The sequence below is a fragment of the Panthera pardus genome, unplaced genomic scaffold (assembly GCF_024362965.1).
Source record: "Panthera pardus isolate Hobbes unplaced genomic scaffold, ASM2436296v1 HiC_scaffold_2, whole genome shotgun sequence".
In the NCBI taxonomy this organism is placed as follows: Eukaryota; Metazoa; Chordata; class Mammalia; order Carnivora; family Felidae; genus Panthera; species Panthera pardus.
The window spans coordinates 64,727,374-64,849,269 of record NW_026526765.1 but is presented as its reverse complement, the minus strand read 5'-3'; the positions used below and the strand labels follow the sequence as shown (position 1 = coordinate 64,849,269).

General features: G+C 49.6%; 1 protein-coding gene and 1 long non-coding RNA gene across 4 annotated transcripts; one reads left to right on the top strand and one right to left on the bottom strand.

The window, feature by feature from the left end:
- Positions 1–22,795: 22,795 nt before the first annotated feature.
- Positions 22,796–107,683, bottom strand: CPLX2 (complexin 2). Of its 3 annotated transcripts, XM_053907107.1 has the most exons (5): positions 107,439–107,683; positions 95,980–96,060; positions 28,200–28,319; positions 27,888–28,063; positions 22,796–27,126 (listed from the first exon to the last, which is right to left on the bottom strand). In XM_053907107.1, the coding sequence occupies exons 3-5, from the start codon at positions 28,228–28,230 to the stop codon at positions 26,929–26,931; spliced, it is 405 nt and encodes a 134-aa protein (XP_053763082.1). In that variant the 5' UTR covers positions 28,231–28,319; positions 95,980–96,060; positions 107,439–107,683; the 3' UTR covers positions 22,796–26,928. The 3 variants fall into 3 exon arrangements, with proteins under 3 accessions (XP_053763082.1, XP_053763084.1, XP_053763081.1); XM_053907109.1 differs by lacking the exons at positions 95,980–96,060; positions 107,439–107,683 and adding an exon at positions 35,900–36,000; XM_053907106.1 differs by lacking the exons at positions 95,980–96,060; positions 107,439–107,683 and adding an exon at positions 35,204–35,449.
- On the top strand, positions 53,254–71,726 carry LOC128778272 (uncharacterized). The gene is made up of 3 exons (XR_008423773.1): positions 53,254–53,304; positions 55,443–55,564; positions 70,797–71,726. It is a non-coding gene; the product is annotated as an uncharacterized LOC128778272 (long non-coding RNA).
- Positions 107,684–121,896: the final 14,213 nt, after the last annotated feature.

Here is a 121,896-nt window from a genome sequence, read left to right as displayed (position 1 = left end):
AGTCCCTGAGGTAGAACCTTGCTGGGCCCTGGGAGAAGCCAGGAGACTAGAGCTGCGGGGAGGGTGGCGGGCATGCAGGGATGTGGGGGGCGGAGCGGGGAGCAGGGGTGGGCCTGTGGGTTTGGCTGCTGGGCAAGTACAGAACGCCCAGTTAAATTTGAATTTCATATAAACAACAAATAAATTTTTAGTATAATAAGTATGAACCATGCAAAACTGCCTTTCTCTGAAATTCAAATTTAACTGGGTGTCCTGTGTGTTCCTTTGCTAAATTTAGCTAGCCTAGTGTCAGGCCTCTGTAAGACTTTGGTTTGACTCTGAGATGGAAGCCACTGGAGGATTTGGAGCAGAGGAGGGATAGGATGTGACTAGTTTTAAGGGGATCCTCTGGGTGCTCTGTTGTGATCAGACTGCAGTAGGTAGGGGCAGAAGCTGCGGGTGGGGCATGGGAAGTGAGAGATGGGGGCTAGTATGGCAGTGGGAGTATGGAAACATGAGGGGAAGCCAGACATGTTTGGAAGACGGAAGTGACCCTGTTTGCTAACAGGTTGGTCGTGAGGTGGCAGAGACAGAGAGGAGACAAAGAAGACTCAATGGCCTTTGGCCTGAGCAACTGGAAATACTGAGATGATGGCATGAGATGTGTGTGCATGTGCGTGCGTGTGTGTGTGTGTGTGTGTGTGTGTGTCTGTGTGTGTGTGTGTTTAGACACATTGTTAAGATACCTACTCTGTAACCAGGAGGAGGCATCCAGTACACGGTTGGACGCATGGGCCTGGGCTTCTGGAGAAGACCCTTGTTAGTCACTAGTACGATGTCATTGAAAGCTGTGCCTGCTGAGAGTACCAGGATGCTGTGGAGATGGAAGGGGCCCTGATCCAGGCATCTGCAAAGGCCTGAGGCTTTGGGGTGCACTCAGGGTACGAAGAGGGGTTGAGTGCTGATGGCTAGGCCAAATTGGTGTGGAAAATGAGGTTGGCTCAGCTTTGAGGACCAGAAGCCATGGAGGGTACTAAGCAGGGGAGTGCTGTGCCAGATCTGTGTGTTAGATCTGAGGCAGGGCGGAGGGAAACCTGGGGTCCCCTGTGTGGGGCTGGGAGGGCAGTGAGGACACTGGGGCGCCAGTCTTGGCAAGATGAGGGGAGGCCTGACCAGGACAGCAGCAGGGGGTCAGAGCCAGGGCCACAGAAGAGAGGGTGGGTTTGTGTGGGACTGATGGGGCTAGGTGGCAGACTGGATGTGGGAGGTCGAAGATGCATGTCCAGAGCCTTCAGGCTTTTGCAGGGCTGCGGGGGGGTGGGCAGAGAAAGGAGTGCAGAGCCGGTTCTCCCCCAGCACCCCACGGCCACTGTGCTTGTTAGCAAGGAACACTCCTTAGAGGGAACATATGTGCTGTTATTTTTAGGTGATTAGCCGCACGTCGTGGAGCGTTTGTTTGCCAGTCGTGGGTAAACAAAAGCCATTTGTCAAAATGAGATGTTCTAGCCTCATCCTCCCCTCACAGGCCAGTTGCCGGCTGTGAATTCCTGTTGCATCAGCCGTGAGGCTAATTAGCTCCACTGCTCCTGAATAATAATGGCCACATTCACGGAGAGGTGTCTGCATGCCAGGAGCCTTGCAGACGGTACAAAACTTGAAGCTGCTCAAAATGCATCTTTGTTGGTCCCATTTTGGAGTTGGGGAAACTGAGGCTGAACATCTACCCTCCCCCATCCCAGGAATGGGGACTCAGCAATGCCATCAGTCACTGTGGAGTAGCTTAGGTAATTGGATGAGTGCTGGGAATCCCATCAAGAGGCTTGCTCTGTGTCTCCCCTTCTGGGTGCTGACTTTTGGGACCTCTGGGTAAAGGGGCCAGAGAAGCTCTAGAGGAAGGAGCATGGATGGGCTTTGGATGGGGACAGCAATGAGTTTTTGGCTTGTCTTTGCCACTCAAGCGCAGTATATAATCTTGGGCTGGGCTCTGCGATACAATATGCAGGGAGTTTATTAGGGAATGCTCCTGAGATCAGTATCTTTGGAAGGGAGGGGACGGACACAGGATTGGGCAAAGGAGGAAGCCAACCTATCATGCTGTCTTTATGGAAGCTCAGTTGGTCCTGCAGGGAGTTGATGACCCTTCAGGGCTGTTCTGAGTTGAGGCAAAAGGGCTGGGCCTTTGCACTCCATGTTGATCCATCATTGTCTGTAGGTCACTCCAGGAATGGAGTGTGAGGGGCTGACAACCATCTGCCAGCAACACCCACAGAAGCTGGGGGAATAGGTCCTTTACTCCTGCAGGGGGACCTGGGTGGTGCCTTACAGAGCCCACCACAGTCCACTCCTTGGGCCTCTTCTGGGAGAGGCTCCTCTAGGAGTGAAAAAGAGGGCTAGTGGATGAACTATAGCACCCCTCCCTCTTCCTGCTAAGGGTTTTGTGGTATCAGGGGCTGCAACCAACATTCTTCAACTTCCTCCTCCACTAGCCACCAGAGATCCCTGTCACTCTCAGGTGACATCTCTGTGGGGACGGAGACTCTGGTCACCATGCCCTTTTCAGGCCTGGATGGCTGCACTTGTCAGTTTACCATCAATATGGGCAAGAGAGCACCAAGAGGCACCCAAAGGGATCACCTATGTGTCACCATATTCTTCCCTGTCCCCAAGGGTGACTTCCTCCTGATGACCAGGGTCAATTGCTCTGGCCAGGATGGCAACTCTTCATGCTTGCTGGTTCCCTGACACTAGGAGCCTAAAGTGCCAAGGGGGAGGCAGCTGTAGCCCATAGTTTAAGGGACTTTACCGCGTCCACTGGCAAAAGTACCCTCCCTTTGGGAACAAGGAGCCCACAGAACCCATAGTTGAGGGATGGAAAGCACAAATTCTCTACATGAGTCACTGGGAGGGATGTAAGCTGGGCCACTTAAGCTTCCTCTTAGACCCATGTATCCCACTGTATGGGACACAGTGCCATATAAGGTATTTGATTTAAAGTGATACTGCATCTTGGAGGATGGTGCCCAGACCTCATGAAGTACTGTTTCTGAGTTGGCTTTTCAGCTTAGCAGGCTGTTACACTGCCCCACCTGGCCAGAACCTTTTGGGTAATGGGGTGCACTATGGCAGCCCGCTCCCCTACCCCATGGGTTACTGCTGTAAGATGAGTTATTCGGTTTGACGTGATGTTATGTAGCATCATATGCCTGTGGATTCAACACTTCATACACCCTTGGATAGACAGCCTGTGGGCAAGGAAGGCCAATCTGTGTCTGGAACATGTCTCTATTCCTGGTCTTTCCAGGGTGGAGGGGTCCAGAGTAGTCGTCTGTTACATATTGACCCAAACGAATCTAAGGTTTTGTCCTCCTCTTTAGCTGGTGGCACAGGATCCCTGGTGGGGCCATTTGTGTGAGCTGAGGGTACTGGTAAAACAGTGGTGGGTGACAGGGTTCTTTTACCTGCTCTGCAGCTTGCTGGTGAACTCAAGTCCTGATCATGTTCAACTCAGGATGTACCCACCTTCTGACTTTGTGGGTCTGACAGACCCGGCTCATGATGGGCAGTTCTGGGTATGTGAACACTCGGCATCTCATAATTGGGCGCTCTGTCTCTACCAGAGCCAGGAGCATGCCACAACCTGTTTTTCAAAAGATGTAGAATTCTTCACTACAGATGATATGTACTTGCTCCAGAATTCCCAGGGTCTCCATTGTGGTTCTCCCCGGGGAGCTTGTCACACCTCACAGGGCATCCTTTCCTATCACTGTCCTATGTGTCTAATACCATACGGTCTGCTGAATCGGTCGGCCCAAGTGACAGGGCTGATGGTGCCAGCAGCCTGAACCTTCTGCAGAGTTCTTCCTCGCTCTGGGCCTTGGTAGCCCCTCATATCACAGTACTCCCAGACATGAAATAATTTTGCTTCCAAACCCATCTATCAGGTGCTGTGCTTTCTTCTTTGTGATGGGAGGTGAGAGATGAAATAATTTGTCTTTACTTTGGGTGTGGGTCCAAGTATTTACTAGACCACAGGATTCCTAGAAATTTTACTGACATAGTGGGCCCCTGGATCTTCATCAGTTTTCTCTCTCACCCTCTGGCCTCCAGCAAGCTAGGTGCCTCTTGTTCATCAGCTCAATCAGCATGATGTCATCAGTGTAGTGGATTGGTGTATGTTCTGCAGTGTGTCCGAATGGTCCCGATCTCCTTGGACTACCATGACAGAGCCTTGGTGAAAGTGGTGAATGCATGTTGTTCTCGGTTCTTTGTGAATGTGTGCTGTTCCTGATTTTCTTTCTGGATTGAGATAGAGAATACAGTTAGCAAATTAATGACTTCATAATATGTACCCGAGTTCACATTCTTCAGGTTTCACCTGGCTTCCATGGGGGGCAGACTGGTGAATTAAGTGGAGCCATGATAAGAATTATTACCCCTACATCCCTAAGATCTTTAAGAATGGCACTAATGTTTGCCATCCTCCCAGGGTGTAATACCATTTTTGATTTACCACCTTAGCCAGAAGGAGCAGTTTCAGAGGCTTCCGCTTGTTCTTCCCCACCATGACCACTCTTACCTCACAGGATAAAGGGGTTTGTGCCAATTACTAAGTATGTCTATTTCAGTTATACATTTGGAGACTCCTGGGTGGGATGCAGTGAGCCCACTGTGACCAGGGCCTGGGCTAGAACTCCATTTATCACCTGCCCCCTGACCATGATGATGCTTGGAGGTAGCAAAGTGATCTTCAATTCCGTGCCCAACTGCCCTAGAAATGCTTGCATTATTGCCCTTTTCTCAGTATTCAGTTACCTGAGTAACTTGGGGGAAGGACTGGGGAAATCATTGCTGCATATTATTGCAGGGTCCTTCCTCCTGGGGACACAGGCTTTCCCTCAACCAGTGGATTCCAGGTCTAAAAACCTACTCAGGTATGAAACTAGGGAAGGGATTGCTACTTCTTATTGGGGTGACTATCTTCAGTCTCCCGACAGCCCATCTTAGATGTTTTTTTTTTTATTATTATTATGCAGATAGAGTAGTATCCTGGTTGGCTGATGCTATGTTCTAGCAACTCCATGACCCTCTGCAGGTCAGGCTCTCCTCGCTGTCCCTCCACCTTACCAGTCACCACAGAATTGCGTCTTCCTGCCTTCAGGTGGTTTCTGTGTTTTCAGGGCCCTGTCACCCCCACTGCTGTGAGTAAGCCTGGTTTGCAATGGGATCTCCTACTGCCAGCCCCAGCCTCCAGAGAAGAGCCATCCTTGAACTTCCAAGTGATGCTGGGGCCACTCGCCAGTGGCACTCCTGACTGCCTTGCAAATGGTATGTCCTCTGGGTTCTGTGTGCAGTATAGGCCTCTGGAGGGAGTTCTGGCCTTACATAGTATAGGACATCCCCTCTGCCGTGCCCACTTCTCTGAGCCTTTCAGTGCCTTCTTCCAACATCTGCGGTGGCACTTTTAACTTCACCTGGGCCACTGCTTTCCCCATGCTTCTGGGGACCCCTGGGGTACTCGTGAGTGTGTTAAATCCTGTGTCCTGGGAGGGTGCTCCCATACTGATAAATGCTCCCTTTATCTAGCTTTGTGCTCTGGCCCTGTTGATCACTCACCTTCCGTCCCAATCCAGAGCCATGTTGACTAGGTGCTGCAGCCCCTTTGGGGTAGAGCCCCCATTTCTCCACATTGGGCCCAGTGTGCCCACAGCTACTTTATGTGTGAGTTAACCCTAGTTATCGGCCTAATGACATCAGCAGAAGTGGAGCAGATCCTGAGTGTGGACATGTCTTGGCAGGGAAAAGCCTCTGCAGTCTCAGGTGAGGAGGGAGTGCTAGCTCCCAGCAGGGAGGGGCAAGCTCCTGCAGACTCAGAGCATTCAGGGGGATCTGGAGAGTTGGGCTTTTGCAATATCCCCACCCAGATGTCCCCATACTGCGTGTCGGGGTTTCATTCTTTCTTAACCAGGGCTTTGACCTTGGCAGAGCAGACGTGTCTTGGCTGGAGTTGAGCCTAGGGCAAGTTTTCACATTTTCTGTCCTTCTGTGGTGGAAGATGACCACCTCTCTAAACAGCAACAGAAGGCCCTCTGGCTTTCACATTTAGCTTTTAATTGCTGACTAATCATACTCAGCTCTGTGTTATTGTTTTCAGGATCAGTGAGGTTTAACAACAGCTACCCAGTTCGGTTGTCCTTGTAGTTACTGTTTCTTCCATATTTCTTATATACATCACTCTAATTAATGGATTCCCTGTCACCAGTCTGCCATCCTCATTCATCACTCAACCAGCTGGGTGGCAGGTGATTCTGCTCCAAACTCCCATCCTGGTGTCTGCTTTCCTGACCCACTTTTGGTACCAACTGTATGTAACAGGTTGGGTTCTCAGAAAGCAGACTCTGTGACAGAATTCAGCATGTGGGGTATTTATTAAGAATTATTCTTAGGATCAACACCTGTGGAGGGGAAGAGACAGAAACAGGATCAAACAGAGAGAGAAGTTGCCCCATAGTACTGTTTGAAGCCTCAGCTGGCCCTGCAGTGAGTCCTGAAGGTGGTGTGATCTTTTAGAGCTGTTCTGAGTTGGGGCAAAAGGCCCTGGCAGTCCTGGGAACAGGCTGGTGACCTTGGGTGACGTGGTCTTCTTCTGCTGAAGCAGTCTCTGATGGTACTGATAGCTGAGGACTGTCTGATGGCAGCTGGGGTAATAGGGTCTTTATTCCTATCGGAACATCTACCCCAACACCTGTGAGTTCACTTATCTGTAAGACACGGATATAAAAAGTCCTAGCTATTGCTAGGCTAATTGATAAAGTCTCCATAAATGGTAGCTATTGCATACTTTATAGGTAGTTATTTGAGGATATTTATAAGTGATAAAACTTCAACTCAAAATAATTCAAGTCATGAAAGGAGTTTACTTGTTCACATAATTGGGAACATGGAAATGACTTCAGGAATGGATGGATACAGGAGCTCAAAGAATTTCATCAGGATGGGTCTCAATCTCTCTTTATACACACACACACACACACACACACACACACACACACACACACACACACATCTGTCTTTCCATCTCTAAGTCCCCAATTCCTCTGAGTTGGCTTCACTCTCAGGCAGTCTGCCCTTGAAGGCTAACAATGGCCCTCAACGGGGGGTGGGGGGGCATTATATCTATCTGTATCTGTACCTATACCTATACCTATACCTATACCTATACCTATACCTATACCTATACCTATATCTGTCTATATATCTGTATCTATATATGTATCTATATCTATATCATCTGTATCTATATCTATGTCTATATATATCTATATCTGAATATTACTCAGCCATCAAAAAGAATGAACTCTTGCCATTTGCAATGATGTGGATGGAGCTAGAGTGTATTATGCTAAGTGAAACAAGTCAGAGAAAGACAAATACCATATGATTTCACTCATATGTGGAACTTAAGATACAAAATGGATGAACATATGGGGAGGAAAAAAAAGAGAGAGGGAAACACACCATAAGAGATTCTTAACTATAGAGAACAAACTGAGGGTTGGTGGAGGCAGGTGGGTGGTGGATGGATGATGGGTACTAAGGAGGGCACTTGTTGCGATGAGCACTGGGTGTTGTATGTGAGTGATGAATCACTAAATTCTACTCCTGAAACCAATATTACACTATATGGTAACTAACTAGCATTTAAATAAAAATTTGAAACAAAAAAAAAAAAAAAAAGAGAGAGAGAGAGAGAGAGAGAAGAAAAGATGGTCCCTAACAGCTCCAGGCCCACATCCTGCCAGCTCAGGAACACTGGCAGAATGAGGGGGCCAAAACCTCCCAGTGATGACTAGTTCTAGGATAAATCCTACTTATTGGCCAGGCCTGGGTCATGGGGCCTCTCAAGAGCGGGGAGGATGAGGTCAGCCCTTCTTGATGGGAAGCTGGGGTTAGGCAGTGTCCCAAAGGAAAACTGAGATGCCGTGAGCAAATAAAAGTCAACAGATGATGGTAAAAAACACATCCACACCCTGTCCACCTTGAAGGCTTCTTTTATTCCATCTAGAGAATAGAAGGGCGTCAGACCGATCTTGCCTATGTGGGGCCATGTGCTATGTTCAAGAATATGTCTCACATGTCTACATGTGGCTGCCTGGAAACTTGCCGCATGGCCCACTAGCCATGATTCTGAGGTGCATCTACTGGGTCCAGGGACTGAGGCCAAGTCCAGGTGGATTGAGAGGCAACTTTCAACTCCAATTTGTCTTCTGGATCATTCGCTCTGCCAGTCAATATACATTTATTAGTATCTACTTTTGCCAGCCCAGTGTGGGGCCCTGGTGATAGAGACTGAAAGCCCCTCCCCAGTGAGGACTCAGGGTAACTGAGGACTCAGCCACATTGTATGCCATGGGACATAGCAGCAGGGAGCTAGATGGCTGAGGGGGACCAGGCCCAGCAGCCCCTGAGCCTCTCTGGCCTTCAACTATGTTCTCTTTGGCCGACAACCATTTAAAAAGATTTATTTATATTACCATTACTGTAATATTTCATCAGCTCTGCTATGAGACTTATTGCAAAGTATGCTTCCATTTTATGTACCATTGAGAGACATGCCAACAATTTTAAGATGAACCCCCAAATTTTAATGATGTTTATATATGAAAAAATGTGCTGCCGAGTAATGAGGACATACAGTAATTACCAACACTTAAAAATGGGGCTATTTCATATTAAACTCCCGTATCCTGGTTTCTTCTGAATAATTGTATACTTCCTCAACCCAGGGCTGGCACCTTTGCGTGGCAACAGTCAGCCGGAGATGAGTAGGACTTTCCCCTTTTGTTGTTTGCTTTATTTGTGTTATTTGTTTTAAATAGATCATACATTCTTAGGGTTCAGAAATCAAAACAATACAAGACAGTATAGAATGAAAAGTCTGACTCCCACACCTGTCATCATCCACTCTGTTCTCAGCCCTTCACCACAAATAAAGCCCTGCATTACATTCTCATGCTTCCTTCCATTTTTTAAAAAAAATGCAGACACAAACAAATATGAATAGATACACCTCAACTCTCTCATTTAAAATAGGTTCTGCCTTTGTTTTGATCACTTAATGATGTGTCTAGCAGATATTTCCAAATCTGCAGAGAGATGCTGGCCCTCCAGGGGGGAACAGGTTCCCCATTAACTGAAGTCTCCCTATACCAGCTTTCTTCCTTGCATACCCACTGGGCCCCTGGGGACACCAGACTGTAGTCTTCCTCATCTATCCTGGAGACACTCAGCAGATGCCAAGGCCTAAGGTTGGGGAGGGGGGCAAGCACGTTGGGGCAAGGGAGGTGAGATGGATAGGAGGTAGTACTTGTGAGTGGATGCATGTGCATGGATGCTTTGGTCTGGCTTAAAAGCTCTCTGGTAAGTGGATAGGGTTGCAGGGATAAACAAGGTCCAGGAGTTCAGAGACTCACTGGCAGCAGGAGAGCAAAATGAAGCAAATGGATAGTTGGAAGACCAGAGCAGAGAGTATGATCTTGGGTAAATTAATTAAACTCTGAGTTTCTGATGCCTCATTTGCAAAACAGGGATATTTTAGTCCCTATTTTTAGGATTATTGTGCAGGATAAATGCAACAACAGTTCCTGTCATATAGTAAACACTGGTATGTATTATCTCTGTCGAGGCATAGTGGAAGGAATAAGACTGCTTGGAGGTGGCGGTGAGTGGGGTTTTGAAGGCTAAATAGGAGTTCACAAGGTAGAAAGTGGAAATAGTGCGTTCTAACACAGGAAATAGTATGGGGTCTTCTAGCTTGCCTTCAGGTGTTAACTCAGTTTCAAGGAGGATGTAACTGAATCTCATACAGAAGATGTGGCCTGCCTAAAGTCAAGCATGCAGGAATGCAGAGCTCCATACCCAGTTCTGTCTGACTCTGACCCCGGTGGTTAATGCTCAAGTTAGAACATGTGTACTATCATTCTCGAGACCTATTTGTGTTGTAGCTCAGGGCTGATAAATTGGGTTGCTGTGGCATGTGAGGCAGCCTTGCCCTCTGAAGGAAGAAAAATCACCTGGTGCTCAAGGGCACAAACCGGGGTACCTTCTCTGAGCTCTGCTTTCTATGTAAGCTCTGCTCCCAAGCAAGTTTCCCCCAGGAAGTGGCAAGATGGCTGCTGGCAGCTCAACTGGGCCAGCAAAGCTACTGCAGAGGAGAGAGGGAGCCCCTTTCCTAGTGGTTGCAGTTAATGTTTTTATTTATTTTATTTTATTTTTTTTTAAATTTTTTTTAACGTTTATTGGTTTTTGAGATGGAGAGAGACAGAGCATGAACGGGGGAGGGTCAGAGAGAGGGAGACACAGAATCTGAAACAAGCTCCAGGCTCTGAGCTGTCAGCACAGAGCCCGACGCAGGGCTCGAACTCACGGACCGCGAAATCATGACCTGAGCCGAAGTAGGCCGCTTAACCAACTGAGCCACCCAGGCGCCCCTGTTTTTATTTATTTTTGAGACAGAGAGAGACAGAGCATGAGCAGGGGAGGGGAAGAGAGAGAGGGAGACACAGAATCGGAAGCAGGCTCCAGGCTCTGAGCTGTCAGCACAGAGCCGGACGGGGGGGCTCGAACTGACCGAGTGTGAGATCATGACCTGAGCTGAAGTCAGACGCTTAACTGACCCAGGCGCCCCTCCTAGTGGTTGCAGTTAAAGTCCTAGGCAGGGTTCTCACTGGTCATCCTTGGGTGACAAGGCTATCAGTCGGCCAATGGTTAGGAGAATGTGGCCTTCTCACTAAGGCCGAAGTGACCTCTCGTAGGTCACGTCGTGACCATCACAGAACCAATCAAGTGGCTAAAAGATGTGGCCCTCTCATTGGTCACACCTGGGTCACATGACCATCACTGAACCAATCAAGTGGCTAGGGGAATGTAGCCCTCTCACAGATCAGGCCTCTCACATGACCAGAGGAGCCAGAACTACAAGGGTCTAGAGTGGAGGAAGGGTGGTCCCTCAAAGTGATATTGGGGTCCTGCATCCAGTAAAGGGGGAGATGGCTGGCTGGCAAACCCAGTGGATGTTCTTCATAGAGCCCCAGACAGGCCCATCCATTCGTCTCTTATGACCTGGGGCTGAGGGAAGCCTGGGACACCTGAGCCAGGGATCAGGAATGCTTTCATGGAGCCCTTTAGTGAAAAGCATCTGGCCCCAGGCAGCAGCATGCATAGCAGTACAATAGTCCGTAACAGTGGAGGAGCTATGCCAGTGAAGGGGTTTGGTTATGGTCAACTCTGTGGATGGGGTGGGCAGTGTCCTATACCCTCCTCACGCTGTCCTGATTGCAGTTTGGAGCAAACAGTTATGATGGAAGCATCTGAGCTTCCATGATTCGTGGGCTGGCCATAGGCTCCACCTGACCAGGCCTTCCAGGGATTCGCCGTGGTTAAGCAAGAGGAGGAAACGAGTTTTACAAATTAGTACCAACACCTGGAGGGACAGAACCAGCCCAGGGGAAACCATATAGGGAGTCCAGTCCCCACAGCATCCACTGACGCATTGTACAGAGAAACCTCTGTTTCCAGGGTAACCACCACATCCTGATTGGACATCTCACCTTGCCAAGGAGGGCAATTTGAAACATTCTGGTATATAATTTATTGCAAACATTCTGTGGTATAGGCCCTGTGTCAAGTGCTTTACATATATGACCTCCTTTCATCCTCCCTGCACTGAGGGAGTATCATTGTCCCCATTTTACAGACAAATGAACCAAGACTCGAGGATGTTAGGAAACTTCTCCCAAGATCACATACTAAGAGGGAATGCTGCCCATTTGATGTCCAAGCCCTGGTTCTTCTGAGCTGGGCCTCCTTTGATGCTGGGGACCAGAGACCCAGTTGCAACCCACCCACCCCCCCACCGCCGCCCCCAAAACGTGGCAGGTGAGCTGAGCTGCATGTCTCCCACAGTTACTCAGCAGATGTTCTGAGGATGCTCAAAGATGAGGCACAGGATGGGGCTTCACTTTCTGGTCCCAGGGTCTCCTGCCCCAGACAGTTCCCTTGTGGCCTCTCCTAGAGTCCAGAGCTTCGTTTTTTATCTGAAGCCTGGCAATTTGGGGCCCACATGAGGCCCCTAGGCCTGAGTGCTTCAGTGGGGAGGATGGGAGGTTTCAGAGAGGGACAAGAGGGGTGGGAGTAGGCGGGGAGGGGTAGAGCCCAAGGACTCAGAGGAGGTGGGAGACAGGGAGGCAGCTTCATTAGTCTGTCCCCAGGGAACTTGGCAGCCAGTTATTAGGCACTCCCTAGGATGGTGAGCTTGGCAGATGAGGGAAGAAAACAACATGGGAGTTGTGGGTGTGGGCTGGGGTTGGTTCTGCCTCTTCTGGACCAGGGGATCCCTTCTTTTCATCATATGAGGGGAGGGCTGAGGTTCTCCAGGGCCTAAACCTGTCACCATGGTACAAGCCCCTCCTTGACAGTAGGGACAGTGTCATGAGCATCCTTGGATGCAGGAAAGGAGCTGAACTGATGCCAGTGCTGGTCCCTAGGGCACCTTGACGGTGCACTCCCCCACTGAGGCTTCTTGGCTACTATGGTGGTTGGGCCAAGGCTGTGGTATCTACTGGACCCTTACCCTCTGTCCTGTCTCTGAGAATCCCACCAGTCCTACTTGTAGTCTTGAGGCTACGTACTGTTGCTCCCATACTGTAGACCCATCTCCCTTATCATTTTCCCTTTTCTCTAGTAGAAAGAAATCTGTTAAGTTTCCCTCAGACTTCTTCTCTTCTCCTCTCCCACCAGCCCCTTGGCCTTGAAAGTTATCAGTGATGACTTAAACCTTACTTGCAGCTCAGACTCTTTGCTGAGCAGCTGCCTCCTGGGCATCTCCCAGGGGTGCTTCTGGGCTCCACAGACTCTACTGCTTCTCATCCACCTACCCTGCTCTGCCTCTGTGGCATCCCATCTTGGAGAAGGGCTCCGCTGTCTGCCCACTAGCCCAGCCCAGGGCACACAGAGTCGCTCCCAACTCTCTTCTTCCCCTGACCTACCACAGGTAAGCCAAACCTTTACTAGCTTTCCACCAACTCTTTTAACTACCTTCTTCATGGCTGTGCTCTGGTTCACTCACCTTTCCTTCTTTCCTGGAGTCTCCACGTTGATCTCTGAGCCCCTGGTTGACCATCCATGCTGCCTGTCCATAGCTCTCTCCTGTTTTAAAATTCTCAGTGGCTCCCCCAGCACCCCCAGATGAAATCTGTACTCCTTGTCTTAGCATTCTGAGCTCCATGTGGCCTGGCCCCTACTGCAGCCTCTGCTTCCACACCTCCTCCAACACTTTGCATGTTCCAGTTCCCACAGTGCGCCATGTTCCCTCCACTCTGAGTCTTTGCTCATGCTGTTCTCTCTCCCAGGAATGTCTCTCCCCACTTTTGGTTGTAAGTACACTCAGCTTTTGACTCCTCCAGGAAATGCTCCCTGAACATGTGCCCACTCCCCGCCTTCAGCAGGTCTAGGTGTCTCTGTTGTGGGCTCTTATAACATCCCACATGCTTCTACATCATGGCGCTTAGTACTCTCAGTTACAGTTGACTGCAGATCTGTCTTCTGCCCTCTGCTAGCTGTGGGAGCTTGGAGAGCCAAGGTTGGGTATCTTGCTGGTCGTGCTCTCTAGCATCCACCTGAGTCAGGCCTGTGGTATATGCTTAAGCAGGGCTGCAGAAGAAATGAAATGTCTACCAATCTCTCAAATGTCAACATCAGGGTCTTTCGATGTATGTATTAGTTTCCTATCCCTGCTGTAACAAATTACTACAAGCTTAGTAGCAATGCAAATTTAGTCTACAATTCTAGAGATCAGAAATCTGATGGGGCCTGGTCTCACTGTGCCAAAATCAAAGGGTGGACAGGTCTGGGTTTCTTCTGGAGGCTCTAAGGGAGAATCTATTTCCTTGTCTTTTCCAGTTTCCGGGGCCTTTTCCACTTACCTTGGCTTGTGGGCACTTTCTCCATTTCAAAGCCACCAATGTTGGGCTGGGTCCTTCTCATGGTACCATCTCTCTTTTCTGCCTCCCTCTTTCACTTTTAAGGACCCTGGTGATTACATTGAGCCCAACTGGAAAATCCAGTGTAATCTCCCTATTTTAAGGTCAGCTTATTAGCAACCTTAATTTCATTTGCAGCCTTAATTCCTCTTTGCCGTGTAAATTAACAAGATATTCACAGGTTCGAGGGATTAGGACATGGACATCTCTGGGTGGCCACTGCCCTGCCCATCACAATAAGGAAGAAGCTGGAGAAACCACTGCCATGTGGGGAGAGGTACCCCTCTGTGAGACTCTAAGAATGGGGGACACCAAGGGCAAAAGGACAGTCAGGGTCAGATAGCAGGATGATTTGATGCAGGTTAAGAGAGTTCTGGGAGAGCCAGAAAGGGATTTCTGCCTGTCATGGTCAAACCTGCAAGTGGTAGAAACCCAGCCAAAACTGGCTTTAAGGACCAGGGGGATTTACTGACACATGAGACTAAAACATCACACACAGGTAAGAATTCCTCCAAGAACAGCTGGGTTGGGGGTCAGAGGACGTCCCACAGCTCCACTTCCCTCCACCTCCCAAATCTCCTTTCAATCCCAGCTTGGCTTTATTCTCAGTCCACATGAGATGGCAACATAGCAACAGTCACTGCCACCCCCAGCCTCCAGGTTTAAGTGAGCCAGAGCAACTGCCACCTCTCAGCAGGTCTCCCTGCCCTGCCTTGCCTTGCCTTGCCTTGCCTTGCCTTGCCTTGCCTTGCCTTGCCTTGCCTTGCCTTGACTGGGTCTTGAGTCTAGCTCCCAACCAATCATGGGGCCAGGGGGTTGGATTTCACTCAAATCATGGGTAGATAACAGAGGAAGAGTGGGTTCCTAAAGGAAATTCTGATGGCTGTTTTCCCCGATGGGTGATGCTCCCTGTATTCTCTTAGGGAGACAGGATTAAGAAGAGACCTGGGTCCTGATTCTGGTTCTGCTGCTAACTTGCTGCTGTGTGACTTTGAGTGAGTTACTTATTAACCTCTCTGGGCCTGACTGTAGAATGAGGGGGTGAGGTGGGATGCCCTCTAAGGGACCTTACCACTCAGAGGCCTTTCCCATCTGTTTAGCCCATCTGTTTTCTTGTGAGTCTAGATACTAGTGGTAAAGATCCTTAGAAAACCTGGTAGTCGGAGAAGTAGTAGGGGAAGCTGCACAGAGTGGAGCCAAGTTTGGGATCTGTGGCAGGGCCAGGGAGGTGGGCTAGAGCACGTGAAGTGCTGGGTTCATGGGACAGTTGGGGGCCTGAGCAAATGGCCAGTGGCTATCAAGACTTAGGGTTTATCTGTTGCCAGGGTCAAACCTCACTCTGCTTGTATCGAGCTTAGCGCGTGGCCACGGTTGGGGTTGTTGTGTGAGTTGGCATCACTGTGTGGCTGTGGTAAAGACTCAGTCTGGGTCCAGGCTGGGGATCAGAAGCTGGTCAGCAGGAGACAGGGCAGATGCTGCCAACTGGTATATGGGGGAGCCAGGTGTCACACAAAAGTGACTGGCCACATGTGACTTCTCAATTATTCTCACCGAACATATTATATATTTTACTTATTCTTTTGTTTTTTGTCTGCTTCCTTTTACTAGAATGTCAATTCCCTGAGGACAACCACTTTGTTCTCTAGCTCCTAGAACAGTGCCTGGCACATTGTATGTGCTCAATAAATAGTTGTCTGAATAATGCAGAGGTATGTGCATGCAGGTGAGGCCAATGCTGTGTGCATTAGATTGCCAGTTCCCCAACCTTGCCTTCATTTGAACCACCTGGAGATCTTATAAGAATCCCAATGCCCAGGGTACAGCCCTTACCAGTTGAGTCAGAATATCTGGGGGACCAAACTAGGCACTGGTATTTTTAAAAAATTGCCAGATAGTCCCACTTGCTGCAAAGTTTGAGAGGTGCTCACTGCATTAGACCACGTGAAGTGTGGGGTGGGGAGTATGTGCCGCCTCATGAGGACACACACACAGTGGTTCTGGGTGGTAGGATGGAGACTTTTTGTCCTAGATCTCTATCACATTCTCCGGACACCCGCCACGGAGGTGATTACTTTGCTCTCAAAATGGATTTTGGCCGCGAGTCAAGAAGAGCTCTCGCTTCCCAGCTAAACGATGGCAAATCAATTTGAGGACTCTGCTGGAGCTGCTGATTAGGGCTGGCAGCCAGGGAGCCCTCTGGCTGTCAGAGCCATGGCAGGACTCAGCTAGGCCTTTGAGAGGAGGTGGCAGGCAGGAGCTGGGACCAGCCTTGGGGTCCAAGAACCCAGCCTTCTCCTGGGGGACATGGGAAGCCTAGATGGGGCGGCTGTCCACTTTGGGAGTGCAATCTCCATTTATTTAGGACAGCAATATGAATAGTATTAGTCATCATTTATTAAGGACTTGTATGTGCTGGGCACTTTAATACATTTGTTGCCATAATTGGGCAATGCAAGTATTATTATCCTTTAGTATGGAGTCCCTGAGAGGTAAAATAATGTGTTCAAGATCAAATGGCTTCCACATAACAAGTCAGGCTTATAACCAGGTCTGCTTGGGAAAAACCCAAATGTTTTCTCATGATGCTCTGTTGTGTGTTCGTGTACATGTCTGGACTCTGAGCTCTCATGACCATATCAGATTCAGGTTTAAAAGGCAGCTCCTATGCCAGTGTTTGGCTACGGGCAGTTTGCTGGAGGAAGAAAGGAATGAGGACATGTTTGCTGAGTGGATGGATGAATGAAAGAGTAGTTGCTGACTAGGGGCAGAAGGTGGGATGAGGTATGCGTTGTGAGGTAGGCAGCCTCCATGATGGCCTGCAGCCCCCAGTGATTGTCCCTCCTGCTGTTCATGCCCTGTGTAGTATCCTCCTACATTGAATCAGAGCTGGTCTGTGTGACCAACAGAATACTGGAGAAGTGATGGTGTGACTTTCGAGGCTAGGTCATGAAAGACATTTCATCTTCCACCTTGCTCTCTTGGATTACTCACTCTGGGAGAGACTAGCTTCCCTATCACGAGGACACTTCAGAAGCCCTTTGGAGAGGGAGACTTCTGCCAGAAAGCCGGTGCCAGTTTGGCAGCAATGTGATGGAGGCGTCTTGGAGGTAGATCCTCAAGCCCTAGTTAAGACTTCAGATGAGACCTCAGCCCCAGCTGACATCTCTTTTTTTTTTTAATGTTTATTTATTTTTGAGAGAGAGAGAGAGAGGGAGAGAGCAGGGGAGGGGCAGAGAGAGGTGGGGACAGAAGACCCAAAGCAGGCTCTGTGCTGATAGCAGAGAGTCAGATGCAGGGCTCGAACTCATGAACTGTGAGATCATGACCTGAGCCAAAGTTGGATGCTTAACCAACTGAACCACCCAGCTGCCCCCCAGCTGACATCTTAATTGCAACTTTATGAGAGACCCCAATCCATAAATAGCCATGAAGCTACAACAGAATTTTTTGACTCTCAGAAACTGTGAGAGAAAAAGAAATGTTTGTTTCACACTACTAAGTTTTGGGATAATTTGTTATGCAACAACAGATAACTCATGCATATTGCTAAGTCTCTTTTGAGCTGATGAGAGCTTTCTGGAATAGGCAGTTTATTCTCCCTCCTGTCCCCTTTCTCACTTGTGACTCCTGCCTCTCAGTTTATTTTGTATGTATTACAATAAAAAGACATGAGAGTTGGCTTTAAATCCAGGTTCCCAGTTTACTATTTGGATGACTGAGGATTTTTATTGAAATTAATTCTTCTCCTTATCCCTTTTTACTTTTTATCCCTCCTTTCCTATCCTTTTTTCTTGTCTTCATCAGTCTTGCCATAGTAAGAGTAGCATTTTGTAGTAATGGCTGTCATTGTTTAAGTAACTGTTATGCACCAGGCACTGTGTTAGGGGATCCACAGACATTATTTAATTTAGTTCCCTTAATGGGTGGTGGTGGGGTTAGTCATTATTGTATTCTATTATTTTGCTTTTTTAATTTTAATTCCAGTATAGATAACATACATTATATACTCATTTATTTTATTTTATTTTATTTTATTTAAAAAAATTTTTTTTAACGTTTATTTATTTTTGAGACAGAGAGAGACAGAGCATGAACGGGGGAGGGGCAGAGAGAGAGGGAGACACAGAATCGGAAGCAGGCTCCAGGCTCTGAGCCATCAGCCCAGAGCCCGACACGGGGCTCGAACTCACGGACTCACAGACCGTGAGATCGTGACCTGAGCTGAAGTCGGACGCTTAACCGACTGAGCTACCCAGGCGCCCCAATATACTCATTTATTTTAAATAGATAAGGAGACCAAGGTCCGGAGAGTCATATGCCCAAGACCAGACAGAAAGAATCAATATTCCAAGCCAGGTTTTTCTGCAAACCAAAGCCTATGCTCATTTCCATTATACGTCTCTACTTCTGAGCCTCAGTGTTGTAATATGTAACATGGGCATAATTCTGACCTCACAGATCCCTGTCAGGATGAGCAAAGGTGGTGCCTTTAGAGCAACAACCCTATTATGGCATGGAGCGAGGGCCTAGTAAGTGGGAGGCTTCCTTGATCTTCCTATTCTCCCCTCCCCACTTATGTACTTTACGATGGGCTATCCTAGCCCTTGTATAGACAGGGTCATGTCATTGCCTGTCACTGCAGTACCAACAGGGAGTTGATGAGACCGATGGGCCTGCCCCAGGATGGACGGGGTGCATGCCTGGGTCTGGAATCCAAGGAGATGGTAGCACTAGCAGCTCTTGCTTACCCACTGACCCTTACCTTGTGCTAGCCCTGTTCTGCCCCAGCTCGCACAGAGATGAAGGAAGGAAGGAACACGCATTCAAACCTAGGTCAGTACCTGTGGAGAGGCCATTGTGTAGAGATGGCTCCAGCTGGAGGATCCCAGCTGAGAAAACGTTGGGGGGTGGGGAGGGATATTGAATCATCTCTTAGATCAGGCAAGAAATCCCAATTAATTACAAGTGCTAAGTGAGTGGTCTGGAAGCAGACTTTTGCAGTCAATTAAAGGGATGCTGGAGGAAGCTTCATTAACCCCCTGCCTCCTGGCAACTTTTGGTTTAGGAGAAAGAAGGCATCTGTCTGTAATGAGCTCCCCCACACTGTGGGGAATGCAAGCAGAGAGTGCCCTCCACCAAAGATGGCACAAGAGGGACTCCTGGGTTGCATGGAAGGATGGATTCGTGATGTCCTATGCTTTGATCCCTGTGGTAAATGAAGTAGTAAAGACATTGCTCCATTTGGAGGCCAGCCCATGCACAGTGCAGTTTGTGCTTTTCTTGTCCTTCTCCAGCATGGACAGCAGAATGGCCACTAGACTCTCCCCAGGTGCCTCAAACACAGAAGCCCCAAACTAAACTCATTATCTTCCCCCAAACCTGTCTCCGCAAATTTTTCAGATCTTGAAGAATGGAGCCACCCAAGATGGAGACACAGGCTTTGGCCTGAACCCCTTCCTGTTCCATGCCCTACACATTAACTCCTTAAGTCCTGCCAATTTGCCCCCCTATGTAGTACCCCCAATTTATCTGTTTCTCTCAGGCCCTTTGCCATTGCCCAAGGTCGGGCCTTACCATCTCCAGCCTTGACATTGTACTAGCTCCTTCTTGGAGCCCAGTTCATTCTCCTCCCAGCCCTAATGATCTTTCTCAATCTGCCCACCTGATCACATCACACCTCTGCTCAAGACCCTTCAGTGGCTCCCCATGGTCTGCAGGGAGAGCCCAAGCTCCATCTCCTGGCACCCTGGTTGATGTCCCCAGCTTTCAGCTTTTCATCAAGAATTTAATAAGCTCCTGCAGATGTCCCCTGCTTCTCCCTCCTTGGCACCCACCACCCATGCTCAGACTACTTTTGTCTCCTCCCTGCTTTTGCTCATGCCAGCCCTTCTGCCTGGAGTGCCCTCCTTCTCTACCAGGTTGACTTCTCATTTAAGACTCATCTGAGATATTGCCTCCTCCCGGGAGCCTTCCCCAAGCATCCTGAGTTTGCTTTTATCACTGCACATGTTATGGTGGCTAATTGGCCTATTTATCTGCCTGTCTCCTCCTTTAGCAGGTAGATTCCTGGTAGAAAGGGCTGTGTGATTGGTGTTCTCGGTGTCTAATGTGTGATTGGTGTTCTTGCTGCTTAACAAGTGGTAGGAGCTCAGTAAGTGCTATTTAAGAAAGGGTTAAGACTATGAGGGCAAGACCTTTGGGACTAACAGTGAGAGGATGCTGTCATTTCCCGACTGGGCACAGGATTCTGTGGGGTGCCACTGAGTGTCAAGGAGGGGCAAAGTGGGCAGAGGAGAAGCATCTGAGTGTCTGGGGCTGAGTTGTTTACTGAGGAGGGACCTGAGTCTTGAAAGGACAGTGTCTCGAGTGCTGATAGAGCACACAGATGGACTTCTAGGGAAGCCCAAAGACCTTGTGTTCCATTTCTCTCCAATCTTCATCCTTGGAAGGCCCTCAGAGCCTAGCCACTGACTCTGGGAATGGTCTCAGTCTTGCAGAGGCCTGAGGGGAACCAACTGTTGGCCCTTATTCTGCTCTGACACATTTCCTCCTCCACTTGGGACCCTGTGGTAGATGAGGTTTGGTTCTGGCTCCTCTGAGGTCCTGCTCAACTCCTGCTTCTTTGTAGGGAAGGGGGGAGTTGCATCAGGCTCCATGGGGGCAGACCCTAAGATGCCCCCCCAGTGATCCCTGTCCTGTTACATCCTTGTGTAACCTCTCCCTATGGGTGTGGGCAGGACCTATGACTTCTAACCAATAGAATATTGTAAAAGTGATGGGATGTACTTGCCCAATCAGGTTACATAACATTGAGGCTTCCATTTTATCAGCCTTCTCTGTTGCCTTCTTGGCTTGCACACTTGGATGAAGAAAGCTGCCATATTATGAGCTGCCCCAATGAAGGGGCCCACATAGTAAGAAATGAAGGACAGCCTCTGGCCAACAGCCAGCTAGGGACTGAGGCCCTCAATCCAATAGGAACTAAATCTTGGCAACAATCACGTGACCTTGAAAGTGACCCTTGACATCAGTTGAGACCCCAGCCCTGGCCTGCACTTGACCGCAGCTTGGTGAGAGACCCTGAAGCAGAGAACCCTGGCCTCCTGTGAGAAACTGTGAGATAATAAATACATGTTGCTTTAAGCCTCCAAGTGTGTGGTAATTTGTTATGCAGCAGTAGATAACTAATACAGCCTCCCAGTGCACACTGAGCTCCCCTGACTCTGAGAGGCGAGGAGACCTGTTATCCTTAGTGCACTAGCCCAGACTTATGGGGGTATCTGGGAGAAAGGTAGGATGAGTGATGTTAGGGCATAGGAGAGAAAGGGGTCAGGTTCTGCCTTCCCTCCCCCTATTGCCCAGTAGGTGCAGAGAGCTGGAGGAAAAGTGACTGTGGCCACCAAGTAGAGGAGAGGGAGATTGGTCGCTTGGATCCTGAGTCAGCACTGGGGTTCCTAAGGACCCACTACAGGCTAGACTCTGCAGTGGGTGCTGGGAGGCATTGGGGCACCAGCCAGCATGACACCTAGAAGAGCTCCCAAGTTAGAGACAGACACTGCAGCGGCATAAATTGTAGTAGGATTTATAAGGTGCCATTCAGTAATGGTTGGCACGCAGTGCTAAGAGTGTGCATGTGTGACCCCATTTCTTCCTCACAACTGTGGAGGTCAAAACAATTATTATCCCATTTTACTTGCAAGCACACACTCAGAGGGGTTAAGTGGCTTGTTCAAGATCACTCTGCTGGGTGACAACCCTCTGGCAAACCCAGGGCTGCCTGAGCACATAGTTGTGATGCTCTGTGTGTTGTAAGCACAGCAACAAACCCTGCTGTGGGAAGGGGGATGGGGGGCTGTGTCAGGGTGGGCGTCACACAGGAGGTGACATCTTGCTGGATCTTGAGAATTTCAGGAGTACACCAGGGAGGGGAAGGGTACCATTCATTCCAGGCAGAGGGGAAAGACTCAGCATGTGCATACCATGTGTGCTTGGCTCAGAGTTGGGTGTGGGTCTAACCTAGTAGGTTGGGGTCATATCTTACAGGGCCATTTTGACGATTTTGCTGTTGTCCTGACCACTGAAGGGTGCTGGGCAGGAGAGTGACATGGTTAAGTTTGTGTTTTGATGAGTCTTCTGGGCGAGGTGGGGTGATGGGGAGAGGATGGACAGAGGGAAGAGGCAGAAGCTGGGAGACTAGTATGTGGGGAATGGGAGGTGCCTAGACAAGTAGAGAAAAAGTGAGGCCCAGCTTAAGGCAGGGCAATGGTGGGGACAGCCGAGGGTGAAAGAAGGTTCTCGTCTTGTCCTGACTCAACAAGGTCTGGGAAGTGTCTGTGTCCAGGAACAATGCTGAGTGGCACCAGCTCCCACACACGGCCTGGCAGAGAGTAGGAACTCCCTCGGTGTTGGTGGGTGACCAGTAACAGACCTTTGCCCACCCACGGTTCTTGGCTTCATGTCGGCATGCCATATCCCAGGGAGCTTTCAGAGAAGGATGGCCAGAGATGGGGTGTGGGGTATTGTGACCAGGCTGGAACACCAGCTCTGGGGGGGTTTCGTACAGTTGAACTTGAAGGGCGGGAGGTGAGTGGCGCTGATCTCTGGGGGCGAGCCCTGACTCTGGCCTTCATTTGTTTCCAATGTCCCAGCCAGAAGTCAGGGTAAAATGGGAGGTTTTCTGAGACCTCTTGAACATTGCAGGTCAGCCCCCCTTGCCTTAGCTGGTGCCCCATGTAACCCTGGTGGTGCCAACAGACAGAAAAGGACAGACAGACTAAGAGTTGCTGTACAAGGTCTTTTCTTTGTTGTCATGGTTGGTTTGGTACATCTTAGCATCTGCGTCATACAAAGGGGGGAGCAACAGCCATGGCTTTTGGTCAGGTTCAGGGGGCATGAGGGGGTGGCCCTCCCCTCCCCCCAGGCACTGACACATTTAAAGAAAGCAGAGCAACAAGGACACAGCACAGATGTGGGAAAGGGATTCCCCCGCGAGAGCAGGATGGTCGTCCTCACCTGGGTCTCAGGACCCCCACCCCCATCCCAGGGCCAGTGGGAGCACCTTCCAACCTCTCCCCAGTGAAGAAGGTGGGCAGCAGGAGCAGGGAGGGGAGTAGGGGACATGTGGGGGAAGGCATATCTTCAGGCATACCCTTATCTGAGCCATCTGATCCCCAGTTGCCTGTCCAGTCAAGGGCCTGTGAGGCCCTCAAAGGATGGAGCAGTTGGGCGGTGGGGTGGGCAACCCTGCCATCTAGGGGCAGGACTCTCAGGACTGGGGCTCTGGCCATAGCCTGGTGGGGGTAGCTTCTTTCCTCATCAGGCCACCTGAGAGGGGCCTGGGCTGCTGAAATACTTCAGTTCACTATCTCTCCCCTTCTCTGTCTCTCTTCCCTCTGTGCCCCTCCCTCCCTCTCTCTCTCCCTTTCTGTCTTGTCTCCATGTCTCTCTCTCTCTCTCTCTCTCTCTCTCACACACACACACACACACACACACACACACACACACACACACACACCCCGATACTTAAGAGGGTCTCTTGACTTCCTGCTTGCCTTTGGAGGAGACCCCACACAGTGTTGCCACTTCCTGGAGCTTCTGAACCTGGAGCTGAGGATGTCCATGTGTGGAAATCCTGGCTCGCTGCCAGCACCGGCATGGGCGATCCAGAGAAGGCTTCTCCCTCCTTTCTTGAGGATGAGCTCCCAGGCACGCAAGCCTGGCAGTGGCCTTCCCTGGCAACCACGCATGCCCACATCAGGTGGTGCCCACTCCCTTGCATCTCATTGTTTTCACCATATACAAATGATTGCTCCTTCTTATTTCTCTAGCTGAAGAATGTCTCCCTGGTATGTTGCATGTGTGCACTGAATTCTGGGACTGCTCCCTCCCTACCCCAGCCTCCTAAGTGTATCACATGCACTGCCCCATTTAGGTGTGACACACTCATCCCCCTCCCATCCAGTGGGTCACACACACCTCCCACCCCAGGTACATCATGTAAACATCTCTTCCCTGCTAGAGCACACCCCACACATATTTTGTTCCCCCTCTCCCTCCACCTGAGTGTGTTGCACACAACATCTTCACTGGGTCACACACTAGCTTCTTTCCACAGGTCTGCATCGGGAATGACAGTCATCATGTCTCTCTGGACCTGAAGTTGGTCACCTGGCCGTGGTTGGAGCCAGGTATGCCCCATGCCGAAATTCTCCCCTGCTCCTGCCTCCAGGATGACCTCTAGTTCTGCTGCTCAGGGGTAGGCCTGAGGATTCTGGAAGAGTCTGGGACGTTTGCCAGACTCATCCAGCCAGCCTGGAGGGTACTCTCGTATGGGAAAAATCCAGAGCCCGCTGGGGGTGCAGAAGGGCTGTGGAGACCACCAGGGACATTCTCTGAGGGTCTGGTGTTCCTCAGGTCCACCTGGGATATCTTGCATGGCTGTGTTCCCCTGCTCATCTGAAGCTCCCTGGGCCTCAGTCTCTGCTGCCCATCTGTCATTTTCTGTGCTCTGGCACCACCTTTGAGATCTGTGGGCCCCTGTCAAGGGGGAGACGTTTTCAAACACTTGGGATTTACATCTGTGTCTGGCTGGGGCTCACACACTGGGTCTGGGGAAGCCTGGGGCCCCTTGACTGCGCCCTGCCTATCTCTGTCCCAGGACCCCAGGGCTCTAGAGAATGACCATCCTGCCCAGGATTAGAGACACAGACAAGCAGACAATAGGGGTGCGAGGTGGCTCCCCGTCACAGACACAGGCACAGACACAGGCCCCTTGGTGGGGCAGGACACAAGGGCACAGGGGAGGGGGAGGGGGCGGGGGAGAAGGGCAAGTCCAGGGAGCTAGAGCTGCTGGAGCCCTGCTCCCTAGAGAAGGGACAGACCAGGGGATTTTTCTAGTTCCCTAAACATATGGATTGTTTTGTCTCATCTTTAAAGTATTGCAGTCTAACTGATATGGCTTTAACTATTGGAAACGGACAGAGAAGACACATGTCTGTCTCTGAAATAAAAGCATAAATCCACTAAAATGGAAAACCTGCAGAATGCAAACTGGGGTCAATGAGGCAGGAGCTTCGGGGGCAGGCAAGTCGCCCCCTCCCTGGGCCCTGCTTTTGGGGTAGGCCCCGATGAGGGCCCAGCATGGCTTCTTGGGGCACTGCCAGGGTCAGTCTCAGTGGACTTCTGAGGACCTCAGGCAGGAACCCTCCAAGGGCGGGAGGACTCTAGGCCAAGGACAAGGTCTCCTGTTGGATGTGGCCACCCATGGCCAATGGTTTGGAGGCCAAGAAGGGGGTATGTTACCTATGTTCTTTCTCCCGAAGCACACATTCTGCACACAAGTGCCTATTCAGAGCCACACATGCACACAACACTCTCAGCACATCTGACAGTCTCTCAGACACACACTGTACAACTTCTAACACATACCCATTGCTGCAGACACTCCTGCTATTTTGAAAACACATGCAGATACAGGCTAACACATGCAAACTTGACCACCCATATAAGATGGCTAGAAAACAGATATGACACAATTTCAATTCATACGTACCCCCTCAAACAAACACACACACACAAGGCTGCCTAACATATACAATCTCTAACACAAGGGTGTGATTAACATACACAAACAGTCTCAACACACACACTGACAATGCACCCATATGTACAATCTTTGGACGCACAATTGCTGATGCAGTCTCTGCCACATACACGCATGTGTGCATGGACGCACACTTTCCTCTCTCATTTGCTCCAAGGCCCCCTGGTTCTCACACAACTGACTGAGCAGGAGGCCTTGACAGTTTGGGGTGGAGGGAACAAATGCCATTTTCACACATCCCAGAGGAGAGTTTGTTCTTGGCCAATGAGATGAATGGACAGATGCCTTCTGTCAAGTGGGAACTGGCTTCTCCCCAAAGGCTTGGGGCTTTGGCCAGGAAGGGTCCTCCTGGGGACCATGGGGCCCTGGAAGCACATGAACAGGATGGGTTGGGGAAGTGGGGTGGATAGGAATGGGGGCAGCTTGGCTGTACCAATGGTGAGGTCCCATGGCATGGGCCATTGCTGCCCAATGGCTCCAAGTGTTTTCTGGGGGGCCTGGGAAGCCCCTTGGCTGGGCAAACTGGGCCCAGCCTGGCAGTGGGGCCCCAGGACCCAAGCAGAGAGGGGGGAGACAAGGGGCTGCTCTACCCTGGGGCCTCTCCACAGATGAGTTAAAGTCCGAAGAGGATCCATTTGGAGGGACTGGCTTGGCAGGGGCCATGCCTCTTCAGGTGGGGGTTGGGAGAGGAGTGCTCCTGGGCTGGGTGGTGTCATCTCAGGGGGAGGGAAGAAGGAGAGCCCCAGCCTCCTGCCCAGACCTAGGCCTGGCCAGAATACAACAGGGCCTCTCAGGCTGGGCCCTCACAGGGCAGGCTTACCCTGACTCCCTTCCTTAGAACCAGGCCACTCAGTGCCCCTACCCTGACCTAGAGGCCCACTGTGGGTCAGAGGCCAAAGGTCGGCATGCTGGGCAGGGCTGGAATGTGTCATTACTTTGGCTGGCTGGGGACAATGGTCCTCCTGGCAGTGGGGTGCATGAAGGAATGTATGGGGGTTACCACACTAGCATAGACCTTAGGCTTCTGGAGGGGGCCCTCAGTGCCTCTGGCACTGGATTCAACGCCCCCTGCTGGGGGAAGCTGTCTTCCCTTTTTCAAGCAACTGGGAAGTGAGGTGGGGGCTGAATACCCTGGGATGAAGGGGGTGTGAGGGAGTGCTGAGGGGGAGGAGTCCTGGCCAGGGAAGGGGGGCAGAGGTCAACTGCGGTTTTCCCCTTCAGAACTGAGACTTAACTGAATGAAAAGAAAGAACCAAAAAAAAAAAAAAAAAAAAAGTAACAAGTGGAGTGGGAACAGGGCAGGAGGGCCGGTTACTTCTTGAACATGTCCTGCAGTGGCCCGGGGAGGTATTTGAGCACCGTGTCCAGGATGCTCTCCTCCTCTTCCTCCTCCTCATCCCCACAGCCTGCAGGGATAGCCTTCTTGGGCCGGGTCAGGCTTCCCTCGCAGGGCTGCTCCAGGGCTGCCTTCTCCTCTGCCTCCTTCTCTTCCTTCTTCTTCAGCCCGTACTGGGAAGGGGGGAGGGCAGACATGAACATGAATGGGGCAAGGAGAGAGCTGGATCTCAAGGTCAAGCTGGCTCATCCGGGGCCGCCACTCGTGGAAACTCCCCAAGCCTTAGTCCTCTCATCTATAAAATAGGGATAAGGATGCCTTCCTTATGGGATTGTGCCTGTTCTCGGCAGGTGTTCCAGAAAAGAGAGTCGGTGCATAGGGTTTCCTTTAAAATTAATACCTGCCCATAATAACTTCTCTGCCCTTCTGACATCCCCCAAGATTTCACATCTGAAAGTCCTCCCATAGGTTTCGATGACAAAACTTGATCTGAGCTGATGGGAGGCTACTTATAGCCTTGTTTTTTTTCAGTGGTGAGACTAGACATGTATGGAACTGCTTGGCATCAGGTGGCAGCTGCAGACCCATTGAGAGCGACATGTAACAATAATAGGTGCTTAGGGCACTACGGTACTTTCCCCAAATTCCCAAATTCTGGATTGCAAACATTTGGTCTCCAGTCTTGGGCACAAGACTGCGGACCATAGCAGCAAACATTCGGGAGCGCTTATCGTGTGCATTATCTTACTTAATCCCCATAACGCTCCTTTGAGGGAGGTGTTCCTGTGACACTCCTTTCTCCCTATGACGAAGAAACCTAGTGAGAGTTAGGTCTAAGGTGAGAGCAGGGATTCGGGGGAGCCTGAGGCCGGGGTTTGGGGGGACCGGCTTGACCTCAGTTCCTTACTCTCCCACGCGGATGGGTGATGCTGACCTTGTCTCGGATCTGCTGCCGGACCTTCTCACGCTCAGCCTCCATGCGCGCATGCTTGGCTTTACGCTCTTCCTCCTGCTGCCGCAGCGCCTCCTGTCGCTCCTCCTCCTTCTTCTGCGCGTCTGGGTCCTTCTCCTCCTCTCCCCCCAGCATCTTCCCCATATCCTTGGTGGCCCCTAAATCGGATGGGGTGGGGAAGGAGAGGATGGGGTCAGGGGGGACCAGGGCTGGGGATAGAAGGACTTGGTGCTCTGCGGGCCCCTCCCGCCTGGATTGAGACCCAGGTCGGGGAGTGAAGGGTGCGGGACTCACCTCCAAGGGCCTGCTTCATGACGAAGTCCATGACGCCGGCTCTAGTTAGCGTGCCTTAGCCCGCAGCCAAGGTTGCATGCAGGGCTCCTGACAAGGCCTGGCTCAGAGATATGTGTCAACCTGCAAAAGTGGAGTCAGGGATCAGATGGGAGAGGCCTCTGCACAGACAGACAGCAGCCTCACCCTGGTTCGGGCCCCAGGCTGCATCAGCCCAGGCCAAGACCCAGTGCTCTGGCACTCAATGGAAAGGGGCTATTTCCTGAGTACTTGCTGCGTGCCAGGCACATACGTGTGGCCAAATATCTTTTGCTTCCGATTTTAAAACCTTCATCTTGCCCGTATGGCTTTAATTGGATTGAGTCCAGGAGTGCTAGGAAGAAGGGGGAGTTTGGAGTCAGGCAGAGCTGGGTTCTCATGCCACCCTCATTCCTTATTCACCATGTGACATTCAGCTAGTTCCTGAACCTCCTTGAGCCCCAGTTTCCTCCTCCATAAGATAGAATGGCAGTGCCTCTTTTCCCAGGGCTACTGTGGAGACTGGAGAAAATTCCAGCCTGGGCCACTGGGCCAACCACTAGATGGAATGAGCAGGGGATTAGGGCCCCAGCAAATCAGAGGCCGGTGAAAAATTGAGAACAGTCAGCTTGGATGAACATATCCAGACTTCTGAAATTAGGCAAATGGAGAAATAAGTTACTTTTATTTCAGGAAACATGTAAGTTTTGTGTTTTATAGCTTAATATTGATTTTTATTTTGAATTACACATGGGGGTTGGAGACATGATAATCTTCTTGGGGCTTAGTGCCTTTAAAGTACCGAGCACGGGCCTTGTAAGCACTCAGCTTGTGTTAGTCCTCCTCTTCTCTCTAAATTACCAACTTTCAATTTTTATTATATTTTTTATTCTTTCCTTTTTGGCCTCAGAAGATTTTCTCCAAATAAAATCTTAATGAGAATCTCAGTATGCAAGATCCCAATGTTAGTGGGGCGGGGAGGGTAGAGAGCTTGGAGCTTCCCTCCATCCTTGACCTCCTTCTACCTTGTTCCCCCCACATCCTTGAGAATTTGAACCCTGATACTGTAACTCTGAGAGATTTCCTTTTTTTTTAACCATTCAGTTTCATCACTGGCTTTTCATAGACAAAGCCATCACAAATCACTTTTTGGGTGTAGATGGGAACATCTCTGAGCTATCTAAAGGGTGATGTGGTCACCTGGGGTGAGGCCTACTCCCCAAGGCCTTTCAGCCCACACAGCCTTGGGGGCTTTATGATTTGCTGGGAGACAAAAGGGAAATGGTGGCAGAGAAGCAGCCTGGATATCTCAACCAGGTTGAGTTCAAGGTCACTGGCTGTTTGTGGATGATTTTCTTCATTTCTTTCAAAATGAGAAGACATATCAACAGACTGAGATCTTTCTATCAAATGGAGCCCGAGAGTTTATTTGAGGATTTGTACATGATCATACCACCTGACAGGTTGTTTTGAGGAGAGCAAATCATGACGAAGTAGAAAAACATCCCCAGGGGCTTTGGCATCAGACACACCTGGTTAGAAGTCCGGGCTCCAGTACTCCCTGGCTGTGGCCACCCTGGGGAAGTGTCAGTTTGCTCCAGGACAGCGAGGGAGTATTAAGCCTACCCTTGTACTGGTGTTTGAAGAAGAGGAGACACTGGTCAAGTGACTGGGTATGTAGCAGCTGCTCCTTAATGTTGGCCATAGCTGACTGCATATTTGTGAGGACGTGTTGGAGCAGCGTTTCCAGGAAATGTAAGAGAACCCACCCCAACCCAGAATTCTGAGTGTGAAGGCGGCTCAGCTCAGTCAATTAAGATGTTTTTGCTGGATTCAAAAACATTGTAAAGAAACTGCATTTCTAAGAAGAGGAAATGAACAATTTAATAATCAAATGATTTCAGGAACTATTGGGTTCCTCCTCTGTGTTTACACGCAGCTCAAGGAATTTGCAGGTGGTAGTAGAGACATGGGACTTTAATCTGAGATGCTTCAAATTGGTCCACAGGGCACCTGGGCTTTAGGTTCAGTCTCATCCCTAATTTGCTGCTCTGGCAAGTCTCTCTCCTGAACCAGATGATCTTCTGGGCCCTCTTCCCAGTGGTTCGGTTGGAGCAGTTTTGCAGCCTTTGAACTGCTGGCCACCCCCACTGTATCCTCAAATCCTTCTCCTGTCTTGGCTCGGTGACTCAGTTCTTTCCTCTCCCCCATGTCCTACTGCTCTCTTTCCTCTCCTAGTGCTCCTCGCCCTTCCCCATCCCAGCTTTGCTGCCTCCTCTTGTTCTCCGCTCTTCAATAAGAGTGTTCCCCAGGACTCGGACTTTAGCTCCCGTCTCTTTTTCCTCTCTAATGCTTCCCTAGGGCAACTCATCCTTTCTTGGGCTTTAATGATACCTAGACATCTTATGTGGGCTCTAGACCCCTGTAGTCATTTATCCAACAAATATTAATTGAGTATCTCCTATGTACCTATGTACCAGCGTGTTAGGCACCGGGGATATACGAGTAAACAAAACAGACAAAACCCTGCCCTCATGCAGATTACATTCTGGAGTGTGTGTGTGTGGGGGGGGGGATGGGCGGTGAGTGTGTGTGTGTGTGTGTTTGTGCACAGGGAAATAGACAACAAATAAATCAAGATATGCACTTGCCTTCCTCTTGGGCACCTCCCTCTGGATGTCCCATGGCACCATTCAAAGTTAACATAACATCTTTCTATCACCGCACCATCTCCTTCTCCAGACTCTTCTGTTTCTAAGCATTCATTCAGCAAACATTGATTACCATCCCTCCCGGCCCCTCAATATGCAAAGTACATCTACTCATTTGAGGCCCGAGTCTTCTGGATACTTACATCCCTGTCATTCTAGGTGCCCCCTTACCCTTGTTGAGTGAGGCCTGCTGGGATTATTTAGCAGCTTCTTGGGTCCATCCCAAAGTCCTGCTGCTCACCCCCAACGTGGCTCTCTCGGCTATTAAGTAATTTGTCGTTCACCCTGTTGAGGTTCTCCCAACCAATTTCTCAAGGCCCAGGGTCCTCCTACTCTGTCTCCTTCCACAGGTGCATTGGAAGACTTGTGAGCCCTGGGTCAGGCGTACCTGACTCCGATCCTGAACCTGCTACTTTTTAGCTGTGAGATAGTAAGTAATTGACTTAGCCTCTTTTCTTCATACAGTGAGGATTATGTGCCACTTTGAAAGGTTAGAAATAATGTGTTTAGCACATGGTGGCAGTGGGGAGCTCAGTACATGGTGACTGCTATCACTCTCAAAATGATTAATGCCAACTAGTATGAGATCCTGCCACTTTCCCTCCTAGCTTCTGAGGACGAGGTCCCCCTCCTTCCTGCTGAAGTTAACCTATCCACCGGTACTGCAGATCTTCTCTCCTTACACCTCCTACTTGATCTTTTCGTGCTCTCTCTTCCTCACATCCTCAGTCTCCTGGATAGGTCTCTTTATCCGCTTCTTTCTCCAACTCCTGCCCCTTTCCCTTAATCTCTGTCCTCTACCTTTGTGATGAAGGGGTGTCCATTTGGTGTCTCCACTTCTTCAGCTCCAGGTCAGCCCTGCAGCTCTGTGAGATCAGAGATCTGCTGCCTCTGCACTGCCACCGAAATTGCCCTTGTCGGAGTCGCCAGAGGCCTCCAGAATGCCAGATCCTGGAGTGTTTTCACTGCTCTGAAGCTCCTCCATCCAACCCTCTGTAGCATCAGATACTCTCTCCTCATCCCTCTATTTTTCAGCCCTCTTCTTGAATCTTTTGAATTCTAGGACGGCACTCCTGTGGTCTTCATCCTACTTCTCAGACAAATCTTTCTCCCCTCTACTGACTTCTTTTCTTTAAAATGTAGATGTTATCCAAGCAATCACTCTCCCTCTTTCTCCTCCTACTGTCCCTTATTCCTCCACTGTCTCCCTTGGGAATCTCACCTAAACCTATTGATTTATGCCCTTCTTTAGTCACAGACCACCCCCAGCCCCCAGACTCACACATTTAACTTTCTGCTGGATATTGCCACATGGGTAATCTCAAATTCAGTCTATCCAAAGATCGATCTTATCCTTGCTTCCCTCACCCAACCACCTTTTCTTCCAGCATGTCTTGTTCCAGTCGCCTCAACTGAAAACTCTAGAGTCAGTGACTTCTTCACTTACTCACTCACTCACTCCCAATATTCTTTGGGCATCTACTCTGCCAGGCACTGTTCTCGGTGCTGGGGCTGTGGCAGGGAACAAGGGAGTCACATTTGTTCTCACAGCACTCAGTTAGCTGGGGAGGGAGACACCAGACAAAAGACCACACAAGGAATTGGTGAGTTAAAATTGGGAGGGGATGCTAGAGAGGAGTCCAGAGACTGTAGCTTCATGGTGCTTCCTGCATCCACACCCTCTTCTCCTACGCTGCTAATGTCTTGGCTCAGGACTTCAAGGTTCTGGATTTGTGCATAACCTCTATGTCTGTCCCTCCCTCAGCTCTTACCCATCCTCCACATGGCTGTCCAATTAATCTTCCTAAAGGGCAGATCTGCTCATCAAACACACCCTGCAATGGCTCCCCATGGTCTTGTTAAACTGGCCAGAGGGTCCTTGTGCTGACCTTCAAATCCTGCACAGTCTAGCACCTGCCTGCCTTGCCATTCATTTCTCATCTTTTGCATGTGGCTCTGCTTCTATTTAAAAACCACTGGGTATTTGTTCATTTTACAGCCTGGGAACCCCTTAACTTCATCTCTGTCGGTTCTAATCCTGACTCCACTACTTACTAAGTGACCTTGAGCAAATGACTTAATCTTTTTTCATCTGTGAAATGGAGACAATACTATCCCCAAGACATGTTGTGAGCATTAAATGAGATAATGCAAATAAAGTGCTCAGCCTAGTGTTTGGCACATAGTAGGTGCTAATACATATAACCTATCATCACTATCATGGTTATCATCATCACTGTTATCAGCAGCAGCAGCAGCAGCAGCAATATTAATTTTCAAAGAGCCCTCTCAAACATCACTGCCTTTATGAAATATCCTGGATCTCCTGGGTGAGATGTGATGGTGTCTTCCTCTTCTGAGTCCCAGGGTACTTTTCTACTGCAGCCTTGCCTGCCTCCAGCTCATGTGCTCTGTCCAGCTGTGTGTGTTTCCTTTCCAGATCTCTCTGAGCTCCCTTTAGGGGAGGGCTTGTATCTTGTTCATTTCCCTTATTCCAGAGTCCACAATATCTCCTGGTTCATGGTAGAGCCTCATGACGTATTTGCTAGGTTGAATTTAATGTTGTGTGTCAGAGAGTATGTGAGAGTCTACGCGTTCAGAGTATGATCCTGCATGTCTAACTCTGAACTTAGGCATCGTGTGAGCCTGCGTGAGCGTGTGTGCAGGCGTGTGTGTAGATATTTTGCCATATGCCTGTAGGAGTGCTGAGGTCGGGCAGGTTGCATGCAGTTGAGGATTTTGGCCAGACCGCCAGGAGGCGCTCCTCAGCGGTTCTGCGGGAAACCTTGGTCTATCCCCGCGCGGGAAGGGTGGTGGTAGTGGTGGTGGTGGTTGTGGGGTGGGGGTGGTGGTGATGCTGGGCTGGGGGAGGGGAGACAAAAAGGGGGAGAGGGAGGGCTGCCGCCGCAGCACGTTTCCGTGCCTTTAGCGCGCCCAGGACCTAGGACACATCTTCAGCTTTCCCTCCTCGACTTTCTCCAGCCTGTCCCAACCCGAAGGCAGCGGAGGCACCTCCTCAGGCTTGGCCGTCTGAGCCCCAGCCGGTTTTCGGGACTGGGCCCCGCCATCCGACATGCAGATTCGGGCACCTGCAGTGTTTGTCCTTGTGGCTGTTTTTCTGTTCTTATGGCTCAAGTCCAGCCTATATTCACCGCAACTCAATCCAACACTCATTTGCTTTTCGCAGGGAACCCTACGCTAATGGCGATGGCAGAGACAGAGGATGCCCCTTACCTCCCCCTCCACTCCCCCCCCCCCCCCCATACGCCCCTGGAAAAGAGAAGCACTGGGGGAGGGGAAGGGGCAGTGGAGGATGGGAGGGGATAGGGAATCGGCTCCCTCAGAAAAGCGGAAGTGGCAGGGACTTAGCGTTCCCTCGGCAGAAGAGGATAGGAATCTAGGCGTCCCTCTCCTGCTCCCCTGCGGAGACGAGCCAGCAGCTCTGCCCTGGAGCTCTCGGTTGGCCGCTGAGAGCGCCCCTCCCCCAACACACAAAGCTTCAACCCCAAGACCCAGCCAGGTATCAAACTTTGATGGGGGAGGGGGCAGAGTGGGGCCTGCGAAGGCCTTAGAAGGGACGGTAACTTATTACCCCAGGCAGAGAACGTGCTCTGGCCAAACCTTGGCTCCTCCTCCTCTGAGGACAAATAGTCCCTTTGGCCCCTCACCTTCAGTTGACGTTTTAAGCTTTCCTCCCCTCCACCTTCGGCCTCTCCGCCCCCCTCCTGGCGCCCTCTGACTCACTCCAGGAGCCTGAACCCCTTCGGGGGCGGCTCCCTCCTCCGGGGCGAAGAGGGCTCTGGAGGGTTCCGGGTGAACCACAACCTGAAGTAGCTTAGATCGACTCCCCCCGCCCCCCCCCCATCCCCACCCCCGCGAGCTCGAAGTTGTTCTCTAGGTTCAGACTTGAGTCTCCCGCCGCCCTCGGGGCGGTCCTGGCTCTCCAGGAGCAGGGCTGTTTTGGGCTTCTGCCCGGAGGTCTCGGACTCGGGGCCCACTCCTCCTTCCCAGTTTGCCCAGGTTTAACTCTCTTCCCTCCGCTTGCTCGCTCCACCCTCGCGGGGAGCTGTCCTTTCAGCACCACGCCGAGCGCGCCCAGGAGGGTCCCAGCTGCTGCCGCTCAGCCTCCCTTTCCGGCGCCTGGCCAGTCTTGGGGAGCTGTCCCCTCGAAAGCCGTACTCCCCAGCTTCCCAGGCTGCCCTGCAGCCTCACGGCGAGAGCCGGGACCCTGTTGCCCACAGCCCGGCTCCGCCCTCCCGGCCCGTGGTCAGCACCGACCTGGCGGTCCACGAAACCGTCTGAGCCACTGCAGGGCTCCGGGTGTACTCAGCGAGGCGGTTCCTTCTGCTATTCCAGCTCCCGCCGCCGCCTCGTGCAACTCCACCAGGCGAGCTGGGGCCGCGGCTGCCGCTGCCGCGGGCGGCTGCCTGAGGCGCCCTCCAATCACGCCCCTCAGCCAGGCCCTGACGTGCTACCGCTCCCCTTCCAGATGGGAAATTCAAACCTCTCTCTCTCTCTCTCTCTCTCTCTCTCTCTCTCTCTCTCTCTCTCTCCTCTCCACTCTCTCCTCTCTCTCTCCCCCCTCTCTCCTCCCCCTCTCCTCTCTTCCTCCTCCCCCTTCCTCTCCCTTTCCCATTCTTCCTCCTTCTCCCCTCTTTTCTCTCTCTACTCTCCTTCCTCCTCCACCTTTCGCTGTCCCCTCCACCCCCGCCCCCGGAAGACACCCCCGCCAATCCCCCCCTGCAGCCACTTGTCCTGGCCAAAGCTCTTAGGACCACAAGCTTGTTGCTTCAATGCACTGAGGGCACAGTGATGGGTCAGGGGATGGGTTCTTTAAAGCAAAACTCAAAGATCACCTGCTTGGGAAAGTCCTCCTGATTCCTCCAGGAAGAATTGGTCCCACTCTTCTCAGGGTTTCTGCCATTCCTAGACACATGGCTGTTTCAGAGGCAATTGTTGCTCTATTTTGCTTACCTCTTGCCTGTGAGCTCCTATAGGACAGGGCCACCATCAGACCATCTTTACGGCCCCTCAGCATCATGTCCTGCCACAGGAGTACTCAAGAAACATTGATGGATCATGTGGTAAGGCTCCAATAGGGGCTAAGGAGTCCTTCCTGTGGACCCAGAGGGAGAAGATTGCTGCAAAATTCGCTGATTGCCAATCCCTTGTAGATCTGGTATCCTGTGCAGAATAAGGAATCTGTCGCAAACTTTATTCTAGAAGCCTATTTCTTTCTCTTGTAGGCCCAGGGAGGAAAAGGGACCTCCAAGAGGTAGGGCGACATCTGTCCATATCCCTCAAGACTTTCCTCTCCCACTTACACTCATTTCTCATTTTATTACTCTCTCCTAATGAATCTTTCCATTCTGCCTGTCATCTTTTGGCTCTAAAATGCTTCCTTTAATCCAGACCGATCTGTAAGAAAATGACTTAGGGGAGGAGGGGCCTTGTATCAGGCCTTTGAAAGATTTGCAGGAGTTTGTGCATCAATCAGGGTTATGTCAGAGTGTAGATGACTTCTGCTTCTGTAAGGGGATGGCTTCCTTCCAAGGAGGAAGCAGCAAGAGCTGCAGAGGGACAGGATTGGGAGAGGAAGGAGGTGTGATTTGTGTGATTTTTGTTCCAAAAGGAGGGGACTATTCCTTTACACAAGTTCACAGCAGAGTCCTCAAAGTGAGGGACTTCCACAGGTCAGAGGCCATTGGCGGAACCACCCTTCTTACCTGGAGAGTCATCTTCTGAAGCTCATCTTTATTCTCCCCTTATAGGCTATGGGGCTTGGTATAGGGAAAGCCCTTCATTTATGGCTGAGTTCTGTTTAACACTGTGTTGGGCCATCAGCATGCTCATTTTTAATTTTCTTCCTTTTCCTGAGGCAGACACTAATGGGGGGTGGGCAGTGGGGAGGCTGTTTGATTAGAGTGACTTAGACTTGCCACTAATGTCTGAGGGGAGTTCTGGGCAGGGAGATCTGATATTATGCCATTTTAAGACTCACAGTCCTCCTCCTCTCTCTCCTTCTCCCTCCTTTCTTCCTGTTCTTCCAGAGCAGAAGCTCGGTGAATGGGACCTGGCTGGCAGCACTCTACTTACAGCTGGGGTTTTTCCACAATGGGCATTGTCTTTAACATGGACATCAACCAGGATGCCCTGGTGGCTCAGTCAGTTAAGCCTCCTACTTCATTCGGCTCAGGTCATGATCTCACAGTTCGTGAGTTTGAGCCCTGCATCGGACTCTCTGCTGTCAGCACAGAGCCTGTTTTGGATCCTCTCTCCCATCCCTCCCCCACTCTCTCTCTCTTTCTCTCTCTCAAATAAATAAAACATTAAAAAAATAGAGACATCAACCAAGCTGGGCTAAACATCCAACTTAGCCCTCAGAAAAATACTGAGCTCAGTTCTGGACACCATACTTTAAGATAGTTTAGGGGTGCCTGGGTGGCTCAGTCGGTCCAACTTTGGCTCAGGTCATGATATCACCGTTCGTGGGTTCAAGCCCCATGTTGGGCTCTGTGCTGACAGCTCATAGCCTGGAGCATGCTTCAGATTCTGTGTCTCCCCCTCTGTCTCTGCCCCTCCCCCACTACACTCTGTCTCTGTCTCTTTCTCAAAAATAAACATTAAAAATATTTTTTAAAAAATGGATTCAATAAGCTTGCATATGTTTAGGGAAAAAAAGGGTAGTTTGGTGGCAGGTGTCTGGAAATCATGTCACATGGGTGAAAGTTGAAGGATTTGAGGGTGTTTCATCTGGAGGAGAGAATGCTGACGGGCCAAGTCTTGCTCAGTTTATAACTCTGGCACTTAGCATGGTGCCTGGCAAAGTAGGTGCTAAGGAAATGCTTGTGGTTGAATGAATGACCACTGCAAGCAAAATGGAGTACTATTGTTTTCATCAGCCCTGAAGACAGAATTAGGGCAATGGGGGAAAGGTAAAGGGAGGCAGACAGAAGCTCTAAGAGGAAAAATCTTCTGTCAGTTGGAGCTGTCTAGCCATAGCGTGGACTGGCTCATGTTAGGTAGTGAGTTCTCCATTCCCTGGAAAATGACAGTTGGGTGGCAGGTGACAGCTAAAGCCCCCTTTGAACCCAAGCTTCTGTGAATCTATAAAATACTGTATGAGCTGACATGAATCATGTCAGCTGCAGAAAATCTTACTGGTGAATAAAAGGACAGCTCAGTCAAGCCTTGTTGGCTTCATCCTGTTGAATGATTAGGGGCAAATCAGGGCACTTTAGCTACTGATACTTTGTGTTGAAGAAAGATGGCGGACAGCTGAATACTTGCTCCCTGTTCACTCTTGCCAGCCTAGACATAGTTCCTAAATACTCTACTGTCAATGTAGAAAAGTCATTAAATATTATAACCATTTTCTAATGATTATAATACTACTAGTCATAGCAACCATCAGGCCCCCATTATATCTCAGGCACTTAGTTTGGTGCTTTGCATAAATTACATTCTCTCCTTTAGTTCACACAAACCTCTGTTTCCAAGATGAGGAAGTCGATCTCCTGGGAGATGCAGTGAGTCTTTGGCATAGCCAGGATTCTAGCCCAGGCCTGCCTGATGCTCAGCTCTGGGGTCCTTTAACCCCCCCCCCCCACCCCGCTGCTTCTCTTCTGACACATCCCACAGCCTATGGAAATGTAACTTTTGCTCTTCAGATGTTTTTCACATTGACATTTATCGTCCTCCCTGTTCTCCAGTTTCTCACTTAAAAAAAATAAAAACACAAAAAACTGCCTTGAATTCACACCCAGATTAGGGTCTTCGTGTCATGTGGGTTGTCTGCATTTTCTTCATCTCCTGCATCTCTAATCCAGCCCGCTGTGAGTCCCCCTCCCCCAGCCAGCCTCAGGGTCTTGTGGAGCCTGCTCTGTAGACAGCTTCTAAGAGTCACCTGGTAAAATATGGATGTGGCTCTGCAAGGTGTCTCACCCTGGCTTGTGCTGGATCTCCACTTCTATTTGTGAGCCCTGTGGTCTGGGGCAGGGGGCCAGATTCGAACAGATTTTTAAAATTACGTGTACGTGCCTTGACTGTTCACTAGGAAGCCAATCAAGAGAGCTAATGTCAGTACTTTGTGTGAGGATCGAGGAACAGTGTGTGAAGAATGACAACTGTTACAGACCATAAATGCAGTGATCAGTGAGAACGGCGTTTGTCCAAAGGTCAGCCCATTTCTTCCCTGCAGTTGTCTCAGCCCAGAGGGCACTCTGGATGCAGTGTGGGATGTGAGGAAGAGATTGCTGGCTGGGCTGACCTCAGCTGGGAGTTGAGCTGGTGGGTGTAGGGAGGCTTCTGAGTGCTGGAGATGTTGACTCCACAACCTGCCATTCTAGCTTGAGCCTGGAGGGGCAGAATTGGTCTTGGTTTGAGGGGGTGGCTGTGTGCCAGAGGCAGAAACAGAACTGTGGGGGTGGCGCACAGGGGAAGGGCTCTAGGCCAACTTGCTCATCTGACGAGTGCCTCCCATCTTGTCACTGATAATGGCGAGGGTGCCACGGTCAGGATGTAAGGCCAGGGGCCCAGTCTGTCTCTTTCAACATGGAGTGGCAACGTGAAGGCAAACCCGTTGTTGTGCAATGGTGCATAAGTGCGTGTGCCCACCAGTGTGGGACCGTGTAGGTGGCAGTGGACAGCATCCATGTGGAGGGACATAGGTGCTAGGAGGCCAGATGTAGGTCTGTCGCCATGTGATCCACAGCGTGTGGTGGTGTATCCTTCCTGATGTGGAGTGTCTCTGGTGTGACTGTATCATCGGGTATAAAGCCAAGAGGGTTGTTGTTACAGCGAGATATGTAATGGCATTGTGTGAAGGTTTAGGTGTAAGACATCGTTACCATGTATAGCTGTGCAGGTTGTGCAGTGTACAACCACAGAAGGCACTATTCACATAGACTGTGCCAGATGCGAAGGCTCTAGGGACATGCCACCATTTCTGTGTAATGACGTATGTCTAGGTGTCACTGTCAACGAGAGATGATACAGGTGACAGGATGTTACCGTCAATGTGAAATGGCGCCATCATTGGTGGGAAGAGTGTAAATGTAAGTGTGTCACAATGGACTGGCACATGTGTCACTGTCGTTGTTGGGGCCGAACGGGTGTGTCTGTGCAGCCAGGAGTGTGTTATCCCCACTGCGCAGGCATACAGGCGAAATGCGTCACTGAATATGACTGATCCCTCCTTTTCCATTTTCCCCCACTGGAGAGACCCTTGGTAGCCCAACCTGCTAGCTCTTGCCCCACGCAGGAAGCTGCATAAACCTTTGGATTCTCCATTATCCACTTTTGTTTCTCAGAAAGAGGGTTCCAGGCTCCCCATCTGAACCATGACTCATTGGTGTTGCACATAGTGTGTGTGTGGGGATCCCTGAGGAGCCCCTCTCTATCCCAGAGCCCTGCCCCCAAGTCAGAGCTCCTCCCCAGCCCAGCGTCCTCCTACCAGCTCTTTGGAGGTCCTCTGCCACCCTTCATCCCATCCCCACCCAGATCCAGGCACTCATTAGCATGTCAAAGCAGTCCTTTTTCAGCCCACGCATTGTACCCTGGGATATCCCCACACAGTTAGCTCGCTCCCATCTTGAGCTTTCCTGAAACCTTACATTTTCATGTCTGCCACACCAGTCTGCGGTTCTCCCACCATCCGGCACAGGGAGGATATTGTGGTGGTAAATCCTTCCTCCCTTGCCTGGTTCTTTTTCCAGCTCTCTACTGGGACTTCTGCCTCCCCTCATCCAATCTGAGCCCTTCCAACTCTCGAGGATGTGGTTGGACCAATCTTTCCATCAGAAATTCTTCCCGTTGACCGTAGATGCTCGTATCACCCCAGAGCCAGACAATGCATCCCACCAAGACTCCTCATTTGAGTCTTAGTGCTAGACTTGCTCAGTCATAATAGGTGAAGCATCAAAATTTGTTCTGTGTCCTCAGGAGGTTCCCCTTCCAGAATGTCCCTCCATCCTTATGACACTTGGTCCCTTTCCCCCTCCCCCCATATGAAGCCCTGCTCAGAAAGACAGTTTTTTACACCTTAGAATCCTCTCCTTAGGCACATGGAAACAGAATAACAGAGCTCCAGAACACTAGAATCATAAGCCAAAGGCCTTTTTAGGATAACGTTTAGAATCACAGAATTAGAATGATAGGCTCTCTAAACACTGTATGGCCCACTCTTGCTCAGAGCCACTGGGGTGGAGGGCTTGCTAAAAAAATGGCAGACTTTTGGGCATCTTCCCATGTGGACTGAACCAAAATCTCTGGGATGGGATCCCAGGAGTTTGCAACAATATCAAGCCCCCCAGGTGGTTTTGATATACCCACTAGTTGGAAAACCCTTGCCTTGGGCCACTAGAATCTGAGAATCATATGATTCCGGGCCGTAGTCTTATAGAAAAAAAAAAATACTGAATCATGAAATCATAGAATATTTTAGGATTCACAGAAGCTTAGATTCAACTAATTACACACATTCACTCACAACTTTAGGATCTTAAATTCCATGAATCTTAACGCCTAGAATTATAGAGTTTGAAGTGACCCTGGAGTGCGATTTTGTTCCTGTTCTAGGAGGAAATTTTCTTTTTCAGCCTCATCGCTCCTTTTGGAATGGAAGGCTTTTTCCCCTGTCCCTTGCAGGGCTGCCTCCACGGTGTCGCCTACATTTGTGAAGATAAATGTTCTTTCCATCTTGGTGCAAAGGCAGCTGGCAGAACCCCTGCATTTATGGAGCAAGTGAGTTGGAAATGACTTCTGCTTTTCATTTAGGACCAGCACACCCTGGCCCACAAAATAGATCTTGCTCTTTGATAAAATGAATCTGAGGGGACATTATTGCTGTTTCATATTTGAGGAACACGGACAACAGAGGTTACTAAGCTCATGGAGCTTCTGGTCAAGGAAATGAAAGAGAAAGAGCGCCGAGGGATAGCCGAATGCTATTTTGGAGATTGATGGGCGTGTGTGCGTGTGTGTGTGTGTGTGTGTGTGTGTGTGTGTGTGTGTGTGTTTGGAGGGGAGTGGAGTGAAGGGAAGGGGTTGAAACATACATGAAAAATCAGCAACGAAAGGGTAACTTTCTGGTCATTTAACCCAGTGTTCTCAATTTACAAGTGGGGAAACAGAGGCCCAGAAAAGGGAAGGGACTTTTTTAATGCCACACAGCTGGTTAATGAAATTCCTAACTCCTGGGTAAGTACTCCTTCTGAGTTACAACTCAGCACACAGCTCCATGCTTCTTAAAACATGTCCAGCGTGCCAAGCATTGTTTTAGGGATGTTACAGATGTCAGCACTTCCAGCTGCACAACCCTACGTAGCAGCTATTTTTGTCACTCATTCATTCATCAAAACATGCCAGGCACTCTCCTAGACAGACAAAGATGTATAGGAGGTTTCAGAGTTTCTCTTTCCCCTCTTTAGTCCACAACGAGAGGTGCAAATATTCCACAGAGGGATAGCACATAGACAAATTCACGCGCTTAAGATCCCTTCAGACTGGAGCCTCCGATTCGAAGCACTCAGAAGCAAGCGGGGGAGAGATGGCCGCAAACAGTTGATGATAATACAACATGCTAAGGGCTGTCCTAGTGAAGAGGCAGCTCTGGGGAGCAGAATGAAATACACACAGCTTGCAAGCCAGATGGGACTGGAAGCCCGAAGTGGGGAAAGGACAGGGTGGCTGTCTCCGGGGCGGCCAAGTCATCTTGGGCTCTGGCCGCATAGGGACGTGGGTTCAAGCTCAGCAGCTTTCTGCACCCAGCACCACCCTCGAAACCAGACAGTGTGACTTTTCTCTCAGACTCAGTTTCCTCCTCAGTGAAGTGGGGGGACCTCCCAGGGTGATCGTGAGGCTTAGATAAAGGCACTGTTTAGGAAACAGCAGCACAGTAGTCTCAGCAAACATTAATTCTCTTTCCCTCCAACACCTGAGTAAGGTAGCATTTCCTCTGGCGTTTTGGGCAATGCGACCATTAGACAAAACCTTTTAGTGACCTTGGTCAGAAAACTCTGCCTCATGATTTCCTCGAGTTTGTTTAAGTTGCAATGAGAATGAAAAGAATTGGAAGTTTAGAGGAAAATAGGAGAGATATTTCTTCTACCTGTTCGCCCTTTCTTTGGGCTTCCTCCCTTCCTCTGTGGCACACAAGGGATTGGGATATTGTGTTCCCAAATGGGAACCACTTGAAGGAAGCCCAGAGGGGGTTTGGACTTCAGGCCCAAGAACGGGAGGAATTTTCCACCCACAAATCTAAAAATGGCTGCTCTGTGCCACTCAACCTCCAGTTGTTTTTTTCTGGCAGGAAAACAAAATAAAACCAAACCACCTTTTATTTGGCAAACAAGATGTTGGGGAAGTCTTGGGAAGATGAAGCTGGGGGAAAAGAAGGGCTGAAGAGGAAGAAGTTTTCATTCACTGAGCCTCTCACTGTAGGAGGTGATTCACAGTCTTTATTTGATTTGATCTCCGCACCATGCCTCCATTACCTTAAATGTCATTACCTCTACTTCATATTCATATAGGGATATTCAGACTCAGAGAGGTTAAGCACCATGTTCAGGGTGACACAGCCAAGAAGTAGTGGCATCAGCATTTGAGCTTAGTGTAGCTCTGCAGCTGGCCATATTTCCGAAGGGAGATTAAATGGGTTTCTGGAAGCTGAGCCTGGGCCTGCAGTTTTGGGGCAACTGGTCCCAGAGTTTGGATGACCCTGCTAGGACGCCTATATGGGGATCTTGCCATAGGCTGGTCCTTAATGAGCCTGAGTGTTCCAGGTCTGAAGGCGATCAAAAGTGATGGGGGCTGTAGCTTAGGACCCCTGAATTATGCCCTAAGGATTTATGTAAGAAATCTCCTTCTGTGGTAGCCCTCCGCTCACTTCTGCTCGGTTTGCTGCAGCCTAGCTCTTAAGATCAGCTATCTACTGACCTCAGCCGTAGCAATCTCTTACTCGGCACATCCCCAAAGGCAAGGGAATTAAAAGCAAAAGTGAATTACTGGGACCTTATGAAGATAAAAAGCTTCTGCACAGCAAAGGAAACAACCAACAAAACTAAAAGGCAACCAACGGAATGGGAAAAGATATTTGCAAATGACACATCGGACAAAGGGCTAGTATCCAAAATCTATAAAGAGCTCATCAAACTCCACACCCGAAAAACAAATAACCCAGTGAAGAAACGGGCAGAAAACATGAATAGACACTTCTCTAAAGAAGACATCCGGATGGCCAACAGGCACATGAAAAGATGCTCAACGTCGCTCCTTATCAGGGAAATACAAATCAAAACCACACTCAGATACCACCTCACGCCAGTCAGAGTGGCCAAAATGAACAAATCAGGAGACTATAGATGCTGGAGAGGATGTGGAGAAACAGGAACCCTCTTGCACTGTTGGTGGGAATGCAAATTGGTGCAGCCGCTCTGGAAAGCAGTGTGGAGGTTCCTCAGAAAATTAAAAATAGACCTACCCTATGACCCAGCAATAGCACTGCTAGGAATTTATCCAAGGGATACAGGAGTACTGATGCATAGGGGCACCTGTACCCCAATGTTTATAGCGGCACTCTCAACAATAGCCAAATTATGGAAAGAGCCTAAATGTCCATCAACTGATGAATGGATAAAGAAATTGTGGTTTATATACACAATGGAATACTACGTGGCAATGAGAAAAAATGAAATATGGCCTTTTGTAGCAACATGGATGGAACTGGAGAGTGTGATGCTAAGTGAAATAAGCCATACAGAGAAAGACAGATACCATATGGTTTCACTCTTATGTGGATCCTGAGAAACATGACGGAAACCCATGGGGGAGGGGAAGGGAAAAAAAAAAAAAAAAAAAAAGGGAGGTTAGAGTGGGAGAGAGCCAAAGCATAGGAGACTGTTAAAAACTGAGAACAAACTGAGGGTTGATGGGGGGTGGGAGGGAGGGCAGGGTGGGAGGGAGGGCAGGGTGGGTGATGGGTATTGAGGAGGGAACCTTTTGGGATGAGCACTGGGTGTTGTATGGAAACCAATTTGACAGTAAATTTCATATATTAAAAAAAAAAAAAAAAAAAAAAAAAAAAAAAAGATCAGCTATCTAACCATTGCTCCTGCCTCTGCTCCTGCCTTCAGATTGACTTTCTAATTGGCTTCCAGAACTGTAGGAGAATCATAGCTTTCCAAAACATGGGTCGGACTGTGGCATTCCCCTCCTTAAAACACATGGTGGTCACAGCTTATTTTGCCACTTAGCACCCACTCCTCCCTTATGTGGCATCAGCTTTGGGAGAGCCAACGTGTGTATTTCATTTGAACCTGTGGGTGGATCACATGACCTGGGCTGAGCCAATCAGCACGTATGGTTCCCCTGGTCCCCCAGATCAGTTCAGCAATAAGCACAGGACCAAAATCAGATCAGTCAGGGCTAGAGAGACTCAATTTTGGGACTTGGCTTGAGCTGAGGGAAATGGACTCTCCTCTGAGCTCCACTGTGATGTGAACTGAGGTTCTCAGGAACCACCACACGGAGCCTTAGAATGGGGATCAACTTAGAGCCAGCAGAGTCAAGAAAAGGAGAGCAGGGAAATCTTAGCCTGGTGACATTGTTTACACCTTGGATCAAGCTGTGCCTGCAGCTCTCCTGGGTCTTGTCATTTTTGTGAGCCAATAACTAACCCTTCCCTTTTGTTCTTGTTAAAGCTATTTTGAGTTGTGTTTTTCTTTATGTGCAACCAAAAGGATCTTAACTGATACACAAATCCTTTGATGTGTTCACGTTGCCTTCAGGAGAGAGTTCAAGTCCTTTAAATTGGATTTTAAGGCTCTCAGTGATCAGACCCTGACCTCTCTCTCCAGACACCTTCTATGTTGATCCCTGGACGTGCCATCACCTGGTGTTTCTGAGCCTTTGCCCATGCTGTTTGCCCCCTGAGGAATGGCCTTGTCTGCTCTGTTCTCTTGGTAAGCCTCTGCTTTGACCATCAAGGCTCAGCTAAGGCATAAAGAAATCCCTCCTGGGAAACAGGACTGAAGCAGAAGTTTCCTCTTTGCTCCCACGTGGACCTTTACACTGTAGCACCAATGAAACTAAACTTGACACTTAAGGTTGGATTCCTTGTCTGAGTTTCTCCCTAGATTTTGAACTCTTTGAGGATGGAGACTCATTGAGGATGAGGGATTCATCCATTCAGCAAATATGGACTGAACATCTACTACATGTCAGAGGCTCCTCTAGGTGCTGGGGATAAACAAATGTGAACAAATGTACCAATTTCCCTCTTGTCTGGCAGGGGAAGCAGACGCCGATTGAGTAAACACAGGGGGTCTGGGTCATTTCAGAAAGCGGTAGGGCTGTGACATAATAATACAAGGGGATGCCTGCTTCATGTTTCTGGGCTTGGAGCCTAAAGGAGGGCCAGGCTCCAAGCAGGGCCTCAGGAAGTGACCATTTAATGAATGAATAAGGAACATCCCCTCAGCCTTTCTTTATGACTCTACCAGTAACTCAGGACTCTACCAGAACCTCTTTGATAGTCATTTATTTCCCATTTTCAGCTTACACCCCCTCTTGGGGTGTAGTTATATAAATGACATTTTTTTATGTGTACAACACACCTTTCCTGATGGGAGTTGAACAAAGGCCACATTCTCTTTGACTTCATGGTGTGGCTCCATCCCTGTCTTGGTCTAGCATCAGGAAGCCGTGCGCTCCTCTCCCTGACTTTGATCAAGGCTCCCACTAGCCTTCATCTTTCCAGTCCTCACTCATCTGTCTCCTCCACAGGCCTATTGCCAGACCTTTGATCAGCTCTGTGACTCTTCTGGGCTTTATCTGGCACCATTAAGACGATGAGACTTCATCCTGTTTTGTGTCACTCGCATGCTCAAAAGCTTTCGATGACTCACTATTGCCTACAGCATCAAGTCCAGACCCACAAGGGCTTCCCTTGATCTGACTTCTGCCTCCTTTGCAGCCTGTTTACCATGACTGCTCTCCTACAGAGCACTCATTTGCTGTGGAGCACTCAACACCTCCGGTGTTCATTTATTTCTCTATTAATTTACACGTCCTTGGATGTCTTCTCCCACAGGATCATAAGCTGTTTGAGGGCAAGGATCATATCTTGCTCATCCCTGAGTCTCCAGCACCAAACCCAAGGCCTTCTCCACTGTGAATGCTCAACAAATCTTTCCAGAGGTGAAAATCTGTGCACGACATTGCCCCACCTGCTTAGGATTGAAGTGGCTTGTCCTGCCGCATCAGTCTTGAGGTCCCCATCTCAGGGCCAGACTTAGTCCCCTTATTGGGGTATAGACCACAATAATAATTCTGGCATTCTTGTTTAAATCTTATACTTGTTCTCACCCCCCCCCCTTTTTTTTTCATTCTTAGTCCACACACCTAATCCCATGATTTCCTTCCATGCTTTGGCCTCATCACTGTGGCATTTTGTCATTGGGATATTTTTGGTGTTATTAGCTGTGTTGATATACATTTTTGTCCTGTTTGGTATCTCTTTGGAGTCCCTGTCCTCCCGTACCCTTAGGCTTTATGGTCTGAGTGGAGTTAACTCCATGCCCCACTTCCATGGGTGAGCAATAGACCTATAGCAGCCAATTAGAACATTATTAGTTGTGGCCACAGTGATTGGCTCAGGGAAGGCAAGTGACACAAGCTAAGCCAATGAGAGCCAGCTCTGGGATTTTAGCTAGAACCAATGGGAAAGATGCTTTCTATTTCTATAGGATTTGCAGAGCTGGCAGAATGTGGGCCTGAGCAGCTGGGCTGTTTTGCCGTCACCCAGGGAGAGCCTGCCAGAGGGTGATGCCAACACAGAGAAGAGCAGAGCCAAGGGGAGGATAGGAGACAAATTTCTGATGACAGTGTCTGAGTGCCCAGTTCCTGATGTGCCTTTAAGCATCATCTTCTCCTGTACTTTTCCATTATGTGATCAATAAATGTTGCCTTTCTCCTTAAGTTTTTTTGAATGAGGTTTCTGTCTCTGCCACCTAGGAGAAACCTGCTGGAAACTGTAACTTTGAAGCTGTGTGTCCCTTCCTTCACAAAACTTCTAATCAAGCAGGACCTGACTCTGGAAGGACCCTTCGTTTAATAGTCTCAACGTTCCAAGAAGGAACCCATCATCCTGGTCCCAGTTCTTGATCTCTAAGCTGCCTCCTCACCTGTATAGCATGATTCCATGGTTGTGTTGATTTGAGGGAGAGAAGGGGCTCACACTGTGGGTCCATACTCAAAGCTTTGCCAAAGCTCAAATTTCATATCCACGGATCCCAGTTCATATATCCACATCCCCTCAAAAATGCACATATTTTTGCCAACAGCTCTGCAATTTCACCCTTGAGTGGCATCAGCATTCTTGGGCGGGTGCCATCCATTCCTGGCAATTTGTCTGCATCTTGTTTGTCAACTGGAGTTGGAACATTTGCCCGCCAGAGCAGTGCCTTTGGCGCCCCTACTTCCAAAAGACAATCTGGGAGCAGGAATTGCCCTGAGGTCCTCCTCAGTCACAGCTGAGGCTGAGGCTCTCAGATGTTCTAGATATCTTTTTTTTCATCTCTGAACTCTCTCCCAGAGCTGCGATCATCAAGCATCTCAACGGTCCTTTATCTGACCTGCTTTCCATTTGATGGACTTGAAAAATCGCTGATTCTTGGCCCTACAGTCCATCTCAAGGTGACTTTTGGGTGTCTTTGGACTGCATCATTTCAAAGCCTCACTGCCCCAGATAGGCTTCCTGATTCTAAGTCATCAGTTTTTAAAGATTTTCCAAAAGATTCCTTTTTCTTTGTAACAGCCTCTCCTTAGCTTGTTGCTTTGTTTTGTTTTCTTTCTCACTGTTGCCATCAGACTCTGCTGGCCTGTGGTTGGAGGAGGGAGGAGGTCCTACGCTATCTTGGGATGCCACCATCTCAGCATGTAGGTTCTAGGGTCACTGTGGTGGGAAGAGAGAGTTGGAGTGTCACATAGCTCCCCACAGCCCCGGCTGGGAGATGATCTTACAGGTTAGCTTCTGTTTGCTTCTCCGGCTCTGCTCCCCCCACCATATCTGTGCCCAGGAGGCTGGTCTATATGGACCAATCAACAGGTTCCCTTTGTCCTCTGGCTTCTGGTTGGGTTCTATCAATGGGAGGCCCCAGCAGGGTTTGGAGGCAGGAGGACAACAAGATCAGAGTGTCCCTTGGCTGAAGGCCACTGCTCCTGGCAGTGGTCCTTCCTACACATGTCCCCTCTGCAGGCTTGGCAACCACTCCCTCCTCGTCCTTTAGGCTTAGAGGTGGTAATGGCTCTGCACTAATGCTGGCCCTGGAGAACTGTGCAAGCCTTTGTGAAATCTGCCAGTTCTGCCCGCCCCTTAATGAAGCTCTCCTCAAATGGTCCACATGGAACGTTCCGTGTTTCCTGCCAGGATTCTCACTGATATTGACACTTATGTTCACCATTCATTGGCCAGATCTAGTGCCTTGGGCAAACTGATTGCAAGGGGCTAGGAAGCACGGAGCCGCTTGTGCTCAGGGAGAGGGTTACGACAGGTATGGATGTGCTCTGGCCTCCACCACAGGCCAACAGCTCCCAGTCTTTGGCATGGAACACTCTGGGATCCCAGTAAGTTCCTTCCAAATGAGTCCCCACACCTCTTATGGCATACTGCTCTTTGAAGCTCCTCTCCCAGGGCACAGCAGAATGCAAGGAGCTTTAGGTTCCTGTCCTGACTTTGCTGGGTCCTCACTGTGTGACTTCGGGCAAGCCAATCTCCCTCTCTGAGCTAAGTTTCCTCACTTGCAAAAAAAGGGTATTGCCACTTATGTTGCAGGTGCACTGTGGGGCTTAGATAGGGCATGCACAGGCCCTGGCACACCAGAGGCTTGCAGGAAATGGCAGCTAGAATTAACCATCACATCCATGCCTTGAGAAGATCAGCATCTACACACTCTTTTAACACTTTTCCCTGAACACCTGCTCTGGGCTAGGCATGTCTTGGTGCGGAATACAGAGTGAACAAGACAGAGGAGGTTTCTGCCTTGTGCAGTGTTTCTGGCAGGAGGGGACAGGCAATTGACAAATAAATAGAAAGATAATTCAGGGCGTGGTGAGTGCTCTGGAGAAATAAAACAGGGTGACGTGAGAGAGAAAGATGGGGTAGGGTGCCTGGGAAAGCCTCCTGGAGATGACATTAGAGCTTGACCTGAAAGAGTGGAAGAGGCCTGTGTGAAGGTCTGGGGCAGAAGGTTTGGCCCAAAAGGCACTCCCCCAAGCTGGGCGAGAACTTGGTCCATTCCTGGGACAGAGTGAAGCCCAGGATGGGGTGGTGGTGGCGTGGGAGGTGAAGGGCAGAGCGGTAGTGGTAGTACCGGAAGTCAGAGAGGTGGGCTGTCCAGGTCCTGCGGGTCCTTGTCAGCCAGGGGGAGGGGCCCGGATGTTATAGAAGTGGAATAAGGGCCATCCATCAGGAGGTTTTAAGGAGCAGGTGCAACACACAGCGAGTCTCTGGGTGAATTCTCCCCATCTCCAGTCCCCAGTTCTCCGACCTCATTTGCCCAGACAGTCTCTTTAACAAATTGCCATTTCTGGAGAATTGCGAGCTTCTGTTGAGGATCCGAGCAGGTTCCGCCCTCAATTCAAGGGAAACCGCGGCCCACAGTCCCAGGGGTCAGGCCCAGATCCACCTGCGGGATCCACCCCCTTGCACACTGAGAACCTGTAGCGCTCCCGGTGCCCTGCGGGGGCCCTGCGCATGCGCTCTCTCCTTTCTTGGGCTCCCTCTCCCGGGGAGGCTGTTGTTGTCATCTCGGTTCTGTAGATGAGGAAACTGAGGACCCAGCATCTCCCACTCCCTGCTCACCTCAGGACGTGTCTCCCTCCTCCCGCAACAGCCCACACGGCACCCTGTAAATAACTGCATGTTCCCAACACCTCTCCTCCTTCTCCTTGGAAACCTGCTTTCTCTTTGGACTCCGGCTGCCGGGCTGTGTGATTCCCGGCTTGGCTCAGTGCGGAGCGTGGCGGCAACTCGCATCTGCAGGCCTGGGCGGGCAGGCGCCTTCGTTCACTAGGTGGGTGACCTTCGGTAGGTCACTTCACCTCTCTGAGCCTCAGTTTCCTCACTGGGAGTGCGGGGGGATCGTAGCTAAGGTCTGTGATGAGATTAGATGAGGACTTGTACACAGGTGTCCGGCTGAGTGTGGAACACGCTCGCGTGCTTAATGAAACTGGTTCCTCTTTTCTTCTCTTCTCTCGTTCTCCTTTCCCTCTTTTCCTTACCTAATCAGTTCTGCGTCCTAGATGTTTTGGAGGGAGGTCAGGGTCCACACACACGGATGCCGGTAGGACCAGACACGTGACAGAGAGGGGACACTGCTGGGCTCCTTGTTAACGAAGGGCATGGGAAGAAGCCGGCTTCCCAAGCAGACCTGCACAGAGCCGGTAACCTGGGGGAGGCCCGTCACAGGGAGGATGTGGGCCTGGGTTGTCTAGGGGCCTCTGATGCCTTCTAAGGTCTCCCTCCAACTCAGGGCCGGATGCAGGCTCCCCTAGATTGCAGGAGCCACTTAGATTTCCTGCCAAACCAAAGTTTCATATTTACGTTTCATTTCACCTAGTGGAAGGGAGAAGTCGAATGCGGTCTTTCACTGGCTTTTGGTAGATCTTCTGGAAGAAGTGGGAAGGGGCTTTACTAATGGGGAGGGGCGAATCAACATGACCCCCTGACGTCCAGAGCCTGTGGAATGATGGTAAGAGCAGGAGCTAACTTTGCTGAGCTACTTTGTGCTATCCGCCCTGTATGCACTACCTTGTTTAAGCTGCACAACAACCTTATGAAGTGAGTAATTAGTATTATGCCCATTTCACAGAGGAGGAAAGAGGCAGAGAGAGGCCAGGAACCTTGTCAAGGCCAGACAGCTAGAAGGTGCCATGGAAGATTTGCATCCAGGCTGTGTGGCCCTTGCCTCACTGTTCTTCTGGGATCAGGAGGTCTGAATGGGAGATGGGACTCACTCTGCAGCTGAGTGGAGGGTGAGGAGACACTAAGTGATTATTGAGCACTCTCTGTGGGTCACTGCCTGCTGCCGTGTGGTCACCCTGTGGTCTCTGTGTAGTTGCTATGGTGGACGAAGTTTGTCTTAGTCTGCCCTGTAGCCTTTCTTCTGTACAGCTCCTTAATATTCCTTTGGAGATTCACCCTCCCCTTATTCTCTGGCCATGTGGTTTGGATAGAGTCCTCCAATTCTCCTTGTTCAAGCTCTACAGACGGGTGCATAACCCAGGCCTAGGATTAAGCTTTCGACATGTGACTTGAGATGGTCCAGTAAGACTCAGTCATGGAAATTATTCTGGAAATGTTAGGAAAATTCTTCTTCTGTTCGAGTTACTGAACTAAGAAAGTGTGAGCCTAGAGCTGGAAGGTCACAGTGTGGAAGGAGCCTGCATAAGGGAGAAGCCAAGCCAGAGAGAAACAGAACTGATAGACAGAGAGAGACTGAGCCCTGAGGATATTGTATGACTCCTGGATCAAGCTCTTCCTGAAATCCAGAATCTGCCATTGAATTTTTTAATTACATGAAGTAATGGAACCCTTTTTTGCCCTTGAAGCATTTTGCTTGCTTTTTCTATCACCTGCATCTATATAGGATTGGCTGGCATCATGCTAACTACTCCATGTATGTTATTACATTTAATCCAACGAGGTAGTTGATATGGTGCCTACTATGCAGATGAGGGAACTGAGGTTCAGAGAGACTTCTGCTGGTTAAGGTGTCACAGCCAGTACATGGCACAGCTGGGATTAGACCCCAGGCATTTTGACTCTAGACTGCACCTTGATCACCCTGCTGTATGGCAGGAAGGCTGGTTCCCCCCGCCCCCCAAATACCTCTTGAAATGTCTCCTCTCCAAGTCACATCCAACTGCTCTCCCTGCTTCTACTCTCATCCCCTTTAATCCCTGCTTCCTTGGAAGTCTTCTCTGGCTACACCTTCAGACTAAACTCTGTTTCCTGGTAGACATTTTTATGGCCCAAGGTACTTTTCTTCTTAGCTCGACTGAACTTCAATAATGATTTGTTCCAGGTTTATTTCTTCCGCTGGGTGGGAGTCCCACAGGGGCAAAGATGACGTCTGTTTGCCCATTGTTGCAGCACTGAAGCCTGGCACAGTGCCTGGCCCGTGGTGGGCACCTGGTAAATGTTTGCCGAACAAATGGATTGTGCAGTTTTTCACTCCCACTGGGGCCCTGGATCATTGTACACCTGTTTGACTGCAGTGTTATATCATTCTGACACTGCAAAATTCGCTTGTGCTCTGCTGTATTGTAGGGTACCTGTGATCCCGGACGTGCCTTATCCTGGCTCTCCCTGCAAGACAGTGAGTTCTTTGAAGACTGGGGCAGCGTCTCCGACCATCATCCACTGAGAGTAGTAATAATACTAACAATGATACAAGGAATAATACTAATTAGGAGCACTTACTATCTGCCAGGCACAGCCCTGAGGCTTTACACGCATTGCCTTATTGAATCCTTACCTCAACTGCATGCGAATGTACTGTTATGACCCCATTATACTTAAGGGCAAACTGAGGCTCAGGAGGTTATGTGGCTCTTTTGCTTCTGCCGTTTGAGTTAAGGGTCTGCCTGGTGCAATCAAAAGAGAACTTGTTTTTACCGGTGACTTTAATGGGAGCCTGCCAGGCCGGGCTGGAAGGCAGTGAGGATAGCATGAAGGCTGAAGGAGAGCTAAAAGGTTGACTCAGCAGCTGAAGGCCTGGCTGTGCCCTGCTGAAAGGAGGAGAGTCTTTGTTGCAGAGGTCAAAGGGGGGCGGATAAGCATCCAGGAGAGAGGGGAACCCTCAGGGCGAGGGAGCCGAGGCTGAGGGAGAGTTCAGGGGTGTTGGAGAAAGGGCCCTGGCTGGGGAGTCTGGGCTCCTACTCTGGCCTCAGCACCTCCTGGCTGTGTGGCCAGGCTCTGGCCTTAGCACCCCACGGCAAGGCATTGGCACCTCTCTGAGCCCACTTTGCAGTGCTGATGCCAGCCTTGACTTAACACCTGGAAATTGCCTAGCCAGTGCCTGGCAAAGAGTCACGGGCACCGTGTATGTGGCATAGGCTACCTGCCTAGGCGGCTGCGGCCCGTCATCTGCCTGAACTTGGGTCATCCTCGCAACAACCCCTGGGAGAGGGCCCCTTGAGGATCTCATTCTGCGGCGGAGACGGGGCAGAACAGGGCAGCCGTTTGCTCAGGGTCGCTCAGCACATACGAGACAGCTGGATCTGAGTTCTGGCTGTGTGGTTCTGGAACTTCCGCCTTACCATTCTGGCCTTCTCAGGGTTGGAACCTGGTTATCAGTGAGAGACAGTTGCTCACTTTGTACTCTCGCCTCCTTTGGCCAGTGTCTGTACTCCTGGTTTTACCTTTGAGGGACCGCTCCCCTTTCTCCCCCGAGCAGGTCTCGGGGGGCAGTAGACATTTATCAGCAAACCTGTGCTGGCACGGCCCGTTCGGCAGGAGATGGGGGAAGGGGTGCCGGTGCCAGGTTTCTCAGGGGTCCCCTCAGCGGACCGTGGTGATGTCGTGCGGGGGGCTGGCGAGGGGCCCAGAGGTAAGGCACCGGCGCCTCGCTCACCGAAGTCACACCTCCGCAGCCTTGCCAGTCTCCACACCACCTCTGCTATTTACTTAACATTGCCCTCTAATTTCACGCACTTGCAAAAATAAAACCCTTCACTGCGTTTACTTAAAAAGGAAACCTCGGCTGGCTACTTCACACCAGAAAACCAGTGTCACTTGCTATAACAGAGGGTAACCAGGCGCATAAACACAACGGAAAGGAAACGCGTGCCGACGTCCAGCTCCCCGCTCTGGGGGCCTGACACCCGCCCTGGGTCTCAGGCCAGCACCCTTGTCATTGAAAGGGAGGGGGCTGATGTCAGAGAGGTGTTAAGGATCCCCGGCACCAGCCCGAGACTTCCTCCTGGATGCAACTGAAGTTGTTGTAAAAGAACCGAAAAAGAGGACCACGTGTTTCCGTGTTTGACTTGCTGTCGAAAGCGGTACCTGCCAAACCACCTGGAGCCAGTGGCTGAGGTACCGAGGCTTCCGTGCTCTGGAAAACGCACCCCTTTCCCTGGGGTCGGCCTCACTTCCCCTCCCGCCTGAGCTCTCCTCGGCCTCAGCTCCACCGACACCAAGGAAGCAAGGCCTTTGTCTCTCTGAGGCTCTGTCTCCCCGTCTAGAAAACACGGATAATGACTTCCTCTTGCCAGGGCTCTTTGGAAGATTAGAATGAGACACTATGTGTCAAAGTGACTCCGCACGCTGTCTGGTACCCGGTACCCGGGCAGCGAGCCTTCCTGCCCTTTGATCCCAACTTGCTCAAATTTAGAAATTCTGTTCGCAGCCACAGCTGTCTGCCTCCATACCCTTTCCTCTCTTGCAGGCTCTTTCTTTTCACCTAGAGAGTGTGACAGCTTTGGGCTCAGATCTTCTCTCTTTCATCCCCTCCAGGGTCAGATCACCTCTCTGAGCCTCAGTCTGCTCATCTTCAAAATGGGAACAGTCACAGCCTCCTCAGCAAGTCACTGTATGGACAAGGAAATACTTTGTCATGGGTGACGTTTTGCGCACACGTAAGGACTTATTTTTCTGATTTGTGATCCTCTGGCGAGGGAGGGTTATCGGGAGTGTTGCCTGGGTGTGACCGCCTATACCCTCAGGGGAAATTATCTGAGTTTGAGTCCACAAGAAAGACTTCTGGAGTTCACGACAGGTGGCAAGCGGATGTCTCTGTCGTGGAGGGGAACACTGTGGGCTCCAGCTGAGGCAGCTTCTGTTTTTAGCTGGAATCATTGCCACTCAGCCCCCCATGTGGAAAAAAGGAATGTGGTGCAGAAATAGCCCGTCCCAGGGGCTGCCCAAGAGAAGGGCTTATTTTGACTCAGGATGCTGCAGAAGCTGTGGCAGCCTTGTCAAAATACATCTGCCTCTTCTGGAGCAGCCCACGGCTCCTCAGACTCTCGCCAGGACCAAAGCACGGCTGCCAGACGTGCACATCTGGAACCGGGCCCCTGGGAGCCGAGGACAGCCCTGGCTTTGATTCCAACAATAACCACCTTCCAAGCACTAGAGGGCGGAAAATAGATATCTTATGTCAGTGGCACGAAGGAGCCCAGTTTGGTCTCCAGGCTCATCCGTCCCTGTGGTCCTCCGAATTGGCACGGGGCCTGGCAGAGTCTGGCAAGTGGAAGGGGGAGTGTCCACAGCCCTTCCTCTGTGGAATTTGCAGTGGGCGTTCTCATACCCATTTCACAGGTGGGAAAACCGAGGCCCAGTCCACAGAGTGACTTCTGGGGATGAGCTCTCACCCCAGCCACGTATTTTCTCTTCTCCAAGCCCTGCTCTGCACCTTTGAGCTGCTGTGGCCTCTGCCTAGGATGCCCTTCCTCCTCCTAGAATTGTTCCCAAACCAGGAGACCTGTCTCTTCCTCTGGGCACAGTCAGTCCCTGCCTCACTGGGACTCTGTGCAGGCTCCGTGGTGGCCCTCATTTGCCTGCCCAGTAACTTGGGCTGCTTGTCAGAGAGGGGGCAGAAGCACCTTTTGGCACAGGGCCAGGCAGGCGCCTGCCCGGCGTGGGCCTGAAACATGTTTACCGAAAGAGTGAATGGCGATGGAGTGTTTCACCGAGGGGCACCCCAGCTCAAACCACCCGGGGTTGATTCAGCACTCAGTCAGGAAGATAGGATATAGGACCTCTTTCAGGCTCCCTAAATTGAGGGCAGCTTCAGGGAGACAAGAAAACAGGTTCACGGCTCTCGAGCGGCACAGCCGCCTGCTCGCAGCTCCTTTCATACAAAACGTCCTGAATCGGACTCATTCATCACCCACCAGGGCTAGCACAGGTGGGGCTCTGCAACCTCCCTGGCTTCTCAGGTTCAAAGCCCTGGTCAGTGTGGATGTCCAGCTCCAAGTCCAGATGACTGGCCCCAAGCCATCTCCTGTCTCTGGGCCCCCTGCCCGTGGGTTCCTTGGGCCTTACCGGCTCCTCCCTGCACCACCGAGCCTCCCAGTCGTGTCTCCCCACCTCCACCGAGCTCTCACGGTCCCGTCTCCATTCACATGCCTCGCATGGGGCTGACTCATAGATCCTTTGTGAGCCCAGCTCTGACCACGCAGTTCTGACCCTGCTCAAAACAGTCAGCAGCTCACCCTTTTCTCTGCTGACATTTTCCAAAGTGGATTGTGCAGGTATTAACGGGGGCTGTGTGCATAGGAGGCCCTCGCTCAGGTGAGTGGGGACTGCTGGGCTAAATGAAGTCAAGCAGATTTTTCCCTTCAGGAGGTTTTGGGGCCTTTAATGTGCTCTTGTGGATGATGATTCTCAGAGAGGTGACACAGAGTGTAGCATTTCTAGAGCTTATCTGATCATGGAAGCTTTCAATGGGGAGCATCAAGGGAAGGGGTGTTCTGAAAAACGCGCTTCGGGAAATGCCGGCTTGTTGGCTGGAGCCTAAACTCCTGACCTTGGCACTCGAGGTCCTTTACGGCACGGCTGAGCCCACCTTTGCCACCGCCGCTCTGCCCATTCCAGTCGCATCCAGAAAGTTCCAGCCAAAAAGAACCTCCGGACGCTCCCTGTGCCTGCTGCTGCTTTCCTGCCTCTGTCTGCCGCCCACTCATCCTCCCGCCAGACTCACTCTTTCCCTCCATCCCAAGCCGCTCTTCCTTCCAGGCCCAGCCCAAATGTAACCCTTCCTCCAGCCTTCCCAAGTGATGGCAGGATGGGAGACCTCTCGCCTTCCTCTTGCCCCGTGGGCCCCAGTCTGGCCAACGTTAGGTCACTGAATGTGACATTATTATACAGAAATCTTTGGACCCACTCTAATTTGCTAAAAAAAAAATAAAATCACTTGCAAACCTGAGTGATTTTAATCAGCATCAGTGCGGGTCTTTCCTTCATGGTGTGCCTTAACCACTGACATCGCTTGATGCAGCGGCTGTGGTCCTACTGCATGGACTGAGCGTTCCCCAAAGAGCCCCAGAGTCCGTGGCAAATGGGCAGCACCCAAAGCTAAAATGGATGAACATGCTTGGTCCCGTGTCAGCTGCCCCCCCGAAGGGACAATGCCATTAATATTGCAGGAGGGGACTAATGTTTACTGAGCGGCTGCTTGGAACAGAGCACCGTACTTGATGCTTTACACACGTCATGTCCTCTGATGGGCGGAGCCCTGCCGGGGGGAGGAGCTCCCGGGAGGAGCTGGAGTCTGGGAGGGCTTGGGGGACCTGCTGGGACCCACCCAGCTGGGAAGTGGTAACACCAAGGCAGGAACTCAGCTGAGAGCAGCGCCAAAGCTGCTTCTCCTATTGGACCCCAGTCAGGACTCAGGTCAGAGGACTTCTCCTCCAGGAGCCCACCTTGCCTCTATGCGGGGCTCCCCATGCCGGGCCGTTGTCCCCATCCAGCGTGGCACTCCCGTGCTTGCTTGGGCAGAGCCTCTGCTTGTGAGTTATCCTCCCCGTCAGCATGGGAGCCCCTCAAGGTCAAGTCTTACTTGTGTTTGCACCTCCCATATCTAGCATGGAGTTTGGCTGCATGCATGAGGTTATGCGTTTGAAGTGAGGCATAGATGTTTTTTGGCCTGAGGAAGATTCTAGGTCTTCATGGGAATAGCCCTAGGAAGATAAGGACTGAGGTCCAGTGCTTTGAAACCTACCATCATGCATTCCTATGGAATCGATAAGTCCTATCATCTTCTCGTTCAAAGGTGACTCCTGTTAGATGACTAAGCATCATTTTGAGCCACAAACACCCAACAGGAGGTGGTTGGTGGCAACAGACAGGTCAGCACTATGCAAACAAGCAAACTGTTGAAATGTGGATGTCATTTTAGCTACACAGCAATACTAGTTGACATTAAAACACACACCAACACAGTCTCCCTGCAGCATGCAGAGGAATCCTGAAAAAATGCAAAGTAGATCATGTCACACCTCTGTTCAAAACCCTCTAGTAGTTTAGAATAAAACCACCACACTTAGAATGAAGTCCAAAGTCATTTCCTTGGTCCCCAAGGCTCCACATGAGCTAAGCCCCCTCTTCCCTCTACCCTCCTTGCCCACCATTCTCCCCTTCCTTGCTCCACTTGAGCCACAGGCACTCTGTCTTTCTCAAGCTGCCAACCTTGTTCCTGCCTCAGGACCTTTGCACTTGCTATTGCCTCCACCTAGAACACTGTCTCCCCCCACCCCCGCCCCATCCTTACTTAGCTGACTCCTTGGTATTCACTTTTGGGCTTGAATGTCCCTCCTCAAAGAGACTGTCCCTCCTTTACTCTCTAAATTCTGTTTAAACGAGGATGTCAGTTCCTATCTCATTACTCTGTTTAATGGCCTTTATAACACTTGCCACTGTCTGAAATTATTTTGTTTGTTTAAATATGTTTATGTGTATATTGCTTGTCTCCCCAATTAGAATAAAATCTGCAGGAGGAGAGAAACCTCATCTGCCCTGTTCACTGCTGTGTCCTGCTGCCTATAACACCCACGGTGGCACAGGAGACTTGCTCTCTGAGTAGGAAGACAAGGAAGTGCTTTAGAATACAGGCTCGGGCTGATGGCTGGGGTTCAGATCCCAGCCCTCCCACTTATTGGTGGATGACATCCCCACTTTACAGATGAGCAAACTGAGGCACCAGGAGGTTAAGTGACCTGCCCGAGGTCACCCAAGGGCACACAAAGCACTCACAAACCCCACCTCCTCAATGCAGTGGACAAGGATCTCTGCTGCTCCCTCCAAGCTGCTTTCCCACCCTCTCCCTTAGGCATGCTGACCCGCCTGCGATCTCCTGGAAATACCCTGTCCTTTCTTGCCTCTGCCCTTGTGCACCTGGCCCTCCCTTCGCCTAGAGCGCCTTCACCTCCTCTTGTCAGCTGGCTAACTCTTCTATCCCTGGCAAGACTCACCTCAGCACCAGGTGCATGTCCTGAACCCAAGAGGTATGTTGGCCCTGTCAGTAGCGATCCCCACTGTTCTCATCCTTGCCTCCCCCTGCACCTGGCTAAGCTGAGTCCCGCCCCCCAACTCACACCCCCCCCCCCCACACCCCCCAGCACCGTCTCTTGCATCGTCTGTGTTTGCCTGTATCTCATGCAGCCCTTCCTGCCCTGTACCCTCCTGGCCTCTACCACCAGCCTGTGGGCTATTTGAAGGCTCGGCCACATCTGAATGTTCAGGGCCTGGCGCGAAGCAAGCATGGAAGAGGATTTGTTGCAGGAAGGGGCATGATGATCAGCCCTTCGAGGCAGCTACCGGGTGGGGACTAGAGCGATATGGCCAGTACTAGGGGCCAGAAAGCTCTCCGACAGGGAGACGCCCTGAGCCTTTCAGGGCAACCACGGATCAGGGACCGGGTGGGGCCGGTGGCCTCCTCTCCTCTGTGGTGGTTGCCTGTGGCTTTCAGCTCCCTCTGCTGTCTCGCGGGGCCTGGTGAAGCTGGGGTTGACTCTTTGTGACTGGTACCAAGTAACAGGCCCTGTCTGTGTCTGGGAAGTTCTGCAGTCAGGCTCCTCCTGGGGGAGAGGGCTGGGGCTGAGCAAGGCTGAGCATCCCTCCCCCCCCCCCCCCCCCCCCCCCGCCGATCCTGCCCTGGACTGAGGTGGGGCAGGCGGTGCCCGTCTGAGGCTCAGACAGCTTTCCGGGGATGGCCTGTTTCCTCCCAGAGCACCTCTGACTCTGAGTGGAGGGGCACTGGATTTTGGCATTCTACAGCTGGGTTCAAATCCCAGCTTCCCGTTCTCGCTGCCACTCTGAGCTAGACGGGCGTGACAAAATGGGACACACAGGAAAGCACTTTATCATGGCAAAGGTGCTGACGCAGCTCGGAGGAGGAGCGAAGCTTGAGTTTCTCTGGAGCCTGCTGACGGCTCTGGGGTCGTGAGTGCAGTGTGGGGAGGGTAAGAGGGTAAGAGGGACCTCCGCACGCAAGCACACCGCTCAGCTTCTCAAATCGCCTCAGATGCTGGAGGGCTGGGAGAGGGGCCTCATTTGCAAGTGTTTTCCAGGCATAAACGCCGCCCACACTCCTCCACACAGCTCCTCCTAGCCAACCTGTACTGCGTTGCCAGAAGAATCTTCCTAAAATACTCCTCACATCATATCACTCCCCTGCTCAGAAACTTCCTGCGGTGACCTCACGTTGCCTGGGATGAGCCTGGCTCCTTTGCTGGCACCCGAGGCCCTCCGCAGCCCCCACATCGCTCTGTTTATGTGTTCAGGGTCTGGTCTAGAGTGTTCCTCTTGTATTCTTGTCAGTGAGTCATGTCAGGGTCACCCGAAGATATGAAGTATCCTTCCTGTGTTATGTATGATGAAGACGACGCTCAGAGAGGTTGACCGACTTGCCCAAGGCCATCCAGGTGGGGCCTAACTGCACCTGGAGACCCCTCAACTTTGGGGTCCCTGAGCTCAGCGAGGCTGCAGGGTGGGGCTTGCCTTGGTGGGGCTCCGAGGACCTCCAGCTGTGGGCGGCAAACCACCCCAGCGACCCTGGAGGGATTCAGCGCAGAAGCAAGCTTTTCAGATGGAGAAGGCGGGCATTGAGAGGGGCCTGAGGTAGCGACAACACTTCGGGCAGCTGGGGAGGAGAGAAGTGGCAGACTGGTGCAAGCCCCAGCTGTGCCACCCGCCAGCCATGAGGACAGGCCTCTGTCCCTCTGCACCCAGGACTGTAGCCATAGGTTTGCTGTGAGAGTAAAACATGGTGGTGGTATACAGCGGGTGTTTAATAAATGCCTAGCATCGAAAAAATTCTTTTCTTTTTTCTCTTCAGAGCTGGAAGAGTCCTCAGAGATCCTTAAATCCACCCTGATTTCCTTTTGCAGATGAGGAAACTGAGCCTTGGAGGAGGGGAGTGCTGTGTCCAAGGTCACACAGCTGGAGGGAGGTGGAGAGGGCTGGGGCCTGTGTCTCTCACTTGCTCATCCAGCTGTCTGCGTCCCACCGACCACATGTGCCCTTGAGCTCCTGGGAACCCACAGGAGTGGCCAACTGGTGTGATGTGCTTGTCCAGTGGAGTTGCAGACTGGGATTCTGGTGGCCCCGCGCCTACCCCCAAGGAGGACCGGCCAGGCACCGGGGTGAGGTGTGGGTGTGTGCGTGCACGCTCAGTAGTGAATGGCTGTAAGCCGAGCCTCAAAATAAAAGAAGAGCCATGACAGCCACGTGGCTGGCGTGATTGTCTGAAGTCTGTCCCCCCCTGATTTCAAGAGGGAGAGACAGGCCATCATGCCAGTCAGACTTCTGAGGATGAACACACTAGTGACTCCTTTCCCCTGGTACCGGCACCACCATCCTGGGTTCCCTCGCACTACCAGAGCCCTAGATTTCTGGCCCTAGGAGGCCAAAGGCCAGGGTGCAAATCATGGCTCTGCTGTCTACCTGTCATGTGACCTTGGGCACATCACCCGTCCATTCTTTCCATAAATATCCCCTGGGCTCTTATTCTGTGCCAGGCAGTATTAATGAGATCCCTACCCTCAGGAGGCTCACAGTCTAGAATGGGTAACAGATACTTAAGCAAACCAAAGACAAAATAATTCAGATGTCAATAAATATGCTGAAGAAAATAACACAGTGTGAGGTGGTCAGGGGAGGAGATGTGGGGAGGGGTTACTCTAGAGGGAGCAGCCCTCATGGGAAGGTGACATTTGCATGATGTATAATCTGCCAAGGAGAGGGAGAGGCAGGTGCAAAGGCCCTGGGGCAGGAATGAGCTTGGTGCTTTGGAGCTGTAGAGAGAAGGCTGATGTGGCTGGAGCTGGGGGAACAGGGGGGAGAGTTGGGGAAATGAGCTGGCAGAGGCCTGCAGGGGCCAGGCCGCCCAGGGTCTTGAGGGTCCCAGTGCGGACTGTGGATGTTAGTCTGAGAATAGTGGCTCTCTGCAGAGCTGTAAGCAGCAGAGGAACGGGTTCAACTGACATTTAACAAGACCCCTCTGGCTGCTGCACGGAGGACAGATTAGGGGAGAGGGCTGAAAGTGGGGGATGGGCTAGAAGGGTGTAGCTGCTCCCCCAGAGAGGTGATGGTGTAGACAGGGCAGTGGAGACATCAAGAAGTGTGCAGCCTCTTAACATCTTGGAGCTGAAGCTCTGTGTTCTGGAAAAGAAAGAGGTCTGGAGTGGACTCTCACGCAGGATGGCATGAAGATGAAGGGAGAAAACCTACAGGAGGGTGAGCTGCTGGCTGTGGAACCTGCAGGCATATTCTGTCATGGGTGCTGGGAAGGCCTCCTGGAGCCACTGCGCAGGCCTGCCTGGGGTGTCCCCATCTCTGATCCTCATCAGGGGACGCTCTAGGCAGAGGGGTGGCTGGGAGCCCACTGAGACTTGTCTCTGGGGTCCTGTCTCTGAGGCTGCTGATTGAAACATGCTTCCCTAAAGGACAATCCAGCCCCCAAACAGAGGCCCATCTTCCTAATCCCTGCGGCTGACAAACATCCCATTGGTTCTCTTCAAATGCCCTACATAATCCGGTGCCTTCCTCCCTCTGCAAAGGCACTTTTCTAGCCCCCTCTTTTGTTTTTAAATGTTTATTTATTTATCTTGAGAGAGAGAGAGAGAGAGAGAGAGAGAGAAAGCAAGTGGACAGAGAGAGAGGGAGAGAGAGAATCCCCATCAGACTCTGTGCTGTCAGCACGGAGCCCGATGTGGGGCTTGAACCCACAAACCCTCAGATCATGACCTGAGCCAAAATCAAGAGTCGGATGCTTAACTGACTGAGCCACCCAGGTGCCCCTCTACTCTCCCCTCTTTTTAAGCCACTTGTGTTCTTTCAGCTCTGAGGGGTTTGGTTCCCTTCCTCTATGTGTAACAAGTTCATTCCCACCTCAGGGCCTTTGCATTTGCTACGCCTGGGCTGTTCTTTTTCTATACCTGGCTGGTAGCTTCATGAGAAGTCTGCAAATTGCTCCCTAGACAGCATTGCATATAACCCCATACCTCTTCTTAACAAGCTCATTAACCTTATCTCATAGATGAGGAGACCAAGGTCAAGAGAGATGCTGAGTGTGCCTGAGTTCAGGAGGGTGGTGAGGGTCATTTCCAGGGTGGGCACACAGGGCCTCTGCTCTCAAATCTGCTACACAGCTAAGACCTGAGATTAAAACACGCAGTAAAACAGGGACTCCTGTGCAGGGAATGGTGTGGGGAGGCCTTAGAGGGTGAGGGGCTCCCCAGAGTCCTGTGCTCCCAGAAAACCATCTTCATTGCTGGTTTGATGAGAGGAGCCCAGATGAGAGGAAAAATCGGTATAATTTTGAAGAGTCACTGCTTAGCTCCCAAAGTATGTGACCTTGGGCCCCAGAGAGCCAGCTACCTGCTCCCTCGTTAACCCCTTGCTGGTGAGGAATAATCCCTTCCCCCTGAAGGCTTCCTCAGTCCCCTAAGGTGACAGACTAGGCAGGGATTAGGGTGTTTCCTTGCTCAGAAACCCCCTCCACAGGGGAAAACCTGAGTGCCTTCATGACAAAATGTTGAGTAGGAAGGAGGCAGTAAGTGTGTGCATGTGTGTGTGTGTGTGTGTGTGTGTGTGTGTGTGTGTGTATCTGCATGTGTGCTTGTGTGGACATGCACCACCCTCTGTGAGTACGTGCGTGTGCAATATTACACAATACGTGCGCGTGTGTGTGATGGGTGTGTGCATGACTCTGCGTATGTGCATATGTGTGACATTACACCATGAGTACACATGTGTTTGTGTATATGTGTGTGTGTATGTGTGTGTGTGAGAGACAGAGAGAGAACACAGTGTGTGCTCCTAGGGGCTACAGTTTCATTGTTGACAGCTCAGGGCTTTCTGGCTGATGCTCTGAGCTCCTGTAGGTGTTGAGGAAGGTCAGGCCATCACAGCGATGCCTCTGAGCTTCTTGTGTTCCCCCAAGGCTCACGGGGAGGCAGAACTGGGGAGAGAGGCCTCGAGGAAGGTGGGAGCCAAGTCCAGCTTGTTGAGGCCTGACCAACTGACCCCCCCTGGGCTGATTCAGGCTGCCCGCCGGACACTGGGTGGCTGACGATGTCTGCCTGGCTGGCTGACCCTCCCAGTCACTGGCTGGCTGACCCTGTGAGGCTGGGTGACTCATCTCTCCCAGCAGCCTGTTCTCCGGAAAGCCTGCCTAAATCCTAGCTCAGCCTGTGGGCTATTAGCTGTTTGGAGCCATGACTCCTGATTCCCAGGATGCAGTGAGAAGGATCTTTAGGCCTTCAGACTCACTGCCTCCCCAGAGCCTCTGGCACTCATCTCCGGGGCCTCTGGTTTTATTGCCTTAGTCCCTCTGTGGAATGGTTGTCACAAGGTGGGTGTATAGTGAGGGTTTAAGAAGGGCGGGGCCGACAGATGCTCAGGCTGCTTCAACACCCGGAGGTGCAAGCCTGTGCTGTGGCCTCCGCAGAGCCATCTTGCAGTTGCACATGGGCAAGCCGGGCCACTGAGGCAGAGGGCCAGGCAGGGCCAGAGGAGGAGGGTTGGGAGCCAGGGAGCAGTGACTCCATGGCCATCCTTCCCCAGGCACTGAGAGTCTAAAGAGATGTTGGTGGTGAGGATACAGTGTGGCTTCCCGTGAACCGGGGAGGAAGCACAGTCGGGTTGTGGGGGGCTGTTTGTTGCAGTGGCTGGGAGAGGGGAACACGTGGAAAGAGCTCAGAGTTTGGAGTCAGGCTTGATTCCGATGTCGGTGACCTTGAGCAGGTCACGCCCCTTCTCTTAGTTTCCTTTTCTGTAAGATGAGATAATACTAGCTTCTTGGCTATGTCGTTGGGAGCAGTGATTCATCAGACAGGAACGTGTATGTAAAGCGTCTAGGCACACAGTGGGTGTTCAGTAAGTGTCAACACTGGGAGTGGTTGAGGAAGTGATTAGCAAGGGTGCTAAGACACCTGCTGTTCTTGATGGAAATGTGGCCCCTGCTCTGGGCAGTCTGCTCTGCCACTTCTTGCTCTGGGCGCCCATGTCCCCCTCCTTCACGGCACTATCTGCTGGACCGTCATTATCAGTCCATATCCCATATCTTCTCCGTAACTCCCAGAGTTCCTGGAAAGGAGGGACCTTGGGAGGAATGCTTGTGGCTAACTGAATGATGCCAGTCCAAGCAGTGAGCACTGGAAGGACTAAGGTCAAGGGGAAGATAATGAACATGTATTCCGTTCTTACTAGATGTTCTACCTACTTCGTCTCATGTCTCACTAAAACTTTGTTTCATATCCCCATTTTGCTGATGAGAAAATTGAGGCTCGGAGAGAAGAGAGACTAGTTCACGGTCACTCACAGCTGGGCAGGAGTCCCACCCAATCTGTGGTTCTAGTCACTGTTCCATTCTGGTCTAAGGCAAAGAAGGGAGACCACTGCCCTGGCCCCCATGCCTGAGTACCAAGGTGCTCCCGGTGTCTGAGAGCCACTTTGGAGGATGCCTCTGCAGTAGAGGTGCCCATGTGTCCCTGCTGGTGGGACCTGGATCCTTTGGAGCCTGCAGGGCAGAGGAGGCTTGGGGGCCCTGGAATCTAGGGCTTAGAAATAGGATTTTTGCCAGCAGCAGGAGCTTGGACCCCAGAAGCCCGCAGCACAAAGCAGGACCATAGTGGCTCCGTGCTCAGGTTTTCTCCACTAGAAGGCTCAGGCGTGTGTTCCTGGTGCATCTCCTGTGTGTAGCTGCCGTTTCCATGTGTGCACCCGCTCCCTGGGTGGACCTCTGTGCATCACTGTGTTTGTACCCACATGAGCACGTGTGTAAGCCTACGTGTGCACCTGCTGGGGTTTGCACAAAGTGCGCACCTGTGCAGCCATGAGTTCTGACTGTGCATCTGAGTGTTTGTATCCTTGTACAAGTTTGCAGTGTCGGGGGGATGTGTGTGGTTGTGGCGCGGGGCGCGGTGGGGTGGCTGGGATGTAAGGTGAGAAGCTGCCAGAGGAGACAGGGGTGTCCAGCAGCCACTGAGCCTCACTGTCCCCTCAAGATCTCTGCTTCTAGAATCATTCACGTAATGAAATTCAATGCTTTCCTTGTCTCTACCTTAAAACATTTCTGGCACAGACTTTGTAGTTAGAGAGTTCTCAGCTCAGATCCTAGCTGTACCATCTGCTGTGCGGGAGGCTGGTGAGTTACCCACTTTCCCGGGCCCAGGGTTCCTCTGTCATACTGTTGTAACGACCGGAGATGACACCTGTGTGCCCAGTGCACAGGAGTTTCTTTGAGCTGAACGTGCTATAGAAAGAAGTCTTGTCAAACCATGTGTGTAAGCAGGGGCTATTTCCTTGACATCATTACAAGACAGTCTCCTTCCTTCCTGGCCATGCTTATCCTTTTCTCTGGCACCAACTAATGCAGAAGAGGCGAGATCCTCTCAGACCTGCTGCATGACTCAGAATAACTGCACACCTTGGCATCGGGACAGCATGGCTTGTGTGGGCTTTCTAGACTTTGCCTTGAGATGAATTGTGCTGATTTTTCACCCTCCGTGGAAGGCTAGACACTAAGCTCTTAAACTAAAAAGGGAGGCATCTCCTATTTTAAAATGAATGGAATGCACAGAATTTTTGAAGCTGTAGGCTTTATAAAGGAAGGTGTTTGTTTTGCAGATCTTGTGGTCTTTTCAGGCAGGGCCCACCTGGTGGTGAGGTTGGGCATTGCAACCCAGCTCTATTCAGTTTAAAGCACTCCTGGGTGGCTCAGTGGGTTAAGCATCGGACTTTGGCTCAGGTCATGATCTTAAGGTTCCTGAGTTCGAGTCCCGCGTCAGGCTCTGTGCTGACAGTGCGGAGCCTGGGTCCTGCTTCAGATTCTGTGTCTCCTTCTCTCTCTGCCCCTCCCCCACTCGTGCTCTGTCTCTGTCTCTCTCTAAAATATAAATAAACATTTAAAAATTAAAAAAAAAAAAAAAAGCCCGAGTGCCTCCATGGAGCCGAGCGTTGCACTGGGTTTGTCACTGTGTGGGCTCACTTCCCCTGGTCAGACGGCAGCCCATTTTATAGGCTAGGCATCCAGCCTGCTCAGGGCCACCTGTTAAGCAAGAGACTCGGATTTGAGTGTTGGCCTTCTAACCTCAAGTCACCTTCACCAAGACGGCTATTTTTCCACCTCTTTTTTTTTTTAAGTTTATTTTGAGAGAGAGAAAGAGAGAGCGCGCGCGAGCAAGTGGGGGAGGGGCTGAGAGAGAGAGAGAATCCAGAGCAGACTCCGTACTATCAGCACAGAGCCCAATGTGGGGCTCCAACTCATGAGATTGTGACCTGAACTGAAGTCAGATGCTTAACTGACTGAGCCACCCAGGCATCCCTGTTTTCTTCCACCTCTTTTAAAGAAATGGAATCTAAGAAGGTTAGGATGAGGCTGCTTTGGCTGGGGTGAGGGTGGTGGGCCTGGAAACCCCTGGGTGGGGGCCCTCTCACCTCCGAGGTAGCCCCCAGGGGACTGTTGCGGAATCTTGGGGCTTCACTGTGCTTGGCTGGAAATGCATGGCCCCAGCCCCAGGCTCCAGCTGCACAGGAAAGGCCCCGCTCTGCGGCCTGGGTGGGGGAACAGCCCTGGAGGCCCTGGGGAAGCCCAAAGGTGACTGACAAGAGGAGGATGTGAGGGGGTGAGAAGTAGCTGGACAGTGAGGGTGGGGCGCGGCTGGTGCCCTGTATTTGCCAGGATGCGTGAGGGCGCCCCCTTCCCCAAAACATTCCTGGACCCAGGATTCCGTCTGCTGCAGCCATTCCCTCCACTTGGGAACGTATCTCTCATTTCTAAATGAACATTGCAAGAAAGAGAAGAGTCATTTCCCTACCCAGAAGCATTTCTGAGGGGTATTGTGGTTTAAGAAATATGTTTACAAATTGTTTGCCAACAACTTCACGATCACCAGCTGCAATTATCTTGTCTAATCTGTCTCCCCAACTAGACTGTGGGCCATGAGGGAATGGGAACCTTGACTGTCACACCCAGTGTGGGCTCCCAAGGCCCAGCGCAGGGGCGGGCACATGGGGGGTGCTTAGCAAACATTGGTCAATGAGTGACCGGAGCAAAAGGGAACATCGTTTCCATTTCACAGATAAGGAAACCAAGGCTCACAGAGGTTAAGGCAGAGCATGATTAAGCAGCTGGTAGACAGCCAACCACAATTTGGATCCAGCTTCTGGCTTTATTGTTAGCTGTGCGGCAGCAATGAATTGGATGAATTTATTCACCCACCCCTATCCTGCTGAGTAGAGATGGAGACTGACCAAATTCTGGCCCAGTAAGCCGGGAATCTACCCTCCAGCCTTCCCATCCAGGTCCCATCAGTCTGTCTGAGAATGGGGACACAAAGACAGGATCTCTCTGGGGCCTGGGGAGGATTAATCAGCAATTAGTGTGCAAAACACTTTCCAGACAAATGTTAAGTATTATTAGTATTTAAATTTAGTTTCATCTTCTCCTGCATCCCAACAAAAGGGAACAGATGGTCCTGGCTCCAGGTGGAGAAGGGGAGGGCGGGGCCGCTGGGCACCAGCGGGAAGTTTTCAGCTCTCTGGCTTCCAATTAGCCCCTGCCTGATGCGCGAGCCCGGGGCGTTGTGCTGTGGGGCTGTGGGGAGGTCTTTCTCCTAAAAGCCAAGTGAAGGTCAGGGGAAAGCACAGCTTGGGGGCTGAATTCCCCTGCCTAGCTGTGTGACCTTGAGCAGGTCACGGCTCCTCTCAAAGTCTCAGATCAAGGATATCTTGTGACAAGGAGTACAAGAGACCCAACTGAGAAAGCGCTGGCCCTGGTGCCCCGGCCATGGCAAATGCTCAATGAACAGGACTCCTTTAGGACACCCAAGCTTGGGTCTCCTTTCCTCTGGAGAGACTCTCTGAGAATTAAAAACACCCTGGGGGCTGCGGCGCCTGGGTGGCTCAGTTGGTTAAGTGTCTGACTTCAGCTCAGGTCATGATCTCATGAATCGTGGGTTCAAGCCCCGCATCCGGCCCTGTGCTGACAGCTCAGAGCCTGGAGCCTGCTTCGGATTCTGTCTCTCTCTCTCTCTCTCTCTCTCCCGTTCCCTCGCTCAAGCTCTCTGTCTCTCAAAAAAATAAATGAACTTAAAAAAAGTTAAAAACACCCTGGGGTGGCGGCATCTTGCAGATCTGAACACAAGCTAAGGCTCCACCCCTTGTGTGACCTCCTCACGTTCCTTATCTGCAAAATGGGCAATACCATGGTGCCCGCTCTGCCAGGCTGGAGATCAGCTGAGGTGATGGCTTTGGAAACTGTAGAGGGCGGTACATATGGGAATGACTGCTTCTATTTCCTTCTTTTTTCTGCCCCATGGTCTGTCTTTTGGGCTGTGGAGGGGAGGGGGAGTGTGGAGGAGATAGCATGTGGGGACAAATCCACCTGTAGCCCACCCTGGCTGCGCCCCACTTCTGGGCTCCGTCCTTGCCTCTCCTCCTGCCCCCATTCAATTAGGGAAACTCACCGCAGACCTGGGAAAAAAGGCCTCACGTGCCCGAAATACTGGGGGAATGGAGGGACCACCGGGGCATGCTGGCGATGTGCAGAGAATGGGCTTGGGGAGTCAGGCAGCCCCGGGTTCATCTCTGGAATCTGCCCCTTTTTATCTCTGGGACCCTGGGCACAGGGCTTTACCTCTCTAAGCCTCAGCTTTCTGACCTGTACAATGGGAATTATAGCACCCTTCTAGAAAGGGCCATAGCAAGGATCAAATTAAATGAGAGAAAATATTGAACCCAAAGCCACAATGCCTCCTGGGATGACTTTGAGCTTTCTCAAAGGAGAGCAGAAGGGGAAACAGCTACTAACTTGGTGGATTATCTTCACCTTCCTATTTTTGGTCCCCCTTCTTCCGGTAACAGCCCCTTGTTACAGCAGCTGGGGAACTGCCGGTGCTCTGCGGTCCGAGATCGAGATCCCTGTATTCCTCTGGTGGAGGGAGGCCATGTGACCTAAACCAAACCAATGGGAATGAAGCCTAGGACCTTCGCGAGTGCTACCGGGAGAGAGGTCCTGCCTTTGCAGGTGACTTGGGGCTCTCGGACGAACAACGGTGCCAATGGCGACATCTCGCCACCCCCTGGAGAGAGCCTGCCCGAGGACACTGGACAGCCCAGCGGAGGGCAGGGCTGAGAGAGGCGGAGGGAACTAACTTCCTGATGACGCCATGAGAACCCAGGACCCAGGTGTGCGTGCGTCTTGGGCAAACCACCACCTTACCTTTTTCTTGTTACCTAAGGGCAGTTGGAGCTTTCAAAAACCACTGGCAACTTTTTGTCTTACTGACTCACCCACAATGAATAATTTGGTTCTAGCAGAACCTTTTTCAACAAGGGGGATATGGCAGCCTCTGGGAATAAGGTGCAGGTGTTTATTTAGATTTAATTTGCTAACATTTGGTGAACATTTCTGTGTTTGTGTTCTTGAGGGATATCGACCTCGTAATGCCTTGTCTGGTTATGGGATCAGGCTGATGCTGACCTTGTAAAATGACTTGGGAAGGTTCCTTCCTGAAAGATGTTGTGCCGAATTTGTGTTATTTCTTCCTTAAGTGTTCGGTGGGATTTGCCAGTGAAGCATGATGCAGATTTGTGATGCTATAAATTATCTTAAAAAATGAGGAGCTGTTTTGTTCACGATTTCTGTCTGAGGTTGGCTGAACTATTCCCCAACAATTTTGTGACCTGAATTCTTGTTGTCAGCTGCTCCTGCCTCTGATAACGTAATACAATCTAAATTCATGTGTCATGGGTTTGTGGTTTTTACTTAAAAAAAAAACAACCCAACAAATTGCCATCTGTTTTTTTTTTTAAATTGACATAATGCATTTAATATTTATCTTCTCTTAAAGCTGACATACCCTGCTTAATTTTCAGCTCCATCCACCCCTTCACCTGCCTCCCGGCTTGCCCCTGCTTTGCTCTGCCTGGAGCTCTCTTCCCTGCCCCAGCCCTGGTTTGCTCCATTGGGATACCACTTCTACTAAACTTTTCTGGCTTCCCAGCCTGGGCTAGGTGATGCACCTGGCTCTGCCCACTCCCGGGGCTTCCCCCTACCCAAGGTCGAGTCATATTATATTGAACTTGTCTCTGTTTGTCTCTGTCCCAGACTGTGAAGTGCTTGAGGGCGGACCCTGCATCCACTCAGGTCGTTGTTAAGATTCCAGCTCTGAGCACAGAGCCTGGCACGTGGGCCCTTGATAAACCCTTATTGAGTGAATAAACATTTGTCGCTCTTTGTGTCCACAGCCATAGCGATAATAAGCACCCCTCTACGTGCACATCCCTCTGAATAGTTTGCAAGCGTTTTCACATGCTTTGTCTCATTTGAGTCTCCACCATAATTCTGTGCTGTTGGTGGCATCACTCGATTATATATTTATGGGGACACTGAGGCCCAGAGAAGCACAGGGACTTGCCAAGCTGTGCAAGTGACAGAGCTGGCATGCCAAGGTGGGTCTCCCTGACTCCAAATCCAGTGACTCCCCTTCCTCTCAGTCACATGCTGAGATGCTATTTGAAAAATGTTTTAGCATTTACCCCTAAGTGAAATCTTGTGCTGAAACTGTAGCCACTGAGAGAAAGGGGTGTTGGGCCATGATGGGGGCTGGAGCCACGTGCCCTGCAGAAGCCTGGGCTCCCAGGTTAGATGGGTCCACAGCTTCCCAGGAAAAGAGACAGGGGGCAGGGAAACTGGACTGGACAGCAGAAGGCAGGCAGTGGCCCAGCCCAAGGTCTGGGCAGGGTTTCCAAAGCAGGGCCTGACTATGGCAGGAGTGGGCAGAGAGAGTTCCCTCCTGTCTGGGGACCAACGGACTGTGGATGTGGGTTCAGCTATCCCCTCCCCAGCCTCCCGTCCCCACGCCAGATCCTTGCTGCCAAAGCTTTCCCCAACACACTGACCTAATGCACGTATGAAACCAAGGTTTCTAAGAGCTCACGGAGTGGGGTTTGGGCTTTGGGCTCAAAGCTTTCTTCCCTGGCTTGCCATTTCTTCCTGTTTCCATTTGCCTGCCTACCTTTGACTCGTTCTCAGGTCTCAGCTTAGATGCCCCCTCCTCCAGGAAGCCTTCCCTGACTCTCTATATAGGAAAGGAGTCCCACTTTCCCTGCCACGCTTCTTTTTAATCACAGACTTAAATGCCTTAGAGGCTCACTGTGTGTTCATGTTTCTTGACTCTGCTTCTTTGAGAGCAAGGACTGTCTTCCTCATATCCACATCTGTAGTATGCAATGCTTCTCATCTGTAAACTGGAGGTGGCAATTCCTAATCATGGGGTGGATTGTGGAGATTCAGTCATAAGCGAGATTTCAGAAACCTCATGTTATAGCTGACATGCAATGTAGCATGGTCATTTTTTCTTAGCTGAGGCTAAAGAGGGCTTCCTCTGGGGCAAGCAGAGTGCTAAAGGTTTCATGTGTGTGGCCTCACTGGATCTTCTCAGCACACGCTTCCTTCTGTTGGTCTGAGCAGTGAAGAGTTTGGGTCAGAGGTGCTTTTCTGGAAGGTGTGGAAGACTGAGGGGTCCAGCCATGGGGACTGTGTCCCCAGTCCCTCCACACTCAGACTCCAACCTGCTGGGTCCACACTGGCTCCTCAGAGAGGGGCAGTTTGACCCTACCTTCTTTGAGCCCAAGGGCAAACACGCCTCCTGCTGTCTAGGGCCTTCCAGCTAAGCTGACATTTCCAGAAGGAGCATAACTGAAAGCTTAGGAGCCCAGTAAAAAGACAGCAACAGGCAAAAGAACAGTAAAAATGGCAGTTTCCAAAGCCCACGTTTCTGATTGTGCAGGGAGGCAGCCGAGCCCAGTAGAAAGAACCTGGACTTGAGTCCCACAGACCTGGCTTCACTCTTAATAAGTTAGTTCATCTCTCTGAGCCTCAACTTTCCTGGAAACGAGGCAACCAGGACCTACCTTTCTGTGTTGTGAGGATGTGTGCCTGCAAAGCAGGGCACTCAAGAGTCTCCTCATCTCTCATGGCACTGAGCGCAGGGCCAGGCACACAGAACATAAGGAGCCATGGGTGGTTGACTATTAACTACTACCATCTCCCGCTCTCAGATAGAGACAATGCTTGATTGCCATCTGTATCTCCTATACCACTTTTGGGGCCAGGTACCATTTTGGTCTCTAGGACACATTTGCTGAAGGGATGGGTAAATTCCAAATGGTGGGAAAACAGGAGCACAGACAACAGGTATGAAAGGAAGACTAAGCAGGGTGTTAACGGTAGACCAGGAAGGAGCTAGATTTTCCTAGAACAAACTATCAGGAAGTGGGGAAGATGCCTTTGCATGAGCTGTGCCCCAGCTTGCAATTCCCTTTGGCTTCCATGTCTGACGTACTTATCTGTCTCTTAAATCTCAATTGAAATGCCACCTTCTCAGTAGCTCTGTTTTACCCTCTGGGCCGATGCCCTTTGGGATTCTGTACATGGGGCGCCTGGGTGGCTCAGTCATTAAGCATCTGGCTCTTGGTTTCAGCTCAGGTCATGATCTCACAGTTCATGAGTTTGAGCCCCCAGTCGGGCTCTGCACTGACAGTGCTGGAGCCTGCTTAGGACTCTCTCTCTCCCTCTCTCTCTGTCCCTCCCCTGCTCACACGTGTGTGCACATTTACTATCTCTCTGAATCAATAAATGCATAAAAACTTAAAAAAAAAAAAAAAGGATTCTGTTCATGCCTCTGTTGTGCACTTTTAATCCCAGGTCATAGTTCTTGGTTTACCTGACTGACCTCCTGCCTGCCTGTGGGTTCCCTGAGGGCAGGGACCATGTCTGGCCTGTCTCAGGATCTCCATGGCTCTGGGACTCTGCAACCAGTAGGCTCAGCTCATTCTCTTCCCCAGCAAAGGTCTGTTGAACTAATGAATGTTCTACTCAGAGCCCAGAACAGAAGCACTTGTGTCTGGATACTTCCTCCTTCTCAGCAGCCAATTCAAAGCCCAGTGGAGATGACAGGCCCAGCTGGCCCTTGCTTGCATGGCGCCCCGGAGGTTGCAGCTGCTGGCCTTGGAAGTGGAGTTTGTGTGGGGTGACTGTGTAGAAGGGCGGCTCTGACAGCCAGGAAGCACACTGGGTTCCAGTTCTCTCTGCCACTGCCCGACCCTGGGTAAGTCCCTTCCCCTCTCTGGGCTTTGACTTCTCCTTCTGTGACTAGAGGACTGGGGACAGAAGAGACTGTCCTCGAGAGCTAGCTGGTGTTCCTCCTCCTTCTAAAGTTCTATTCATTTATCTCCTGGGCTTCTCAGAGACCGATAGACACACGTAAACACGCACGTGTACACACACCTACGCGCAAGAACAGACAGAGCCTACCCAGATACACGCACACACACATACACACAGAGATTCACATCAATATACTGACTTTCAGAGACCCAGAGACGCACAATGGCCTAAATGTCATGCTTGCACGGGATATGGAGACATTCGGGCTGCTGTACACACACATCCCCCCAGATACATGAGACTTGACTTTTCAATACTCACACAGATACACAGTCTCACTGGTACCTGCAGGAGTATGAGCACAAGCACACACGTTCCCTTTGGGGATCCAAGCTGCCGCAGTGGGGGTGACTTGAGGTGGACACGTATCTCTGCCCTGGCAGGTGACATGTCTCTTTGGCCTCTCTCCTAGGCTTGGGCTGGGCAGAATAGCTGCTTGGCCTCGGGGCCGAGAGGTGAGCAGGGTGAACTTGCCCTCGGCCTGTAGGGGTGAGGACTGGGCTGGGGACTCATCTCCCAGGTTACTGCCCGCAGATGCCGCTTTTAAAAATAGCTTCCTGCTGCTTCCAGGAAAGCTCTGGGGAATAAGGACTCCAGAGATTGGATTTTGCTTGTTCCTTGCTTGCCCATGGAGCTGTGTGCAAGGGTCTCCCCAGGAGACCACCAGCGCCGCCCAGACTCCCTGGTGGTGCCATGTAACCTGCGGCAAGGAGGAAGACACCTAAGGTGTTTGCATGGTTGAGGCAGGTCGGGGGTAGGGGGATTGCTTCCCGGCGGAAGCTTCCGCTCCCAGAGGAGAGCTGCTGGCTCAGCCATCCTGGGTGGGGGCATCACGCACCTCCTGGAGGCAGCATGACCTATTAGTGGTTTATACGTGGGCTGTGCCACTCCCTGGCTGTGTAACCTGGGACAAGTTGCTTTATGTCTCTGAGCATCATTGTTTTCAATTGAAAAATGGGGCTAATCCCCTCTTTCTTTCTCGTGAGTTGTGAAAATTAAGCCACAGAAGGTAGGTGCAGACGTCTGTCTCCTGTTTGGCTGTGGGTCTCCCCCACCCCCCCGCCCCCTAAATAAGGAGGGCCCTGGCTCACATGGGCATCCCCAGGCCTGCTCTCCCTTATTGTCCTTCTTTCCTGGCCTCCTCTGCCCATAGTGCCTCTCTCCTGGATAACCAGGAATTGTGTATTTCTGTATTGGAAACCCCAGAGAGTATAGTATGGGATGCAGCTGTATGTGTGTGCACACGTGTGTGTGCGTGTGCACGCATGGTGGTGGTGGTGGGGGGGTCATAGGGGCCACCAGGCAGTGACATGGTACTACCTCAGCACCTTTGATGGTGCAGAAATGAGGCTTCAGAACAGCTCTGGGATGGGGAAGCTGGCGGCGGGTGGCGCCCAGGGCTGACAAGCGCATTGCCGGCTGAACCTTCCATCTGTGAAGCCTGTGGCCGCAGGCCCTGGGCTAAGTTGGTGCGAGTTCTGGGCAGTCACGGCCAGGATGTTAAGGATCTAGGCCTCCTCCTTGGCTCTGAGACTTTCTGACTGTGTGCCTTTGTGCACAGGATACAGCCTCTTGTTGCTTCCACTCTAGAGTGGGACCTCTGTCATCATGTCTCAGGGGACCGGTGCGGGGGGGGGCGGGGGGTGTGGTGGTGGAAGATGCTTCTGTCAGCCTGTGTACAGCCAGAAGGCATTATCCCCACCCAGATTAAGACCTGGAAGCAGTGCGGTCTCTCCAAAAACTCCAGCAGGGTTCAGGGGGCAGGTAGGACTCCGGGCCCACCCAATCCTCTCTGTCCTCCGGCAAACACCGACAGAGGGACTGGAAGGTCTGATCTGGCTCCAGCCAACTGTCCTGGCCAAAGGGCACCCTCCTAGAAGGAGTTGATGCCTCTTGCCGGAAGGTGAGCTTCTGAGCATCATGGGGAGGGGCCCCGGTGTGGGCAGGTGGACCTGGCCCAGTGCCCTCTCCAGTATTTACTTGCTGGCTGGCTTCAGACCTTCACCAGCCTCTCTGGGCTTCAGGTCCCTGACTTGGAGTGGTAATCCCTCCCTTGCAGGGCTGTTGTAAAAATCAAATGAGAGAAGCCTAAGGCCGCCCTTGGAAAGATCCATGGGAAGCACACTTTCTACCTCCTTGATGTTGGTATCTGCATCTGCCTTTGCTGCCCTTTGCCCGACCTGGTGAGGCGAGGCCAGTTCCCAAGATCATCTGTGGATGTGGGCCAGTCCCAGGGCAGGGAGATGATGCAGTGCGAGGGGCCCAACCAGGTGCGTGTGGGTGCATCTTGTCTTGGTGGCTGGTTTCTTTCCCTAGACCTCACTGTCTCCACCTGTCAGATGGGGGAGGCATCCCCATGGCTGTGAATCACAGTGTCTCTAGGAACAGAAGATGCCTCACACCTGCAGGTTTTCGGGGCTGCTTCACTTAGGGATGGGAGCCTTGAAACATGCATGGGACAGAAATCATCTGAGTGTGCAGAGGCAGGCGTGAATGCCTGAGGAGAGGCATTTAGAAAAAGTAGGAGCTACAGGGTTATCTAGGTCACTGCGACTCAGAGAGGGACAGGGCTTACCCAAAGAAGACAGTGACTTGTTCACGCAGCAAGATTGTGACTGAGCCAGAGCTACAACCCACGGTTCAGGAATCTCTTGGATGGAAGAGGCTGAAATCATTTGGTCTAACCTCCCTGCTAAGAGTCTGTGCTTATACACCTGCTGGGACGAGAAGCTTACCGTATTTTGTGGCAGCTTATTAATTTGTAACAGCTCTGGTCCTTGGACATTCCCCACTCACATTGAACTGAAAACCTACTCCCAAGCATTCCAACCTAGGCCCTCAGGATCAGTATGCATCGCTTCTACAGGTAGATATTCACCATCAGAGATCGCACGCCCCGAATCATCTGCTGTCAGGACTCCCAATTTCGCAGCTCCCTGTTCTAACAGAACAGATTCCGGACCCTCGCCCTCTTGGTTGGTGAAGGCACCACCATACCTTCTCAGGACTCAGATTCAGATTTCCAAAGAATAAATCATGAAAACACCAGAGGCTGCCTCAATGAGAATGTTCAATAACTGTAATAGCAATTAGGAATTTTTATTAGTGAAGACAAAATTGACTCAGAGGTAAAAGGGAAATTTTAAAGGCCTTTTCAATTTGTGATTTTTCATGGGAGGCAGTTAATCTAAAAGCAAATAAAAGCATCTGAGTGCCAGAAAAAAATATGCAGTGAAATGTATTTTTTTGGAGAGTAAGTCTGACTCTACTTAATTATCAGAGAATTATTCCTAAAATAGATTCTACTGACCGTGAATCCCTCGGGGGCAGAGTCTGGGTCTTTCTATCACTCACAGCAGCCAGAGCTGGCTAGGACACACAGGAGATGAATGAGTACACAAACGAACAGGTTCAGTTTGTTGTTATTTTGAATGTACAAAAGGTCAAGTGCCTCTCCCTGCTCATTCACCTCTTGAGTCTTAGAGGTATGTTAAGCGGTCCTGGGTTTAAGACCGTGGTATGGATGTTAAACACTGGAAGGAATGACAGCCATTCTGGACAGCCCCAGGCTACTGTGGGAAGGAGATGGAAAGGATAGCTCGTGGTTTTGCATTCCAAGCATCCATCTTGCTTTTTTAATAATGGCACCCAGTTTCCTTTGGGAGAACTGCTCCTCCCCCAGTCTCCTTCCATGTGGTTTAGGCTTGTGTACTGAGCTCCCAGCCTGGGGATCCAAGAGGGCACATGACTAGGGTTTTACCAATCAGTGCAGTCCTCTGGACATACAATTGGCTCAGGGATGCGCATGTGACCCAAGAAAGGCCAATGAGACTCAGTTCTGGAATTTCTGCTGGAGCTGCGGGAAAGCCTCCTTTTGTGGCAGGTTGCTAAGCTAGCGGGATCTAAGTCTGGAGCTTCAGGAGCCACTGTCAGAAAAGAACTTGCCTGAACATGAAACCAACACAGGAAAGCAAAGCAAAGACGTGGAGAGAAACTGAGGTTTGCTCTCCTCATTTGAGCTGTGGGGGAAACCAATCATCCTTGAACCTTTCATCACTATGCCAATAAATTGTCCCTCTTGCTAAAGACGCTTAGAGTTGAGTTTCTTTCACTTGCAACTGACAGTATGTTGACAGGTAGGAGAGTACAAGAGGCAAAGTTCTTCAGTATTGAGGGAGAGTGCTGATAGGAAGCTCTCCCTCTCCATGTTTCCCTGGGAACCTGGGTGGGGCTGCTTATCAGTGCATTCTGTCTTCCCACCCACACAGAGTAGAGGGGCAGGTAGGGCCCAAAAAGCATGTGGAGATTCCTTCCTCTCTCTCATCCACACACCCTATCAGCCACCAAATTCAATCCATTCACCCTCCTTAAAATGCTATCACAGGGTCCTGTCTTTCCACCTGTCCCACTATCTGAAATGGCTTTTTCTCACCACCTTCAGCATATAAGTGCATCTTCTGTGAAGCCTCCTCATGATTCTCTCCCCACTCAGTCAGTCCTACCCTCCCCTGCATTCCCATAGCACCCTCCACATCGCTCCATCACAGTCTCCCAATTGCCCAGTGGTCCTAGCCTGTGTCTTTGTGTCCATTTCTACCCTCGGCACTGGGAGCTCCTTGAGGGCAGAGCCAGGCCCCATTCATTGGGAGTCCTCGGCACTTAGCCGGTGCCTGACACAAGGTGCCTCACAGACCTCTGATTCACTGCATTGTGTCCAGGAAATTGCTTAATGCTCCATCTCACTTGCCGAGTTTTTTTTTTTGTTTTTTTTTTTTTTTAATTTTTGGTACTTATTCATTTAAAACCACTTCCAGGGGAAATGGGGACCACAAAGTCAGTTATTCAACCTCTACGTGTCCAGAGGAGCAACTGTGGCAAGTCTAGGAGGTCACCTTCTCTAGTTGCTGGGAGTTGAGATTTCCATACCACCCTCATTAGGCTGCCTTGAGGAAATGAGTTTCCAGGAGGGCTGTGGGAATTTTCAAGGCATCCTGGTCCCAATGCCAACAAAACCAGATGTGGAAGCAGATGGTGATGACCAGGAGCACATCCCTGCTGGAGGGAGAGCCTCATCCAACCCTTGGCTCTTGTCTTAGAATTACTGGACCAGGAGAGGACAGTCCCTTTAATTAATAACAGAGGGAGAACACGGCAATGTTTTCCTTATCCCCAGCCCAGGAGATCCCCAAAGACATAAGCAATCAAATCTCTCATCCTGGCTTCTGCCAGCTTGGAGTCTTTTTAACAAGGAGAGGGGAGACGAGAGGGAGAAGGTGCCATCCCTACAACCTGTGCTGGGTGCCTGAACCCCATCATCTCTCCTTACCCTTCATGATCACTCAAGGAACAAGGTGCTATCCCCATTCCCCAGGTGAGGGACTGGAGGTTCTGAGAGGTGAGATCATTAGTGAAATTCACACAGCTAGTAAGTGGTGAGCAAAACTTCAAATCTGGTCTACATGACCACCTCACTTTCATTCCAGCCAGGCCAGAGAGGTGAAAGGAGTGTGCTTTTGGTGCTCTTGGCAAGCCTGCTGGAATCCTGGTCCTCCACTTTCTGGCCCAGTGGATTATGTAACCCACAAAGCCTCTCTGATGCTCAGTTTCCTCATATGCTCAATGGGAATGACAGTCCCACCTCTCATGGCCCTTGTGTGAGAACAAAGTGGGAGAATATATCTACTGCATCTGGCTCATAGTAAAGGTGCAGTGAAGGTGCTGGCTCTGATGGCTTTTTTCTTGTCCTTCTCTGGACTTTCGGATCCCATGGATGACCTATCAGAGCTATCATGTTATTAAGTTCTAAGTCAGTTGAAACAGGAGAGGTCAGATCTCAGCCTTCAGATCCTACTAATCCTGTGACCTCAAGCAAGTCCATTCACCTTTCTGGGTCGCAGTTTTCTTCTCTGTGAAATGAGAGTGCTGGGCAGGATCACTGTTCCCCAACCTGGGGTCTTCCAAAGACAGTAATGAATGGGGATAGGGAGAGAGGACATTTTCGAGTAGCAAGGTGGGCCTGGCTAACAGTGTTGTCATATTCCTTAGCCTTGGGTTGGAGTGATATCACCTCATGGCTTACCTCTTGCTGATCAAAGCTCTGACTGGCAGTTAAGTGTCTTTGATTAATAAAAAATGGAGGAAATGAATTAATCATGACTTAAATGCAGTGTGTTTGGGAAACAGAATCTTTAAAAACTCAAATCCATTGGGGCCAGGAGGGGGAAAAAAAGGTGTCCTTGATGGAGAGAGGTTGGAGATCCCTGTGGTGGATGTCCATGGAGCCCTCCAATTGTGGACAGAAGACCTGTGTGGCCAGGGGTCTGTGGGTGCCACCACTAGGGATAGGAGGCTCGGTCCCTTTAAGGCTCTTCTCCCTGCAACCAAGCCCCAGGCCTCTGCGGGGGAGGACATGCATTATTGAAAGCGCATTTCAATACCTATTCACTCTCCTCCTCCTCCTGTGGGTGGCAATCACAGTTTACATAATCTGTCTCTCTGTCCTCCCAGGCAGCTGCTCCCTTCTGGCTGAGTGTTTTGAGGAGGGGGAGGGTGGGGAGAAAGGAGAGACATTAACTGTGTGCTGCCACCTCAAGTAGTGGCCCCGTTGCCTTGGAATGAAGGAATGAGATCAGACTTTGACATTGCACAGCCTTGGGTTCAAGTGTCACTTACATGATGTGTGACCTTGGGTATACAGTTTTGCCCCCTCCCTAGTGATCTTGATCCGTTCCCATGGCCTCTATTATAGTCTCCGTGCTAATAGCTCCCAAACCTCGGTTCCAGCCCAGACCTCTCTCCTCAACTCCAGGTCCACCTGTCAGCCGCTTGAGGGATAGCTGTGTTTGTGTGTTCACAGGGAGCCTAGGCTTGGTATGTCCCAAACTGATCTTACCAATTTTCTCCCACACCATTCATCCACCCATCCATCCATTATCTATCCATCCATCCATCTACCCATTCATTCATTCATTCATTCACCCATCCATCCAATCATCCATCCATTCAACCATCCATCCATCCATCCATCTACCCATTCATTCATTCACCCATCTAGCCATCCAATCATCCATCCATCCATCCATCCATCCACCCATTCATTCATTCATTCATTCATTCATTCACTCACCCATCTAGCCATCTAATCATCCATACGTTCATCCATCCATCCATCCATCCATCCATCCATCCACCATTTCCTAGGTGTCTAGCATTTGTCAGCATTGTGGATACAACAACATGCAAGACAGGCACTGTATCTGACCTCCCAATACTCTCTTGTGAAGGAGACAGATGAGTAAATGGAAAATGAGAATAAATGCGATGAGTATGATAAGGGAAGTATAAGTTGCTGCAGGAGAACAGAAGGGGGTACTCAACACAGCCTTGGGGGATCAGAGACTTTTTGGAGAAGACAGATTGTTTTGGATCTGAGAGATAAGAAAGAGTAAACCTTCTTTCCCTGTGTGTTCCTTGTCTTCATTACCCAAGGTGATTGACACCCCCCCACCCATTCCTTCTTGTAACAGTGTAACAGCACCTCTTTGGGAGTACCTACCCCTTTCCTACTCATGGCCCTAATGGATTGGGTGGGAGGGCCATGTTATTACCAGCTCCAGGGTGGGCGTGTGACCCAGGACTGGCTATGGGGACGGATTAGGGCTCTGTCCACTGAAATTCAACCCTAGAACTTTGCTGGCACCATTAGGGTTGCAGTATCCTATTGCTACTAGACTCGCTCAACTTGTGGACAAGTAGTTGCTGTGTTTCTCCTCTGAGCGAGAGAGTCTGCCTGAGAGCAGAATCGAGAGACATAGAGTCATTTAAACCCCTGGATCCAGGTGTGCCTGATGCCAGCAATGTCAGACTTTTCTTTTTATTTGAAGTCGTTTTGTGTTAGGTTTCTGTCACTTGCAGTTGAAAGAGCCCTCATTAAGAGTAAAGAGTCTCATTAACAGTAGGAAAGCATTTTCACATCCTTTGTCTTATTTGATTTTCACAACAGCCCTAGAGGACTGTTTACAGATGGTGGAATGAAAGCTCAGAGAGTTGAGTCTGTGGGACGCATGCAGGTCTGTAAGACATCAAAGTCCATGTTTTATTAAGGGTACTTTGGAGATTAAACAAGAAGGATGCTGGAGAGTAGGATTTAGCTTTGAGTGGAGAGGGCACTTGAAGAACTCAACCACAGGAGAGGACCTTCCTCTGCACAGTCAGCCCACATTCCATTGCATGACCATGTTTCAACATCTGACTGAAGAGTCACCTCTTCCATGAAGCCCTCAGAAAACCCCCTCCTTGATACTCTTGAGCTCCCATCGTCTCTTTTATAGCTTCAGTCACTTTCAGCCTCTCCATTTCACTTCTTTCCGTGTATGACTCATCTTCTTTTCAGGGAGGTCTATGCTTTACTCATCTTTGATTAGACCCAAGCTCCTTGCCCCATGCCTGGCACCCAGTAGGGGTTCAATGCATTTTTTTAAAGTAAGTGTTTGAAGTAAATTAACGTCTAGATAAGAAGTGCATTTAGGATGTGAATCAGAGTGATAGGGAGACAGAGGGAGGAAAATTGAGATGAGACACAGAGACAGAGAGAGATGCACAGAGAAAGAGAATGAGTCAGTGAGAAGGTGAAAGACAGGGATAGGGGAGGCCTGAGAAGGAGAGCCAGAGACAGAATTCTGGGGGTGGAGATCTGGGGAAGTCTGCCAGCCTTAACTAGGGTTCAGATGACCTTACTCCTGGTGTTTTTTGTTTGTTTGTTTTTAAATGTTTATTTTTGAGAGAGAGAGAGAGAGAGAGCACAAGGTGGGGAGGGGCAGAGAGAGAGGGAGGCACAGAATCTGAAGCAGGCTATAGACTCTGAGCTATCAGCACAGAGCCCCATGCAGGGCTTGAACCAACTGTGAGATCATGACCTGCGCCAAAGTTAGATGCTTAACTGACTGAGCCACCCAGGCGCCCTGTTTTTTTTTTTTGTTTGTTTTTTTAAGGAGAGAAGAGCTCTGTCCTCTCTTTTTCTATGTATGTATGTATGTATGTATGTATGTATGTATGTATGTATGTATTAGAGAGGGAGAGAGACAGCATGTGAGTCAAGGAGAGGGGCAGAGGGAGAGAGAGAGAGAATCCTAAGCAGGCTTCACACTGAGTGGAGGAGCCTGACACGGGGCTTGATTCCATGACCCTGGGATCATGACCTGAGCCGAGATCAAGAGTTGGATACTCAACCGACTGAGCCACCCAGGCACCCCACTCCTGGTGTTTTGTAAGGGACCCATCTGGAAAGGGCGTGGCTTGGTCAGAACCCAGTAGGGTTGGAGGGACAAACCCTATGGGATGGGTGGGGAGTAGCTGGTAAGTCAAGGAAGAGCTCCTGTGACCCCTCTTGCTGCCTCAGGAGGTGGGAGAGACAAGACAATTGTGAGGGCTGCTGGATCTGAAGGATCTGGCAGGGCTCTGCAGGGAGGGAAAGGAGGGGGCGGGATAGCTGGGGGTCAGCGGCAGCTAGAAGCTTCTCCAGCCACCTCCTGGGACCTCCTCTCCAGTGGTAGCTATGCTGTGACCCTTCCCTCTAGGAGCTGACTTTGGAGCCCAAACCAGAGGAGGACACACCCCTGCCAGCAGCAGGCCTGTAAATTTCTCCACTCTGTTCGGGGACAGGGTGGTCCATTACAGCTTTGGACTTCACCATCCATAGCCCTGAGCACCATCCCAAAATGATCCTATGTCTTGTATCCATCTGCTTGTTTCTTACCCACCTCCCCACACCCTGCAGGGGAAGCCCCAGAAAGACAGGGACCTTGTGGGTCTCCTAGGGCTTAGCAGGGTGCCTGGGATGCTAACCAAATACCGTGTAGATTAATGAATGGAAGATCAGGCAGGATGGCAGTGTGTGGTGTGTGTGCGGTGGGGGTGGGGATGTTGCTCGGAGGTAGCTTTGACAGAGCACTTTACCAAGCAAGTCTCCCAAAATAAAGGCGTCTGGGCTCTGAGATGAGAGCCCTTGAGAAGAGAAAGGCCCTTCTGGGGCGAATTATCTGGCTGTTGGCCAGAGTGCAGGCAGCTGCAGGGAGGTCCTGGGGGAGGGGTGCTCTTCCTGCCCCTGCCACACCTGCTCTCTGGCAGTGACGAAACCGCTAGGGGCCTGCTGTCCGCTGCATGAGACAAAAGGGTGCTGCCCTGCTACTCAGGGAGGAGAGAGCCAAAGGACAGGGCTGCAGGCAGGACACGGAGCCACGCCAGTCCTGGACGTGGCCAGGGAGGGAACGAGCATGTACTGACTAAACCAGGGGCTGCTTTGTACCAGGCCCCATGCTGGCTCATTGGCTTCTCTCCATAAGGCTCTGAGGAAGGGACTGTTGAAACAGACAAAGAGTTGAAGACCCAGGGAGGTAAAGTGACTGGTTCTGGGCCACGGAGTGAGTGGTAGCAGGTCAGGCAACTCAGGTTGGCCCCAGTCCTCCCTTCACATCACTGGGCATCCAACACAATAATGGGGTTGGGGGTCACTAGACTTCTGATGGCTGTTCACCTCTGCTAGGTCTTTTGGGGAGAGGTGGGGAGAGGGGAGGGAAGAGGAAGGAAGAGAGGAAAGGGAGGGAGAATCTCCTCTTGTGAGATAAAATATAAGAGTGCGATAGATGTTCTTGGCGCTGTTTCTTTACCTTTCTTTTTGTTCCTTTCTCTTCTATTCCTTCCCAGGCTTCCTGCTCCTGTCTGAGATTAACGAGGAAACAAACCCAGGGCTGAGGCCCCCCATGCTGGGGCTCTACACTTAGCTCCGATTGTGAGACTTTGTACAAGTAATTTCCCAGTCACCTCATCTTTGAGGTGTTGAGATGTTGATAACAATTAAAACAATGTTTTAACATTTATTTATTCTTGAGAGAGGCAAAGAGAGAAAGAGAGGGGGAGACACAGAATCCAAAGCAGGCTCCAGGCTCTGAGCTGTCAGCACAGAGCCCGACGTGGTGGGGCTCAACCTCATGAACCGTGAGATCATGACTTGAGCTGAAGTCAGATGCTTAACCCACTGAGCCACCTAGGTGCCCCTGTTGGTAACAATTTTGACCTCTCAAGGAGGCTGTAAGAATTTAAAGAGGCAGAGGAAGCAGATGAAGCCCTGTGCCTAAGTGAGATGCCATTGGTTTTAGCCAGAGGTTCAAGAGAATCTACTTCTACAATCCCAGTCACCCTACTTGGCCACCTGACATGACTTTCTAAAATAAAGTGTACACCTTGTTCCTCAACTTCCAGGGACATGAACAACCATGTCAGGAAAGGGAATGTCCAAATGGCCAGTAAGCAGATGAAAATGTGGTCAACCTCACTAGTCATTAGGGAAATGCAAATCACCACTGTGCACTCACCAGAATGGCTAAAATGGAAAGGACAGAAAATGTCAAATGTAGGTGAGGCCATGGAGCTTCTAGACCTTTCATACAGTACAGTGCAGAGTGTAAATTAGGACCACCATTTCGGAAAAAAACATTTGACAGTAGCTGCTAAAGATGAACCCACATCCCCTATAATGCACTGATTCTACTCCTTGGCATAACCCCCACAGAAATGCGTATATATGTTCATCCAAAGACACAAGCAAGAATCTTAATGGAACCATTTTTCACGGGTCCCAAGTTGAACACAACCCAAATGTCCATCAACACTAGAATGGATGAAGGCATTTTGGTGTTGTCAAATATGTTATGTATTAATATTATAACATAATATATGTAATTCCAAATATAATTATATTTGCAATATAATTTAGCCATGGGAATGAATAACATGAGAGAATGCCACACATAATGAGTGAAAGAAGCCAAATACCAAAGAATGCGCGATTTCATTTGTGCGATGTTCAAAAATAAACCAACTAGTCGATGAGGTTAGAAGTTAGAATAGTGGAGAACAGTGGTTCTTTTTCAGGGAGGGGGCGATGAAGAGAGGAGCAAAAGGGGCTTTCTGGCAAGCTGGGAAGTTTGTTTCTTGATCTGGGGGCTGGTTACGTGGGTATGTTTACTTTGTGAAAGTTCATTGAGGTGTAAATGTATGATGTGAGTACTTTTATGAAAGTAGGTTATATTTCAGTAGCAAACATAGGTTTGTTAGGAATGTAGGATATGTTTTTCTGCAACCTCCCCCCCACCCCCCAACTGCCTATGGCTCTCTCCTAGCCTAGGCCAGGGTCCCAGCTCCCTGGCAATTCACGGCCCTCTGCTGCCTGCTCTGGCCTCCCTGTCATCACTTCCTGCCTTAAGCAACAGGACAGTGGGTAGGTCTTCTCACACGCCAGGCTATTTCTCATCTCTGGGCCTTTGCCCTTGGCCCACCATCCTTTTCTTCCCATTTTGTCTGCCCCCTCATCCTTTCCTGAACACCCCACCTCCAGGTAGGCCAGGTACCCCTTCTCTGATCTCCCATAGTCTCCATCCTGCACTTTATCTCAGCCATCCCCATGTGAATTTAATATTATTATTACATGCCTGCCCACTCACCCAAGCTCAGGGCCTGTGACTGATTAGTCTCTCTGTTCCCAGTGTTCAGCATGGGGCCTGGCACAGTAGACAAACTGTGAATGTTTGCAGAATGAATGAGGGAAAAGACATTCTTTTTTTTTTTTTTTAACGTTTATTTATTTTTGAGACAGGGAGAGACAGAGCATGAACAGGGGAGGGTCAGAGAGAGGGAGACACAGAATCTGAAGCAGGCTCCAGGCTCTGAGCTGTCAGCACAAAGCCTGACACGGGGATAGAACTCATGGACCGCGAGATCATGACCTGAGCCGAAGTCGGCTGCTTAACCGACTGAGCCACCCAGGCGCCCCGGGAAAAGACATTCTTATTTGGGGATCTTATTTGCCCCTCTGTTGCCCCCCTCATTTAATCAGGCTGGACCTCCATCACTGTCCTATGACAGTTTCTCAGAGATTTCTCTTCTCTGGGATAAACGTCTCTGGTTCTGATCCTATCTCCCATGTAATGGATTTCTGTCTTCATTCTATGAACCAGAAATGGACACATATTCCCCTACCCTGAATGCCTCACCTCCTTCATTCTTACTGCACTCGGTTCCCCAGACAGCTCCTGGGGGTCAAGGCAGTGATTGGTCAGCCAGAGGGGTGAATTGGGCCAGGCACTTTCCTCAAACGCTAGTCCCTAGGGACATCGGATCCTGTCACCACAAACACCATGGGAGTGGTCTGAAAGAGGAGCGGGATGATTTGGGGGTGGGGGTGGGGTGGTGAGCTTCTTGTCACCGGCAGCATGCAAATGGAAACTAGAGGGCTGCAGTTGGGGTGCCATTGGCTGAGGTTCTGGGCAAGGCTGACAGCAGGGGTCAGGATCCCTGAGTGCGCTGGCTTTTGATCGCAGCAGAGAGGCCCTGCGAGCAGCTGCAGTCACTCCCAGGTCGTCACGGGGCCAGGTGGCGATTTCACTCTAAATGGTTTGCTCATTGGCATTTGACCTCAATTTTTCCATCAACTTGATTTTCATTTCCTAATGTTTACTGATTGGAAAAATAAGAAGAGGTGGAAAGCTCAAGCTGATGAAATTCTCTCCTCACTCTCGTCCCAATTTTCCAGATGCCTTGAGTTAAACATGACCTGTGGAGTCCTGCTGCTTCCCATGAATGATGGGCCTTGGCTGCCTCTGCCCACCAGCAGCTGGAGTCTACCTGTTGGACCCTGGGGTTCCTTAGCACTGTCGCCTGCAGCCCAGGGTTTGTGCCTCTTGGAGTGAGACAGGTCATGGGACTAGTTCTGGCCAATGTTCTGTGAAGGGAGCCGACAAAAGGCACTTGTAGGCTGTGGTTTGGAGTGTGTGGGAATTCTCTGCTCGCTCTCCTCCCCTGCCACCGAAGGGTGGAGCCAGCCTGGGTCTCCCAGTCACCGCTTGGCAGGATGCTACCCAGAGACCTGCTGGGCCCACAGCAGACTTTGCATGAGGGAGACGCCCACTTTTGTTGTATTAAGCCATGGAGGTCTCAGGATTAATTTGTCACCATTGTGTAACCTAGCCATCTTGACAACCGCAGTCCCTACAGTTGTGCCCTGTGCCTCGAATGTGTCAGGCACTATGCTGGGCATAGATGTCAGACGTGGTGGGCACCCTCACCCTCTGGGAAGCACAGTTAAAGGGCAGCAGATGGAAGCAAAGGAGTTTGTATAATGCAGAGTGTCGTTACTGTGATAGGAGGAAATATTGGGTCTGTGGGAATCCAAACAGAGGGTGGCAAGGCAGAGGGAGGGGCAAGTCACAGAAGGCTTCCTGGAGGAAGTGACTTCTTAGCTGCGTTGAGGTGGATGAAGAGAAGTTAGTCCAGTGGTCACAAACTGGTGGTTTGCATTGTCTGGTCAGCACAGTATTTAAACTTTTTTTTCGGTAGTTAACAATACTTGAAAAGGAGGAGTCTCACAAAAAATCTGGATTTGGGGATTTACTTAAATTGGGGTGCCTGGGTGGCTCAGTTGGCTGAGCGTCTGACTCTTGATTTTAGCTCAGGTTATGATCTCATGGTTTGTGGGATTGAGCCCCAAGCAAAAAGCCTGCTTGAGGTTCTCTCTCTCTCCACCCCTCCCCTGCTCATGAACAGGTGCATGCATGCTCTCTCTCTCTCTCAAAATAAGTAAATAAACATTAAAAAAAATCAGGATATCGATCAACACTGGGGCCATGAGTCTGTATAGCAACAGTTGGCTGGACCCAGCAGGGGCTGCCCCTGTAGCAGGGGCTGCCCCTGTAGGCAGGCATATTCCAGATCACCATAGTTCCTTTCATGTATTTATTTCTGGCCAGCCCTGCCGACAGTGAGTTTGTGGCCCCTGAGTGAGTAATTCTCATTAGACTTCCTCAACCCAGCAGATCCTTTTCAGCTCTGGGGTCAAGGAACAGCCTTATCCAACTTTCTCCCTCCCTCAGCTCATTGGAAGATCCAGGAACCCCTGGTCCTCCCTTGGCTCCTCATGGTAGACATTTGCTGGTTTGGGATTCTGGCCAGAATCCATTTCTCCTCCTTTAATAATAGTACCTTGATTTTCTTTTTGAGAATCACCCCTTCCTCAGTGTTCAAGTCTTGGAGGGAATCTGATCAAGCTCCATGCTCTCTGCTGGCCAAGAGGAGGACACAGGACCCAAGCCATGCCAGCTAGTGCCCCTCCTGGGGCTGTGAATCATGCGTAGTGATGCAAGGAGGAACAAACACTGTGGCTGATGCATCCCACAGGGGAGACTTGAAGAAACTGGCCTCATTCCTGCTACCAGACCCCTGGTCTGCTTTGGTTCCTGTCCTTTCCTGAGCCTGATCGCCAGGCTTCCTTTTGTTTCTGGATGTTATCTGATAACCTCTCGATAACCCCTGCTTCTGTTTGATTGGGGCAGATTTGGTTTCTGTTGTTTGCTACTAACACCGATGCACAGCACCTCTCATAGGCCGGTGTGGACTGTTTGGGTCCACACTGGATTCCCCTGAATGCCAGGCCAAGCTTGCACAGGCTACAGAGTCAGCTACAGAGAAAAGCTTTGGCTTTTCCTTACCCTCAGCTCCTTCCTCCCCTTCTTCTGGAGCTGCTGGGTCATCCTTTGCAGCCCCAGCCTCGCCAGAAACCAGCGGACTGGGATTTCTTCCAGACACACCCTCTGGGGGCAGCCCTGACCATAATGACTGCTGCTGGGCCACTGTCGTGGTCCCTGGACTCCCAGCTCAGTCTGGAGGCTCCAGGTCACCTGCCCAGCAAGCTGGCTCCTTAGGATGGGGCCACCTTTGCCTCCCCAGGACAAGGCTTGACCTGAAGCCAGCGGATGAGTCTGGAGACATCTTGTCTGTGGGCTCAGCATGGGCCCTGGAGCTGCAGGACCCCTTTCCATGCTTCTGCCAGACTGGCTTTTCTCTCAGTCATGATCACCTTTACCTTGTTTCCACGCATATATTCTCTTGTATTATTACTCACTTTATGCTGAACAATAACAACACACTCACTTCTTAACCTTTAATACACGTATTCCTAAAAGGAACATGACATCATTCGCAAAAACAAGAAAGCTCTATCCTATTCTATAAGTGGAAGGTAATGGTAAAAACGAGGATGTGGAAAATACAACATTGTTATTTAATTTCAGCTAGAAGCTGCTAGAAACTACGGCTGGTGCCCACTCTGTGGAAAACATTGCCTCTTCAGCCTGTGCCTGCTCCGAGATCCTGTGGCTAGCTGCCCATCCGGACTTGACCATGGCTGCCCGCCTGGACTTGGCCATGGTTGCCCACTCGTACCCACCATACACTGTATTCCGGGCTGACCAGGCTTGGGCGCCTATCTTGTCCCAGTGGATGAGCTTGGTTCTAGGTCCAGCCATCTCAGGGAATTGAGAGAAGGATACAAGAATTAACTCTTTAGAGCCCTTCCTGAGTGACAGACACGGATAGGTATTTTACACAGATTATCTCAGTTTTCCCCACATTTCAGTCATTCCTGTACCACCTTCGTGATTTCTGCCATATCACTACTATTCATTTACTTTGTAGTTTTCTTTAAATTGATTTGCCTTTTAAAAAGCTCTGAATTTTCTTTTAAAAGGAAATGCTATATTATTTCCATAAATCACAGAATTTGGTGTGTCAGTTATATTTTTCTAACATGCACAATTGTGAGCTATTAAAATAATAAATGTTCATCCATCTACTACCTAAAATCATCGTGTACACCATCAATCACCCATGTATAGCCCTTGGGGAATACTGTAGCTCCTTAGTTAATTCTCACCTATTTCTAGAAGGATGGTTTATAGATAAGAATATGGAGGCTCAAAGGGGTCCCTTCCTAAAGTCCCATAGGTGGAAAGGCTTGAGGCTGAGATTTTAATCCAGACAGTCTAACTCCAAATGCCAAGGCTCTTTCAACACTAGTCCTTTCCAAATAGATTTTTAAAAAATCCAATGAATCTGTTAAAAATGAAAATGTGTTTGGAAATCCAATATATGAAACAGATAAAATTGGAGCTTTTAAAAGTTATTCAAATAGGATTGTTGGGTGCAGAGATTCCTTTTTAAAAACTTCTCTTGACCAAATCCATTCTACAGTGGCCCTTGAGAACTGTCGCAGAAGCCCAGGACTCTGAGGAATGTTATTTTGACCCACATGGCATCACTCTGTCTCTTGACTTCATTTAGTCCAATTTTCCCTGTGAGCCAAACTCCTGAGGGGCAACTTCTGGGTCTATGTTATCTTTCCTGGCTGGGCATCTCTCTCTTGGACCTTTGCCATTTTAAAATCTTAAAAATTTCCATCTTACTCTCTTGAAATCTTCCACTGGCATTGTAAGGCTTACTCTGACCTAATTATTCATTCATCAAACGCTGATGTCTAACCTGTACCCAGATTTTTAGATGACACAAGAAGAATAGATGTAGTCCCCTTGATGGGTTCCCAAGCCAGTGTAGGAGACAGACAGACACAGCCAAATGCAGTAAGGATTGGAGCAGCCCCTGTTGACCTGAGTCTCATTGTTGCCTTTGTTCCTGGCTCCTTTCGGGACCTGGTTGCATCCTGTGATGAACAGTGCCTGAGATGGGGCCAGTGAAGGGACCCCATTGGTGCCAGAGGTCTTGTCTGATTCCCCATTATGATTCCTGGGTCACCGTTCCCTTCATCAACTGATGCCTGATGTAAGTCTGGACTTTGAATCGTACCTTAATCAGACCCCCAAACCCTTACTCCAATAGAAGGATCAATTTACAATTGTGTCAGCATCTGCAATATGGAGCTCTGACTGGCTCCTGGCCTCAGGCTGCTTTCTCCCTTCATGGCAGCCTATGCCCCCAACCTAGAGATCTTCCACTGAAGTGGGTACCACTAAAGGGCCCTTCTCTGCCATGAAGAGAAGAATCTGTCACTCTAAAGATAAAGGAAGATCCAGTCCAAGTTCTGATATATTGTAAAGATTTCTAAAGGAAATTCAGCTTTGTGGTGCCCCCCACCAAGCCAAGGTTTCTACCTTTTTTTCTCAGTCCTATCTATGGTTCTGGTTATCTCTGAGATACCTCGATCTTTGGAAGGCCCTGAACGTTCCCAGGACATCATCCTTGGGGTCTCCCCTGTGCTGTGGGTCCCAGTCTAAGCTAAGCTTGAGTTCCAGGAAGCTTCTCCCTTGGTAGGTCCTAAAGTTGGGTCCATTAGCAAACTCAAAACAACTCAAGTCAATTAAAGCCAAGTCAACTTAGCTCAACTCAACTCAACTCAACTCAACCCAATGCATACTTACTGTGTATCTCTTTGACTATACATACTACCCTATGGGTAGGGTAGTTTTGGGAGAGGTAGAATACAACAGCTGCCTATCCATCTTTGCCTATCTGTACTACCCTATGGATAGGCTCCAGTTTTGGGAGAGGTAGAATCCAACAGTTAACAGCACACAATGCTTATTCTCAAGGAGCTTTCTGTTTTCCTAGATTCCAGACTCTGACTTTTCTTTGAGCTGAGGGAACTCCTTGTACAAGGAGCAGGAGAAAAAGCTTCATTTTCTGGCCTGGAGACATCCCAACCAACAGTGTAATTCTTGGGGTCTGCTCTTCAAGACTTCTCAAACTACCCTTCTGGGGTTGTTTGATTTTAAGATTTCAGATTGCAGAGTCAGTTGGTCCCTTACTCTTTAGGATATGGTTCATATGGGTTCTGAGTCTCGCATTTATTCACAAACTTGCACTGAGCCCTTACTATGTGCTGGACACTTTATAGACATTATCTCATTTAATTTTTATAGCAATCCATGTGGATGCAGGGCCAGTATGTGGTCAGTTGGAATTTAACCCAGCCCTAATTCCAAGGCCCATACGCTTTCCATGTCATTCCATGGTCTCTTAGAACAACTGGATAAAATCCATAATAAAGAATAGAGATCACCGAATGTTTAAACAAACATATTCCATATGGAAGGAAGGAGTGGATTAATGAATATTTTATGTAAAGCAAAATCTCATCTGACCAGTTTATTAGAATTCTTTGAGAAGAAAACTATATAGGGAGATAAAGGGTGACTTTCACAAAAAGCCTTTGTCAAGTTTCTATCCTAAAGCCTATTAATAAAATTGATTCATTATAGAGTTGGGCAGAGGTGGGTGGTGAGTGGGAGGGAGTCTATTTTTGCTTGGATAGAGAACTGGCTTAGAGACAAGAAAGAGAGGGTGGGGATAAATGGGTGCTTTTTCAAATGGAGAACTAGGGTTCCCCAGGAATTGGTGCTGAGTTTGGTCTTATATAATACCCAATGCACATGTATTGAGTGCCCAGTGTGTGCAGTTCCTGCAGTAAGTATTGGGGATAACCCCCAAACCAGACTTAGTTCCCCTCCTGGAGGAGCTCAAGGAAAGAGGTGCTCAGTGACATCTCCAAGGTTTCAGAAGACAGGAAGCTCCTGAGGGGCTGAAATGCCAAGACATTGGAGATAAAGCTGAAGAAGGTGGCTGGGAAAGGGGAAAGAGCCCCAGGCAGCAATCAGAAGTTTCGAGCTCTCGGAACAGCTCTGTCACTGACTCGCTGTGTGACCCTGGGCAAGGCCCTTCCCTCTCTGGGTCTCAGTTTTCTCTCCTATCTATACAAGGAAGGAATTGGACTCGATGCTCTGTAAGGGTGTGGTGTTTTGGATGGAGGACAATGATTTGAAATAGAACTTGGTTATGAGAAAGTCTCTCTTTCCTGTGGCCAACATGTCTCCTTCTGTCCCTGCACTGAGATGGGGGACCACTCTGTCTCTCTGTCTCTCTCATTTGTGAACAGTGAGGACGAGGCAGAGAGCCATGAGGTCTGTGATGCTGGGGCTCAGAGCCCAGCCTGGAATCCCTCAGTGGCATTCATTGCGAGTGACTCAGCATCATAAATAGCTCCCATCTGGATGAGCAACGATATCTATAGCGATCAAGCGATCTCTATATCCACACACACTCTCTCTGTGCAAATATGTGGCTCACTGTATGCTAAATACGAGGTGGCCTGGAGACGTTCCTCCTCTTAAAAGACTATTTGGTATGAAACTCAAGACTGTTTATTTAAAGAAACAAGTTTACAACTATGCACATTGGATTACTGGTAGTGGGTGGTGGGGAAGAGGCGATGTGGATGAAGGGCTGCTGGGTGTGATCCGCGCTTGGGGGCCACCCGACAGAGAGGCTGAGGCCAACCACTCCACCTTTATCCTTCTGTCTGCAGCAGGAGGGGTAGTGGACACCACACATGAGATGCTTGAAATCCTGGGGTGGGGGTGTGGGGATTGGGATAGTGTTGAGCTCATCAACGCAGAAAGCCACAGTTAGCAGAAAAAAACATAGGAACTGGGGTAACAGGAGAGCCAGATTCCAGCCTGCTCTGCCCTGCCATTGATCTTGGTCAGTTCATTAATTCACTCATTCATTCATCAAGCATGTAGCAAGCACAGACAATATGCACAGGCCATATGGGGATAACAGACAAGAAAATGTAGGTTGGAATTCAGGCTTAGCCACCTGCCAGCTGTAAGTGCTTTCCCCTCTCTGTGCGTCTGTCTCCTTATCTGTAAATTGGGGATAATACCCCCTAAGGTTTTTTTGGGGGGAGCATCATGGAAGGAGATAATGCACAAGAAAGTGTTTCTCTGTTGTAAACGACTCTGAAAATGCAAGCTAGCACCATTCCACCATATTGCCCAGTTGATTCAGCTCCTTTCTACTTAGGAGTGGTCTTGGTGATCACAGAGGGGAAATGTCATCATGAACCCCTTCACTGGGGCCCCAGGAGTGGGGAGGCCTGAACACCATCCATGGAATGACCCTGGACAGTACTCTTACCTTTGCTTCTTGGCTGAGCTGAGATGTAGGGGCCTTCAGTCAATGAGCAGAGCAGGTAGCATGCCAGAGCTGCACAGATCCCTGGAAGAGAAGAGAGGGTGTTGAGGAGTAAAGGGAGAGGACTTTTGGGGTGGTTGGCTTTCTGAATGGGCACTGAACCCCAGGCTCCACTAAAGACATACTCTTGCTTCTCCTGAGGCCACTACTGATCCCCTGGGTTTCATCAAGGGGCTGGGCAAGATGGGACTCTACCTGGCATCAGACCCAACCCCAGGCCCCACCTCACCTACTCCCCTGACATCAGTTGCCCATCTTGGTCACTGGTTCAGGCAACTCTTGTATGGTACCACTGACCACACTGCTTTCTGGCTTAAATGTGATCTCTGACTATGTCAATGGATGGGATTTACTGTCAGTCATACTTGGGTTTGAATTCTGGCTTTGGGAAAATCCATTACGTCTCCCCAAGCCTCAGTTTCCTTATGTATAAAATGGGGCTACTAACTGCACAACCCCCTACATTAAATGCCGTACAAATGCTGGTTGTAATTACTGTTGTCAGTGTTGACTAAAAATATCTGTGAAGATATCTATTACATTGCAGACCCTCAAATTTTAGTTACCTGCCTCTGCTTTCTCCTAGGAGGCACCAAGCATTCAAGGGTACATTCCATGACTGTATCCCGAGCCTTGCACAAGTCCTGACAGAAAGTGGGCACCCATTAGACATTTGTTGACTGAGCGGTGCTCAGCAAGTTTGCTAGGTCTGCTCTCACAAAGCTAGGGCTAGTGAAGTTGATGTTCTCCCATTTTACAGACGAGAACACAGGCACCCAGAGGGGAGGCCATTCTGCTCCACCTCCCACCGGGGGAGCCTGTGGAGCCAGATCAGAACCCTCAGTCCCCACTCTGCCCCCTGCTGCAGTCAGGGCCTCTCCTGGCTGGGCACCGAAGCCTCGGCAACTTCAGGGGCCTGTGTACAACCTGGTGCCACCTCCTCGACTGTTTTCCCTTCCTCCCGTAACCACAGTCCTGCTGTGACTCAAGAAAGGGGAGACTCTTGTGTCGTTTCCAGAGGTGGGGACTGAGGATTTGCCCGGGATGATAGACACAGTATAGGTAAAGCAGGGACTCCAACAATCAGCCCACTCAAGCCCCTTTCCGTGACCGGTCGTCTTCTGGGACCACCCTGGGACCACAGTACCTAACCCTTTGGCCTCCACTGCTCCAGGGCATTGCTGCCTCCCTACACAATGTCCTCCACCCCCAATCCCACCTCTAGACTAGGAGCTCAGCGAGGCAGGGCCCCGCTGATTCCCCAGGGCCTGGCACTTAGCGGGACTTGACAAATATCTGGTGGGTGAGTGAATGAATGAGTAAATAGTGGCTGAATGGCTGTGTCAGGCCATGTTCTAAAAGCTGGGGACACCGCAGGGAAAAGGACAAGCATGCTCCGGCTCTCAGAGCTGAATTTAAAACAAGCAACTGGATTAGAAACAGGGCAGATGTTACTGTTTTCTGACTGGCTAGGTGGGGAAGTGGGCCCCCTGACTGCCCACAGAGCATCTTAGAGCAAAGAGTGACCTCCCTGGCCTCAGGCAGGGCCACAGGCACGCCAGGTGGGGAGGCCGACCTTTAAGAAGGCCAGGAGAGAACGGTGGCACAATTAAGTATTGAATGTCTACCTACTGCTAAGTTGCAAACAGCTGGCACATTTCCTGGCCCAGGGTAGATACTCTTTTGTGCAGTGAATGAACCCGTTTGTTCAATGCCTGGGCAGAGAGTATGTCAGGATGACTCAGGTCTAGGGGCTGGTGGGAATCAAGGGTGCTGACGATCAGAATGATGATGACGTACACTTGAACGGGGCTTCACTGTTCTCGGAGCCCTTTCGCACAGCGGTTACTATTCTCCCGGTGCAGGTGACGGATACACTGAGCGTGCACGTGTTAGCGAGCACGCCGGGCTGGGCACGGGCGGCACTGACATAAACAACAGGGCAACGGCCGCACTTTCGCTGTATCTGTGATGTACCAAGCCCTTCACATCCACGATCTCTAATACTCCCATTAGCCTGGCAAGGCCAAGGTCACAATCCCCATCACACAGAGGAGGGCACAGAGACTCAGAGAAGTCTTGATCTTGCACAGTTGGAACCTGGGTCTTGCTCTAGGAGTGAGATGTAAAAAGCCCACAGTCTAATGGGGACACAAACAGGAAAGCGGATAGTTAACACACAAGGTGACATCCCCGGAAATGCAGGCTCGTCAGAGGTGCCTCACTGCCCGGAGGCCTCAGGGAGGGCTTCCCTGAGAAGGTGAGTCTGAAGCTGAGGCTTAGAGGACAGAGGAGCAGGAAAGCCTTTGCAGGCAGAAAGAACAGCATCTGCAAAGGTGTGGAGAGAGCATGGTCCCACTTGGAGGAATGTGACTTATCTAGATCCTTGGGGACAAAGATGAAGCTGGGAGGTTGTCGGGGTCAGTTATGAGGAGCTTTAGGGGGACATGGACTTTACCCAGAGGGTGATGGAGAGCCACTGCAGGGCTCAGCTTGTGCCCTAGGGAGCTCCTTCTGAGGGCAGGGTCTGGATTGGGGGGATAGGTAGCAGGACCTGTGCTTGATGAGGTCTGGGGTAGAGGGAGAAGTAGACTCTGCCTCCTGGCTGGGGCGGTGCATAGAGGTGGAAGGTCTGGAGACTCAACTCTCCCATTGGCTGACCTACCCGGCGGAGTTAGAGGTCCTCCTCCAGGCCCCAGTGAGGAGCCTGTCCTGACGACAGGTCCTCATCTTTACCCCAGGCTCAGCAAAGCCCTCTTCTGCCACCTGACTGCTCCCAAATTGTGTCCTAGCAACCTCACAGCTCTCACCTTGGCAACACCAGCTTCTACACTCCCTTCCTCTGATTAGGCTGGAAAGGAAGGCAGATCTGGATGCCTACTGTCCAGCAGACATGCCCAGGGAACCAGCCGGGGCCGCCCACAGCCGGTGCCACTGGCTTCGTCAGGTGGAGCCTGGCCATTCAGATGCAGGAGGTGGGTCTGGACACAGGACGGGACTCTGGACAGAACCCTTGTGAGCTGGCTTCTGACCCAGGGCTGTTGCTCTGTCTGAGTGACCTTGGACAAGTCTCTTCCTCTCCCTGGGCCTCAGGTTTTCCCTTCTGTAAAATAAGGGGGTTGAATAACACTATCTCTAGAGTCTAATATTATCTTATTCCATTTTTAACCTTTTCCCATGGTTATTGTTAGATGCTCTGTTGCTGGCACAGATTTTGGTTTCAGACCCTAGGGGTTTAAATCCTGGTTTGCTTAGCCAAATCACTACCTCTCTGAGCCTTGATTTTTTTTCCTCTGTAAAATGAATATATTTCATGCTATCTTACCCAGGGAGTTATAAGAGTCTGTTGAAATGGTATAGATGAAAGTGCTTTATAAATGGCAAAGAGCTATACAAATGTTATCTATTTCATCACATAGGCTGTACTCAGTAACCATTTACTGAACCCCCTCCACCCCTCTCACCACCAGCAACAATTGCAAGCATTTATTGAACACTTACTACGTGCCGAGCTTTGTGCTGAGGTTTTACTCATATTATCTCATTTTATTTTCACAGCAACCGTATAAGGTATTTGCTATTATTTTTCCCATTTATCGGATAAATAATGGAGGACCTAAATGGTTTTGTATAAGAGCCCAGCCAGACTCCCTGGCTTTACAACTTGACCGTTTAAAATGTACTGAGTTGGCCACCTCGGGATCTCTTCTCCCTCTCTTGGGTTTTTCCTCTTGCCTGAAGTCAGGATCTAACTCGGGGTTTGGTGGGCAAAGGGGCAACGCATCATTTATTGAGCATCTTCAAAGTGCCAAGAATTGGCCAGCTTCTCAGGCTTTTACATGCTTGCCAATCCCTTGGGGGTCCCATTAAAATGCGAATTCTGATTCAGTGGGTCTGCCATGCAGCTAAGGTTCCGCCTTCCTAACAAATTCCTAGGAGACGCTGATGTTGCTGGTCCAGGGACCACACTTGGAGTAGCCAGGTGCTAGAGGGCTACAAATCTTTCCTTATTGACTCTTGGGGACCAGGTCTTCTTAGCCCTGGGGTCACAGATGGGGCAGATGAGGCTTGAGAGGCACTGAGCCTCACTCAGGGTCCCAGAGCATACAAGGGGTGAGTTTGAACTTTGGTCCACTTGGGGGTACACGGCTCCAGGGCTGCCTGCCAAGCGACACCTCCTGGCTGTGGGTCCCCGCTTGGGTTTCTGTCCCCATAGCCAGGATGGAGTGTGGTCTCTGAGGCGCCTACTAGGGACTGTTTCTTACTTTCAGTTTGTCATGAGCCGTCCCATTCTGGATGCTGGCTTCCGGTGGGAACAGGGCCCCGGCCCAGGAAGTGTTCCTGCAGTTGAGCGAACATCTCTGGGTCAGGATTAGATCCTGCACGTGTCTGATTCACCCCATTTGTCTTACCCCCAAACTGGCTCTTTTAGAATCCTGTCCTCATTTAAACATTTTAATATTTTCTTCATTATGGATTCTTTGGCTCCAATTTTGTTTATAAAAAAATACTGCACAACATGTTATGTATCTTGACGGCTGCATTTTTTGGCACGCTTCTACATTTTGCACCTGAGGCAGGTGCCTCTCTCCCTCGCCTAACCCCCTAGTCCAGCGGCCTTATGTCTTCTCCCTCCCCTCGCTGCCTCATAGCATTAGGGATGCCGCCTGCAAGCCACGGCGGTGCCCATCCAGCATCTAGCCAGCTGACCGATGCATTTATTTCCCAGCAGGGGAACCCATCACTTTGTTTGCCCTTTGGCTGACCTGCTCTAGAGATAGCAGCAGGAACTGTAGGCCTGAAGGGGGTCCAGGTGGTCACTTTGATGTGGGCTTTGCCCTACCAGGCCCCGTATCGGTGATGAGACGGAGAGAAGACTCTTAACTACGATTTAGATGATGCCACCCCTCTGCTTCACCCAGTCGTCAAGGCCCTGCCTACTCTGGCCCCGGTCAACCTCTCTGCTCTTATATCTACCACCCTCTCCCTCGCTGGCTTGACTTCCGTCATGCACCTTTGTCAGGCTTCTTCCTACCTCAGGACCTTTGCACTTGTCCATAGCCAGCTGCTTCTCCTTGTCCAGATGTCAGCTTTGATGCCTGTTCCTTCAAGCCCTGCCTGCCTTATATAAACAGCCCCAACAGCCCCTGCCTCCTTGACACACCCCCTCTCTTATTTCCTTCCTAGCACTTATATAACTTGGTGAAATGATTTTATTGTTGACTTGCTTCCTTTCTGTCTCTCGAATAGAACGTGAGCTCAGGGACAGCCTGGACCTTATCTTGTCTGTCTTATTCTTCATTGTCTTTCCAGCTCCTCCAACAGCTACTGGCCCATCACAGGTGCTCAGTGAGTATTGAGGAATTGGTGAGCCATACCCTGGGCTTCAGTTTCCACATTTGTGAAATGGGATTACAACCTGAACCCCACATGGTCAGAATCAAAAACAAAATGACCCAGTGGGGCCAGCGGTATTATCCCCATTGTTTAGGTGATGAATTTGAAGCTCAGAGAAACGATGGGACTTGCCCAAAGTCACCGGCAGGATGTGCTGGGGCTGGGGCTCTCTCCAGGATGCACCGGGCCCCACGCCCTGCCTGGAGCAGGCAGGCATTCAGGAATGGATAGCTGCATCCGAGTTCCTCTGAGTGTCCTGCCATCTGCTGCTTGAACTGCAAGACCCTCCTTGCCCGCTAGGCTGTCACAGCTTCGTGACGAGTCAGGGACAGGAATTCTAATGGCTGTTTTCTGGTGGAACACAAAGGCCTGCCTCTTGCAAATGTAGAGATGCATTTTCTCCGCAGTGGCAATTACCACACTGGATGTCTGGGGAACGCTTTTCATCTTCCAGGCACTTCACCAAGATTAACTTCTGAACCTATGCAGCAATGCTCGTTGTAGCTTGAGTAGGTGTCTGGGGCAGCGTGGGCGGCAGTGTCTTTGGTCACAGGAGGACCTGGGGTTCAGAGGGCTGGAGGCCCCCAGGTCAACATCTCTAGGAGTTTGGTCTGTTTTCTTGAGAGCAGCTTCTCCACGGTCCAAAACGCATTGACCTTCTTGGGAATCCAAGGCTTCTGACTTTCCCTGCATGATTTGATTTAGTCGTGTGCTCCACAAACACTTACTGTGGGTTACCGAGGCCTCCTTCTAACCCTGAGAATGAAACGGGGGAACAAAATACGTACTGTCCTTCCCTTGCTATGATATTGAATCAGTCAGGGAGACCGAGGACAGCGTCCCTCCTATAACTGGCTGTGTGACTGTGGATAGGTCCCTTTCCCTCTCAAGGCCTTTGGGCTTTAGCTTATTCTCCTCCCCACGATCCCCTGCTTAAAGTCCTTTAATGGCTCCTTGTTGCATACAGAGAAGGTGAGCATGCCTGGCCTGGTCTTCAAGGTCCCTCAGAGCTGGGCTCCTACTCGACCTTTTCCGCCAGAGGCTCCTGCTCTCGGACGTGCTCCATTTTTATTTATTCATATGTCACTTTCTAGGTGCTTTCCAGGCACTGTCTGAGTGCTTCCCAAAATTTAACTTGGCTAACCCTCACAGAAATCCCTTGAAATTAGTATTGTGATTCTCATCGTCTCCATTTTCAAGATGAGGACATCGAGACGCAGAGTAGTAAGTAACTTGTGGAAGTCCACAAAGCTACTGAATGGAAGGGTTGGGATTTGAACCCAGGCAGCCTGGCTCGCATTTCAGGCACTCTGTTGCTGCTAAGTTGCCTTCCTCTGTCCTGGGCACCAGCCCTACCCTCTCCTTTTCTAAGTGCAATCCAACAGCCATGGCCCACTTCCACAAACCCCTGCCCAGTGCCTCCCAGACTGAATGAGTTCTTCTTGGCTCTGTGTTCCCATAATGCCTTGCACATCCCTCCCCATGGCCGCCCTTCCCACAGGGTTCTGTATTCTGGTTCATGTCCTGTCTCCTCTGCTGGATGCTGAGCATCTCAAGGGGTGAAGCTGTGTCTCACCTTCTCTGCCTGCTCGATGCCCAGCCCAGCATACTCGTATCACCCATTCCTCAATGCAGTAACCAGAGGCATCTTTTTAAAGCAAAAGCAGTTTTTATCACCCTCCTGCTTAAAATCATCCAGTGATAATCCACTGAATTTAGAACAAAATCCCAAATCCTGACCATGGCTTAGAAGACTCTGCATGATGGACTGGTCCCTGCCCCCTCTCCACCCTCATCTACACTGGCCCTCTGCCTGTCCCCAAAGAGTCCAGGCTCACATTTAAGGACTCTTCCAGAGCTGTTTCCTGAGCCTGGAATGTTTGGCCCCATATCCTCACGTGATTGACTTCTTATTATTTGGGCCTTAGTTTCATGTTGCCATTTCAGACAGACCTTCCCTATCTGTCCTTCTGTATGCTTAAAAGTCTTCACACTTACTTTTTAATTGTTATTAATGACTGTGTCTACTGCAAGTTTATAAGCCCCATGGAAGCAGGGATCTGAGGTGTCTTGTTCAGTACCTGTAACCATGCCTGACACAGAGTAGCCACTCAAAGAGTAAATGTTGGAGGAAGTATAAATGCTTATCTGTTGAAATTCACCTAGGCCCAGATAATATAATACAGGTTTCCCCTGCTATTTGAAAGTAGAGCATTCTTATGAAACCTTTTTAAAACCCAAATGGTGTAAAGCAAAGAAGCAATTATCTTTTTGTAAAAGTGAAATCCTTTTCAAATTTCTTTTGGCTAGTGAAAACAGGTACTAATATAGGTCTTCCATAAAAGTGATATGACATAAAGTGAACTTTCAGATAGTGTGGAAAAACCTGTATTAATATAATATAATATAATATAATATAATATAATATAATATAATGCAATATATAATATGATATAATATAATATAACATAACATAATATAACATAATATATATCTGAACTGGTCTCACCTCAGGCTAAAAGCTGGGATAATTTCATAAGCTGAAATTCACTATCTTTATCACCTTGCCTGCAATCATACTCCCAGACATAAGGCAATTTTATTGACCATTCTCTGCTGACTTCCCTTCACGAGGGATGCTTAGAACTCCTTACATGTGCCTTAATTGTCCACCTAAGACTCAGGGAAACTTGTGAGATACTGCCTTCCCCATTTTGCAGGCAGGGACATCCCTGAAAAGCAAAATGCTGACTTGTGAAGTGCCCAGAGCCTGATGGGAGCACACATACCCGTCACATCCATCACATTTCATCAGTAACAGGAGAGACTTCATGCTCCAGAAAGGCACAAGAATTCTGCGTCCTGTCAGGACTTGGGCCAAACATTACTCATATCTCAGAGAAATGGCGGTCTGTCGCTAAGAGGAATGTGCAGCCCAGTTGGGGGCAAATGGAAAAGAGAGACTTCATATTCATCTGGTTAAGACAGGCAGGATGAGCAAAAATGCAGAAATAAGGTTTGGGTGTCTGACTGCAGAAATGTGTTAATGAGAACCAAGGGGAGAGACAGGAGATGCATGCAGTGGCCAGAATATAGGTACCACCGTTGTAGACTTTCTGTGAAAGGATATGGAAGGGAAATGAGTCAAGGTATCTCAAAGACCAACTGCCACACATTGTCATCCTCTTGAGAACCAGGAAGGACATTTCTTGCCCCACTTTCCCTCCTCCTTCCAGCCTCTTTGAGCTCTGGAAGGAAATGGCATCCCAGTTTTAGGGGCTGAGAAACTCTAAGACCCAGTCTTCGAGGCAGAATGGTGAACTGACAAAAACTCTGGATTATGAGTTCAAAGGTCTCGGCTGCAGTCTCAGCACTGTGGAGCTTTGGGCAAACTCCTTCCTATCTCTGTCCCTTGTCTTCCTCATCTGTAAAAAGTGGCTGTTGGGTTTGATGATTTCCAAATCCAGGATTTCCATGACTTCAAGCCTTCTGTCCTTATAAGCTTATAGTTCAGATTACTTTGAAAGAGAAGCTCTCGCTTTTGTCTTTTTCTTTATGGGCTCAATTTGTCTTTTGATTATTGTCTTCAAATAGTACTGGCCTCTAGCCACAGTGTAGGCAGTGGAGATAAACAATTCTGGCTTTGTAAAATCTGTTGAGGGCTGATGTACCCTCCATTTTTTTCTGAAATAGTTTCTCTAATGCACATGACTTATCATCTCAGGGTGGATCTCTCGCAACACTTTCTGCTAAGGACAGGAATGTTCAGAACAGATTGAGGAATGAAAGTCAGAGTTTGAGGTAGAGACTTCTAAGGTAGAACAATATTTGAATGGCAGGGTGTTGTTGTTGATGTTAAAATCCTTCTGCACTAAGTGATATGATGTCTTGGATTTGCTTCAAGATATGTCTCTCTCTCCCTCTGTGTGTGTGTGTGTGTGTGTGTGTGTGTGTGTGTGTGTGTGTCTGAGTGTGATGAGAGTGGGTGTGGGTAAAGATGAAACAAAATTGGTCAACCGTTGAAGCTGGATGACGGGTATGTGGGGGTTTATTATACTATTCTTTCTATTTTTTAAAGTATCACTGAAATATTTCATCACAGAAGAAGGCCCTTTGGAGACTGGCTTCAGCTTTTCTCTCTACTCTCATTTCACAAGGACTTTCTGGCGCAGTGACATCACGCTGGTGGCTCTGATCTCACACCTCTTGGCCTTTGCACACAGTTCCAAGTGTCTGAGGTACCTTTCCTCTCCTTTCCCCACAGCTCATCACTCCTGCCTCTGAGATCCTATATAGCCTTGTGTACTCACCTTAGTATAGCACTTATCACATCACATTGCAACTGTTTTCTGCTTCCTTTGCTGGTCTGTGTCCTCCTCAGGACACGTCTCTGACTCCCCAGTGCACAGCCAGTGCACATAAGAGGTCTTCAGCACATGTTTACAGAGGGAATAGTAGCAGAAAGGATAGCTCATTTTTTGAGTACTTATTATGTGCCAGGCACTTCCCTAAGCTTATTATATAGGTATTTCATTAAATCCTCACCACAAGTGGGTACTATTAACCTGTCTTATCAGAAGGTCACTCTCCCAAGGTCACATGCTAGTAAGTGACAGAGCTGAGATTTGGACTCAGAATGGAAACAACTCTGCTCTTCTCCCGGCATCTGGGGCTTTAAAACACTTCCCCATGAATGTTATACAACAGGCCCAGGATTTTGGGAGCTCGGGCTTTAGGCCCAATTCTACTTAATTGCTAAGTGACCTTGGGCAAATCACCTCTGCCCCCTATACCGGACTCCCGGGTCTCTGGTTGAGACTACCCGGGATTGAGAGGGTCACGTGAGGCAAGGGCCCTCCCAGCTTCAGCTCACAGAGAAAAGGTTTCCTCTTCCACATTTGGTTTTCTCCCGCTGAACTGGCTTCTCTGTTTGGGAACCTCCCAGCTTCTCATGCTCCTTCAACCTCTTTTCTTACTACCTGCAGCCTCCCAGAGCCAAGCCTAGTTCACAACCTGCTGCTTCTGGGGTCTCTCCCTTCCCCCCTTCGTTCCTCTCCGGCATCACTCCGGAGGTGGGGAGCGGAGTAGCTGCCCAGTTCGTGAGGCTTCCCCGCGGTTTCTCGGCCCCCTCCCCCCACGGAAACTCAGCCTCACACTTTCTAGGGATGTTCCGGGGACAGCCTGAGTCAGTGATTGCAGCTGTCAGCCTCGGGTATCTGTGTTAGGCTCTCTGAAGGAAGTCCATGGTCCTGAGTTAGGGTGGAAGTGGGGGTCTGGAGGGAAGAAGGGGCAGTGCATTCCTCCCTTCTAGCCTAGGCCCAGCCGCCCCACTGGAGTCCTGGACCCTTCTGTGCCTGTCTCTCCTTCCACCCTCTTTCCGACTTCCAACTGGGACCCGCCATTGCACGGCCAGGCCTTGGTGAACTGCAGACCCAAGCCAGAGACGCGCGATTGTGACTGAGCTCCCCTCCCCAGCTCGCCCCAGACACTGCTCTGGGGAAGCCGAAATCCCCGATCGATGCAACCACCCACCCGCAAGGAACGAGGGAGGCCCCAGCCCCTCGGCTTTGTTCGCGGCTCGCCAGGAAGCAGGCGGCCGGTAAGAGCTGTCTGCCACCGCGGTGTTGACGCGGGGAGCGGAGTCCACGGGGACGAGGGACTGTCCTCGGAGGCCGTGGCACTGAACCCGGACCCAACGAGGAGAGGAGCCGGCGGATGGCCGTTGTAGGCAGGTGCAGTGCTGACCTGAGGAGAGGACCCAGCTGGGCGAGGGGAGCTGTCCCCGAGGTGGTGCTGAAGCGAGAAGGGGCCCGTGGCTCCCTCCGCCTCTCCCCGGAAGAGCCGGTGGCGGCTGAGAGCTACCGGGAGAAGGAAAGAGGACCGGAGGAAGCCACCCTCAGGGAGCTCGCCGGCGCGGGGCCTATGGCTAGGGTCTCTCCGGCGAACCTGCTCCAGCGGAGGAGGTGGCGGCTCAGCAGCAGAGAGCGAGCGTGCGTTCTACGAACCTGTTGGAGGCTGCAGCTCCTCCGCGGCCGACCAGGGCGCCCGGGACCGAGATTCTGGCGCGCGTCTCCTTCCCCCTTCCTGCACTCCTCCGCGGAGGCGCTCCCTCCTGCCTGGGCTAGCACATGTGCACACCGGGGGCGCCCAGCCCCTCTTCGGTCCGCCCCGAGTGTCAGCCGAGCTGCAGGGCACAAAGCCGAGAGGCCTCCCCCAAGGGCAGACCCGCTCCCAGGGAGACCCAAGCTTCCTGAGATAGGAGGCGGGGGCTGGCGACGGGGACCAGAGAGGGCGCCAGCAGTGAAATCAAGAGGGAGACATGGGGGGAGCTCCCCATAGAGTCAGTTCTGCCCTGAAGTTTGGGAACATAGGGTCCTGTCACTTAGAGAACAAAGGGCTTCCTGCCTTGGAAGTCTCTCTTCCCTGCCCCCATTTCTGTGACCAGTTAACCAAAGGCAGGTTTTGTACTTGCTCTGTTGAAGTACCTGTAGTACCATGTCCTAGAGAGGGCTTTCCAAGCCTTCCATATGTACAGTGCATTCATAAAAAATACAAACTCTTTGGTGTGGTACTGAAGGTCCTTCACCAGGAAGACCCAGGCTGCCTTTCCAGCTGTTTCCAAAAGGACAGAAAATCACTTATTCTGAACAGGTTCACCCCAGTGCCTTATCATCTGCTGCTCCCTGGGGCTGGAACATTTTCCCCCGTACTACTTACACTTTATTTGTAAGTTAAAGTGTCCTCATTCTCAGTGAGAACTTCCCTGATTCCTAAGGCACAGTCACTCCCTCCTTAATCTCCCTCAGCCTTTACATCTCTCTAGGAGACTTCTTATCATATTGTATTTAAATTACTTAGGCATCTATATTCTCAGTTACCAGGCTCATAAAAACTGGTTCCATATTTTATTTTTCTTTGTATCTCCAGCTCCTAGCACAATGACTGACATACAAGAGATGTTGAATTGTGTCTGCTGAATGTATGCACACGTGAGAAGCAGAGGTCAAAGTAACTTCCTTTCCTTCAGTGTTCATTTGATTTCTCCCAATCTCATCTCTCTCTCCCTCTCCCCACTCCCATTTCTCTTTTGATCACAGCCTGTAAAACCTCACGTGGGAGCATCTCTGTCTAACCCTCCTACCTCATCACTACCAACTCTCTCCTGACTTAGTAATTCCATCTGCAGTAACCACCATTTTGTACCAAGTTGCTTAATTTTTTTTTTCCCGTTTCTCTACTTAGGACTCTTTTAACCTTGGTCTTTACATGGCTAAATCCTTCTTGTCTCTTGGATTTTGGCTCAAATGTCAACTCCTGAAAAGACCTTTGGCCACCCTATATAATATTTGCTCCCCCAATTACTCTGTAACATTATCTACTTCTTTTTGCTTAGTAATTATGACTCTCTGAAATGGTTTTATTTATGGATTTATTTGTTTATCATTGGCTTTCCCTCAACTAGAATTAAAACTCTACTGGGGCAAGGATCATGTCTGTCTTGCTTGCTGCAGTATTCTCAGTGGCTGGTATCCTGAGAGGAGCTTACCTCACACCAGGGCATCTATAGTCCCTCTCTCCCTGGAAAGGCTGGAGCTATTATGCAGGTCATTGTGGGATTTACTATTAGGTATACACCAAGTAAGAATGTTTGAGGAAAAAGGGTCACACTGATATTCTATGGGATGAAAAAGAAGAGGAAACGGAGGGCCACAGGTATGTGGCTGTGACATGACAGCCCCTTCTCACCCTGGATGGCATGACCATAATGACGACAACTCACTTCACAACATGCAAAACACTTTAACATCCATAATCTCATTTGGTATTCACTGAAAACCTCTGAGGCCAAAAGAGGCAGGCCGACTTGACCAAGATCACACAGCTTGCAAGTGGTGATGCTATTCTCAGAACTGTGCTACGTGCTGGGCGTCTAGAACTAAGACATGCCTCCTGCCCTCCAGGGCTCACATTAGTAAGAGACACAGGTGCGTAAACAATGGATTATAGTACAATTTGATGAATACTCAGCAATGATTCTCAACCTGGAGATGGGTAGGGTGGGGAAGAAATGGATAGGCTGCCAGGGTCAGAATAAACCAAAATTCTTTCAATAACCATTACAATTTGTACACTTCCCAGGTGTCAGGTGCTGTACTAAGTGTTTACATACTTTGTCTTGACTGATCATTCCTTCCTATTTCTATTCCCACTTTGTGGAGTTAACAGAACCTTGAGAAGGTTAAGTAACCTGGGCAAGGTCATGAGGCTGGTAAACAGCTAAGCTTGGGCTTAATCTGAGTTTGTTTGACTTGAACCCTGAATTCTTAGCCATTAATGCACCCCAAACATACTGAATCCAGATGGCTGGTGAGCAGGGTTGGCACAAGATTTGAAGGTGATTCTTAGGTTATTCTGTTGTATCTTAACCTCTACTGAGAAACAACCATACGGAGAGTGCTGCAAAAAGGAGAAGAGGGAGAGATAAACCTGCATGGAGGGAGGAGTTGCAAGAGGTTGGAACTGGATCTTGAAGGATTAAGTGGGAGTTTGTAGGCAGACAGTAGGTGAAGAGTATTTCAGACAGAAAAAAATGGAATATTTAAGGGCCTCGGGGTGTGGAAATAAAGGGACTCTCAGTGGTTTGGTGAGTATGGAGTATGAGACTGAGATAAGGGATGGGGGCTAGGAAATGAGGCTGGAATCCAGTTTGGACTTGGCTTATGCCTTTATCCTACAGGCAGCAGACAGCCACATTGAAAGGCAAGAGCTCTGTTTTAACAGCTGCTATCATTACCTTGATTATCCTACAGTAGCGACATTGGACCAGTGCTTTACAATTTGTAAAGTGCTTTCTAGTAACAGAAAAATCACTCTGGAGTGATGTGGACCTGAAGCTCCACGAGGGCATCATACCTATGGGTTTGTTCTTATTGTTCCCTAGCACCCAGCAATGACCACGGATGTAGGTGCTAAGGAAGTATTTGTGGAAGAGGAAGAAATTGGAGGAGTTCAGTTTAGAGGCTGCTGCAATAACTCAAATAAGAGAGGGGCACCTGGGTAGCTCATTGGTTGAGCGTTCTACTCTGATTTTGGCTCGGGTCATGGTTCATGGGTTCGAGTCCCACGTTGGGCTCTGTGCTGGCACTGCAATGCCTTCTTGGGATTCTGTCTCTCCCCTTCTCTCTCTGCCCCTTCTGCACTCTCTCAAAAAAAGAACAACTAAAAAAAAAATAATTCAAATAAGAGAGAAGTGATGAGAAGTATAACTTAATCCAAGAGTGCAGAATTCTTTGACTACTGACTCTGGAAAGTAAAACCTTATTGCCCTCTACCTTGGAGCACCTTGGGGAAGCTGGAATTTAGCCCTCCAAAACGGTTGCTAAATAATTGTAACAATTTTCTTCTCCAACGTAAAGAAAAGCGTATTGGCCCCCAGGTGGCCAACACCCATCCAAGCCAGGATTTCCTCTGTTGTATGCACTTTATGTCTTTTGGCTCTTGGAGTTTTGTCCCGATGGTCTCTATTATGTGGCAATAACATTATATGCCGTCATTTGTTTCAGTGTTTTAAGGGGCAATCACCATGCTAATGAAACTCAATCTTGGCTCAAGAACTAGCTTCCACCTTCTGTTTCTCCACCCCTCTGGGAAGTCCACATGGACCCTGATATGGCTAACTTACAGATGGCTGACTTGCATTAGGCTCCGTTAAAGCTCTTGACATATATTAACCCTATGAGGAGGGTATGATTCTTGTCCCCACTTTACAGATATAGAAAAGAGAAGAGACTTGCTGAAGGTTACATGCTGACAGAGGCAGGTTTAAACCTTGGCTGTTTGACTTGAGTCTGCAGGCTCCAACACTTTATCTGACTGTCTCCTGGGTACAGTCTTCCCATTCTGTTTCCTCCTAGACCTGTGTAAGCCTGGATAAATAATTTCATTTCTGAGAGCCTCAGCTTCCTTTTCCGTAAAGTGGGGATAAAAAATAGGTACCAAGGAAGGTTGCTGGGTGAAATAAATGAGGCAACATATGAAAGTATATCAATGGTGCTGATTCCTTTCCTGGTCTTCCTCATGTGGACGAGTGGTTCCACATCTGCCTAGACACTGGGGCCACAAACCCAGGGGGGCAGTATAGAATTCTTCCTTTCTCTCAGCATCCAATCCATCAGCAAATCATTTAAACTCTTCCACCAAAATACATCCTAACTTAGTCTGCTTCTCTCCCTCTCCACCACATTCCTCCCTTCCATGCCATCATGATCTCCTGCCTGGACTGCTGTTAAGTTTCTTAACTGGTCTCTCTGGTTTCATTCTTGCTTCTCAAAGTGATTTTTGAACTATATATCTTATAAAGAAAAGAGCACAAGTCCTATAAACAGTTTAATTAATTATCACAAAATGAGCACAATTGTGCGACCAGCACCCAGATAGTAAAATGGAACAGCATGAGTCCTCATCATGGCACCCCAGTTGCTACCCCCTTACTCCTCCTCAAAGGTAACACAGTTTTGACTTCTGACACTACAGATTAATGCTACTGATTTACGAAATCATGAAGTATGTATGCTTTTGTGTGTGGCTTCTTTTGCCTGATATCGCATTTGTGAGATTCATTCATGTTGTTGCCTATGTCAGCAATGTCTGACTTTTTATTACTGTGTAGTATTCCACTCTATGACTGTATCTCAGTGTTTTGATCGATTTTTGGGTTGTTTCCAAATTTTATATAGATCTTTTGATACATATGGGTAAGGGTTTTTGTTGGGTGTATTCCTAGGAATGGAATAAACGGGTAAAGTGTGCATATATACAGCTTTAGTAGACACTTTCAAACAGTTCTCCGAAGTGGAGAATACCAATTTGCACTCCCCTAAGCTGGACATGAGAGTTCTGTTTTTCTACATCCTCACCAACATTTGGTATGGTCAATCTATTTTTACTTTTAGTCATTCTCTGTATGTAGAGGTTTTAATTTGAATTTATCTGATGACTAATGAAGTACTTTTCCGCATGTTTAATGACTATTTGGAAAACTTTTGTGAAGCGCTTACTTCTGTCTTTTGTCAATTCTTTTATTCTGATATGTTGCTTTTTTATTGATTTGTAGGAGTTCTTTGTATGTTCTGGGTAGGAATCCCTTGAAGCCATATAGATTGTAAATATCTTCCCGCAGGCTGCAGCTTACCCTTTCCCTTTGTTGTTGGTGTCTTTTGATGAACAAAAGGTGCTACTTTTATCATAGGTCAATGTATCATTTTTTTCCTTTACAGTTAGTGCTGTTTGTGTTCTGCTTAGAGAAACTTTTGTCTCTCCAAGGTCAAAAAAACATTCTCCTTGTTATCTTTTAGAATCCTTATTGTTTTACCTTTTATATTTAGATTTACACTCCATATATAATTGATTTTAATGTGGGTATGAAACAGGGATTAAGATTAAGTATATTTTGGCCATACGGCTACTCTATTGACACAGCACTCTTTATTGAAAGGGAAAAAAAACTACCCCCCACCCCCCCAACTGTTCTGCTTGCTTTGTTATAAACTAAGTGTCCATATTCGTTTGGGTCCAATGTAGCTTTTAAAAGTATAAAACAGGAGTGCCTGGGCGGTTCAGTCAGTTAAGGGTCCAACTCTTGATTTCAGCTCAGGGCATGATCTCCTGGTTTGCGAGTTTGGGCCCCGCATTGGGCTTTGTGTTGATAGTGCAGAGCCTACTTAGGATTCTGTCTCCCTCTCTCTCTGCCCTTGCTTGCTCTCTCTCTCTCTCTCTCAAAATAAATACATAAAAAATTTTAAAAATAAAATAAACTAAATACAAGTATAAAACAGATCAAGTTGTTAGTCTGCTAAACTTCTAATGGCATCTTTCCTGTTGAACTCAGAATAAAACTCAAACTCCCTTTAAGGTTTTGCACAGTCTGGCCCCCATATTATTCTACTACTTAACCTGTTACTCACTCCACACCAGCCACAAAGTTTCTTTTCATTCCTTAAACACATACCACTCACTCCTAGCTAGAGGCCTCAGCTCCCAGCTTGCAGGCTTTTGTGCCAAATGTCTTGTCACACAAGGCTTCTCTGCCCACATTCTCTAAAATAGCCCCTTCTCTTCCCAAGTTACACTCTAGATGATTACCTTGTTTTGTCTTTGATAACACTTGCTCCTCTTTGAAAACATCTTATTTATTTATTTATTTATTTATTTATTTATTTATTTATTTATTCTGCTTCTCGCACCAGAATGTAATCGCCATGAAGACAAGGATTGTGTCGATTGCGTTTTTCACCGAAACCACAGGGCTGCGGAAAGTGGCTCAATGAATGTTTGTTGAATCGGTGAGAATGGCACCTCTCCACTCTGTTTTCCGTATCGTCTAGCCCTCATGTCAGAGCAATGCACAGCATCTCAAAAGCTGCAGAATCATGTGACACACTGAGTAGGTAGGTAGACAATTCCAACATTATCAATTTCATACCTGACTTATTTTCCCGTTTGTATCGATGTTAAGTCCCAGTTGTCATTATTTCAACAAATCAATTTATATTAATTTTTGAGAGGAAAAGAAGGAAAACGGATATTTCTTGAACTGTTATTATATTTCACTCAGTCCTCAAAACAGCCTTTTGAAGGGAAGTGTTATCACCTCCAGTTTATAGATGAAGAAACAGGGACTCAGAGAGGCAAGTGTGGTATGTGCTCATAAAAGTAGTTCAATCAGATTGCATAAACATTACTCTAATGACACCAGTTCAGGCCCCCAGCAGAATATCCTACAGAAATCATGGCATATGCCATTGAGACATTTAGCAGAGAGGTTTTTTTTTTTTTAACGTTTATTTTTGAGACAGAGAGAGACAGAGCATGAACGGGGGAGGGTCAGAGAGAGGGAGACACAGAATCCGAAACAGGCTCCAGGCTCTGAGCTGTCAGCACAGAGCCCGACGCGGGGCTCGAACTCACGGACCGTGAGATCATGACCTGAGCTGAAGTCGGATGCTTAACCGACCAAGCCACCCAGGCGCCCCAAGCAGAGAGTTTAAATATTGGCTTTAGGGAATAGAACTTGGGTCCTCCGTCTGGTCTTCCCCTCACCAACTTTGTGACATTGGGCAAGCTGCATGAAACCAAATTTACTTGCATGAAATAGAAGCTATTTTTTAAGCTTATTGCGAGGATTAAGTAGTAACAGGCCTGTAAAGTGCTTGCATATAAGAAGCTCAGTAAATGTTGGCTGCTTGTATTGGTGTTGTTGTTTTATATAGTAATTCAGTTTGCTCCTTCAAAACATTGTTGAGGAGACGCAAAAGGGGATAAGATGCTAGAAGTAACTGATGTAGAGCTTTGCAGTTGTGAGCACAGTCCTTCAAACCAGAGCTTTGGAGAGCGATCCTCTTCTGATGTGGAAGAACATTCTTAGCATGTCTCCATTTCCTTGTACAGAGAAAAGTAACAGGTTCCAGGAGGTGAAGTGGTTTGTCCAAGGTCACAGAGCTTAGATCCAAACGCAAACCCATTTGACTCTCGAGATTTGGTACAATTCAAGTCATGAATGTTCTGGTTGTTCTGGGTTCTGAAATCGTAGCCCCTCCCCTCTCCCTTGTGCCTGCCACAGGGATAGAGAAAATCCACAGATAATCCCTAAACCTCATTTGAGGCTAATAATCACAGCCATTTATCTCCCCACCAAGCTGCTTATGGCAGCGGTGGACAAGAGGTCCAGCTGATCAGGGTCAGCAGTTCCTCTGGGTGCTGCCTGGTTGGGGTTAGAGAACTGGGTGAGAGGCGGAGTCCTACAGAGAACACAACAGATGACGGGATCCTGAGGACAGCAATACCCATATCGCTCTAGGGCAACTGAGAGAAGAGGACTTTGTGAACATTTATCCAATCTCAGAGGCCAGAGAGGAAGGACTTTCTGAGCCTTAGTTTCCCTATCTTCAGAATGGAGATAAAGACATCTGTGTTGCAGGGTCATTGTGAACATTCAGTGACATGATGTATGTGTAATAGGGTGTTAAAATGGATTGTTTCTATCTTAGTTTCAGCTAAGGCCACAGAAGCCAGAAATAAAATATAGGTGCCAGGTCCCCTTAGGCAAAGTGAGGCTCCATTCTACCCATGAAGGTTATACTAATCAGTTCTGAAGTAACCTTATCAGCCTTGAGGGCATAAAAGGTTGAAGTTAAAGAGGAGGAGAGAGAGTTTGTTTGAAGTTACTGGTGTTCTGGTTATCACCCCGCCCTGCCACTGTCATGGGGGAGAGAGAGGAACACCTTAAGAATGAGAAGGGCTCTGAGGACACCCCCCTGGAAAGTCTTGTCTGAGTCTTCTGACACTGGGGGGCCTTTAGCTTGGTATTCATCCATGTCTGGAAAACTCTAAAGGCAAGAGAGTATGGCTAGTTGGCTGTGTTGATAGCATTCACTATTTCACAAATCTTTATTGAACACGTGCTATGTGCCAAGAACAGTTCCAGACTCTTAGAATCAATGAACAAAACAGATAAGATCCCTGAATTTGAGGTACTCACCTTCTCATGGAAAGGGAGACACAATACAGATATAAATGTGTAAGACATTTGACGTGATAATTATTATGGAACCAATTAAAACAGAGATGAGATTAGGAAGTGCTGGGGATGTTGATATTTTTTTTCTGAAGGGTCAGAGAAGACCTCATGATAAGGTGACGTTTAAGCAGAAACTCAAAGGAAGAGGAGTGAGTGAAGAGAAGTGGTTGGAGGGAGGTCAGAGAAATAGAGGTAGGGGAGCTTGATTGCCATGGTGAGGACTTTGGGCTTTAGTAGATATTTGATTAACATTGGATGAGAGAGGCAGGAACAGAGGAAATGACGGCGCTGGCTGGGATACGACCAGAGAATCTGCCCAATGGGAAACATTAGTACTGTCACAGGGCCTTAGGGGGGCTATGTCATCCCCTTGTCTCACAGATGGGAGAATTCAGGATTTCCAGAAGCATGAACATCATAAAACAGGCTGTCTTGGTGGGCCTTTTGTGTACTGAGCTGGAGGGTTAAGGACTTGGGCTTGGACCGTGTTTTGCCATTTGGGGGCAGCTTTGAATGTGCTTTTCTAGAAACTCATCTCCTAGGAAGTCAGTGGCATTACCATGAAGAAATACAGAATTTAGGAGTTCTGCCACTGACCAGTTATGTGTCCTTGGCCTGAATCTCAGTTTGCTTATTTGGACATCAGGGTTACTAATATTTACCTTTCAGAGAAAATGTGAAGCTCGAAGGAAGTAATGGATGGAAAGGAATTTGGCAAATTGTGAAAAGGTGTGCAGACACATATCGTTATTGCCATCTTGGGGACAGTTAAGTACCTTAATATGCCCTCCATCCAGGAAGTATGTGGGACTTGTGGTCTGGAGTCTGTTTTTAGCCTTCCAACATCCATTTCTGTCTTCCTAAGAGTAGCTTGCCTCTCATCCATGTGGCTTAGTTGGCATTGACTTCAACACCAAAGGGTGGACCCAATTAGCTTAAACCAGACAGTATCTCTCATTTTTCTGGCCACAGAGATTACAGGAGGATCAGCCAATGACATAATTCAAGTCAGCCAATCAGGGCCAATTAGACTTACTTCTTTGTTGTGGTTGTTGTTGTTGAGCAATCCCACCCCTTGCTCCCCACTTTTATTTATTTCTGGAATTTTTAAAGTTTATTTACTTATTTTATTTATTTATTTTTTTTTGAGTGAGACAGAGAACACAAACAGGGGAGGGGCAGAGAGCAAGGGACAGAGGATCCGAAGTGGGCTCCATGTGGGGCTTGAACTCACAAACCGCAAGATTATGACCTGAGCCGAAGTTGGATGCCCAACCGACTGAGTCACCCAGGTGCCCCTATTTCTGGAATATTTTAAAGCAAACCCCAGATATCTTTACATTTGATTTGTCAGTATGTACCTCTTAATCAATAAGGACTTTTTCTTCCTTTTAATAGGACCATAATACCATTATCACAACTAATTAAATTAACAATAATTTTAAAAAGGTTTTTTTTTTTTTTTTCCTTTTGTCAATAGCAGATTGAAGCACTGGCAAGGGATTACAAATAAGAATACTGGTGGTTAGGAAGCCTTCCAATAAATGCTGATTGCTGATTTGAAGTTAGATTGTTCTGAGATGGTACCATTAGAAATTGTATTGTAGGGGCGTCTGGGTGGCTCAGTTGGTTGAGTGACTGACTTCGGCTCAGGTCATGATCTCATGGTCTGTGGGTTTGAGCCCCGCATCGGGCTCTGTGCTGACAGCTCAGAGCCTGGAGCTTGCTTCGGATTCTGTGTCTCCCCCTCTCTCTGCCCCTCCCCTGCTCATGCTCTCTCTCTCTCTCTCTCTCTCTCTCTCTCAATAATAAATAAACATTAAAAAAAAAGAAATTGTATTGTAAGAGAATATTAATTAACATAGGGAAAAGTTCAAAGTGAATGTGTAAACATTTTGTTGTGTATAAAGTATGTATACACCTGAAACTAATGTAATATTGTGTGTCAACTATACTTCGATTAAAAAAGCACAAACTACATATAACAGTTTTATGTATAATCATATATAATCAACCTTTCTCTGTATCTAGCACATATAGATATAAATATATGGATAGTTTTTAAAAGGCTGAAAAAACATCCTAATATGCCAGGATTAGCTGAATGGTGGGTCAGGTGTTTGTATTTTGATTTTCATCCCTGTATTTTCAGGGTTTGTGTGCATGTATGCTCGGGGCCAGGGCAGAGGGGCAGAGAGTATTGGGGGAAGGATCATGGCCTCTCTGGTAAGCCTGAATTAATATAATGATAATGACTCATTTCTGAGACTTGTGTTGATCTGTTGGTAAGTGGACTTCACTGACTTTTGGAGATACTGACAGCTATCCTGTGGCCAAGAGAGAAGCCTGCTTTAGAGTGAGGATACTGTTGTACTAGGCAGAGGAGAGACGGAATAAAACTGGATTCTTGGTGGCATCGGTTGAGCGTCTGGACCAAACCTTACCTGAAGCTAGGCCTACCTCTGCCCTTTTCAGGTATATGAGGTAACAAATTCCTTTTATTGTTTAAACCAGTTTGAGTTGGATGTTCGGATACCTTCAACACAAGGAATTCTAACCACTAGGTCGTGGCTTCTGAGCCCCAAAGTTTGATGAAAAAAAGATTGCATTTGAAATTTCCTGGTGGGAAGTCCCATCCACAAGCTTCCCTCCCCAAGACCCAGCTCCCCAAAGGAGTGTGAGGTTTGTCAATCTCAGTTGCCTTTGAGAATGGGTGGTTATTAATTGCTGCTTCTTTCTCTTGGTGATAAATGAGGTGAGTCTGGCAGAAATGCCGGCGTTATGACCTGGTGTCGGGGACTGAGTGGCATTGGTCTGGGCTATTTCCTCGAAGAGGCTGATATAATGCAAGTATCCATCTGGAATGAAGAGGAGAGCAGAGGAGAGCAAAGGGAAGAGGGTGAAGAGAGACAAAAACCAAGGAGGTGGAGACACATGGAAAGGCACGGTGGGAGGTGGGGCGAGGTAGCACTGGTGTGGTTGGGCCTATGGGAAGAAGCAGCAGCCCTTGATGCCTTTTCTCAATGGGTGCAAGTTGAGTCTGGTAATTTACTGCAGAATGGGCAGAATGGGGCAGAAGGAGATTCTGGAAGGTTGGGGAACATTCCCCTTCTTCTGGCGCTAAGGCAAAAGCAAGTCCAGCAGTGAAAGGACACAACATTGACATGGTTATGGTCCAGACATATAGAAGAGAATCTCAGTTTCCTGAGAATAATTGGGGACCAGAAAAAATATTCCACTCAATATGAACCACTTCAAGGACGGACTATAATTTTGTCATAAATGCAAGTTAATAGCTTTGATTTGGACTTTGTCAAGAGTTTAAAAATGAAATAAAATTGATGATAACCTATATTTAACAAATCATAGGTCATAATTGAAACTATGTACTGATTTTAAGGACAAACAGAAATTGAATGAAGTATTCAATTTTTTCAGGGTGTATGTTTTCCAGTAAAATTGAACAGCTCATTACAACATTTGTTATTTTCCATTTGACTTTTGCAGTACATTTATCAAGAGGTTTCTTTAGAACAAATATTCATGGATTAAAAAAAATTTCCCCGAGGGTGTCTCTTAATACTTTGATATCAAAATTATTCTCTTTTGAAGTGCCTGTGCACCCATTTGCATGGTGTTCCAGCTACTTTTGCTACATAATAAAGCACTCCAAAACTTAAGCTGGTTCAATCAAAATTAATCTGTTAGAATTATGCTAGGAATGCTGGGACAAAGAACTATTCTTTCCTTCTGGCTATAAAAGTGGAAACATAGAGCCTGGGAGCTACTTGAATCTATCTTGGGACCACTAGGGAAACAGCCTTGGGATGAGGTCAACACTGAGACAACAGAGTTAACAGGGGGAAGAAACCAGATCCTTGGAGATGTCATTGAGCTGCTAGATCTCGCTTTGCCTGAAGCTTGAACTACTTCTGGATTTTTTGTACTGGCCCCTCAGCCAACACATTTATGTGGTTTTAAAAAGTCAGTTTGAGTGAGCGTCTCTGTTTCTGCAACCAAAAGTTTGCTGATATACTCATCCAGTGAAGATAGCCAGATAGGAACTCAGGATATAGGGCCAAGGATAGATTCCAGCAATGAAAACAGGTCCTAATGTCAGGGGCAGAAGCGTGGTACTCTGTGTGATGGGCTTTAAAGAATGGGTCTGGGGTCCTTTCAAACTTCCTGATTTTGTCCACAACTGGAGCAGAACTGGGTCCATAGAGGGGTCGTCAGGGGGCCTCAGCTATGAGGAGATGAGAGAGTAAAGGCTGGCGTCTGGTGCAGGTGAGAGCAGAGCCCATGACTGGGGCAGGTTCATCTCAGGATGCAGAGACAGGATGAAGGCAGGGACTGAACAATTTCTGGGGGGCAGGCAAGCAGAAGAGCCTCAGGCTCCCAGAGGACCTGCCTGAGTGCCAAGAGTCTTCTAGGCACAGAATGATCGTGGAAGAAGCCACGCGGGGAGGAGTGGGTCACAGGAACACACAGGTGAGACACTGTGACCCTGTCACGGTGGTGACTGTGGCGTTGGTAATGCTCAGGATGTTGTTTTGGCATGCCATATCCATGCAGTATCCATTGCCCTTTTTATCTGGGACAGCATCTGGATTTTCCTTTGGATCCTTCTTTCTCCACAGTCAGTCCTTGTTATCTGGGTGGGGATGAGCCAACCTGGAATCCAGCATTCTAAACATGGACAAATGGTCCAACCTGGCCAGTGGGAATAGGGTATCTCCCTGGCCACAGTGACTGGTTGAGGCGTGGACTTTAACCTAAAGAGGGCCGAGCAAAACCCAGTTAGAGGCGGTCTTAGAGGCAGACCGCTGGTAAAGAAACACTCCCTTTCTGCTGAGGTCGAATATAAGCCCAAGGCTGCTTCAAAGGAAGACTTATAGGAAAATAAAGCAATTTTGGAGGACAGTGGGAGAGAGAGAGAGAGGGAGAGCGAGAGTGGGAGAGGGAGAGGGAAGGGGGGCAGATTTCTGATGTTTGTTTGAGCACCTGGTTTCTGAAGTTAGTTTCACCCTTCAACTTTCCAGCCACACCTCGAACCAATAAATGTCCCCTTCTTTTTTCCCCTTAAGCTGGCATTCAATGAGTGCCTGTCATTTTCCATGAAAAGGGTCCTAATTATGTATCTCCTATGCAATCCTCACAAATGTGAGGTAGACATTTATTATCCCTCTTTTATAGTTAGGAAGACTGAGGTTCCGATTGAAAAGCAACTGCCACAACCCATACGGCTGGCAAAGGGCCAAGCTCGCTGAAAATCCAGGCCTTTTCTTGTTCCAGGTTGAGCGAGTTGCACATCCCATGCCCTGGATGAGTTCCACGTTCCTTCCCAGCTCTCCGATTCTCTCTGCCCTCCCCGCCTCGCCGTTGGACAGGTGCCGGGTCAGGGGCAGCAGGTAGTGGACCAGCTGCCGCCTGGGTCAGGAGCCCAGCATGTTCTCAAGGACACAGATGGGCTGGCAGCCTTGTGCCTGGGCAGGGAGCCTAAGGCGGGGGTGGACACTGGTTCCTGGAGAAAAAGCTCATTCAAGACTCACCGATGCCCCTCACTGGGCTCTAAGCCCCCAGGGCACAGGTTTGGCGCGACTTTTCTCTATGTGCCCAGTGCCCAGTGCCCAGTGTGGACTGTCTGTTTAACACAACTCTTCAGAGCTCCTACGCAATTGGGGGGAGCCCCCCTCCTTGGTGATCGTGACTGTCTGTTTGGGGCGGGGGAGGGGAGAGAAGACGGCAAACTCAGGAAGCTCCTCCTAAATTCTCAGCGCCTATCACAGGCCTGGGCACCCAGGAGAGCCCCACAAAGTCGTGTTGAACTGAGATGAATACCATAGCTCTTTCTCAAATCCCTTGGAGTCACTAGACCTTCCACTCTG

What these genes read in the sequence shown, in the direction of transcription:
- CPLX2 (XM_053907107.1), bottom strand. Translation starts at nt 28,230, where the DNA reads ATGGACTTCGTCATGAAGCAGGCCCTTGGAG. An exon ending in CATGAAGCAGGCCCTTGGAG is followed by an intron (nt 28,064 to 28,199) that starts GTGAGTCCCGCA and finishes CATCCGATTTAG; the next exon opens with GGGCCACCAAGGATATGGGG. An exon ending in GGCAGCAGATCCGAGACAAG is followed by an intron (nt 27,127 to 27,887) that starts GTCAGCATCACC and finishes CCCCCTTCCCAG; the next exon opens with TACGGGCTGAAGAAGAAGGA.